The sequence below is a fragment of the Atheta coriaria genome, unplaced genomic scaffold (assembly GCF_025399875.1).
Source record: "Atheta coriaria isolate IRGN ID8LTWV9N9 unplaced genomic scaffold, Caltech_Dcor_3.1 hic_scaffold_1_pilon, whole genome shotgun sequence".
NCBI lineage: Eukaryota > Metazoa > Arthropoda > Insecta > Coleoptera > Staphylinidae > Dalotia > Dalotia coriaria.
This window is the reverse complement of record NW_027045443.1, coordinates 4020619-4131710: the sequence shown is the minus strand read 5'-3', so window position 1 is coordinate 4131710 and position 111092 is coordinate 4020619. Positions and strand designations below refer to the sequence as shown.

The following is a 111092-nucleotide window of genomic DNA, read 5'->3' as shown; positions in this document are numbered from 1 at the left end:
ATCTCTGTTGTTTACGCTTTCTATTCCAGCGCCCGAGCGCCGAAACCCCTTTTATCAGTATGAGATTTATTGTTTTATACACCCGCTAGTTGCAGGACCCAATAATACAACACATGTACTTTAAATTTTCAAATTTAAATCAATCGTAAACAAAAAATTCAAAAATTTAAATCCTGTGAATGGCAATTTGTCTCCGTTATGCGGATTTTTCGCTGATATTAAAACTGAAAGTGAACCTCACAAGGGTAAAATCTATTGACTCGCGATCGTGGGAGGACGAAAAGCCCAAAAAGCCCGACAAGCTACTTATGCCATATAGACGCGCATTAAGCCGGAAATGGAAGGGCTGTGAGCGCCCGCGCTAAGAAAACAACATCCCCGAGCAACATCCGCTAAAGACTACCGAAGCTGGTTTACCTATAAACTACCCTTAATTCCGACATCCCTCTAAATTACGATCCCCATTCGTTCGGCGCGCGCGTTTTTTTCACCCGCGCGCGCGCTTTGTCGGACACAAAGCTCGGTTCACTTTCACCTTGCGCTTTATACTTCACCTAATACCGGGCGTGTAATGTGAGGGGCGGCTAAACGCGCGACGGAGACTAAATAACTACCCCATTACGCCACCGAGTTGATAGAAGGCGCCGAAAAATTAGGGCGACTTTTTTTTGCTTCTCCTCTCTTGTCCTTCACGCGAACACCTTTGCATCACCGCCGCTTTATTTATTTTTAAGACGCCCGAACGTGCAATCCGGCCGGTTATATGTGCCACCCCCGGAGGACGCGCGGCTAATTTGCATATACATGTGTTTTCGGCTGCACATGATTTCTTCATTTCGGGCCGCCCCCCTTGCATGTCGGCTTCAATTTTATTTTATTGCTTGTAATTTCCTCGACAACAAGACTCAAAAATTCATTCCGGAGATTTACGCCGGATTGCCTCTGGGTGGTTTTAATGAATAGCAGAGAAAAAGATACAAATATCGATGACGACTTTCTTGATCGGAAATGTATAGAAACAGTGAACATTCTAATTCCAGCCAAAGTTGGAACGTTTCGTCGCTTGGCAACCACTTTATGGCCATCGGCGATTCGCTCGGAAATACACTCACATACACGCAAGTCGATGGAATCCTGCACGAGAACAATCGAATTGCAAAGTTTCACTGCACACGTCTTGCGTTTTTCTGCTTGTTTGCAGCGTTTTGCAATCAATTGAAGCATGGGGGGAAGCAGGACGCATCCATAAATAAATTCGAATTAAAACGTTTTCTTCCCGACGCTCTCATTTGCTTTATTGGAAAGTTTTTGTTGGAGAAGCAAGCGTATAAGGACGTGGTGGAGGCGGCAGCAGCGGTGGTTGTAGTTTGCATACGTCGGTGCTAAGCCACCGCAAGCGTCTAACCGCCCGGCCGCCAGAATGAGCATTCGGTCAACCGTAGAGTAGTGAATGTCGGTTGCGTTCCAAAAATCAAGCAAAGGATTGTGTTTTGCGCTCGCGTCACTTCCGGCTCTAGTTTAATAAGTTCGACGTGTGTGTGCGCGGGCGACGGCGCTGCGCCCGCCGCTCCGAGGGGTAGTTTTTAATTAAGGCGACAGAACGGGCGCGTTAAGAATTCCCAGCATTCCGACCAGCGCATAATTGTATTCCGCCTTGTTTGTTATCCTTGTTATTTATATGGCGCCGGCACCCCGATTAGGAAGCGACCGAAGCGAACAAAGGCGGAAAAAACTACGAACGGCGGAAAATCGGTTTCGGGGCGGCCGCGCCGCGCCGCGAATAAGATGTAGCCGGAATTAAATTAGAAGCGGCTCGCTCCGCAATTAACGTTTATTAAATTATAAATGCAAGAAGTAAAAAAGTTGCCGCGCATACAAAGCGAATACTCGAGAAACAAACAAAATTTTTTTTTTTTGTGGAAAAATTTTAAATTCAACCATAAGTGAGTAGAAAAAGTTTAATAACTTTTGCAAGTGGTAAGTTTGCTTATGGGTTTATATTTCTTAGGCATGCGTATTAGATATGGCATCCAAAGTCGAGAAAATGTGCTTCGCCTTGGCCCAGACCGAACGCAGAGAGAGAGTTTCGGAGAGCGTCGTCGTGTCGGTAACAGCTGGTTAGGCGACAGCTGTTTCCAGCAGGGATAACAGGAATAACACACAATATAAATACCCTATTTTTCACAATTCACGCAGCCGGTTTCATTTCCACTCTAACTGCAGTTAGGATCGCATGCGCCGCCGCCGCTCACAGTATCAAAAAACGCCAAGAAGTAAATCTCGAAAATCCACCCCAATTTAAATCTTACCCAGGCGCTGTTTTTTTTCTCTCCAATGCAAAACTTTTTTTTTTGCGGGTTGTCGGTCTACTGTGGCATGAAATCTGCCTAATTTCACGTTTAATCTCCATATTGGCAATCATTCGAATTGGATTTTTAAGCATCTAATATGCGCGCCAAAGCGTAAAGATCAAAGTCCTGTTTGCATCTTTTTTTCTCCGTCGTCGGAATCTTACCAGTTCGACTTGGAGTCGTCGTGAAAGCAGCGTAACCGGAGCAGGAGTCCGATCCAATCGATTTCGAATTAAGATTACGATTTTAAAGTGCGCGGACGAACATCAAACGGACATCGTTTTGCATCCCTCAACCTCGACCAATTCCAATATCGATGCCTACGGAGTATCTGCTTGCAAACCGGTGGGATTCTTGCGAATTTTATGAAACTAATTTAACGCCAGGGTCTTAGGAAGCGTCTATTTTTACCTGTTTTGCTGACACTGTGACATTGTTACTCATTATATTGAGTATTGTGCATTGGATACCGAAAGGACGAAACGTGATTACGCGGCGATTTGGCCAATGAGCGTGTATGTCCGTAGGCGGGCGGCAGCCGGCCTCACTGGACACAATTAGAAATATTTCATCAAATTCTTCTCTAGAATTTTGCGCTGTAGTTGGTAAAAACTTAGATTCTGAGTATTTGTAAATTTAATATAAAAACTTTTGCCTTTTTTTTTACTTTCACCTTTAAAACCTCATTATTCACGGTTTTAAGACACTGAAAGTGGTATTTTAAACACAGCCGTGACTAAAGTATATAATACACCTGTTTGTCTTCAAAATTTTTGCATAAATCAACAAAATTTTAATATTTTAAAAGTACCATAAAAATATCCGAGTTGAAAAGATGAACATTTTAATTGCCACTCAAATCCGCTCAATTTTCATCACATGATTACATCATTCGAGTCGATTCTGGTTTCGGTTCGATCGGTGGACGCGAGTTAGACGCACACACAAAGCACGCGCAAGTGCTCGCCGAACGCATGGGGGCATTGCAACATGATTAGATAATAAATACTGAATGGCGTTCGACCGTGCCGGGGAATGCCCGCCCGGCGGACACTTTATTCGCGTGTGCGATGATGTTACAATTCAATCTATTCATTTCTAGTCGTTCGACAAACATTCGAGCGCGCCCACGTGCACCGGCACTAAATGCTAAATGCAACAGCCATCCTAAACTGATTAGTGACTGATGGTGATGGCCCCAGCGCGCATCGCGCAACTCTAATAATTCAGGTTTACCTTCGTGTTACATGTCAGTTAACGCAATACTCGCCGGCCACAACTAACCAAATTTTTATTGCCGTGTTAGTTTCGCTTGTAATGCGAAAAAATGATTGGAAAAATCGTTCAAGTTAAAGGGTTGATGCATTGGAGAGTAATTACGCTCTTGTACGCCCCCGCTGATAATTACTCGGCATTCTTTAGTGCTGAATGCGGCGTTAACGAGTCTTAACGAATCATTGTCTGGTGAATTTCGTAAAAATCGATCTTTTTTGATGACAAAATGACAACGTATGTTTCTTATCTCGAAGACCGATGAAGTGTTAATCAATCTTGGCCTCAAAGTTGCTGGTTCACGTGTTTACATTACGCTCACCTTTCCGAGGGTCTTCCGGGCGCTTGATAGATGAGGCTCCGAGTGCAGGTTTTATGCAATTTTTCGCGTCCGAAGGGCCCGGGCAATTTTCTTGTTGATTTAGTAGATAAGGGTCATCAATAAGATGAAGTGCCGGTCATTTCGGCTTTACATGCGTTCGAGGACGGTCGCGCACTCACCCCAAGAACCTAATAAAGGGTCAGCTACTTGCTGCCGGGCCGACAAAGAAAGGCACACAAAGCGAAATGAAATTATTCATTCGGGGAGCTGCTGCTCCCTCTCTTCAGCTCTCACTCACTGATATTATCTCAGCGGATGAAAATTAGTTTTTAATATCAATTATGAAGTGGGCGTTCCGGTTCTCAGTTTCGTTCTAATTAAAAGCGCATTCCGCGTCAGATCCGGTATTTTCCAAGATTGTTGGCCAAGCGCTGGAACTGAAAGCTCAGCACCCCTGGACGAGTGAGCGAGATTAAAAATCGCGCTGGAAAAAGGGAGAGACGGAGCGATCCTTTGAGTAATTAATGCAAATATCCGAGCGGCTAACCTTCGGCCCGCCGATACTGACGAAAAGCGGCCGAGGGGGGTTTTGGGTGTGTACAACTTCGGGTTCAATCCGGGCGCCTTAAATTTCCCGACACACACCGAAAAAGGAATTCAAATATAAAGGATACTTCATGTGCTTTGCTTTGCATTCGGAAGCATACCAGTAGCAGAGCAGTCTTTGCATTCCCTCAAAGAAAACCATATGGCGATTGTTCGGTTTGTAGCCCAAACTCAAACAATCGAACGACCTCAGCTCCGGCATCTGATTAAATCAAATCGGGAGCGGATGTTTCGACAAACGCAGTTTTGTCATTGTTTGTCACCGTTGCGTTGGAAAAGAAAATTTACAACCTGACTTCACTGGGTTCTAATTAATTTTGAGAGCATGCTGATTGCGTTTTGGTTTGGTCGCAGGTCTCTCTGCCGAGGAGCGATATTAAATTTTATTATATTTTAGTCCCTGCGTGTGCCGCGGGCGTCGACTTTGTACTCGGGGCCGGAAAAAGTCGACCTCCTTGCCGCCGCCGCCGCTGTTTCTGCTTTATCTTTCGTAAAATGCGCCCCGTCACGTCGGCACACACGCGGCGCAAACAAAAGCGGAAACGCTTGCGCGGCTTCCTTCTGGCTGCGCTCGCGCGCGTCTCACATCGCAATTACTTCTTTTGTTTGCCGAAGCCGCAGAAAACAGAAATCACAAACAACGATAACAGTCAAAGCTGGTCGCGTGGAGTTGGGGGGCGGCGTGCTCACCGAGTGAAAAATTAAATTTGTTTCTTTCCATCTCCTACGCAATAAAAATCCTCGTGGAGAAAATATTGACTCTCTGTTTTTATTTTTTGGGCGCTTGTGTCGCCAAGGCGCAGTTTCATGAAGTTTTCCGAAATTTAAATATGATAGCACGTCGGAGGCGGCGATGAGTGTTAGCGCGCCCGCGTGGAGTGAGAAATACTCGACGTTCTCATAATTAATTCATCCTCAGGAAGGGATATGAAGTGGCTTGATGAGATTAATTAATTATCCTCATCCTTGAAGCGTATGCCGACGGCCTTAGCTCGGGCGCAGCGCGGCGTCCCCTTATAGTTTTGAATATCTCACCCGCTCGCCGGCACTTAAGTGCGCGGCCCATCACGGGCCCGCACATATCACAAGTGTTTACGGACATTGTTTTAATAATGCGGCATTTATTTTAACGGCGCCAAGCAAACACATGCCGGACCGATGCGATCCGGTTGATCCTTGATGATGCAATTCACACTTTGCACACTATTCGCCCACACACACACACATGACGGCTAATGCTTTATAGGAGGGTGACTAATGGGATTTGGAGGATACACATGCGAGGCGCAAATCCTTAGACTTCGGACGGACCGCCGACGGACGGGTTTCGGAGAAAAGCCCGGCCAGAAAACGAAAACGACTACGGAAAAGTTTCGCTTTAAAATTCAGCGATACGAGCGATGTAGATTTAACATTTCGGACTGCGGGGGGCGGCGGCAGCGTTCGGGGCTTTTTACCGGACAAGAGAAGTGAATTTGCAATTTTCAACACTTTAACACTTTGAGTTCTTCATCCGCGCGCGCGCTGTGCGAGGACGTGCGGACACGTGTTAAGGACGCGAAGGAAATCTCCGAATTTCCCAGCATATTCCCAGTCCATCCAATCGCCACAGGCCTTCAACGTTTTTTCTCCTCCTAAACTACTCTCATACATTGCGTTCGTGTATTTTTTCCAGGCGTGTGACGTTTTTTTCCTGGCGTGTTTTATGCCCGCCGCGCGTAATATGTCAAAACTTAAACGCTTACTTATCGAAGACTATAAATATGATATTCAAGTGGGCTATCTTTAATCCGATAAATTGCTTTCGCAACGAGATTACTCGAGCAATTTCGTTCCGGAACGCCGCCGCCATGCGAAGACGGCCAGACAAGCCATAACAGCAGATTATCTCCAATGTCCATCTATAACTTTTACGACCCGATCGCACGGTCAGTTTGATAATACTCCAGGGTAAAGTCGCCGCCGCCCCCCGGCCGCCACTCGTAGATATCGTCCTGCGATTGATAGCGAGCGGAATACTTTGCATCGCCTGTCCGCTTCATATCCAGCCACTTTATTACATCCCAAATACCAAAAATTACATTCGGTGCTTCAACATGCCAAGAATGAAATATTTTCCGGGAGGAAATAATATTCGTATATCGAAGATGAAAATTACTGACGTGCATTTACCTTGAAAGCGCCACGCGGCGCACAACGAAGATATGTGCGTAAAAGGAAGAGCAACTTGTCGGTAATTATTAATTAACAGCGCGAGCTTTCAGCTCCGGCTTTCTAAGCTTTTACCGCGCCAGACCTGAACCTGAACCGAACCAGCTCCCGAACGTATCCCCGCTTTCTTGTCGGCGGCGTGCTGCGGTGCGCAGCGATGAGAGAGCGGAGAATATGCATATATGAAAGGAAAGACCTTTTCGAACCCGGCTTTCACTACCGTCCTCTTCTCGGGAGAGCGCTTTCAAAGCGGCACTACTTTTCGCTGGGATCAACACAACCTGCACGTCGGAAGCACATTATGGCGCCGCATTAAAGAAGCGAAAAAGGGAGAATCGGGCTTCCGGTGCGCTGGAGTCTTAAATTTACTGCATCATTGCAACATATTTGTACGGTTTTTCGAAAATACAGCACCAATGAACAGCTAGCTAACTTAATAAGTAAACGATGCCACACCACGCACTCCAACCTCATCCCTTGCCGCTTGTTTTACTTTCCTTTCCACTGAGGACCAACATAGTAGCAATTTACTAATGGATATTACAAGCGTCCATTCTTTATATTCCTATGATGATTATCGGAGGAATTTGAGAATTCTCTTCTGGGCACTTTAGGCAATTGCCACAATTTTTTCCTCGCGCGCTTATGTTTCTAATTTTGCGCGCTCTGTTTCGGTTGCAATTTTTCTTAATCGCTCCCAACGTCAGTCGCGGAGACAATTAGTCACTTAGCGATTAATTTTTTCCCTTCCTGCAGCCATTTTTCGCCTAAATCTTGCGCAAATCTCTTAAATCTCTCGGAAGCTATTCCGCCTGCACTTCGTTCCTCGTCATTTATTTAATTGTCCTCGAATTCTTTTCGCGGACTTTTTCGCCGCTTATAAGGGGTTAGAGTGTTAGACGCTTCGGTAAAAAAGGATTTCGGTGGATGTTGGAAGGCGTCACGCTCGCGCGCACCAAGGCACCCCTTTTTCGCTCGGCGATGTCGAAGAAGCGAAGAGGTATTAGTAGCGAATAACAATTATTTTAAGTGTTTGCGTAATTCTTTCGCAGCCGTCAAGTGGGACGGCTTTTGTTTGTGCGCGTTCGGCCTTTTTTCGGCGCCCAACTCTAATTATCTGAATGTTTGCGTTTTCGTACGTGCTAAATGTAAGAAATTGCACGCCGGGAAGATAAGGGGTTGACAATACATTTTGTGTGTGTCGTTTTTTTGTTACGTTTTGGTTTTGTTTGCGTAAAGGGCGAATGCAATTTTCTAGCGTTTTGCACTCTTCGACTTGCCGGCTTTTTCTCGTCGGGTTTTCGGTTTGTTAATTAAATAAATCTTGGCCGGCACGCTGCGCGCTAATAAAGCGTCGGCGTCGGAATGGAAAATAAAATTTTGGAATTCGTTCCGTTCGGAAATTCGAAATTGCTTAAGTCTCAATTGCGCTATTATGCCTTTATTAAATCAATAAGGGTCGGGATGGTCGGGTATGTATATCGGAAAATGGGGGAGAGCTCGGTGGAGGTTATTAGATTACCTTGCCAACTGTGTCTGTTCCGACACGTTTTGCTGGTTCCACATGTGTGCCACACTCGCTGCGCCACCCACTCGCATTCACACGTACACAAACACATTGCGAGTCTGTGACCCTGCCGGATTGTCGCAATCAGGGTGGCGGAACGCATCTCGAAGGAGCCAGCCACGTGCGCGCTGTGTGAGTGTCGATTTCCAGTTGTCGGACTTTTTTCGCCGCTGCTGGCAAGCCTTTCTGACAATTTGTTCACGTCGATGATTTTGCGTCCGACCGACATGGGGCGAGGGTCTTGCCTCCTTCGGACATCGTCTTCGCTGTTCAAAACGAGGGTCCTCTCACACCGCGCGCTGTTCGCCGGGCCTGCTAATCAAGAAATTGAAGTTTCAATAAAAGCCATCATTAATTTTGAGTTTGGGGTTCTCGGTGCGTGGTGTGTGCTCGCCCGGCGTCGGTCAGCGGACCAATCATACTCTCAGTCTCTCCGCCGGCGCATTCCAAGAAGCTCCCAGACGACGGCGAACGTCTCACTCGCCGCCCGCTCTCGATCTAATTAGCGTTAGTGAGAATTACATGTCCCTCTTGATTTCCGTCAAAACCGACGCTCACGCGATGCGCCTAGACCAGACGTCGCTCGCAAATTATTTCGAGCTCGCGAAGACGCCGAGCGACGGGCGACGGAATGCGTTCCGATGCTTCGGTTCGTTAGTTTAAGGGTGATTCGACGCGTCCCTTCGGCCGGGTCGCGCACCTTCGACAAGATTCCTCTGGTTGATTGTACAATTTCGTCCCGATCTCCGGCCCCTGCCTGCCCCACAGCTTCCTCCCGCCGCGCGGCGTGTCTATGGTCGGTAATTCTAACAAATGAACCACCCGGCTACCGCCCGAGTAACCAAATTAGATTTCACATGTGTCTAATTTGACTTTTCATCAATTTTCCTCATTTCTTTCGATTTAAATTACATCGATTTAGTTTAATTACAACCACACACACCCACAACCAACCGCTTCTTTGTTATCAACATCAACAGCGCTCAAAATGCAAAAATTCCGAACAAAAATTATTCATGAATGAATTTCCATCTGCCCGCTTTTTATCGTTAATTTTTCACGACACGCTGAGCTCCCGCACGTCGCGGACGCTTTTGTGTTTGGTAAAAATATCGAGGGGACGCTTATGGTTGTCGCGTTTCGTCGCCCAAGACGTTAGGCATTACTTAGACGATCAAAACGGAACGACGTCGCGCTGGGTGCGCTCGCTCGCCTTGGTTTGATATCAAGCCGCACGGACCATTAACGAATTTAAAAATATATCTGCATTTAAATTTCACGAGCCTCGAGAAGCGAGACTGTCGTCTGGCGCGCTCGCCTCGATACATAAGTAAGCGACGGGCGTCGCGACGCGCCATGGTTCCGCAGCCAGCTGATAGTGAATATCATTGAAACGACACGACTACATGACTGCGAGGGGGCTGGGTAGGAAATTGAGGGACAGGCGGAACGAATGACTAAAACTCCGACGACAATAATAAAGAACTTGTACTTGGCGAAAAACAATCAACACATGACGAAGAAAATCCCGGAGCCAATTAAAAGCATTTGCAAGGGATGTATTCAATTACCCAGCTGAAATTAGATGCTGGGAATGATCAAACATCGCGCGCGACTTTCTTCGGCCTCTCACGTCCGCATCACCTGTAATCAGGGGCCACATTTATGAGCAGTCGGCGTTAAGATTTCGAACGAAATTCACGTTTCAGGGGACACGGCCATGGCAACGATTTGATCGGAGCATAACAATCAGAGGTACGAAACAAAATCAAGAAATCATTTCGAATATGGTAAACCAAAATATACACATTTCCAACTAACACAACACGTTAGAATCATCCTTTGATGTTTGCAAACGTGGAATAAAATAAAATTTTTGAAATTTCCAAACTTTTGCAAACATTTTAAATGTTTTACTCTTGTGAGTTTGCCATCTATTCAACGCCGAAGGGAGTTGTCCGGGTGATAAGGTATTTCATGTACAAGCGCGTCAAAAGGACTCACAATTAATGAGGTTCCTTTCATGCCTCCTGCTCGTCTTCACAACATATTTAATAGAATATCATAGAAAAGAAGCAATAAAACCAACGGTAGCTCCGTGGAACGTAAGCAGATACTCATTCCTGCTTTGGAATAAAACTAAAAAGAAAAAAAAACTGAGAAATAGAACACGCTGCGGATAATTAACGAAATTAAATACCGAAACCTTAAACAAAAGACAGAGATTAAAAACTGTTTGCCCAACGATCGAAATCTAAGACGTCGGAATCAAAAGAAAAAAAGTTTCTGGTAAGAGGGTGCAGTATTAAGGGCTTGCATTCACTGCAACCCTCCAGGAATATAGTGCGTGGGTTGTGGGCATCTCAAGTATACTTTACGATGACACTAACGGCTCACGGTCAGGTTCAAACGGCAGGTTAAATCGGTAAACGATCGATGTTCGACATCGCCGCGCATTAACGCGCGTTGGGCTTTACGGTTATTGTTATGGCGTTTTCGGCTTTTTCATGATTACTGACTGATTGCGGCCGGTTTTAATTCGGCGCGGCGCGCCGAAGGAACGCTTGCGGATGGTTTATGCGGTCTTAATTGTCGGTGTTGCTCGTTGGCGCTGTTATTGCTTCGGGATCGTTGATTTTTATTCGTTTTAATTACTTTTTATGCGCCCAGTGCCCGCAGCAAGTGTAAACTTGAAGAAAATTTACAATTTCTGGTATATTAGGGGTGCGGCTAGTAAATACAGTGTATAAAAAGTGCAGAGTTAATAGTTACAACATTATATTTATAATATATACAATTACAACAATATAATTTGATTCGCCTTTCGCCTGCCTCGTGATATTGAACGCTGGCCGCGTTCGAGAAAAGACGCGCACATCGAAATCTGTGTCTGCATTCATTCACTTAAATACGAGTTAATAATTACAAATAGAAATAATGAACAGCCATCGTACGTGTATCTTTAATCTAGAATTATAATTATAATCATAACATCTATTAGACATACATCTATAATTATAATTATAATTTAAGTACTTCGATTGGAATTAATCGTCGATGAAAAGTTGAAAATGGATTCGAATTGATTCTTCTTCTTTTTCTTCTTCCGGCAAAGTAACGCACATTTATTATTACATAATATACACTTATCGGTATCGTTAGGTAATTACGTTAGTAATAATAATGAAAAGTCATTAAGTAACGGGACGGTAAAGTTCATTATTTTTCAAAGATTTTTCTTTTCTCATTTTTTATTTTTACTCTCCGCACACTGTCGCGTTGCGTACGGAATCATAAATCACTGTCTCGCTGAATTTCACACTGACAATGCCTGCCGAACCGCCTGAGGCGTGATCGGGAAGCTTCAGTAAGGTCTCCACACGTCTACCTGGCGGCCATTGTTACCTCTGGAGTTCTTTTCAGACGACGTCACCTCGTCTTTGTGTTTAATTAACGTCAGCGGCGCCTTGCGACCCCGGTGTATCGTGAGATTGACACCCTCTTCTCTGGACCTCCGCGCGGGGACCAGCTCGACGCTCGACGGCTGGCTGTGCGATGCGGGTTTCTCATGCGTCGAGGGTTTCTCCTCCCGCTTGCTGGATGGATTCGTGCTGGCGTTGGCAGCCGGCGTGGTCTTTGCGTCGTCGGGTTTATTTTCGTTACTTGTTGAATCGTCCACGTCGAGTTCCATGTTGCCGGAGCTGTCGGGGTTCTGTGGTGAAGAGCTGCGCGCTAGTGGATGCCGTAGACTCATCCACGTGGATAGTTCCTGTGGGTAGAACTGGGAGTAGAGCCATTGCCCTGGCGGTGGTAGTAGAGGTGCGTTGAGGAATAGACTCGCCGCGAGTGCGTTGTTGAAAAGATGGTTTCCGTGGAGTGGTGGAGCAACACCTGGAAATGCTGGTGGGGGTTGTGGTGAGGGTGTGGGTGATGCCGTCACGGAGATGTCGTCTTCAGCAGGTGAGAGAGGTGCTGTTGTTAGGAGGCCCACTTGTGTGGGTGATGATTTTGGTGAGGTGGTGCTATGCGCCGTACTGCAGTTGATAGATATGGGGCCCAGGGAGGTCGAGCTAGGTTCTGTAAAATCGTCAGGATATGATTAGATGTGAGTATTCAGATTTGCTGAATGATTGACGAACCGTTGGCTATCCTCGGAGAAGTGTTGACGGGGCGATCTAATGCGGCGAACATGTGCGGTGGAAAATGCGGATGGTGATGTGCCACAAACGGACCACCGGGGTACGGGTGTCGAGCTCCCAACATCGCCCAATCGGGATGATGGCCCGGCAGTCCAGCGAGATGGTGGGCAATGCCTAAAAGTAAAGAAAAAGAGATCAAAAATCAATAGTGCTTATGTGTACGCGCCGCACACATCTTCCGGCGGCGGTATTACAGCATTACGGCTACTTTATTAAGAAGACTCCTTTAACGTGTGGGGCCTGTAACCCGTTCGATAGAGCAAGACAGCGCGCTGGGAGCTGGCGGAAGGAAGGAAGGAGATAAGTGCCGGCGAGCAAAAACACGTTCTCGTTGTCGACGTCGTTGCTGGCGGCGACGGTGGCGGCAGCGGCGGCATTGGCGGTGGTGGAAGCGGTGGCGGCGGCTACGAAGGCGCACGGCATACGTATATGATATTGCAGTAAGTCAGGCGATTATTCAGCGCGATGCCAGCGAGGAAAATCAGGTACGAACGAAAGGGTTCACTCTAAGACATCCCATTGGTCGGGAGGGGCTGCCTCAAACCTCATTGGCGCGCCGCAAGGACCTTTACTATCAAGATCTATACCCAGGCGGTCGGGAACATTGCAGGCAAATATCAAGGACCTCGAGACACACTTACGGGAAACAATGCGGGGATATGAAATGCCGCGCGACGACGACGAAATGTTTACCACCACCATACGCCAGGGCCATCGCCAGCGCGCGAGCGAAACGTTTCCGCAATTTCTACACAAACGCGCCGCGCATTTCGTTTTTCTCGCTTTTCACACACACCGACAGAGACCCACACAATGACCCGCACATTTCCAACGACGTCTTCCCAGCGCGCATTTTTTATGCATGTCGCTCGCGCGTTTTTCTTTTTCTTTGCGCGCATCATTCGTCTTAACGTTTGCTCGAGCATAGAAAGAAGCTGATTTTGCATCTGGCGAGCGACATTCTTTTCCTCTCCGGCTTCCACACATATTCGTGCGCATATCAAAGAGCTATTATATCTTTGTGAAGTAGGAGCCAAGTCGGGAGTGAATGGAGTGCGGAAGACCGAGCGATTCTGAGGTCTTAAGGGCATGAGTTATTGTTTAGAGGAAATATGGGATTATGGAGGTTATTATTGAGTCTTTAAGTCCCCTGAAGCTAAATACTGAATCGCAAACACCGTCTGTTTGTCGACGATAATATCGTAAGTCTTTTATTGCGCATTCAGAATTCTGCGAAAATCTTCAATTTAAAATAATAATCGAAGAAGAAGAAAAAAACGCAACCAACGCATTGCAATGAGATGAAAATCCCGCTTCCGCTACTTACACCGCCTCCTGTCTTGTCGAAACTTGTCTCTTTCCTGCAGGTCCTTGATTAATTATTGAGGCTATTGTATATTGATGATGAGCGTTTAAGGGGGATGAATCTTGTTGTCGCCGTTGTACTCATAATACGCGCTTCGACGAGGGGGAAAGCGTGGATGGCGACAAGGACAGCTGGCGCGTGGAAAAAAATGAACGACTGCGCGAGATATAAACTGAAAGTAAATAGGGCAATTTAGGGCGCTCGTTGTCGACTACGGTTGCCGGCGTTGTCGCGAAGGGTCGCCCTTAAGCTCCGGCTCGGATGTCGAAAATTTAGTGAGATTCTCGCGCAATTAAAGTAGCCCTTAAAGATAAGATCCCGTGCTGCGTCGTCATCGCCGCGGCGGCGGCGGCGACGTCTGGCGAGGGCGTAAAAAACATCCCTCGACGTCTCAGTTTTTTGATGCCTTGACGCCGCGTTACGAACAAGGAGTTATCACGACGCAAAAAAAAAAGGAGCAACACAAGCTGATGCCTGTTTGAGCAGAAGAAAAAAAACCAGCACGAGGGGGAAGGGCGGCGGCAAGAGAAAACTTCGTTACGAGGCGTTCAAGACGCGAGCGGAAAAACTTCGTTAAGCCACTTCATGTTAACAATACCGGGGATTTTAGATAGCAAGTGGCCGGGCGTCGTGGAGGTATTTCCGTAATTTGCAGGCAGAAAGAAGTGCCTAACAAGATGAAGATGCGGATGAAGGCCACGCGCGCTTACACACACCTCTAATTGGTATATTTCGTAAATATTTCTGCTATTTGCGTTCAGCGTAAATCAATACGGCGCGCGTGGGCGGCGCGGAGCAAACGCGAAGGTCTGTTGTGGCAACCGTTCTACGTGAGTGAAAATATTTAATTAAGGCGCGCAAAGTGTCTCAAAGTGTCTAAGAGCCTCGACGGCGGCGGCGGCGGCGATGTGTGTGCGCGCGCGATGTTTTGTGTGTAAGAAGAGATACCCTCAAAGTTGAAATAATGAGGGAGCGCGTTTTGCTCTCGGGGCCCCACGTCGGCGGTGTTAGGCGGCTCCGGCGGTGTAGTAATATGGGGGCGGTGTGGCATTTATCTTTGCAAGGGTTTAAGCTCTGAGGTGTTGGCCTGGTGATTATTCACCCCTTCCACCTGCCTTCGCCGTGCTAAATGCGCCTTCTACTAAACGGGGTTAAGACTAATGCCACCTCGGCATTAAAGGGTTTCAAGAACGCTGGCACGCCAACAGCGATAAAACACCACGGCTCACGGCTCACTATGGCGCGCCGCCACCCCCCGAACGAAAGCAGGCTCAAGCAGAAGAGCTTATTACTATCATAACATTTGTCGGAATCATTAAATATCTAATTTTATCGCCCGCGCAAGACACTAATTGTTTGCTTAGTTTATTTTTATTTTTCTTGATAATAATGCTGCTTTTGTAGAAATCAGCTATACTGGTTTGTTGCTTACATCCGGTGCAAAAGTGAAATCCCTCAGCACTTCGACTCTCACCTAGACGTGCGTTTATTTAGCGCGCGCGCGGACGAGAAAGAGAATGCATTAGGGAAATGCGGAAATGGCAAGGGATAAGTCTCGCTGATGGCGATGATGGTGCGAGGCAGTCGTCTTAAGACGTGAATATATCTGGGGCATTAGTTTAACTAAATCTAACTGAAGATGGGGTTACGCATTTACGACTGTAATGAATAATTTTACAGCTCGTTACAGCGCGCCTTTCAGCCCTAAGTTCGCTTAAGCCCTCTACGTGTCCGTATGCTAATGCTGTGTCGACGTCTCAGACGCAGGCGGCGCGGATGCCATCTTTCCCGGGGCGGCGCATTATTTTCGGACTTCGGCGCGTCCTTGATGTCCGCGCTTCTTACGTCGCCGCCAGCTGGCGTCTTTGCGGGCACCACCAACTACACTCCTCGGCTGCTCCGAGCGCACTCACGTATACCGATAACTTTGTTATAACTCAATTATACGCTTTGACACTTCTCGAGCGGCAGGCGCGAGCTTTTGCATTCGTAGGTCTTGTTCGCCGATGTCTAATGCACGACGTCGCGACGCGCGAGGCACTTAGTCTCCCATCGGCGACGGAATTTCTAATGTCTAATGATCGCCGAAGTCCTACAACTGAAAATAACTCGCTAAGTAAACTGATTTCTTCGCGTCCTCAGAGGCGTCGCGGCTGTTTATTATCTATTTATCATGTTGTCGTGTTCGACGCCTTTCAAATACTCAACGTCTAATTGCATTATTACATCAGAAAAGATAAAAAAACATTTTTTTTTAAATTTTTGTTATTGTGTAGAATAAGAGGTCAGACTCTTACAGGAGGGTATCCATGGCGTAAATTTAAGATTTAACAATAGGGAGGCCGAGATCCGGCGAACAAGGGTAACTCACCCCATTCGTATTAAATGTAGCAAGCTCTCTGACTGCGTGGTGCAGCACATGTAATCAGTGAACGCGTGTGTCGGACACCTAACTAATGACATCGCTCCTTTAGCAAATTGCCGAACATTTGCCGGCGTCCCTCGTGTTGTAAATTCAATTCAACGATAGACGCTGGTGAAATCGAAGATTGAAGATCGAAATCAATTAATATTCAATGAGTTTCGCTTTTTTTCCGGCGGCGCGCCACGGAAAAATCAAATAATTACGAGTTTATCACGGCACACGCAGCGCCACCTCCTATGGAATACTGGAAATTAAAAGCGCCGCATTTTCCGCACCTAGGGAAATATTATTCGACATGGAAAAACGCGCGCTTGCCGATTTCTCTTGGCCGCGCTAATTGGAGAGAAACGCGCGCGCGCGCGACAGCAGTATGTGTATATTCATATTGTGAGGAGTCGTAATTAGTTTAATTGGTAATTAGCGATTAATGCGATATGCGTTGGCGGCAACCGATGGTGGGCGCCCGCTTCCTCCGGGCCCTCAAACACGTTACCTCCGAGAGCGCGTTTGTTGTTACGCAGCCCGAACGCATCGCTAATTAATCTCGAGATATAGAAACCCAGCGCGCGGCGGGCGTAGGTAGTACAAAGTCACTTTCGGTCGGCGGGGGATTTTCGGCGAACGCGGATTCGGTATTCGGCGAGCCGCACGTGCGGAGACACTCCGGCTCGCAAACAATAATCGCATTGTTATACGCCGACGCAATCCGCAAGTTTTGGCAACAATTGCGCATCCTTGCACGGTAATAAGATGATCACCAGCAGCGAGACGGCGAGTGTTTATCAGTCGGACGGAGGTAATCGCACGCGCGGCGCGCATACCGCACGGAGGCGGCTAGTCAGATTGCTAAAATAGCTGCCGCCGCCACCATTCCCATCCGCCATAAGCGGCGCGACGGCAAGCCGCGACTGTTCTATTCCGACAATCCGTTTTTAGTCGCCATAGTAACGGACACTCGAATTGAAACGCGCTGGCAAAAGAGGCAATCGGAGGCGCAAGTGGCGGCAATCGCCGGTGGATGCGCCCCCGCGGCAAACGTGGCCGGGCGCGCTGTCGGAATATAATCCGCTTATGCTGGATTATGCACAATAATAGGGTCAAATATTGCGCAAATTGGAATCGTTCAACGATCGACTAATGCAGATCATTCATCTCCATCGTTCCCAGCCGTCCGCGCAGCGCGGATTGTATTGCAAAAATCTATTACGCTCTTCAAATGCTTTTTTTCCATATTTTTTTTCACAATAAAACATAAATTGCGTATATCATGATTATCATCATCAAGGTACTCACCGCTAAGTTTGAAGGGCAGGCCACCAGTAAGTGGGTCCGGACCAAAGGAGCGCGGCCCAAACGGAAAGTGGTGAAAGGTCTGCCGCGTCTTCGAGCGCGGTTCTCGTGGTCCGTCCACCGTCACCTTAATCGCCTTGTTGTAGGTGCAAACTTGCGGCGGCGACGTGGCCATTATAATCGTGAGCGTGAAACTTTTGCCTGCAAAGAAAACCAATTAATCATCCGGTAATTAGTGCACCAGAAACGTCCCGATATTATATTCAACACGAATGAAATTCGTGCGGATTCAAAGCGTGCAGAAAAAAAACGCACGAAATAAAAAAAAAACAGCACCGCATTGTTTTCAGCGAGCCGGCGCTTTTCTTTCACCCCTCGCGCACTTTATAGTCTTCGGTTAGCTGTTAGCTGTTTGTGCGTTTTTTCGTTGTTGGCGTTTTGGTAAACTAGCATTACGCGTTTTTTTCGCGTATAGCCGAGGAGGGCGTCGGCAAATAAAAAACGCATTAATATTTCCATTTGTAATCTCGACTCGCGCTCGTTTTCAATGTTTTTGAACTCGACGAGTGCATGCTTTGTAGAAACGTCTAGATCGGGGAGATAGAGACAAAAGCCGACCGCCACAACTATTATATCGCGTATACAGCGTTTATTTCCGACCCTATTCTTACTGAATGTTCACAATTTAAAAAAACAAAAAAGTTTTTATTTTCAAAAATAACAAAAACGTTTTTATTGGAATTTTTTTAAAAATTGTATTAATACAACACCCTGTATATGAAAAAACTAAATAAATGATTTTGATGACTAGAGAAACCAACGTATTTATGTTTCTCTGGTGGCAGCGCCAGGCATTCTCCGGCTGCGAGTAGCGAAGCCAAGAAAACCAAGAAGTTAATTTTACGGCTCGCCGCAATTCTTTACGACCCAGCACGATGTGATATTAATGCCTCATCGGTGTATCTCTCCAGATATTTTTTCGCGCTGGATTACACACGCGGTATTGGCGGGTTGTTTGGAAAAGCGTCGAATGTAAACAGCGAGGTGCAAACGTTGGAGAGCGCTGAGGTCGGTTTGGTTAGCAGCGAGGGGACGCCTGGACGAGTTGACCGGAAGGATAATTAAACAAGGTATCCCTACGGGTCACGATCAGGACCAAGAGGGCGCCGCGCACCGGTGTGTACTCGACGCTATTTAAGTAGAGTAGTCACACAGGCGCCGGCGAAGAGAACACAATGCGTGGGGGGAAGGCATTAATCTCGTGAATTATGTGCCTTTGGTCGTTATTAATCCTTGATTTATTGATATCCTATGAAAGTATATGAGGAGCCGGCGCGGTGCTTTACGACTGTATTTTTTTAATTTTCCACATTTCCGCGCCAATTACAAAACGCACGCGATTTGATACATAAAACGGCGCGCGTTGCCAATAAAAATTGAGAAATCGACAAAACGGGCGCGCCGAAAAAAACTAAAAACAATAATAATTTTGCATTGAAAAATTGTTGTTTGGCGTGGCGATGATTGATGTATTGTTGTCGATAAACATTGTCGAAATTCCAGCGTGCGTGTGCGTGGAAATTTCAAATTCGAATTCGATAGCGCGGACGCATAAAATATTTTTCTGTTTGCTCGAAGGATTATTTAAGCGCGCGCCTGCTGTGTGTTTGGGGCAGAGACACCTTTTTTTTTCCGGCAGCGGCGCACTCAGTCGAGGCGTATTTAGCCATTTGCGCGCGCTTTTTGTATTATTCATTATTTATTTGTTTGTTTAGTGCAGATTTATATACAAACTCGCGTGTCGTATGAGCGCGGGCGGCGCAGCAAAAAAAAAATCCAATCTCTGCGAGCGAAATTGAAATGTCAATCTGGGTCGAATTTCATACATGCATTATGCTTAGATTCAAAGTGCAATCAATGAATTTTCTCCGGCCACTTGAAAGCCAAAAAGGCGAGCAAAAAAGCAGCAAGCAAAGAAAAGAACAGGCGTGCTTGACGTTGGATGGAAAAGAAAATTTATGAACATGATATTTGGGCAAACAATCTTTCGCGCCTTTCGCGCGCATAACGTGTTTCTTTTGCGCTCGTTTTGCATGCGACCCGAAGTGGGTTGTGTTAAGGACCAAGCACATTATAAAAGCGTGCCGTATAATCCATCATTATTCTCGCCCCCAACGTGTACCCTTGTTCCGCTGTCGCCGCTGCTATCTTCAGCGTCCCCTTTTTTCTGCTTGCGTCTCCTTCGCAGCAAGTTTTTTCAGCGCGCGCGCGCGCCTTCATTATCATTTCGAAATCAACAAGCAATTTTTCATTTTTCGCTCGTGTTTTTTTACCACCCTCAACGCTAAGCGGGCATTGAAGAGGGTGTTAGGCAAAGCGTTTTTAAACGCTTTAAGCATCAATTAATTAATGAAGTTAATTAATCGACAACGTTAAGAATTTCACACAATAAAAAAAATCAAGTTGAGTACTGACCTCGTCCGCTGCGACCAACGAAGCGCAGATCGTTGAATTTGGCGATTTGGTTCTTCATCACCGCCGTGCAGTTCCTCAGCTCTGCGCAGTAATTCTCATCGTTTCCGGCGCGTACCGTGACCAGTGTACCGTCGCCAACATCGCCGAGTGCAACTACCTTGAACGCCACCGGCAGTGTCTTGTTGGACCGCCAATGAGGCGGCAATACGGTACACACCACATGTGGACTGCCCGTGCGTACTAACTCGCCGGGATGCTCGGACAACAGGCCGTCCAAGGTGCGCTCCGCTAACATTTCGGTTGTCAAACCGCTGAAATTGTTGCGATCGTAATGACCGCCCGTCGTCGAACTTACTTCACTAGCCAGATGCATAGTTCTTGAATCAGACGTGTTTTTGCTGCGATGCCGTTACAAAAGCGCGACAAGTGTGCCCGAAATTGTTTGAACACTTTGAGCGCGTGGAAAATCACATATTCCAATGCTCAGCGTTCCGCGAAAAAGTCGAAAAACACTTACGTACCACACGCACTTAAAAAATCGTTCGGGAGACTTGGGGTTGGTTTGAGCGCTGCTGAAGAATGTCGAGTCGTAACGCGAAACCAATGGACCACAAAAGTCTTTTGATCTGATGTCGCCGGCGCGGACGATTTTTCTTCTTTATTTTCGCGCGCACGATTCTGACGGAAATCAAAGCGACAATTTGACGAATGTTCCCTCGACTTCTTTTTACTTATTCTTCGCCGGGCGTCTGGGACATCATGCGGCGGCGGTTGCCGAATGCCAAACGCGAACACGATGCGACGTGCTGTTACGCAGCGCACACTTAAAGTCTTCCACTAAACAAACACCAAAGAATTTTCACTTTTTAACTTTTCCGGCGTGCGACGCACACGTTCCGAGTTTTCTTCGTGCTGCGCTGTGCTCCGCCGTCAACTGCAAGAAAAGAAATGTTCCTATTAATTATTTCGCACGCGTTGTAATATATATTTTCTTGTTTGGCGAGAAGAAAAAAAAAATTGCAAGGCGCAAAGTGTGCGCGTCGCGCGTATGCTATCGGGTTAGTGATGTTTCGCGTAATGTGGATGCGGTGCGAACGTTTGCACTACGTCGTTTCGCAGCGTGTGTATGAAAATTTTTTAATTCGCACATGTAGATCGCCGACACAGGCGCGCACGCCGCCGGAGATATGATGAAAAATCAGGCCGGCCGTGATTTTACCGGGTAATGTGGTGGTGGCAGACCACACATGGAAAAGTGCGCGCGTGAAACTCATCCCCGGCGTTGGTCTTTTTTTCGCACGGCGCGGCCGGGGGTCGTACGTTATACCCCACTCGCGTGCATGTGCCCTCCGCGCGCGCTCGCCGCCCCTCATCACCACCGACACATACGTGCGTCGCGCGGCCGACGCTCGCGTTTTTAACTTTTTCCCATATTCGGCCCGACCACCCCTGTGCCATCGCCGGTGTACGTGCAACACGCGCGCGGATGTGTGCGCGCTCTCCCTAATTACCAGCCACTCGGCCTCTCATCGGGCCCGCTCACCAATACGCGCGGATGCAAATTACATGCTCTCGTTGTTACATCGCGAGCCAACGCAAACCGGCCGCCACCGCCACTGCCGCGCCGCGCGTTTTACACGTTTTACACGCGATCCACGCAACAGTGATCGTTTTTCACAAAAATCGCAAAACAACTGCGCGCGCTCAAATCGGGAATCGAATGAAAAGTAACGAATTAAACAAATGGCACTCAATAATTACGCCGCCGAAATTAATTTAGATTTGACCTGCGCGCCGGTCGAAATATTGCCGTGCGCGTTTTCAACTTTCGTTTCGTCAATTTTTTTTTGTTTGCTGCTCTGGCAAGAAGCATACGGATCTATTTGACATTTGAACGGTGCGAACACGCGACCGAACGTGCGAATCGTTGTTAATAAAGGTCTCGGAGTGTCATTCGATACGTTACTCACATATCAAAAAGGGCACCGCTTTAAATTAATAAATAACTCCCTCAGAGTCGCTCGTCGCTGGCTCAGGCCGAAGGGGAAGCGCTCGACGGCTGTTGCGCCTCCGCGCTCCCGCATGAGCGTCACGTTCGCGAGAAGAAACGGATCGTAACACCACGCACATGAAGACAACAAGGGGATGCTGCGGATGATTCAGCGGCACAAATCAGCTGATCTGCATTTGAATTTCTCTTGCAACTCTCGCACACATCCTGCATGTTGTTTCACTTGAACTTTTCTTATTAATTTCATGCATGAAAAATAACTTTTTCACAACTTTGACGATTGTTTAGTCTGAATAAGTTTAAAGTGACTTTATTGAAATGTTGAATTTACTTACTTGATTTTTATAAATAAATAGATATCCGTGAGTGGATTGTTAATCAACAAGCATGATGATGTCGGTGGCGAATTAGCGGTCAAAAGTTGTCTGCGACGGCTCGGAGCGGAGGAAGTTTCGCGCGAAACCAAGAGCGAACGTCTGCGGCCGGCGGCGACGCGCGATCGTTAGCAGTTCTTTTCGCGGCGCGAGGTGATCTAACATTAAGAAGTATAAAAGTGCGTCCGCGGGGGTGTAATACTTTGGGGGATTTTTGCTGCGATGGGGGACGCGAAGGCGCGCGGGGCGCGCTATGGCAAAAAGGGGGTGAGTGTCGGAATAGGCGGGGCATGTTGAGGTAGACCGCCACCGCCGGCGTCGCCGCCAACCAGGAAAGACGCTGGATTTTTACCCCCTCAAACCATCGTCGTTTCTTCGAGGTTTACCAAAGAAGCGAACCTCACGCAGGCGCTATCTTCAAGACGTCTTTTCGGGTTTTCTGCCGCCGGCGCGTCGCGCGCCTCCCGCGCTCGCCGTCCCACTCGCACGCGTACCCAGCGCCGGCCCCGAAACGACGCCGCAACGTTGGCCAAGTTTCGCCCTCGTGCTTCCCGCAACCGCGCCGTCTGTGTGCGGGCGTCTCGCTTCTTCTTCCACCCGACACCGCCGCCGCCGCCGCCGCCACCGCCACCGCCGCTCGTGCAACCGCGTCTTCGCGTCGGGCCCGGTCGCGCGGTCGTGATTTCTTTTCGCGCGCTCTCGCTCCCACGCGTTTTGCTGGCGCGCACGGGACGACCGAAAGGAGACCAACCTGCACACGCAAACATTCATCGGGCTGTCCTCCACCACGCCGCCGGTGTGTGCGCCCACCACCGCCGCCGCCGTGCGGCACGCGGAATGACTCGCCTCAAACCGCCGCCTCGCCACGCGGCCTCGTTCGATGGCTAACTTATTACCGCCTCTCTCTTGCACTTGCCAAACACAATTTAATCAAACAATTCTTTAATCAACAAAAAATAATCAATACGTTCATGTCACGGACGTCTTGTTTAATGAAGGCGCCTACACATCGTGTCAAAACGTGTTGCGCGGCGAAATTCACGCGAAAAATTTATTTCGGCGTTTCTAATTTAGTTAATCTGTGTGCTCGTTGAGAAACACAACTGCTCCCTTTACGCCCGCCTCTGTTTTCCGTCTGTCGACTTTGAATTTCGCGTCGCGCCCGTCTTAACGTCACTCATTCGGGGTGCGCGTGAAGTGTGTGCAAGAAAACAATGAAAGGAGTTAAGTGCTGCCAGGCGTGCTCATGCGAGATGCCGCTCGAAGGGTAAAGCGCGTTTTCGGAAAATAATTTAAATACAAAGAGAGCGCGCGCGATTTTCGGCGTATTTCGGCGCAAATTGCGTGAAATCCGCTGTCGCCTCGCGCAAAATCGCATTCCTCACGACTCCAATTGATGACAAGTGCTGTCAAACAATATTTAACGCCCGCTTCGCAATTCGTTAACAAGTACCTACCCTCTCAGCGCACGTTTTATTCTCACTGCGAGCGAAACACATTCGGTTACTATTGACTTTTGAAAGAAAGCGCACAGATTTGACCGAATGAAGCATTCGGCGTGGGTGGACGACACTTGCTCACCATTCTTTGTCATAATATCACATTGAGGGTAAATGTCACCCGAAGGAGTTCCGTTCCGTCGCACTATTTCGTCTGGAAAGGTTATCCTCCTTGCTCGAAACAAAAGGGTTAAAACAATACAAAAGAGCTTTTAAGCGGGATTAGAGCCGGGCGTTTTCAAGAAGGATTAAGCTCCTCAGCATATACTCCGGAGCGCAAGGAGCCGAAGCGCAAATGATATTTCGTGATGGGGTTGCGACGCGCTCGAGCGCCCGAGCGCTGGAAAAAGGGTGCGCCCATAATAGCGCGGTAGTGCGCGACACCAGACGAATATTATGTGACAAATTGCACATTATTGAAAAGACAAGGAGGGCGTGCAGTAAGCGCCTGTTTTGACGCGTCTTGCTCCACTCGCATTAAGAAAAGAGGTGCAAAATAGGGTATTTAGTTTAATGACGATGGCGTTCGCGTTAAACTTTTCGCCGAAAACCCAACACGCGTATTTCAATCCTTGCAAAACTTATGAATTTCATTTAAATAAGAAAATTTCTTATAAAGAACTTTTTGACATTCTTACACAACTAAAATTTCTGGAATTTTTTCTACGAGTAAGTTTTGTTCATTATTCTGAGTCACGTTTCTCACCTGTTTTTCCATGTGAATTTTTGTGAATGCGCCGGTCATAAAACACCGATGCCACAAATCTCCTTGTTGAGTTTACATCGGTGGCTGCTGAAACAGGACCACGAGCATGCCACAGTTTCAATCTTTACTTGAACATATACTTTAGTCCTGAAGCATTCAATTCAATCGTGTCTTGTGCATCTTTTTTATTTTGTTGTATCTCGCAGGATCGGCTTAAAAAATTTCTAAAAAATTTTATACTTTTTCATAAATTTTATTTATATTCACAAAAAAAAATTTATTTTTTAAATTTTTGTGTTTTTGAAACAATTTTTCCAAAATGCACCACTTGTTTATTGAGTTTTCACCGTGCACGTTCGAAGTCAACGCACTACATCTTTTTATGATCCTATTTCCATGACCGTATGTGTTTCAGCGGCGGGGGCGCGCTTCATTGCAATGCAGGCATAAAGTATCAAGCGTGGCGAATGTGCAAAAAAGGGGGTAAAAGATTGGCCGGGCAAATTGGTCCCTGAAGACGCATCAACGTTAAATGTCAAATCGCATATTGCTCCGACAACAGATTGATGTTTTCTTCTTGTTTTCATCGCCGTTACCATAAAAATATTTTTCATTTTTCAAATCCAGCATGATAGTAAAACGGCGCGTCCCCAACGCTTGACTAAACAATGAACTTTCTGCGTTTTATCGCGGCTAGTTTTATGCGAATCTGCGCAAAGAGGAAACACAAAAAATATCTGTTTCGGAGGGTCATGAGAACACGAATACTCGCCTGGTAAATTGAATTCCCAATTTAAAATTTGCTAATTCCTCTAATCCGCAGCGCCTTGCCGGCGTTTGGCAGAAAGTAGCGAAGCGAAAAATGCGGAGCGCGTCTGAGATTCGGAAAAATTGTAGTCTCGTTAACGCGACAAGAGCCAGCGCCTCGAAGATGGTCGCCATGGTACGCCATCTACGTACAGGCGCTGGTTGATAATCAACGACGTGCCTCGTCGATCTTTCGAGTCCTTTCTTCGGCAAGACGAATTCATTAAGCCGACGTGCTTCTTAGCTTGCACAGTCTTCGAATGGCTGCGTCGTCGTCATTAGCTTGAGATTTAATGATGTTTCACGCCAGGATGGATCAGGATCCACGTCGTTCGGTGTCTCCGCGCGCGAACGCTCCACTGCGTCGCCCGTTCGACACTCCAGTTAAGTTAAAATTTAACGATTTCATGCGAATCTTGCACCCACCCTTCGTGCTCCATCTTCTCCATCTATTAGGAAATCGTCAGCACAAACATCTTGTGTGTCAATACGCTTAATTCGGAATGCATATGTATTTATGAACCTAGTTAGAAACCTTGGATGGCGATTTAGGAAATTTTTGGAAACCAACTTTAAGTCCAACTCCAAGCCGGATGGGTATCAATTTGTCGAAGTCGATAAGTCGAATTGATCCTAATTCAATCCGACGCATAAGGACCTTCGGGGTGTTTTAGGAGTCGGAACGGCCGGGCGAGACAATGGAAGTTGAGATCGGGTCGCATCTGGCCAAGGCTCCGGGCCGGTCGGCCATTCCCATGGGTGTTCTCCTTCCAGCTCGCAGGAAGAACGCCGGCGGTGTCCTGGCCGAGCGTCCGGTCGTTGGAGGCGGGGGTGTGCTCTCCGTATGCTCGCAATTGTGCCCGTCTCCGAAGTGCCGTGGCGCAAAATTTAACTGCCACCTCATGATTGCCCTTGTCCCTTCCGCTTTTTACAACTGCGACATGATTCGAATCAATGATTACAATGTCTCCTCAGACGACGCTCGTATCACATGTGGGTCCGAAACACGCGCGCCAACTAAAAAGATGATTGTAAATTGGGTTTTAACGAGTGGCGGATATCAATCCCCCGGCGTCGAAGCATCTTGTACGACAATCGCGCCGACGCTCGGCAGGCTGCTAAACGCCGAAAATAAAAAATAAATGAAATAAGAACGAAACAAGTTTAAGGGCCCGTGCGGCGCGCCGGAGCGGACGCCACCTTCGGGGGCATTAAGATTAAGAGCGTTCGTTCGCCACGGCGTTGCGAAAATCGTAAATTTATTCTTTATTTATATCGGCACGCCTGTGACGACAAAAAGTATATGGAGCTTTCTTAATCTAGTTTTATGAGCGCCATCGTAGCGCGTACGGCGCATTAAATTGAAAATTTATAGTTCGATCTTAATTGCCAATCGGCAAACGACGATTTCATTTCATTTTGCGATCTGACGTTTGCCAGCAGCATAAACGCGTGAATTTACGTGTGCAACCGTAAAAATAATAATGTTTCATGACACCGACATACCATGCACAAGACAACATTGTTGTTGCTGTGTACACACACGGCAAGAAAACGTCGATGCAAATCTAAAAATCAAAGGGTGCCAGTATTTGCTCAACGCCAGCGGCAGCGCTCGTGCCAACCGAATACCGGGGAGTCGTTTGCGTTTACGCTGTCTGCGAGCAGAGGCTTTCGAAAAAAAGGCGTAATAAAATATTAAACAAGCAAACACACTGCTAGAATGCCTTCGACTGTCCCAGACCGAACAATGTGCGCACGCAAGCACCACCAAGGTGAAGAAGTGTCGGTGTACACACAATATTTCGAAAAAAAATGCATTTTGTACAATTTTTCAAACGAAACACGTGAAAATGAAAAAATGTGTGGATTGCTGACATCAATGGGGTTGTTAATTAGTAACAACGGTAGAAAATTTGTATCTTTGATTCATTTTCCACTGACTGCTTGCAGAGTGGAAACGGTTAGACACACGTGCATGGGTAAAACGCAATCAGCGCCTTCGTTCGAAGCGTGAATTGCGAATAGTGAATAACATCGGCGATGGATTATTTAGGTGATTCCCGTGTGGGGCGCGCACACAATACGTCCCGCTGCGAAAAAAAGGGGCACGCAATCAAACGCAAGCAAATGTTGACCGAACTACTTGTCGTTAGAATATTGGAAGAATAACTTAAAGTTTCGCTTGCTTCACGCGCGCGCACGTTTTTCCATGGTTTCCGGTGCGTTTTCACCGAATTTCAAAATTGTATTTATTTCGTGCGAAAATTCAACTGAAACTCGCAACTCGCTTTCTTGCCACCTTGCCTGCAGTGTCGGGGAACATAATGTTGAACTGAAACTAACTTAGTTAATTGTTTCTAATTGGGGGTGACACTTGGAGGTGTCTCTGAAAGTGACTTCGTAGGCAAATTAAGTTTTCGAAAAGTTTACGCCGCCGTTTACCGCTCCGTCTGGCAGTTAAAGTTGCGCGCAAGAAAGTGTGGCGCGCGTATACAGGCCGCGGCCGGAATTCGGCGCGCCCGTATTGAATTTCGGGGGTGTGCTAGGTGCGTCTGGTTTCCTTGGGAGCAGTTTCCACCCGGACCCTGGTGATGGCAACTTTGACGCGGCACACGACGCCGACGGATCGTCATAATCGCACTCGATGGTACTTTATTAAAAACCTCTTTTCTGCTGCACGTTCGGCGGACTGCATCAACGCCAAACTATGATTACTTATTCAGTGCGATGCCACCCCAATTTGGCAGCCACTCTCCTGCTACATGCCAAGTGGGATGGGGTGGACGGGCGTGCGACACACAACGCTTGCAACTTTCTAATTGCTAATGGTCAGACGAGCGCGCCGAAAAACCCTCCAACCCTTTTCAATCGGCGAGAGTGTGACCGCGCGCGCATCTCAAAAAACCCTCTCAAGAAAAAGAAAAAATACGTCTTTGAATAATTGAATATTTAAAGGAAAGTTTTATGCGGGACCTAAAAAGCTTACGCTTGTTTGGAATTTATTCTGCTTAAAGGGATCCGCTCGACGGCGCGCTCCAGCCTCGCCTATATATGGGCTCTTGAATTAATGATCGTCCTTACATTGCTGATTAGAGATTCATCGCTGTGTACGTACCGAGCACGCCGGCGTGTATGCTAGTTATATGACTGCATTAACATTTTATTAGGCAGATTTAAGGATTTTCTATTATATGAATCGTGCGCGCTGAAGGCGAATAGCGACGGCAATCAACTTATCTCTCGGCAGACGTCGCGCCAAGGTGGTAATTAACATTCAACGACTAGATCTCCGCCGAAATACGAATGCAGATAAAACGTGAAAAGATCAGAGAAGGCACTACACGCGTGATTCGTTATTACTTATTAATCGCACTCATAAAGGTATTATTTCTTCAGCGTCTACTCAATGCAGATCCTTTCTAATAAAATTTACAATAACAATCATTCTTTGTTTATTATCAAATAAATTACTTACGCGTAAATGTCTATTGGCTTTTGTCCCCGATAGAAATTGATATCAATGTAATAGATCATGTTTTGAGGTAGTTTACACACCGGCGCAAATTGCGTTTGCCGATAAGTAGCAGGTGGCAACAGAGGACGACATAGCAGGCGGCGAAAAAAAAAAGAAACTCGGCACACGTTTCCATTTGGGGAAACTAAAGCGCCTGAATCATTGATGCTGAGGGAGTCTTTTATGTAGGCGGCGTGATAAGATATCTTACATGTCCGTTGCGATTAGAATGCAGGGCGCCTCGTGCGTCGCAGGTCGTCGGCGGCGCTCCCGTGGGATAGCCACTTTGCATGGGACTCGCCGCCTCCCACATACGTAACCCGCATATCCGATGACGAGTCGAGGCCAGCGCGCGAAAGCCAACGAGATGGCGAAGACGTGCGTACACGTGTCGTTTTGCTACCTCTTTCAGGTGGTGATGTGATGGTTTATGTTCTTTTTTGGCAAAACATTTTTTCTCGGTTATATTTTTACATTTCATGAAAAAATACACGTGGAAACTTGAATTTAGAGCTGAAAATTTCAAAATAAAAGAAATTTTGCACGTTTTTTGTTTTAATTTTTGCCAAAACTCAAAATTTTGCTGTAAAACTTTGAGAAATAGAAGTTTTTCGAAAATGTCCTTGTCGTAGCTGAAGTTGTCTAATATCCTAAGGGAATAAACAAAATATAGTAATACAACATATTGCGTTATGCGCCGTGTGCGGCGGTGCGCCGGCGAAAAAAATACGCGCACGGACGCGTCGGATGTCGGTAATAAGCGTCATAAAATATGTAAAAGTTTAATGAATATTTGCCGTTCGCGTTGCATATTCGCCGAATAATTGCGCGCAAAAATTTCAAACGTCGGCGCGCGGCTAAGAGCCGGGAGTGCACGCCGCTGCCGGAGATTACAAGTTTTCTTTTTAGATACTCATTAAGCATTCCGTTTCTGCAGTTCTGGGCTCCAGTACCTGCAAGGAAAGTGGCTGCGCCAAAGTGAAAAAAAGGCAAATAGATTCGCCAAGTGTAGAAAAAAGAGGAGCGCGCGCAAGGCGTGAGGGGCGCGTTTGTTTTGCTTTTTTTGCATTTTTCGTTTTGTTATTCATTTTTAATGAAGTTGCCCTTTTGGGCTGGAAATTACCACCAGGCTTGAAATGTGCCGACATTTTTATTCAGATGGATATTATCATTTCCATGCATTAGTGTTGGAAGGAGTTATTCTTCCATTGTTTAAATACGTTGTTTTATTTGAACAACAAACTGCATATTTTTTTGTATTCTCGCCGTGTACACTTGCTTAATATAATTCAATAGTGTGAATTTAGATGGAGCTAATGTGCACATATTGCCTTAAATCTAAAGCAGGGTTGCGCAGCACATTGCTTGTTTTTGTCAGTCGGTATCAGTCGGTGCGTGTTGACTTACATGGTGACGATTTTTACTTGCTGCATGAATAAATTGGCTGTTTTTATCAGTGAGTTTGCATTTAATTAAATGTTCTCAACCGTGTTCGTGTGTAGCCATGTGCTGCGAGAAAATTAAAGTTTAGCATTATTAAATACCTTGATCATTCATATAAAGAACGTCAACATATGATTCTAAACAACAAAGTAGTCATGCAGACCTCTACCAACTCAACAATAAAATGATGCTTACTTGTTATTTTGCTGAATACAGAATTTGAAACGATGAATCTGAAAAATTCTGAAGGATTCTACAAAATTAAACAAGGTAAGTCAAAATTAATAGTTTTCTTGCTAGAAAAATTTACTAACAAAACATTGAAACAAAAAGGTTTATAAATGAACATATTTTTATTAAAGATTCAGTTCGGTTCACATATTTATATCAAAATTTATAATTGTGCTATCCTCTTATTCCAAAAGTGCAATCATCACAAATCTAACGTTAACATTCACGCCCCGTCAGTAAAAGGTCGTGAGTTTGATATTCGATCAAGTATAAAACAACGAAACAGGAGATAAATTACAAGGCGCTTTCAATTTTATCACATATTTCAAGCTCAAACATAGCAATAATTCGATTACAGTATAATTTAACAGTTACAGAATACGGAATGTAACCCTTTTCAATATAAGACACCTGTTGAAATTCATTTATTGTTTGACTCGTTGCAAATATGCAGCCCAGAGTAAATCTTTGTACTCCTTTGCGGCGTTTTCCGGATTGCCAGCTTTGGTGATTCCTCTGCCAACCACAGCTACATCTGCACCGCCTTCCAGGATAACCGAAGATGGCGAATTGTACTGCTGGCCTAAATCATCACCGCTAACACCCAGCTGGACACCAGGTGTCAATTGCAAATACCCCGGTTCATCAACAAATAGTTTCTGCTGGCAGACATAACCAGCGATCAAATCCGAATAGTTCTTTCCCATTGTAATGGTTGCGTTGGTATACTTCTCATCGATAAGACTTCCCTTGGCGCTGCACTCAGCTAGCAAGAACACTCCGAGTTCATTGGAGCCTCGAGCCAACAGCAACGCGTCTAGGACACCATGTCCAGTCAATGAGTGTGCAGTGACCAGTGAGGCCCATGAAGCAATCTTATACACGCCTCTTGTATACTGATATTCGACTGTTTTTCCAATGTCAGCAAACTTGCGGTCTTCGAACAGCAAAAAGTTGTGCTTCTTGGCGATCTGCGACAGAGTGCTGGTAAAATTGTCGTTGAAATGCTCCACGATGTCGACGTGCAACTTCAGGGAGCAGATATGTGGGCCGACTGATTCGGCAAGGTTCAGAATATCAGTGGCGTCGGTCAAATCAGCAGCAAGGACAAGATTCGTCTTCTTTTCAATTATGATCTTGAAAAGGCGCTTGGCCACTTCGTTCTTAGCGTAGGGAAAACGATCCTCGAAAGTCATCTCCAGGCGTTTGCTGCGCTTTGTCACGACAGAATTGGTGGTGACTTGAGAGTTTTTCAAATAGTCCCCAACCTTCTTGCAGCTTTCTTCGGTGACGCATCCAGCGTCTTTCAGATATTTCATTAGAGAAGTCATAGTGAGAAGAGCATGCATCTTGATTCCATGTTGTGTTAGAAACTTCTCACCGCCTTGTTCGCGATTGAGAAGCACAATTGCATCAGTCACCTTCATTCCTTCTTTGATTAAATCTTTTGTGGTCTCTAAAATGTGAAAAAATAATAGTTTAACAATGATCTAATCCAGATCCCATGAGACTGATCAATCATGAAATTAAATTTCACAAAATACATGCATTGGTCAATATTCTTCTGATTTAAATAGAAATTTACCTAAAATACTGCTGCCAGAGGTGACAACATCTTCAATAATCAAACATTTATCTCCCTCTTGGAAGATGCCCTCTATGAGTTTCTTGGTGCCATAATCCTTGGCTTCCTTTCTTCTCATCACCATGGGTAGATTGGTTTTAAAAGACACAATTGTTGCAATAGGCAAAGCAGTGTACGGCACACCACAAATTACTTCTTGGCTCTCAATGGTGTGAAGAGTGTCAATGATCAGGTCAGAAAGGATACCCTAGTTTAAGAACACCAACATTAGTATACATATTACCGATTAACAAACTTGGACGTTTCATCAGACAATAAATAGACTGAAAACCTACCATAATTTTCGGATAGCTAACCAAGACGCGAAGGTCGCAGTATACAGGTGTCATGAGGCCGACTTTAGTCTTGTATTCGCCAAATTTGATTGCGTTTATCTTGAATAGTTCCACAGCAAACTCTTTCAACCTTAATTCGCGCTGTTCCATCGTGCTTAGTGGTATAAACTGGAAATTTGGAAACGAAATTAAAATAAACGTTCTAACCGCGTGTTGAACGTACGCCGCTGTTTGGATCAAATGCAGAGGTTGGATTTTTCAATGGCAGGCAACCACGATGACAGCAATGTACTTCATCTCTCCAGAAGTTGTGAGCAGTTGTTAACAACATTTAGTCGTTTAAACATAGATTTACAATTTACACTTTATGTAAATACTAATGTAATCAGCAGGTAAATATCAACGTTTTTACAATAGACCAAAATCGTGTATGCACTGATATTTTATTCATTTTCTGTATCAGTTACTAGCTTCTTGCTTCGTGAACATGCTTCATGGGACTAATTTTTGCCTGTTTTAGGTGCCCAGCCTCTTGAATCCAACCACACTGGATAACAGCTTGTTTCAGATTGTTAGTTTTGAAATTCTTTATTGTTTTCATATATAAATTTTGTGATTAACACACGCATAGACCCCAAAAATTGCATGTTTGTGTTATATGGGTCTAAGTTTTGCTGGTTTTAGGAGTTTAACACCTGAACCCCACAACATAAGAGAACATATTTTGATTTTATTGAATTCAATCGAATTTATTTATCATTTACATAAATAACTTTAGTGAATAGCTCATTAATTAGCAACGAAAATTGCATTTTTGTGTTTCGAAAGACTGATTTTTGCTTGTTTTTGGTGTTTTGCACCTGCGGCCGATATCGTAGAAGAATCATTCTTACATCAGACTGTAAGTATTGAATTTATTTAACATTTTCACTGCAATACTAGCACAGTGACTAGCTCATTCATTAGCAAGCGAAATTGCATTTTTGTGTTCGAAAGACTGATTTTTGCTTGTTTTGGTGTTTTACCTACGAGGCCATTAACTCGTAGAGATCATTCTTGCATCAGATTGTAAGTATTGAATTGATTTATCATTTTCATAAATAACTTTATTGGGTAGCTCATTAATTAACTAACTTGAAATTTTTAGTTTTGTGTTTCGAAAGAGACTGATTTTTGTTTGTTTTGAGTGTTTTGCACCTGAGGCCAATATCATTGAAAAGAACCATTTTGCATCTAGATTGCTTGGTATTGAATTTATTTATCATTTTTCATAAGTAACTTTAGTGATTGGCTAAATTAATTAGCAACCGAAAATTGCATTTTTGTGTTTCGAAAGACGATTTTGCTTGTTTTGGGTGTTTTTGCACCTGAGGCCGATATCGTAAGAAGAGCCATTTTGCATCAGATTGTAGTATTGAATTTATTGCTTTTATTTTCTAAATAACTTTAGTGATTAGCTCATTAATTAGCAACGAAAATTGCATTTTGTGTTTCGAAGACGATTTTTGCTTGTTTTGGGTGTTTTTGCACCTGAGGCCGATATCGTAGAAGAGCCATTTTTGCATCAGATTGTAAGTGATTTATTTAACATTTTTCAAAATAACTTTAGTGATTAGCTCATTTTAATTACTTAGCAGTACATTTTTTGTGTTTCAGACTTGATTTTGCTTGTTTTAGGTGTTTTTGCACCTGAGGCCGATATCGTAGAAGAACTTCGTTCTTGCATCAGATTGTAGTATTGAATTTATTTACATGTTTTCCTTAATAACTTTTATTGATTATCTCACAATTGACTCCCAAAAATTGCAGAATTTTATGTTCAGAAGCACTAATTTTTGCTTGTTTTAGGGATTTTGCACCTGACTCTAACATCATAAGGACCATTCTGGCATCCAGTTGATAGCGTGTGAATTTTCAATATCTTAAATAACTTGTGATTATTGCTACACAAGGTAGGCTGAAATTTATGCTTGTGTTTTCTTTGTAAAGGGCATATTTTAAAGTTTTCTAATTGCATAAGTATTTCTGCTTATTTCTACCCTGATCACGTATTTAACGATCCATCCCAAACCATTTATTTTTTGAAAAGGGTGCATGCTAGTGCTATATCATTCCGACTTCCCCAACAACCAAAATTTTGAGCTTCGGTCCGTCGCCTGCGAAGGCAACTACGGCCACTAGTTACCGCGAAAACTTTATCGGCCTCCTCAACTTTCTACGATCTAATATTCAATCTTTTCATTTTTGTCGACTTTGGAAGGCAAAATGACACAAGCCCCGGACTACGAAACGATTCGGCCTCGGGTTTTTGGTATTTCGGATCGCCAGAAGGTGAGGTATGTAAAGGCGGTAACTAGTAAACGAGTAAATGAATATTTCAAAATTTTTATTCAGCAAATTCGGTTTTCGGATCTCGACAACTTCGAGGGCTACTTGAAGAAAACCGAACTATAATTAATCAGTGTACAAGAAAATTCTCTGAGGTGGCATCATTGTTGAAAAATCATCAAAATGTCTACCAAAAATTTTGCAAAAAGAAAGATTTTGTTATAAAAGGCAAAAGATTTCTCTTTTATGATGAAAATTAAAAGTTGAAATTTTTGAATTACGAAGTATTATATATAATAATTTGGCGGGAACTGTCTATGTCCACTTTCTGCGTTCCCTAGCATACACTACAGACGATGAACAGCAACATTTCAGCAAATTTCTCGACAAATTTTGTCGAAATCCATTAGTAGTAGTAACAAATTCTTTTGTATGGGATCGCAGAAGTGCAAGGCTGGTGGTAGCAGGTCATTCAGGCATGCTGGCAATAGTTCAGTTACTCATGGATAGATGACACTGGTGATACCATTTTTAGGTAGCCATTGATACAAATTGACTTTTGAATTATTTCCCATATCTAACAGTGGCATTACCATTTAAGTTTAAGGAATTTATGGATTAATTAAAGGGTAACGGTGTTGCGAACTATGTCCCCATTTGGAACAAATAAAACAATAAAATTTATAGTTAAAAATATAAAATTGTTTTATTGAAACATGTAGAATCACAAACTCAATTTCTCAATATATACACCATTTTAACAAGAACATGCATGAAAACAGAATAATAATAGCCGGAATTATATAATGCTCTTTTATATCTTTAACAAAATGCGCAAATGATATCAATATCAACTTCAAAAATGTTGTAAATTCATTCAATCGTATTTTGGAATCATCATCTAACACCGGCAATCCAATATTCAATTTCTTTTGGACACTCTATAAATCAGAAGAATAACAGAATAGTAAAATATAAAATATTATGAAGTACCAAATAACAACATACGTTCTGGGTATTTTAGTCCAGTTACGACTGTCCATCTTCTGATATAACCTGCCATAATCCTCAATACGCACGGAACCTCTCCGGATTGGTCCTTATTATTAAAGTTGTCCATCTCAGGGATTGTAGTAGCCATTCTCAACAACTGGAAAAATGTTTATGTGAAATGAAATATACGCACTACATAAATTAAATTGAGTATTCTTAGGATCCATAAAGAATCCCATTTAAGACGTTACTTGCCCTCTTAAATGGCGAAGATAACGATGAAGTGACTCCCATTCAGGGCACCGTACGAAGATTGTAGCGGTAGAAGTTACACCCATTTGGGGCACCGTAGATGGGTAGCGTTAATACGTTTACGTTAATTAAGAGCTATCAGACTCCATAATTTTGGCGGTACTGTAAAAAACTCGAAATTTAAAACAACTTGCATAAGTATGCGAAGACAAAACACGAAAAGTATCACCACTTTTGATAGAAATAATGTACATTAAACGCGGCAATAGTAAATAACAGCAACGGGACATCCTCTAATTTTTCTCATTTGTTCAAAAATTAAACGCGATAGAAAAACAGATTAAAAATTCACTTAAATTAGGGAACGTTTTCTACAAAAAATAAGATAATTAAATTGAAATTTAAGAGATAAAATTTTAATTCACATGAAAAAATGGACAGGGGTGGGAACACACAACTCTCAATATAATTCGGGTTACGGAATTTTCACGCAATAAATTTCGACACCCAGGAAGATAAGGAAATTAAATTCGCAGCAGGGAAGTATTTTAACTTATTCTAGCATCGCGTTCACGTATTGCTTACTAAAACTACATTTCAATACAGGAGAAAATATATGAATTGAATAATACGTTAACTCGTAAAACTTACCAGTGTACGGCTTATCGGACTGCCGGGCACAACGAATGCTGTAACTAGAAGCGAAAAACATTAATTAAAACAAATATGGCTCATATATTTGAATTATGTAATTAACAAGCAGCTTACAAAATAAACAATCTGTGCTGTTAAAACATTACTTACACGAAGGCCTCATGGATCTTTCTGAATGGGCGATAGATATATATGCGATTAATTTAGCAACGACACCAAACTACAATGCCGAGTGAAGGAATGTTTTCAAATCACTATCACGTGACTTTGTAATATACACTTAACAAACGCGATCAAAACGGCATTTCTAGCAAACAAATTACTATAGTCGCAAAGTACAAATAAATAGTCGATTGATCTTCAGTATAATACAAATTTTTGAATATTAAAGTCCGAATAAACGATATAAGTCTCTCAAAACACGACTGTGATAACCGGCGACCGGCTTGCAGAAGCTACGCAATCCACCGATAGTGCATGCCGAAACTGCGTAAACAGATAAGATAAAATATAAAAGTAGTACTCAGTATTTCCACAGAGCAAAGGTCGAAAAACGCGGTAAAAGTTCGAAAAACGCGACTAAAAGTGCTAAAAGTGACATTTATCAATTTTGCCCATTTCAGGTAATCGCGAATATCTCTAAACTAAAAGGAATGAGTAGATCTGATCGCAGCGTCTTAATCTACACTGGACAAGCTATCGAATAGGATAGTTAAAACGGAAATCTGGGAGATGTAATTTTGATTCTTAAGAAAAAATTGCCAAAGGGGGTGCTGATAGTTTTTCGACTATTTTCAAAAATTCATATCACTAAAAGAAGATAGCTACTAACGAATTGTGACGTTATGAAAGATTGGAAGAAGATTCTCTATCAGAACAAAATATAAATAATTTTCCTACAGTAAAAGGTCGAAAAACGCGACTAAAAGTGCCTAAAAATTGACATTTATCAATTTTTTGCCCATTTCATTCAATCGCGAATATCTCTAAACTTAAAAGGAATAGTGGAATCTGATCGCAGCGTCTTACAGACCAGCATCTCTATCAGATAGGCTATTTAAAGTGGAAATCTGAGAGATGAAATTTTAAATCTTAAGAAAAAATTGCCAAGGGGTGCTTGTGCACCGACGATTTTCAAAATTCATATCTCTTAAACTAAAAGAGATAGCTACTAACTTAATTTTGATTATACGAAAGATTGGAGATTCTCTATCAGACAAAAATATAAAACCAGTATATTTCCTACAGTAAAAGGTCGAAAAACATGACTAAAAAAGGGTGCTAAAAGTGACATTTTACATTTTGCCCATTTTGTTTCAATCGCAGAATATCTCACGTAAACTACGAAGAATGAGTAAGATGCAATCGCAGCGTCTTAATCTACAGACCATCTCTATCAGATAGGCTATTTAAAAGTAGAAATCTGAGAGATGAAATGTTAAGTCTTAAGAAAAAATTGCCAGGGGTGCCAGTAGTTTTTCGACGGAATTTTCAAAAATTCATATCTCTTAAACTAAAAGAGAGATAGCTACTAACGGAAATTGTTGATTATGAAAGATTGGAAAGGAATTCTCTATCAGACAAAATATAAAACAAGTATATTTCCACCACAGTAAAAGGTCGAAAAACGCGACTAAAAAGTGCTAAAAGTGACATTTTGCAATTTTTGCCCATTTATTCAATCGCGAATATCTCGTAAACTAAAAGAGATAGTAAGATCTGATCGCAGCGTCTTAATCTACGAACCAATCTCTATCAGATAGGCTATTTAAAGTGGAAATCTGAGAGATGAAATTTTAAGTCTTAAGAAAAAAGGAAAAATTGCCAGGGGGTGCTTGATACTTTTTCGACGATTTTGAAATTTCATATCTCTTAAACTAAAAGAATGGCTACTAACGAATTGTTGATTACTTGAAAAGATTGGAAGATTCTCTATCGAACAAAAATATAAAATAGTACTTTCCTACAGTAAGGTCGAAAAAACGCGACTAAGTGCTAAAGTGACATTTTGCAATTTTGCCCATTTTATTCAATGCGAATAACATCTACGTAAACTAAAAGAGGTAGTAGATCTGATGCAGCACGTCTTAATCTACCGAACCAATCTCTATCGAATAGGCTATTTAAAGTAGAAATCTGAGAGATGAAATGTTAAGTCTTAAGAGAAAAATTTGCCAGGGGGGTGCTTGATAGTTTTCCCGACGATTTTTTAAAATTCATATCTCTTCCAGAAGCTAAAAGAGATAGCTACACTAACGAATTGTTGATTATGAAGAGGTACGGAAAGATTTATATCAGACAAAATATTAAATAATTATATTTCTACCTGATAGAGGTCGAAAAAACGCGACTAAAAGTGCTAAAAGTAGAAGCATTTTTGCAATTTTTGCCCATTTTTGACCTAATCTACTTGGAAATATCTGTAAACTAAAAGTGATAATTAAGATCTGATCGCAGCAATCTACCGGAAGCCAATCTCTATCAGATAGGCTATTTAAAAGTGCGTGGAAATCTGAGAGATGAAATTTTTAAGTCTTAAGAAAATTGCCAAGGTGCTTGACGTTTTCGACACGATTTTCAAATTCATATCTCTTAAACTACAAAAGATAGCTACTAACAAGAAGATTATTGATTATGAAGATTGGAAGATTCTCTATCAGACAAAATATAAATAATTATATTTTCCTACAGTAAAAGGTCGAAAAACACGCGACTAAAAGTGCTAAAAGAAGTGAAGCATTTTATCAATTTTTGCTACTATTTCTACATTTCAATCGCGAATATCTCCCTAAACTAAAGAATGAAATGCGAATCTGATCGCACGCTTGTCTTAATCTACGAGACTAAACTCTATCGAATAGGATAGTTAAACGGAAATCTGAGATGTAATTTTGATTCTTAGAAAAAATTACTTAGAGGTGCCATGACACTTTTTCGACACGATTTTGATGGCGTAATATCTCTTAAACTAAAAGCGCTAGCTACCAACTTAAATTGTTGATTATGAAAGATTGGAAAATTCTCTATCAGATAAAAGATAGCAAAATAATTTTATTTCTTTACGGTAAAGGTGAAACAACGCGACTAAGGGTGCTAAATTGACATTTTACCCACAATTTTTGCATTTCAATCGCGAATATCTCAACCAAGCAGAGATAATTAGAATCTGATCGCATCTTAATCTGAACCAATCTCTATCAGATAGGCTATTTAAAGTGGAAATCTGATAGATGAAATTTTAAATCTTAAGAAAAAAAAAAATGCCAGGGGGGTGCTTATTAGTTTTTTTTTCCGACTATTTTCAAATTACTACTATCTGCTTAGAAACTAAAGAAGAGGCCAGCTACCTAACAATTTACCGGTTATGAAAAGGGTGGAAGAGGTGTCTATCAGACAAATTGCAAAATAATTATATTTCTACATTAAGATTCCGAAAAACACATTCAAAGTGCTAAAAGTGACATTTTGCAATTTTTGCCATTTTATTCAATCGCGAATATATAGCCAAACTAAAAGAATAATTAAGATCTGATCGCAGCGTCTTAATCTACAGACCAATACTCTATCAGATAGGCTACATTTAAAGAATTAAATCTGAGAAGATAGAAATTTGAAGATCTTACAGAAAAGAGTACCAAGAGAGGTGCTTTGATACTTTTTTCGACAAGATTTTCGAAATTATATCTCTTTAAACTAAAAAGAATAGCTGCTACCAATTTATTTGATATGAAAGGTGAGAGAATTTCTCTATCTGGGTATATAAATGGTATAAACAAAGTAAAGGTCAAAACGACTAAAAGTACTTTAATAAGTGACATTTTACAATTTTTTACTGCATTTTATTTAATCGCAGATATCTGGCAACTTCAAGAATGAGTAAGATCCCAATCTACCGCTTGTCTTACGTACACAGTAATCTCTATCGAATGACTATTTAAAATTAAATCTGAGGGTGAAATTGAAGTCTTACAGAGAAAAAATTAGCAAGGGGAGGTGCATTTTGACGGTACGCCAAAATTCCTTAACTCTCTTGAAGCTAAAGGGTAACTGCGACGGTAAACACAGTTATGAAAGATTTAGAAGGAATTCTGCATCTGACAAAAATATGAGAAAATAATTCATATTTCCTACAGTAAAAAGGTCGAAAAACGCGACTAAAGAAGATGCTACAAGTGACATTTTGCAATTTTTTGACACATTTAAATCGCGATATCTCTGGCAAACTAAAAGAGATAATTACCTTGATAGCGAAAGCGTCTTAATCCACGAATGACATCTCATCAGGCCAAGCTGGCTGAAAGTGGAAATCTGAGAGATGAGAATTTTAAAGTCTTAAAGCGTTACCAGAGTTGCTTGATACTGGAAACGTTTTTCAAAATTCATATCTCTTACTTAAACTTCAAAAAAGAACTGCTTCTAACAATTTACATTTAATTACCAGAAGGAAAATTGGAAATTCCTATAAGACCAAACCACCAAACAGTATATATTTCCTACAGTAAAAGGTCGAAAAACGCGACTAAAAAGGTACTGAAAATTGACATTTTGCAATTTTGCCCATTTATTCAATCGTATCTCGCTCAAACTAAAAGAGATAATTCAAGATTCCCACGATCGCAGCATCTTAGTACAGGCAATCTCGATACGGCTATTTAAAGTAAATCTGAGAGAATGCGAAATTTTAGAATCTTAAATTACCAAGAGTGCGCTGATACTTTTTCGACGATTTTCAAAATATATCTAAACTAAAAAAAGACTAACTACTAACAGTACATTTGAATTACTGAAAAAAGAAGGTGGAAAATTCTCTATCAGGCAAAATATAAAATAATTATAACTTCCACTACAGTAAGGTCACGACCTTCAGTGCTAAAAAGTGAGCATTTTAATTTTGCCCATTTCATTCAATAACGTATATCTCGTAACTAACAGAATAAATAGGTACAACTCACCGAAATATTCTACGAGCTAATATCTACTGCTTGCCACGGTAGTTAAAGCGGAAATCTGAAAAATAAAATTTTTGCCGAAAAAATTGCCAAAGGGGTACTTGATACTTTTTTCGAGATTTTGAAAATTCATATCTCTTAAACTAAAAAGCCAGAGCAACCAACGAATCGCTGATTATAGAAGACTGGAAAAATTACACAGCGCAGATAAAAATTTAAAATATATATATTTCCTACAGTAAGGGTCGAAAAAGGCGACTAAAGAAAATTTGCTAAAGTGACATTTTTAATTTTTGCCCATTTTTTAAAACTTTAATCACTTTGAATATCTCGTAAACTAACAGAGATAAATAAATTTTTAACTCGCAGAAATTACTACGGACTAATATCATAACAGCACACAGTACGGATTAAAGCGGAAATGAAAAATAAAATTTTGCACCCAAGAAAAAATTGCCAAGGGGCTGCATGATACTTTTTCGATGATTTTCAAAAATTCGCCTCTCTTAAACTAAAAAGAGATAGCGCTACCAACAGAAATATTTGATTATGAAAGGTAGAAAAATTCTATCAGATAAAGATATAAAATAATTATATTTCTTACAGTAAAAGGTGAAAAAACACGCGACTAAAGAGATTTACTAAAAGTGACATTTATCAATTTTTTGCATTTAATTCAATCGCGAATATCTCTAAACTAAAGAGATAATTAAGATCTGATCGCAGCGTCTTAATCTACGGACTAAACTCTATCAGATAGGATAGTTAAAACGGAAATCTGAGAGATGAAATTTTGCTTCTTAAGTAAAAATTGCCAAGGGGTGGTGCTTGATACATTTTTTCGACGATTTTTGATAATTAATATCTCTTAAACTAAAAGCGCTAGCTACCAACAAATTGTTGATTATGAAAGATTGGAAAATTCTCTATCAGATAAAGATATAAAATAATTATATTTCTTACAGTAAAAGGTGAAAAAACGCGACTAAAAGTGCTAAAAAGTGACATTTATCAATTTTTGCCCATTTAATTCAATCGCGAATATCTCCTAAACTAAAAGAGATAAATAGGATCTAATCGCAGCATCTTAATCTACGGACTAATCTCTATCAGATAGGATAGTTAAAACGGAAATCTGAGAGATAAAATTTTAATTCTTAAGAAAAAATTGCCAATACTGATACTGTTTTTCCACAAATTTCGAGAGTGACTATCTTCTAAACGAAACCTAACAGTTAATTTTCAAATGCATCAGCCGTGTACGCAACTATCTGATGTATTTGCAACACGCGGTGGTACGCGATAAAACAAAACAACGGAAATAGAAACTAATGTACGACGCAGAAATTAAAACGAAGAATATAATTGAATTATAAACTTACCAATGCAAAACTCATGGGACTCCAAGCCACGGCTAATAGGTACTATAAATAAAAAAAAAGAAAACGTAAGTAAAACATAAATATTTCATACGACTTAGTAATATTATAATCACACAGGTGAGGTGTCGGGTACTTACACCAGCACAATTGGTCATTCTAATGATTATATCAAATCAACATGGGGGCAATACACTAAACCGACATTTATAGAAAATAAACGCGCGAACAGGAAATAACTTTACTTTCGTCACAAATCTAAATTAAATAGTCGCAAATTTGGACAGTGGAAGTCCGTACAAACAATACGAGTCGCGTAAAATGCGTATGGATTAACTAGATACCGGCACGAAACTGGCTGCCAACTGTGCAAGCAACGACGCGAGAGTTTATGATAAGAAAGCAAGAGGTGCGTAAAACCGGCGCGTCGACTGCCCGAGACCTTGTGCGCGAACTGCGTTTGGCACGTTATCTGCGATCAAAACTAAACTAAGATGCGCCAACCTGCGGCGTGAGGGGATCTCAGGCATTGCATTCTCGCAGCGTATGCGATAAGGAAGTGTAAGTTGTGTTCAAAACAAACACAATTCTCGTGTCGAATGCTCGCGCTTGCTGATAACTATGAAAATAAACAATACATGTCTATTTTACAAGTTTTGTTAATGCTAGTGCCATCTATAAATAGCACAAATATTAGTCCCGGAATATTAGTCTGGATTTAAAAAATGAATAAAAATTCAAAATTCGAATTATGTAATTCAGATTTCTTGTATTGCAAGATTTCCCGATTTTACACAAATTATTTTAGCAATATTTAATTCTATAGAACAAGAAGGATTAAAGATTAAAAGAAACGAATCGCGGCTTCTTAATCTACGGACAGTTCTCTATAAAATAAGCTAGTTAAATTGGAAATCTAAGAGAACAAAAAAAAATCATCCCTAACACTTTTACACTTTTACCGCCACCCTGCTACGGTACACCGAAAGAGATTCAACTATAAAATTGCGATTAATTACAATGTAACAAAATAAACAAAAAAAATCAACGTTCTTGTCATATTTAAGTCAATAAACTTGGATAGTGCATATCTTTTTTAAACTACTCGTAAAAGCGATAGCGACCAACAGATTCAAGAATATGAAAGATTGGAAAATTCTCTGAACCCACCCCGACAAAATTAAGATTTTCTTTGCAACGCGTTCCTTAGATACACGAAACAACGAGGAAAAATATGCCGGCCGACGGCATCGCTTATGCATAGGCGAAGGACATTGAAACCACGATTTACAAACAATTTATGAGTAATATTTAATTGTCTAATTGTTTAATTTATACCAGATTATAAAATGTCATGCAATTCTTTGAACCGAATTCAAGTAAAGAAAGGTGGCGAGCTGCGTGCAGGTAAGAACGGGCTGAAACGTCCGGCAAGGAGATTAGCGGATGTAAACAAACAAACTGATAAAAACACAATGTGAGGTACAAAATCGCGTGATCTTACCGGGCTCGCAATTCGCCAGTTTCGGCGATGTGCACTCACTACTACCATCAAACAGGTTGCAATAAACTAATTCAGAATTTTAATATGCAATTCCGCATTCTAGCGACATCTTGGCTGAAATTGAAGAATTATATTTAAGTAAACATGACGCCACATCGCGTGATCTCACACGGACCCGGACTTGTCCATTTACTGACTTTAATTTACTTTACTTTAATTTATCACGGCCTTGGCCGTCCTCGATTAATGTACTACTTTTCAAATCTATAAACCGTAGAAAAAGGGGTGCTTTAAAGGTGGAAGTAGATAAAATAAATGTAATATACGCGTATCAATTAATTAAATATTTGCTCGACTGATTTGAAGTCTTCAGACAGTTCGCGCGTGATTTTCGAGATCGGCAGGGCCCAATCACTTGAACAATTCTTGCACTATTTAAATATGCAGCTGCATTATAATGGTGCAAACTATTCCCAACATAATGCGAAACTTCCACCGCAAATTTACAAAAATATCAAAAGTAGCCAATTTTAGGGGCCGAAGGAGACCCGCCGCTTATAAAAACACTCACAACAACACACCGGCAGAGAAAGAACATGCGGAACTATTGTGGTAGCGATAATCATTGAGTTTTCTTACTGTGCAACATTAGTGTTGGTAAAATTCCACGCTGAACGAAGAGGTTGATGCAAATCCAAAATCCATGATCGATCACCGACGGCACAACCCGCACGATCAAATACATGCACTATACGAGTATTTACATTCCGCGAATATATTATACACGATAAATTATTAGCCAGACACACTAGACATCTTTCACTAAACATGTACGCCGAATATAGAGCGATTAACCGAATTAAATCCTAAGAAAGGAGAGCCGCGAAGAACGCGTGCGAACCATGCGTCGGATACCGTGAAACTAGTTTTATTTTTGCAGCGCAAGTAAACGATACTCGTATCGCCATCACACGGCAACGTATGCAGAACAAAACATATACAATACGATCGTACGCTACAATCCGCTGACAATAAGAGATAAGAACAAACCAGTTGAATTCAAGTGCGGCGTGAGAACACAAGACTAACGCAAACAAACTTGTAAACATGAGTATTGAGTATACACAACGTCAATAAAATACAAATTTCTTTTGATTTTTTCTTTTAATTTTAATGCTAATAAGATAAATTTAAGCATTAATATTAAATGTAATATATTGGTACAATAAAATGACTATAATCAATTCAAATACTTACAATCTGAAGCAACTACAGTTATCCTAGATCGTGTTCAGATGCTTCATTCCTAAAACAAACAAAAATTAGTTGTATAATACAACAAAAATACGAATTTGCAGAACTTACAATCCAAGGCTAGCCCGGTTTTCCTGGTTATCCTGGGAGTGTGCAGGCGCTAAATCCCTAAAACAAACAAAAATCAGTTCTATGATACACAAAAATCAGTTATTTATAAAAATTTAAAAAAAGTTTCAATACATACCATCAGAAACCAGAAAACAACAATATCCGCGCACCGAAATAATTAAAACCAAGATTTCAAGAGCGACAAAAAACGTGCGACGCGCAGCCCAAGTAACTCCGGAATGACGATATGAGAAACGAAGGCCGCTGCTCCAATTTTGGTACTGCTAGCGCCACCTAGTTTCCTCAATTTCATCTACACGCAACGATGAAGTGCTGTGGAAACTGTAATGTTTCTGAAACGCAAATCAAGTTTAAATAATAATCTTATTAAAAATGTTAAGAATCTTAATAAGGATCTAGACAAAGGATAGGAACAAATACTCAATTAGATATCCCGTATCAAAATTCACTAAAAAAGTATTAGTTAATACTGTTAACTGAAATTCTCTAAAATTAAAGTTTAAAAAGTTAAATAATGCAATCAAACATCAATAATTCAATAGACAGTCGGTGTATGTATAATATATTATGTTCTATATGCTTGTATTGTATACAATGTTAACATGTTCCTTCATTTTACAAATGAAATCGATAATTAATTGTATTATGTATATACAATAATGTTTCGCTTCAGTTTCACACGTCATAGTTTGCTATTTTTTGCTTAGTTTGATTCAATTTGATTTAATAACAATATAATAGTAATTTGGCACAATTACAATCAGTCCAAGGGTATTAAAACGAGCGGCTTGTTATCGAATTCGGGCATGGACGCACATTTCGCATCGCACGCAACATTTTCCGCCCAAAACGAGACTGCAACACAGCAAATTAACTATCTAATAGATTATTTAGCACGATGGAGTGTCCGTATATTCAAAAACAAATGCGATTTGCAGCCGTGAATGTGTGCGTCGCGTTTTCAACACTTTCCCAAAAAAATCAATTAAAACCACAAACAATTCCGAATGTGACAATAACATGAGCGGTGATGTTTTATATCGGAATTCGGAATATGAAACATGAACTGCAACTATTGTTAACAGCATATATTGTGTGAGACACATTTACAATAATTAAAAATAAACCATTTCGATTTACTCCGTGTTTCTCCTCCTCATTTTTAAGTTTTTTAATTTAAAAAATTGACCACAACAACGATTTGTCGTAAAAGTAGTGTTGTTTTTTTTTGTTTGTTTTGTTTAAATTTGTATAAACGAAGTTCATAGATATGTTGTTTGTTTTATTACGAATAGTTTACATTTAAATGTTTTGGGTTTACTTTTCATGTTTATCATTTCTTTACGTTTCTTTATATATATATAAGTTATTTTGATTCAGTTAGTGAGTTGTTTAATTTTAAATTTGTTTAATTATTAACACACTAATTAACAATGTTTACACGAAACAATCAATCGAGCTATGGAAAGAAGGAACAACCGATAATTGAGTACTGCTCAAGAGTGGTCGGTTCAATTCCATTCCAGCGACGAAAAGTCCATTCAAAACCAGAAAGTCGTCCACAGCGAGAACCGGACCGATAGAAATACCTACTTGCCCCTGTATTGTTCTGTATGAGTTTAAACAAAGTCAGGTTCTCATTGTAGTGCAAATGAGCCAAACGAATCGAATGATAAAATAATTAATGCGCCGTCGGCCGCATTAAAATCGGTGATTAAAATCGAACACAAAGACACACGATTGGGATGAAACTAATCCCGGCGAGCCGCCATTGTCTAGACGTTTAGAGTTCCAGCTTCAGCAGCAGCAGTATTTTTATATTATTACTCATCTAGTTTAGGAAACACTTTGATAAACTCGCTGCGCACTTCCCGCCGCTGCAACATTTCAATAAAGTTTTATTTGTACAGGAAACAACAATCAGATCGTCGCAGGAGTCGCACGGCGCGGTGGGGGCGGCCATCACGCGATTTAGTTTCAGACGGGCGTCGTCCGTCGCAGAGTGTCATTGGCATAGTCCTTGCGGCCATTGCGGGAGTTTATCGAGATGGTGCTCTGCGTGGCACGCAGCGGCAACGGCTGGTCCAGGTCAAACGTGACGAACTCATGCTCATGCTGCACCCCCGGCGAGTAGTCGTCGAACTGATGATGATCCGGTGGGAACTCGTCGATGACGTCGGCGGTCGTCGAGACCGTGTGCGTGGTGACATCGCGCGGAAACGACCGCATTGTATCAGCGCGCGCGTATGAAGCCCGCTCGTCGAACTGATAGCTAATCGTCGGTGGCGGTGGGAAGTCATAGAAAGCGGCGTCTTTGGCGGCAGCATCCGCGCGCGCCCTGTGTAGACTACACGGCGACTCGGGGATGGGTTCCTTGCTGAAGAAGTAACGCCGCTGGTGCGCCGGTGACGGGTAGTTGGTTGGTACATGGATGCTGTTCGTGTTGACGTAGGATTGCGGGTGTCGCTGACAAGGGTAGTACGCAGCGGCGTGTTCCAGCGGTAAGTAGTTGATGTTGGATGTGGTCGGACGCAGTTTACCACGGCGCAGGTCCTCGAGGTGTTTGGCACGGTACTCGTACTGTGCCTTGTTGATAAACAAAAATATGGCACTTATACCAGCCACCTGAGTGCCAATAAACCCGCAGACGTATAGCAGGAATGAATAACCATACGAGTAGGTGAATGCCGGTGGTTGCAATTGTGAACGAGGACGTAGTTTGTACCCGACTTCTGCTTTAAAAACAGAGATGTACATTATGAGCCCGAAGAGCATCACCAGCCCGCTGATGATGAACACCACGCCGGAGACGAAGGTGTACAGTCCTCGCTTCTTAATGCAGTAGCCCAGCAGACAACTGGCGTAGGCAAGCAGCAGGAGGAAGGAGGCGGCGGCGAAGAAGAATATCGACTTGGTCACCGCGTCTGTGGACAACGACGTCATTGATTTTAATTAAAATTCTGCCCAACTGAAACTATTTCCGCCGAATCGCTGCATGCAATTGCGTCCTGCGTGGAATTTTCTAATAGAGTCGAGCAGGAACTTACATGGAATTGCAAGCGTCGAGTCGTTCGGGTCGGGGCTGTACTCCTCTTTGGTGAAGTAGTCAATTTTTAAACATTCGTACGATGTCTCGCCAGCTGGAAAAAGACGAGTGCATTCTTTGGATTAAACGAAATGACAGCGTCATCAAATCACACAAATGCAGTCTTAACGCAAGATTAGCTTAGGTACAGAGATTTTAATCTTGTGAGAGCAAAACGCAGGCCAAATATGTATCAGGGCGACTGATTAAAATACATTAATTGAGGTAATGGGTTGATATCCATGTGAGACTGTGTTTCTGCCGGCTTCCGGAGCCGGAATCACATCGTCAATTGAGACCACACATTTGCGGTGGTTTCAAATGAATCCAACTGAATAAATAATGACCGGCCGTATGCAAATTTAATTTCTACAGGCCTCATTACAAATGTATTAAGCAAATGAATGTTTCCGAATGTTTATTAATTGCGGGGGCGGGCGCGAGTTGAAAAAGTGCGAGTATGATTTTTATTATTTTGAATAAAATACTAGGCACAATGGGCTTTTGTGTGGAGGAGCCGGGCGTTCATTAGAAAATGCGTTTTAATTACCGCTCCCAGCGGAGGCAAGTCGACCCCGGCCCCGGCAATGCGACTAACGACCTTTTGTTGTCGATCCATGTCGCCGGCACGTCACCGCATTCAACCCTACGGCGTACTCTGTGCGCCAGCCTCGATTGTGGATCGTAATGTAATGGAACAACTTTTCTGTTTAAGTTTTAGCGCCTTTTCGTGCGCGCCGCGGACTCCTTGTTTTCGTTCGGTCGCCGGTTCCTTTTAGTAATCCGAAGATACGTGAGTTACTTTATCTAATGCGTAATTACGTTACGGAAGCAAACAATTCCGAGCGCGCCGCTGCCCCGAAGAAACGCCCCGCCGGAATGAGGAAACGACGGGCCGGCGGTTAATTCATTTACAGCGTGCGGGGGTGCGCAAAAGAAGGTCGAGCGCGCGCGGGTCGACGCTAAATCGAAACATGTTGCGATAAAGAAAAACGTGTTGTCGAAACCGCACGGTCAACTTCAGCATTTTGGGAAATTAGAAACTCGAGATTTACCCGCGCGCACCCCCTAAAAATACCCGTTATTTCTATGCGGGTTTCATGGAAGGTGGAAAAGAAATGTCGAACGTCGATGCCGATTTTATTACGCCCTCGGGTCGCGTCTTTAACGTGCGCCGCGAGAATGGATCATGTCGTAACCTTCGCGAAGGTCGGGGCGGGGGTGTAAAAAGAAACATCGAAAGGGAGAGCGCATCGCGCGCCCCGGATCGCTGGTTGTCCTTACAAACAGGCAAGCAAATAGGTGTTATTAATGGCCAGCGATATATAGCGAGAGACCTCAATCAACTCCTTCAACGGCACGCAATTTATTTAAAGATCCCCGATGCAGAATGCGGAAGCCGGCTAGGGGCGGTGTGCGCGCGCGGGGGAGGGTTGCGGCAGCAGCGAACGGAGGAGCGAAAGCTTGTCGGAGAACATCACGCGTTAAGAACTACCATGGAAGGCGGCGTGGCGGCGGCGCACGGTCTAAAAAGCCCTCACCCCCCGCACGGCAATGGCAAGCGCCATTCACTTTTAATGGAAATTTCTTTTTTAAAAAATCGACTCGACACTCGAATATTTCTTCGACGCGTTCGCACATGCCACCGACTTGCTTATTTATACACCGCCCGCGTTTTTTTTTTCAAATTTATTTTGAGGACAAAAACGCATTTTTCATCCTTAACTTTACGCGATTTATATCACTTCCGGTGGCTTGCATGTTAGAGTATAAAACGCTTGTATTTTTTATTTCGCGCAATGAGAATCAAACATTAATTCAAACCATTTACTAATGAGTTTTTGCCGCGCGTAACTTTTTTTTGTAAAATTTGTAAAAATAAAATATTTATTAAGTGTATCCATCTTACAAATCAAAATGAGAAACGATGAATCCCGAAATGGAATAGGTGAAAATTCGCACGTGTGTGAAATGCGAAGGTGACGCAAGACAAAGGAAGGCGGCGTGCGCGCGCTAAGGAGGCGCGGATTTAATCAAAGGTAAATTTTGTCGCAAGCGCCTGTATGAATGCGCACCGTTGCGGAATACGCGCGACAAAGGCAAATTTGCAAATTGAGCGACGATGCGACAACATCAACGCCACACTACAATTGGACTCCTCGAGCTGTGGGAATCGAGGCGGCGCCCGCGCGTAATATTTGCAAACTACACAACGACGTGTAATATATTAATTCAGTGTAATTTAAGGTGCGACAGAGATTTAGACCGAGCACGTAACCGTTGACTAATGAGCTGAGTTAGTAATGACACTGAGTTATGTCCGAGCATGACAGTTGTACACAGTTTATCATGTGCGGTCGGGTGAAATGAGAAGCGGGAGATGCAAAGCGTGGTAGTCGTAGCGGCGACGGCGTCGGGACGTCGAAAGCTGGGGCGATGTTGAGCATTTGTTGCAATTTAGGTTTTATTTGCCCATTGCAATGACAAATACACTCGACGCAAAAAGCGTCGGAAGACGGCACCGCGCGCGCGTGCTGTCCGAGAGAGGGATTCGCGCCGGCGAACGTTATTAAGACTGAACGATATCGCCGGCCCGGGGGCGGCTAACAATCGGCCATGGGGCGAAGGCAAACACCGACAGCGCGACGAAAATGAGGAGAAAAAGTCGAGCGCACGATGACAGCGGGGAGGCGCGCGTCCTCCTCCTCTCCACGTGCAAGGTACGCGCTTTAATCAGTGAGCACAAGGCAAACAATTGTTCTTATATTAGCTTTCTCGTCGTGTGTTTCTTATTGCGCGCTCGGCACACAAATAAAACGAAGACTAATGCTCGATGACAGTATATTGTTTCAGCGCAACAAAGCGCAATCTAGGGCGCGCAATATACGACGCAGTTGCGACGCGCGCCAAGATAGAATAGCCATTTGTATAACAGACGACGAAAGAAAATAGCGCAGCGAAACAGTCATAAAATTACCTCGAGCATCAATTTTTGTGTTTCCGTTTTCCGCACGGCTTCCACGTCTCGCCGCAGACAGCTCTCCGGACGAGGTTTTTAGTGTTGTGTGGGTGATTGTCGGTGGTTTTAGTTAAATTTCCTTTCCATTTACTATTTGCGAAGGGCGCATTAAACTTTCACATAACAATTATTTACCTAATACCTGTTAATGCGCCCCGAAAGCCTTTCAGCGATGAAAAACAAGTGCAAACAATGCTGGCGCATATTTCCACCACATTGCGCTCCGCTAATTTGCTTCGAAAGTCATTACATAAGTGAATAAATGCGCAAAACGCGTCGAGTGCAAGCTGTAATTATTACCGTTTATATTTTCTGCATTTCTTAAGATTTTAAGCCCGCCAAATGCGAAATTCGTTATTAATTGTTAGATGATTGCCGCGCATGCCTCAAAGTTATAAATGTGGCTGCAACTTTTGTCGAATAAACTCGCACAAAAGCTCGCATCGGTCGCGGAAATATATTACCCGAGTATAACATTCGACATAACAGATTACAGCGGGCGGCCATTGGTGCGAGAGTTCTATTTGGAAATAAACAAGGCCTTATTTTGCCAACTTGCATAGCATTAACTTTCCCAACTTATAGTTCCAGGTCGTTCGTCCGTGCGGAGGAAAAAAGGGGAAAAGTTGCGCAAAGAATTCGTAGAAACCTCAATCCCCGGCCCTCTTTTTACGTTTTTCTCCGCTTTCTCTTTTAGGGATTTCAGCCACTTTTTTCTATTTTTTTTGCTTTATTTATTCCTTCATTTTATTACGCTTTTTGCTGAAAAAAAAGTTTTTATAACGCGCTCGTGAATCTTGTCCGGTAGTGCCAGTAATTTTTATGGAAATCAACAACAATATGTTAAGACGTTAGGTCCTTTATAAAGGACGAATATAAAAGCAGAAAATACATTTTTGCTCCGAAAAGCAAAGCGTGAATAAAACACGCGCAAGCCGAAGAAAAAAAACAGCAGCTCGGCACTTTGAGGTTGGCTGTACTCTAAAAAGATGAAAATTGATGTAGGTATCCAAAATGTTTGCCAAAACTTCTCGAAACAGTAAAGATTTATAATCATAATGATAAATATTCGAAAGTATAATTTATAAATCGTTGCTTAAAATGAGTGTAAAAGTTTAGCGATGAGGAGGCGTTGATTTAAAATCCAACACTGATAACCCGAGCGCATAAAAGCGCGAGCGCGAACCGCTTGTGTATCAAGAGCGAAGAGTGCAAAGTGACGATGGAGTAAAGCCATTAAGGCGGCAGCGCCCGCCACTTTTAGCAACTTCATCAGAAACAATCATATTTCCTGCGCAGCGCCTCCGCCAATGTAAAAGTGTCGGCGCTCGCTCGGCTTTCATTTCCTTTGAAAACTTAATATCATAAGTGCAAAACGCTCAAAACGAATTGATTTAATCTGATACAGAAAATGCATGTTTCACGATCTCTGCAGTTCTACATGCGTTGCGCTGAAATTGAACGCTCAGCGAAATTGATATAAGTTGAAATAAAACGCAGATGTGATTGAGATTGTGATTTTGAATTCCCGCATCCGTACTCGCGGATTTAACAAGTATTTGAAAGCTTTTCGAGCTGCGCATGCGTAAGTTTAAATTTGAACGAAGTCACATACAGCATAAATTGATAAGTGTAGATAAACCGTGAAAAGCAGCAGATTCGAACATTAAACATCTTTTGTGCACCGTAGATTGCAACTAGTGCCATCTATTGAAAGGCTAAATGAGAAGATGCAATCTTCGCGCGACTGCAAGAAATTTTCATTAAAAAGTATCGTTTGCTTATCGTGCTGTAATTGAAAGTCGAGATCGGCCGATTTAAGATGCGCCTCCCGCCGCCGCCCCCGGCCGCAGCACATCACGAACACGCGTTTTCTTGAAGCCTATACACCGATAGCGACTAACGATTCATTTCCGCGCGCCGGACGCGTCCGAACATCGCCCGGATTTACGTTCTTCCTGCCGCACCTTTGGCCCTCGCCCGAACGGGCAAGATAGCGCGGCGGCGGCGGCCGATACGCAATCAACAATCGCGCGCCGAGACATGATCGTGGAGAACACATAATCGAGAGGTCCGGAGGTCGCGCGCACATGTTGTAACCGACCGGACAACAAAACATTTATTTGTCCTCGCCCACCCGCACATGGGGCGGCTGGCGGTCCTCTATTGTCCGCCTCCCAAAAACGTCTAATTTAATAGATATAATTGCGAGCGGGGCGCGCTTAATAGACGTGCTTTTTGCGCAGGAAACGAGGCCGAATGCGAGTGCGAACGCCCGCCGGGCACGGTCCGTACGTGTAGAAATTCAGGATGTTTACATCCTGGATCCTTCGTCGTGTTATTCACGCCTCAAAAACGCCCGCCGCTTGCCCTAAGTGGATGTAATCATTAGTTTTCGACGCTGCCTTGCGGGGATTCAATTCGCGTGAAAACAACTGTTTGGTTTTGTAACTTTTGAGGATTTTAAGCCACTTTACAGCGGTGTTGGAACACTCTGTATAATCCGAGTGTATGAGAGGAGAGGAAATCTGCCGGCCCGGTGGATGGAGGAGGTCACGGAATGGACACGAACGAAGGGACGCACGGTCGGAGCTCCCGGCGGCCCTGCGCCCAGGAAACGACACCATCAGTCTTGCACGGTCCAAGGATATTATAAAACGTATAGCCCGAGGCGGCCGGCAGGACAAGAGATTCACGTTGAGCGAGTCGCGAAAGGACAACATCATCAGTTTTCCCGGGCGTTCCGACCAGTGCATTGCAAAACCATTACGACACGCACGAAAATTTAATATTTTTATTTCCGCATTTCTCGCACAGGCTTCCGGTATTTAAAAATAAAACATTTTTTGCGCGCGTTGTTCGTACGTCGCTGCGGGCGACACGCAAAATCCCGACGCGTGCAAATAACCCCCTCCCGCCTACAGAAAAATATAAGCGGATAGCGAAGAGTTGCAAGGAGGAAAAAAATTTTATTAGCGCAAAGATATTTGTTATATTTATTCCGGACCCGTACCGATAACAATGGCTCGCTTGTAAGCGGAGGCACCGCACGTCTAACTTTAATTGTATCACGCGCTATCGCATAGTGTACGAGAAGAGGTCGCGAGCGCACGAGCGGCGGCGACGGACGCGGAGGCGGCAGCGGCGTGGGTGCAAATGTCTTGAATATTAATTACCCGGCCATGGGGCGTTTCTTACGCCGCGCGCCCATTATTCCCGCTCGCATTCGCATCGCGCGCACGCCGCTTGTCCGCCGTCGCCGCCGCCACCGCCGTCGCCTATCAGCCATAATCTAAGTTGTTACTGTTGCGCCGTAACCATGTGTAAGTTACGCTACAAACTGCACACACATCTCATTTCATATGCAGATTGTTTACGAATGTTTGACTTTGCATACATTTAATGCCGCCGCCGCCGACGCGCCCGCGGATACAACAATAGAAACAGCATTTCATCACAGCTCGTATGCGATTGACGCCACAGCGCGACAATGATTTTCTTCCGCATGCAGTTTAATCCGCTGCAAAGAAGCGTTGAATGAACTAATTTCGCATCCAGCCCGCGATTTGCATAATCTGTATAATATCAGCTTGTCGGTAGGCCAAATGGGCAATTAATGAAGCATCACCAGCCGATTGTGATGCTGGCCACACGGCGCTGGTCGAAAATGTGAATCTCATCCGAATTAAGTGTTCGAAAACAGCGTTTTTCGTGTTTCCCGAGCGTATTTTCCCATTACGCTGGAGTGTCGTGCGCCGCCCCCGCCCGCCCGCCCGCCTCTCGCAACTCAAAACTTCCCCGTTTCGACTACTCTAAAGGCTCGGCCCGCTGTTTATGCATTACATTATCCATAAGCCATTATAAGCAGACGTGCATGGAATCCGCGCGCGCGCCAAGCCAGCTCGAAGCTCGCCGCCCCCGCCTGCTTCGCGTCGAAAGCATTCGAATAATTTGTACATATATCTACGGATATATCGAAGCGCGCCGAGATGCCATAACTATAGAAATTGACTGCATATTGAGAAGATCATTAACATCCGATTCGACTCTTAAAGCTTCTTAGAGCTGCCTCCGCCTGCCTCCTTATGTCTGCCTCCGTCGATTTTATTCCATTGGTATATATTTGCGTGTTTGATATGAAACTTTTGATGTTTTCTCGGATAAAAGTGAAGCAGAATTTTCATTAAAAGCGGAAGTTTGCAAAAGTGTTGCGATAGGTTGACACAGGTAAGAAAAAATCACATTAATCACAAGTACAAACGTTGCTAGGGCAATGGTAAACAAATTATATCAAACTGTAACTGCTACAAAACTTTATTGCGTCGTAAAAAGCAAAATTCAATAATTTCGATATTGCAGTGCTTTTAAATTTTCATTGCTGCACGCTCGTCATGTTCATATAATTAGATTTCGAGCACAATTAGTAATTAAAATAAGTTTAACACGTCCTCGCTTTGAGTACCTTCTAGTACTCCAGGAGATGCACTATACATACCTTCATAATACCTACGAGTCTCGGCGCGAAGTACTTAAATATAATTTCCAGCCAGCCGGAATTAAAAGACACTCGGAGGCGATGAGTTATTACGCGTAGGAGCGCAACTAATGAATAAAATTTGACTGCCTGGAGGAATCTTTCAGGCGTTCTCTCAATCATCGCCGCGCGACATCTAGCGCTCCTGACGTTTTCGTCTCGCGCCACGACAATTGGCTCTATATCGCGGCGCACATAACGTAATATAATATGAGAGTTGCGTCAAGAAGGCGACGTCTCGCGATTTGTGCGGAATAATAATTGGCTTTGGGTATTGCGCTTCGGGGATCGGCGGCGGCGGCGGCGGCGGCAGGGAATGGGATTTCCGGAGTTTAAAGTAGACAAACGCCGCACGCAGCCGAAAGCGATACGAAGACGACGCCGGAAAATTGGTAAAACAGGCGCGATGCGCGAAGGAATAAGTAACGAATGGCAATGCAAGGGGTTGCGGCGGCGGCAGGCAGCGTGCGTGCGAAGCCAGGCTCTTATTAAACGGGCTCGGGTGGCACACCGCCGCCGCCGCGACGGTAACGACGTTAAAACTTAAGCCGAAACTTTTTTAGCTTCCGTATTAAAACTATTCCGATTCGCATATTGCGCGCACTCGTGTTCGGCGCTCAGCCTAACGAGGCCGCGACTTAATCAGACCCACTCGGATTTCACGGGGATTTCGTGAGCATTCATTTCGGCTGGAGATTATTTCGTAATTAAATCGCGCTTTGTCATTATTCTTCGATGATCTTTGCGCGGCGCTGTGCGTTATTAAAAACATCGGCGTCGGTGTCGGAAAGTGTTTTGCAACGCTGAATCACAGTCGAACGTCTCTCGGCCATTTGAATAATTGAATAATTGATTTTTCAAAGTTAATGAGTTAATTTAGCGTTTTAGGTAAAATTGAAAATTGAATTCGTTTTGGCAGCCGACGCACTAATTGAATTAATTGTTTCCTCTGAGCGACTTCGGTTTTAGGGGGAGCCGGCACGCAAAACGCAATTAAAATAAATTTGAATACGATTAACGTTTTTGATTAACGTTGAATTTATCGCCCGTAAATTGTTTGTTTCGTTTAATCTTTGCGCTGCGTTTTTTTGCGCGCGATTTTCGCATTCTCTTTGAGACAGTCGGGGCACTTGTGTTGCTTACGTGAACCCCGGGGAAATTCGAAATTATCGCGACCTGCAGGCGGAAATCACTGGCAAAACACTCACCTGAAACAGAAAAACAAGCGCAATTGTAATGAAAATCACAAAATTGATGTCGAAATGCAAAATCTCGCCGGATTATTTATTATTTATTATCCGTATTGCATGACATGCCTCCTATTATCATTTCTGTATCATCAAGTCCGTAAAAATGTCGTGCATAATACATGTAAGTACGAATATGTTTCTATGCGCTGCGCTCGGTCGGATGCGCGCTTTTTGTCTCGATAAAAAATAAATCATTCAGCGATCGCGCAGCAGCCCCGCAATAATATTAAAATAAAGCGCGCGCCGTGGAAAAAATATGCCCGCCGCAGGATGGGCGAAGACGTTGGGTAGACGTTGAAGACATTGACGTCGGACATTCGGGTCTCGGGCGTCTCTGTCCCTCCTTGCGGCGCGTATGCTTTGTGCGCCCGGCTGCGCTTTTTTCTATGGACGCGTATTTGCATAAACGACAAAAGTACAGCTGCCTCGTTGTCGGGATTTTTCTAAAGGCGGGCCGGACGACATCGGAAGTGCTCCCCGAGCACAATGGAAACTTTTCGGATGTCGGCACGACGGCACACACGCGAGAAACCAGCGAAGTTACCGAACGCAAACAAAACGCCACACGCAGGTAGAAAAAATTAGCGAGCGCACCGAGACAGGAAGAAGCAATAATTACGCAACAACCCCGTCGATCGAATGTGTGTGTATGTGTGTATGAGTCGGCACTGAGTTATGACCTCTTCGAGATCGCCGTAAATCTCCGCATTGTTCATTATGCGCGTTTGTTGCGCGCGAAAGTCGGCCGATTCATGTGCAAATCGAGGCCGGCGATCATCGGGGATCGACGGAGCGGAAGCCGGCGCAGGGAGGCGACGATAAATCATAATCAATCAAGAAAACATTTACACCGTTTAGGAAGGGTCGACGTTCTTCATTACGTTTGAATGTCGCCGGCGGGCGGGTGTTTACACACGCGGCGGGCGCGCGCGCTGGGAAAACGTTTTCGTCGTCGTCATCATCGCCGTCGCCGATGAGCGAGCGTTCAAAGAACACGTTTTCCCATTTTCGTGCGTTTCCCACGCCCCGCTTTGTGCGCCCTGCATGTTTTCTATTTTTTTTTCTTCTTCCTCCTCTTGCAGCCGCTGCTTTTTTTTTCTCTGTGCGTTATTAATTTTCCTCAAATGTTTATTTTATTTTTTCCGCGCGCTGCTTCTTTTCATTTTTTAATTACACTTCTTTATATCACATTTACAACGTGTTCTTTTTGCCGGAGAGTGATGTTATGTCGAAATAACATAATAAAAAATTTGCGGCGTGCAAGAAGCGCGCCAGGGACGGATTATGTTAAGTCGAAGTCAGGCGGTGGATAAACGACGACGACAACAACAAAGCATTTACACTGGCGTATGCAATGCAATCTGCAGGTAAATTATTAATCAACTGATGCGCGCTTGATTAATCAACTAATGTTTGGCGGAGATTTGCGCTCCTCCGGCACTGCGGCTCGTGCAAGCGGAATAAGTCGCTTTTGTGTTGAACGAGTGCAGCACCAAACACACGGCCCGAAAAAAGACTCGCCTCATAATCACACGAAGCGAGCGGAGAGAGCAGACGTGGTGAGCCAGTGGTTGTTCTTCGGGAAACAGGATCCTTTGGGAGCTCATAGTTTGGGACAATAACGGGCGACCGCTTTGTGCGCGAAGGGGCCACCTGGCGACCCGGCCGTGGCCCCGCCGAAGAAAGACCCGCTTACGCAATGCCACCACTTGCCACTTGCGCGCAAGAAGTTCAATCTTACTTCTTGCAACCGCATGTGCCTCATAGTTTCTTGCCCCGGTTTTGGCGCAACCCACTCGGCTGTAATAACGTAACATCCACTTGAATTCACTGCGGATGAATCAGTGCCGAGAAAAAGAAGACACACACTAAATGAAACGCATAAATAATTAACTCAGTTTATTAAACTGCTGCGCTCGCACTAAGTTATTCTTTCCGACACAACATAATCAAGACGCCCGCCGGACGACGTCGGCCATTATTATATCACACGTCCTGCCAGGAGTCTTTATTGTTAGCGATGGGCTCCTTTTTTAATTAAAAACTTTACTTATGCCCTGCAAGTCAACACCGGCGATCTTCGGTGGCGCGCGCGGGCGGAAATTGCGCGTTTTCCAAGACGGCGCCGTCCCCAATGGGGGTTTTCACCCCGTCTGGAGACTATTTGTTGCTGTTGACGCGCTGCACTTAAATGCACGGCGTGCACTCGAACAGAGTGCATCGTGCGACGTATCGGAAAAGCTGCGCGGCTCGTAAGTCTAAGTGGGTGTATGGGGAAAAAGCCGAGCAACGGTTTTAATTAGACTAGTCAAGTACCGGCGCATTCGCGCAAGAAGACATTGCAGGCGGCCATATTCACCGTTAAGCATCCTGATCTCATATTGCGCGCAAAAGTTGCGAGATAAATTAAGTTGTGCCATTCGAGTTCGACAAACTAGAAGGACATGGAAGAAGACGCGTTGTTCGGTTTGCATTTACAACTCTTTAATGTTGCACATTAACGCGGAGTTACTTTTATTAGCGCCGGAAACGATACGTTGGAGAAAACCTAAGATTATTGTGTTGTCCTGAACAAGGCGTTTGTATTCATAGCCGAGCGAAAAATACGGGCATGTTAATTAAGTTTAAAAGCGCACTCGATAAATTAGCGCGTTAAACGTCACAGCATTATGACATGGTGAATTTTATGTCGTTGCGGAGACATCACCGGAATAAAACTTTCAAGCTACGCGCGATAAAAGGCGCTTTATTTCGGAGCGCTTATACTCGACTCTTCCACTTACAAGCGCACTCGATTCGTTGCGTTGTTTACCCGACGCAAACAGGAAGAAGACGCTCGAAAATGTTTTGTTTTAACGTGTTTTCCCGTCGAAGTCCGGCCGCGTGCCCGCGCGAAGAGTTAAATCATCTTGCGGTTCGCTGGCCAGCCATCAGCTGTGCACTCGATTTTGGGCGCCCAGGTAGATATCGGATGTGCGTCGAAATGGGTCTGATTATTTGTACTGTGCGCACATGTGGCGCAAGGCGCTGGCGATGGTTCACGCGATGCCGAAGTTGAAGTAAAACGAAGCAAAAGGTGTGGTAAATTTCTTTGTGCGCCGCGTGCCGGCTGCTTCGGGCAGCTGTTGGGCCAGGTGCACCCTGCACATGTCTTCTTATGTTCCTGACTGCGGCCCATTCGGAGGGCCCCCAGGTAGTTTCGAGAGCGCATCGAGAGCCGACCAAACAACACTAATAAGAAATATAAAAATAAAAATATTTTTTCGATTTCAGTGTATTTATCGAAAAGGGTTGATAAATATTAAGCGGAATTATTTGTTTTTCAGCGTGGATCATTAAAAACGTTGCGTTTCTTTGTATCGAGTTTGAGTGTTTTTGTTCAGTTGTAACGATGGTATTTATTTGAGGAGTCTTCCAGGTGAATATTCCTTTTGATAATGCGCTTTCGGAAAGCCGGGTACTCGGGCCGAATCCTCGACAGGATTAAGCATAAAGCGAGGCAGGCGCGCGCGAAAATGAGCGCTAACAGCAAACCAACTAACAAAAAAGAAACTTTTACTCTTGCAATCTCTCCAATTATGATTATGATTGTTTGCTAGGCGAGCTCGTTCGCCAGTAAACAGAGCCAATTAAATTCCTAATTTCACTTTGAAACTCAAATAATCCTCGAAAAACCATCCGCGCGCCCGAGGTTCATACGACAAATATACGTTATCAAAGTTTCCCCCCGGAAAGCGAGTGGAAAAAACGAGCGAGATGCCGCCGCTGGCGTGGTGGCGGGGCGCAGATAGGAACTGCGCCCGAAGAAGACCCGCCGAAAACGACGACGACGAGGAAAGGAAAAGTTTCCACCACGCGCCGAGTGGATTTCCGAAAGTTCGAACTGTAGCTTTTCGCCGCTACCATGAACCAGCCCGTCCGCCGCCGCCCCCGGAGAGCGAAAGGGTGCAGTGCGATGCAATGAACAGGCGGCGGCGGCGTTCATTATCGAGGACTTTGATGCTGTTCCGCTGGCGCACCACCTGGATTACAAGCGCTGCTGCGACGCACACGATCGGAAATAAAAGTGACGAACGCCGCGGCGCAATTATCGGCCGACAAAGGAAGGAAGCGCCACCGTGGATGCGAGCGAGAGACGCGCGGGCTGGATGCACCTGCGACCGCAGTTTCGAGTTGTCTGCTGATGGTGCCAGCGGATCGGACGCTACAGTCCACTCACTCACGAGCTCTTAATCTCGATTCAAACAAGTGGGCGCATATGCTCGCTCAGCGACAGCGTCATCGGATCTTTTATTCGTTTACGTTTTTTTTTTTTCTTTCTCTGCTGAAACAAGCAACGCAGCACAATTCACTCACAGTTAAAATATATATTTTTCAAGTAAGCGATCGACAGCTGTCGAGAGTGTGTCCTTCAGCGTGAAGTGCGTGTTAACAGCGCATGTTGTTTCGCCACGCAAAAAGTTACATAATCAACACGCGATGCACAAATTAAACGATTTCCGTTAGTTGATCATTTTTGGCCCCTGCTCAATTGGGGTGCCATTTTACAGCCTGGGCCGTTTTTCGGCGAATTTCAACCGTTATTGTGAAAAATTAATAAAACTTATAACCTCCTAAAATTTATCATTTATTACATTGATATATTCTGTGTATGTTTACGAGTGGAATATGATGCAATTGAAAGTCGAGGCGTTGGGCCAGTCGAGTTCGGAAGAAAGATTGTAAAAGTACGAACAGCTCATAAACTAGCCATGAAAGTTTCGGCGAGCGGTGCGGCAGCGCGTCGAAAAAGTCAAGACGACTTTTCAGTTTATTGGCAAATGTGAAGTATAGTTAGACAGTTGAGGGTAAACTTCGGCTCCCAAAGCAGTGTGTATACTGTATACACTTTATGCTGTGTTTGGATGCGTCGGGAATACTTCGCCAACTAAAAGCAAACACGCGTTTGCGGCGCAAGATTCGAATAAAAAGCCCGAAAAATATTTCAGTTATGAATTTCGACTTGTTGAACTCGCATGTAATTTTTCAACGACACAGTCGACTCAAAAATTGCTAGCAGTTGCGAGAAGTGCATGCACAGGTAAAGAAAGCAGGTAAGCGCACAGACCGAGTTTCCAGTGAAGTTTCCACAAAAATGATGCTTATGCTTATTATTCCATAACTGCTTATTGTTGCGACTTATGACTTGCGAGCTGGGGGCTTAGGATTTACACGTGATGCACGGTCGTGTCGTAAGCCATAAGCTGAAATATTATTTGTGCGTTGTTAGCGCTGTGAAAGGGGTGAATGCATAAAACCGAACGACCTAATATTTAATATCTTCAGCAATATCTTAATCTTTATCATCGCCGTTTCGCGCGCCGCGTGCACTGTGCGAACGAGGAAAGAATGAGCCGGGCTGCAACGTGTGTGAGGTGGCGGCGGCGGCGGCGGGTGAAATTCCGGCGGTTAAGTCATGTATAATAACGACTTTACTCTGCGATCTTATAAGAAGCAGCACGGAGGCGTGTATACTGGCTGCCGCCAACTCATCCGTAAACAAATTTCGATTGTTTGCGAAATTTGACAATATAAAATAATTTATGAGCGCGATAATGAGATTACTGATGAGGTTGAAAAATAAATGATACAATGATTTTCTCATGGAGTATTTACACATACTGTATAAATACAAGTGGTACATGTTGGAGCGCAAGTGGAGGCGATATGTAGATATGTAAAACGTGCGCGGAAAAGGGTTGCGATGGGGCGGCGAGCGGCGGCGTCACGCACACACCCGAATGGAATCTAATGTCTAATGTCGACGGCTTCGGTCGTGGGGTTTAAGATTTTGTTGTTAATCAGTTTTCGCCGGCTGGCGGATAATAATCCGAGGCGTGCGCACGCATACTGGATGTCTGAGGCGCCGCCGCCGCCGCTTGATAAGTTCGCGCGCGTGATTTATGGGTTTCGGTCGAAGCGTCGCCAAGATTACACGACATGGAAGATTACAAGCGTGGCCGTAAGCGCGGTCGCCGGGATGTCCCCTTTGTTTTTCCACCACGACCCGCTAATTATTATTGCCGAATCGAGGCGAATTCAATTCGACGCGAAAAATGCAAGGCGCTCCACTTTTCAGGGATCTAATAAAGCCAAAACATTTATGTACAATTTAATGTAAGATCTTATAACTCGCAATAAAACCTCCCTCGTAAATAATATTTGAGTGGTAATCATAATGATTTACTACTTCCAAAAACCTTCACAGCAATAAAAGCAGAACGAGCGAGCGCCGGGCTAAACGTCCAAAACGTCCAAACAAACGGCTCGAAATTAAATTCGACGATAAATCTCGCGTGGCGTTGCGCGGAATTCGGCAAACTTAAAAAACAATTGCGAGCCAGGCGAGGGCGACTCATCTAGTTTTCATCATTTCGCGGCGTTTTGCGAAAATTTCTACTTACTGCCACTTTACAGTGCGCAGTTTACTGAATTATGACTACCCTCGAGCACCCTGTGGTGCCACATTGATTTCTGTAGTTAACTTTCGAAATTACCGCTAACAGCCAACAAAAGAAGTCACCCTCGGAGGTGAAACATTCAAATTGGAACGGTGTGTACCTATTTATTACCCTGTTATTAGCCCGTAAATTTGGTTAGAATTTTTACAAAAGGGTCGTAGTTGAGCGTGTATTCAAAATAGTTGTGCGTACGAATTTTGGCATTTACGACAATTGTAAATTATCCGTATTTGTGCTAAACGTGCATTGCGTTTGCTTCGGGGATGCTTGGCATGAAGCCAATAAAGGTCAATAATAAAGTTAAATTCCCCCAGCAGGAGGAGCTTCAAATTGTTGGCATATTGGCAATAACAGCTAGTATATTAATATACGGGATCAGCACCGAGAGGACATCATGTTCCATGGTGCTTTGTTCGAAAATTTCGAGAATTCCAAACGCACACAGAAGTTGTATTTACTAACAAAGCGGTGCGTAAAAAAGGTAGAAATTGCCGGCATTAAAAACGTCTAAGACCGTTACACCAGGTGTGCTATGACTCGTTCCTTAAGCTCCTAACAAGAATTCGAAGATCATCCACGCTACATGAAAATAACATGGTTTGTTCGCGACATATTTTCAATTCCTCATTGACTTCAATGCGGCGGTAATTTCAAGGGGCACATATGCAAACGAGGGCGTCGATGACTTGATGACACCACGCGGTGTTTTTGTCCGGACTCTTCGGATTTGGATGGCGCTCGAGCTCGGACTCTCGAAAGGGCTCGAGCGGCGCGCGCTGTGCGCTCCATTTGGTTAATTACCGGGTGCGCGCGTTCAAACACTGATTTTTTTCCCAAGCAAGGTGCGAGCCTCCGCCGCTGCTACCATCTGCTCCATCATCACCCGTGCACGCACGCGGAGTTTTAAACGCGCGTGATTATGCGCGCTGGCCGGTGCATAATGATCGACATCCTTATCGCGCAATGAAATCGAAACTCGAAATCGTCTTCGGATGATCTGGGCGCGTGTGGCCGCGAGCCGAAATCGAAGGCGCCGGCGATGGCATCTGGCCTGTTGGGGTGGACTCACTCACACACATGCCACCGCAATAAAAAAGCCGAAAACGCGGCACGCGCCGATTTCATACAAGGCAAAAAGAAAATCTCCAAAAAATTTTATCTTATAAATTTGACCATGGTACCCACGTTGAATTTTTAGTGTGTCATGCAGTTGATGGAAGTTGAGAGTATACTTTATTTCCGAAAGAAATGTAAAGATTGTCTTGTCGTGAAGAAAGCACCTGTACGATGATGGTCGTCGATGGGTGCCGGAAACACGTGGCACGTAACGCGACGGCAGCTGGACACTCGGCGCTGGGCAATTTAATTGTTTTTTTGTGCTGCGGGAGCCAGAGCGACAGCTTCGAGGCGAGCGCGCACCCGTCGGTCCGATGGGGCGTCGGAGTGGTGGTGGATTTCGGGGATCTTGATTGAGTGCGCCCGATGGTGTGTGCGCGCCCGCGCTTCGAGGGTGATTATTTTGAAATTAGGACTGCACGCTGCGTGCGTTTCCATTCGAAAATATGTCGAACAACCGCCCAAGGAGACGGTGCTGCCTACACAATGCCAACAGGCGCGCGCGGCTAGACAATGCCCACCGATGAAAGAAAAAACACGACGATGAACTTTCGAGCGAAGACAATGAGGGCCGCACATACGCTCGCGCGCTCCACAATCCACCCCTTTGGGTTCTTTCTCCGGCGGGTATTGTTCCTCTTGACAAGCGCGTATGCTGTTAACTACAAGATGCACAAACAATTTGTTTACGTGCGCTTCCTGTCGTTGGAGGCAAGCGCCGAGTACCATCGCGGTGGATATTTGCTAGAATGTGTACTTTGAGCTACCTCAAGAGTGCTCTCTCACGAAGGTAACTAAAAAAGAAGGAAGTTTGAATACTCGAGCAGTGTTTGTCAGGCAGGTCAGCCTCCTGATCCGGTCCCGAAGACCCTCATTTTCGATTTCGTAAGGGATCTACGGCTCAACGCTACATTTTCTCAGTGTGTGTGTGCTTTGTGCGCGCGGGGCACTCTTTTTTTTTTCTTCTTAGGTCGTAGCTCTCGTCTGCTTGCATATTGCTTTTTACGTTTTTGTCAAATGCGTCGCGCTAATGCATCGACACGCTGGCTGCCGTTTGCCTGGCTGTTAGGTGCGCAAAAAGAACTCGAGAACACAGCGAATTGTGAGATCGTCCCCGTGGGGTGAGAAAGAGGATTGCCAAGGGTTGGGACATGCCGGTGCGCTGATGTAATGCAAGCGGATTCAATAACTACCCTAGTTACGAACGTCCGAGGTCGGCGCGAAAAGAAAGGCGCTACCTTTTCTCAGGTAGAATCTTCGAGGTTCCATTGTTGGGCAAAATTCCTCGATTCCCAAATAATGCCCCTCAGATACCACCGATTTCGTATTAACCCCGGCTTCGCTGCATTTTAGCAAGACGCAAATGTTGCAATTGAACAATTCTGCAATCGGCGATATTTTTCTTCCCTCGTCTTCGCAAATGAAAATAAAAGCTAAATAAACAACATACGCGGTATCCCTTTTCGTTATGAAAATATCCAACCACCAACCCTCGAGGTAGTAGTAGATGTGTGCATGAGATTTATACCTATTTTGCTATTTCATCTGGTTTACCACGAACGACATGCGGCGGACAATCGAGGACAAAAGTAGTCGGTCGTTGAATAAATTGAAACTCGACGAACTTTGTCTAAAGCAAACACATCCCTGGATTAAATTCATTACGACAACTCGAGGCAGGCTGCAACTTCACGCGGGACCCTCGGTGTGCTGGTAATCTCCCGCAAAATCGGCAATTTCGACGCAGGGTGGATCCCAACAATCGTCAGCCGGCGATGATGGAAGCGAATTCTGCGAATCTGCGAAACGTTGCAATTGTACTCGCATTTTGTGTACAAAACTCCCGAATCGAGGTGTCAGCGAGCACATGCCAAAAGAGATTTTCGTGTTTCAATTGAAAGGCATTCCGAAAGGTACGTCGGGTGGTAGGTATACGCGGATTCAATGAGATTTGTGCATTCATACATGTTTGCAAGCCGAAATGCTCGGCTATTCAATGAGCGCAAATTCATAATACCCTCAGCGTGTGAGTGGTGCAAATCTGGTCTTGCGTGCCTGCGCCCACTGAAAGGTAGCTACCCCGGAATCCACATCCATCCCATTGTTCGAAAAGCACCTGGATCCTTTTTGTTCGAAAGGTTCGGCGTAAAGCGCGATCGTCCCCACCATTTGGCCTGGCCGTACCAGCTCCGAGTATATATGGTACCACAGCGTGCTGGAAAGTCAGTCATTCCATCAGCGCTCTTGTGTGCATATCGGGGTTCAGCCGGCGTTCAGAGTTTGAGAAGCGTGTGTTTACAACGATAAATCGTGCAGCGGAAAAAATAGTTGGATAAACCGTGCGCGCTCGTACACAACTGTTGAATCATCGGGTAAGACTTGACAAAAATCTGCATTTGCATTTTGGAGATGTAATAATTCGCGTATTTTTCGAACCGGTTATTGAACGCTGAAAATTCGTGGATGTATTGTTTAGTCTGGGGCCTAACTAAGTCAAAACCACCGGCTAGCAGCCTGCCTAAAGTCGTAACTTTATCCACATCGTCGTTTCGGTTTTGGGTACATCTGTACGAACGTGTCGGGGAGGTAACTTGTAACTTAACAGCCGGGCATGGTCGAAAAACCGCAAATTTCGACGGCACACACGAAGGACCGACCGATGGGCAGCGGGCGCGTCTCATCGCCGTGTCGGTAACTGCTCGTTCGGGCGTTTAATTATCCGTAACGAACACAAGGATTACAAGGAACAATGCTACTCCGCACCATGCCGTCCGGCGACGAGCAAAGGTAAACGAGACGACGGTTTTTGGTCGTCGTCGAGGTGGGCTCTCTTTCTTGTCCAACAAATCCGCCACCGCAACACTCTTCGGGCATCAGACTTCATCAAAGCGAACCGAAACCAGAAGAAACCTCAGATGCAGAGCCACCAGTTGAAGACACACCACCACTGATTAACATTAAATAAGTCAATTTTACTCTGAACAATTCATGCCACCAGAAAATCACAATTTTTTTATTTTTGCTTTGAAAAGTTTTGCATGCGAGTGAGAATCATTTCTAAATCCGCGCATTCACGTCACACATTGGATTGGAATTGCGATTGCCATTGTCCGGCTGTTCTACGACCGACTACCGACAGTTTGAGCTTCAGATGGTTTCGATCCGATTCGTTTTGGTGAACGTCCATAGGTGTTCGCGGTTGCATTCGAGAGCAGCAGCAGCAGCCGCGTTGTTGCAGGCCGCCGGCTCTTCAGCGTCCGCGAGCGCGCGCGCGCCTTTAAAAACAAAACGCCGACCGATAGTGCAGTGACCAGCTGGTTCTGGCGGTGGGCTTCGTCGCCTCCTCTCTACGTTCATACACATTCGGTTCGCTCTTTCGCGCTCTCTGCCTTCGCGCGCTCGTCGTCGTGTTGACCCCGTAGTAACGGCAATTTCTGAATCACTCTTACTACAACCACACACACTCTTCACAATATACTACAGCCGGCCGGCCAGAGGTTTCAACTTCATTACGCGCGGCCGTACGAAGAAAACGCGTCTCTCGCGTCGCGTCGTCGTTTTCGATCGAAATATTACCCGGTTCGCGAAACAAAGCGCGCGCTTGTGGCTCGCATTTCCTCGTTCGTGCCGAAGTTCAATTTAGTTAAAAGTCCGCGCCGCGTCCACCAGTCCACGCGCTTGACTCATCAATTAATCACGTTCTCTTTGGAGCACAGCGACTGCTTAAAATGAGAAAATTGTGGGCTACCGTGTGCGCGCTCAAGCCACGCTCGCACAATGACACGTGTTGCGCTGCGCCGTAGAGTAATTGATAATTTAGACGCAGCCCAACCCCGTCGAAGAGGTGCGCTCACAATTAAAACAATTGAATGCACATACATTCATACTGCACCAGACACACTTCTACCACTGGAGGTCTTGTATAGTCCGTGATGCGTGACAATATTTGATTTTTTTCGAATAATATTGCACTAGTCCCGGCCTATATACGACTTCTTCATTCATCATTCATTCATCCGAATGTGCGCGAACAAAAGACTTACACGACAATTAAACGATTATGGTTATCGCTGGACGTGCGAGCCGGATGAATGAAAAACAAAAAACCGCGCGATAATCGTTCCGGGGCGAGCGTGAAGTGATCTAGATAAAGTTTTAAACGTAGTACTAAACGCTCTCTGGTATAATTAACATTCAGTGTCGGATTTAATTTTAAAGAGATCTCTGTTTGTCGGGTTTGCATTTTGCGGTCGGGTTACAACTCTTGTTTGTGTTCGAGTCGCAAGGAAAGTTAATCATTTATTCATCGCGCAGATTGGCGTACGAGGCATTATGTCACACCTCGCAATATATCCGGTTAACAGAATTTTTCTGAATACCGTTACCGGCCGGCGTGCGGCTGAAGAGATCGGAAGAACGGCGCGCGGCCGGTGGCACGAGATGAGCGAGCGCCGCTGGACCAGCCGGCAATTACAAGATTTACTGCCAAAAGAAGATTTTGAAGATGTGCGTGAGTGTTGAAACTGTTTCTCTGTGCTTCTGATGTTGTTGCACACTGTCGAATAGATTAGGGCGTGACGGGTGCAAATTTTGTGTTTTCAAGCAAATTGCACTTGTCCCGGCCTGCTTTATCGGCGGCTCTCATCAAGCGTCAAACATCACACGACTTATACGCGGCGGCGGTGGTGGCAAAAAATCAGTCGTCACGATTCACGCAAGTTTCGTTATTTTTTCAGCGCGCCGGGTTATGTGTCTGCTTGTCATGTCTGGCGTCAGTGTTTTGGTGTGTCGCGTTCGGTGGATATTTGTTTAGGATTAAACTCGATTGTCGACCTGCACGCGATCGCAAACAGAGAGAGCGCCGCGGCGTGTTTTATTCGTAATTCCATCGAACTCTGTGTTCGAAACTCGATCGGCGCGCGGGCCCGCACTTGCGGCATGCCGAATTTTCCACCGAAAAGTTGAGCAGCGGCGGATGCTAAACGATGCAAATGTAGTATTTATTTAGGATTTGTTTATTTGCCATGTCTGCTGCGCTCTCAACATTATTATATGTTGAAAAACTGCAAATAAGTTTAACATGCCTGGGCATAGTGTAGCCAATGTATTCCGACTCTACTATTCAACATTCCGCGCCATTGCGAATTAGTAGCCGACTTCGTTTTTCAATTTAAAACTTTGCGCGAAATCTCTGACATCGCGCTGCATCCGGCTCGTTCATTTATTTCGCGCAGCTGCATTTTAATTCGGTATTGTATCCGCCGCATCAAGAAGAAAATTAACCTGCCACCATTCAAAAAAAAAAAAAAATTGCGAGCGCCGGTTGAATTTCGAACATTTTTCGCGTACGCGCGCGAATTCGATTATGTTCGTAATGTGGGCATTCCTTGAATTTCTTGATTATTTCACGCATATAATTGAAATGCTTCCTCCCCTCGTTAGAGCAGCCGAACGCCTGGCCCGGCCTGGTCGAAAATTCTGCATCGCGAGTTGATTACACCGCGTGGAGAGCAGCACGAAACATTATTGAGCATAAAGTGCGTGAAAACATTCGCGTTCGCTCCCGGTCGTCGTCGTGGAACCAGTTTTTCCTCGTCGCTCACGCGGTGGCATTATGTAAGCGCGCTCCGCTGGCGTGCCCTGCGTCGTCTCCTCTCCACGCCTGTGACGATGATGTTTTGTTGAATTCATTTGCGTCGAGCTTCTTGCGGGATCGCCGCACCAACCGACGAAACACGGGTGGTACGCGTGTTTACAAACGCGATTCATTCAAACCGATCGAAACCAACGACTTCCTTTATTTCTAAATATAATTTATATACGCATACAAATTATATTCTAATACTTGGGTATTGAATTCCTATACTCTAATAGCGTATTGTTTATAAACTGTGTGGAATATAGTGCACGATTAGCGATTTTTTTTTGTTTATGTCACCCGGACGTCCCGAATGTTTAGGTTCAGAACGATTAGGTTCTCGTCGCGTTTGTTTTGTTAGTAAAAGTGGCATCACTCATTCGAGCTTGTCGACGAAATTACGCCAGCGACCGCCGACGAAGATGAATGGCGACGTCTCTGGCGGAGGCGCCGATCGGCGTAGCGGGCGTTCGAATTTTATAACCATTCGAAAAGTTGGCGACGTGTAGGTATCAATGTGCAAGTGCGTTGAACTTTAACACGTCGTCCATGGGCTCAGTTGTGCGACGAGCACAAACGGCATGCATGAATGCAATCGCGCCTTGAAAGAGCCTCCAGCGCGCACCTCTTTATCGGAACAATTAGGCATTTTTAGCATTTCGGCCGTAAACAACATTTCTCTTGGTATTTGTTTAAAAATATCTAGTTTTTTGTTTATATTTTGTGCGCTTATCGTAATTTTTATACTTCTAATTTCCATCTTTTATTTTTGGCATCGTCATCGGCGGGCCCGGCGTTGTTTTGGCGTCGGTCGTGTCCCTCGGCGCAGATTTGCATATCTGGCATTAATTCGCCCAGCTCCCGCTGGTCCAACCGTGCCTCAGCACTTAATCCATTTCTTATTAGCTCCCTTTTTTCCCGCTCGGCTCGTCGCTTTGTCTCCCGGCGACTTTAGGCTTTGCATGCTTTTTAAGCCTTTTGATTTTTTATATCTGCAGACGCAGATTTCGGCGCGATAAGCAGCGGGGGTTACAAACGACGGCGATGAAACCGTTTCGACACTTTCGTTTTTTTTCTTCTCTCGAAGCGTCGTGCTTCCTGGTTCCATTGGCTTTGTTTTTAGAAAATTTAGCGATGCGAAAATTTACATTCTGCTCAAACGGAATGAAATTGAATAAATATATTATTTGTCGTTGGAGAGTGTTTTTTGAAATATGCAAATTTAATATTAGATTATCGCGCATGCGTACATTGCGATCTGGGCGGAGCTCACAAAGTAAGAATCTGAATAAGTAAATAAATATTGCATACAAATAACGCGCCGAGAATTTGTGAGAATCGTGGACAGTATTAATTATGCGGATTTCGACGTACAATTAATTAAGCGTCCTCTTCAGTGTCAAGGGGTCACATCGTTCAAATATTTGTCGTGTCGGAGCGCACGTCAAATTACACGGAATTAAAAGTGCATGCGGCGCGCTGCCGCGCTGCTTCTTAACTAGATTCGTCAGATTTCCATCGGTCGACGACCAGCACAAAGCGCGAACTGTAAACTCAATCATACTGGCACAAACGACAAGTAATTAAACGTCCAGCGCCGAACAGCCGAACAACACAGCGATGCGTGAACTTCCGCCTCGTCTTCTTCGGGCCGCGCGATCCGGAGCGCGCACTCCAGAATCATCGCGCCACTCGTTACGGCTCACTCTTACTCTCCTGCTGCTCTCGCACGTGCAGATACACATTCCTAATATGTAGCTTCATTATCAGCTCGCTTTTTTGCGCGCGGCAAAAACGCACCGGGCAGATCGAAACTCTCGACTCATGAACGCCGGAGAGTCGCAGATACTACACAACGACGACGACGACGAGTGGTGGAGAGCTTTTGTTAGTAGTTGTTGGCTGCACTCCGCTTGTGCGTTGGCTTCGCTCAAAGTTGACTCCGAGTTCGCGCTCCTGCCATCCATCCGCGGCGCAGGTATGCGCTACCGATAAGTGGCAATTAGAAAATTGTTTCACTAAGTACTAAAGTACTAGCTAATGCATTTACGGGATGTTGCGTATCTTTTGTTGGCGCGCTCGACGCGCGCTTCCTTAATCATTAATTAAAGCTCGCGAATGATAAATCCCGCGCTCGCCCGCCGGCTTCTGTCATCCGCAAAGGAGCGCACGACATGATTGGATAACATGCGATTTGTTGACGTTTCGAGGAGGCGCCGTTTTCGTGGAAAACCGCACGCTGCTCGTTTACATTCTTTACTCCGCGCTTTGTGCGTTGCTGTTGATGCTTTTATAATAAAGAAAAGCGTCATCATTTAATGATCTGGCGACCCTATTATATTTTTCCTATTTGCGTTATAAACACACTTTAATATATTTCTTCAAGCCGCATTATTAAAACTTTTATGGCAAATTTGATAAATGACCATACAAATAAGGAAAAAACTGTGATGACGTCAAGTTTATACGCTCGGCTATTTGTATTGTAATAAATTTTCCACAGTTGACTTAACTTCTTCTTTTTCTTATAAAAAAATTGCTTTTCAAGAGCAGGTGAAGCAAATGTTATGACTAAGCTCAAATAAGGCACACTTACAATGTTGTTCGCTTGTATTATTGATAATAAACTAGTCTAAAGTCCAAATTGATACTTGATAGAGCTGTTATCATATTGGCAGATGTCGGAGAAATTTTTCTTTCTATAAAAATTGTCAGCTGCCTAAGTAATCGATAGATTGCGAAACATCGGAATGCAATACCGCAAATATTTTCCTAAATGAGATATTAATCGAAGGATGGAGTAATTTGACTAATCCTGATCTCAGTATGCGACAAATTATATTCGGTTGTTAATTATATAGTTGAAATTAATTTGCTCCAGCAGTTGCTTTACAATCTGACATTATGGTAATGTTTGAAAAATCAAATTAATTGAAAGATGTTTGTTGGAACGCGGCGGTTTTTTTCTCCTCCTGCTTCGTCTCTGCGTCTTGTTTTTATAGCGCGAAGGAATCGCTACTTGTTGTTCGGCGCGCTCGCGTCTTGGGCTCGGCTCAACATGGCTCCGACACTGGTAATATTGTTTTATTACCGAAGATAAGGTAATTGCGTGACCCGGTGCGCTGTGCTCGAGCTCCAGCCCAAATTGGGTAAGCGCAATTATTGTTGAATTAAATTGAAATCCGACGAAACGAGTCTAATTGAATGCGCGCAATGGGATGAAATATCAACATCGTTAATGCGCAAATGTCGAATAATGTTGATGAAATTGATTATTAATGACATTTAGAGTTCGGGAGGCGAGCGCTGTGTGCGCGAGCCGAACAAATACACTTCCTCCTCGACTCGGTGGCTTCGCCTTTGAGTGTGCGACTGCTTCCACTGCTTCTGCGACTGGACTTGCAGTCGATGAGCCGATAAGCGAATGCTAATATAATGACTCGATACAAAATCGCGGCGAATAAACTCGCCAGCGCGGAATCGCGGCGGAATCTCTCGACGATTGCCAATTGCAAATTGGTGATTGGATTGCGAATTGTGTAAAACGCGAAATTGACTTCCGGCCAATAGTAACAACGTTCTTTTCTCTATGCGCCGGAAGACATCTTCGTAATGGTCACATCTGCTATGTTTATGAAAATTGAAATTCAGTGTGATGTCTTTATAACTTCATTCGCTACAAATAAAAAACTCGTAATAATTGAAAGCAAAATTTTGTTTTTTGCTTCTCCTTGTTTTATTTTCCGGATTTTTGACAGCCGTTAACACACATCATAAAGACATACAAATAACCAAAACATTCCACGAGAAAAAAATCGAATTTTTGTGTAAAAATTTAGAAAAATGCAAAATTTACATTCAATATGAAACTCGTCGTTGAAAATTTACATAAAGTATTTGCCGTGCAGATGAAGCAATATTAGATTACATTTCCTGTATGATTGGCCAAATTAAATATTTTATTGGTCCATGGACGTTGAGTAAATAAATATATTAAGTCAGCTGCGCATTCGGCACATGCCACACACGAAACTGTACCGGAGTTGTGTATCCAGCGGAGACTGTTTTTATTGTTTCCATCAATGTTATCCGCGTGTCAATGTTAAGCCGCGCGTATTTGTGCAACTGAACAAATGTCAAAATAGTATAAAAGCTCTTTAATTAATTGAGGTAAGTATCTGCGTGAACGTGTCGCAGTAGAATGCAATTGAGCAGAAATTATAAACCGCTTTAGCAATAAGGAAGAACGCACGAAGCCAATAAGAACTGAATCGATTGGATATGGACTGATATTTAAGTTTCACTTGGGTAAACAGGGCCGAAGACATCGAGTTCATTTGCCTTTATATTATAACAAGGCAGAAAATATCAAATTTGATTTTTGGGACAAATTTTTGTTTGTTTCATGTTTAAATGAAGACAATTCACTCACCTCCGGAAAGCATTAAAAAAGCACATCGCCAACTTTTTGATTTCATGCGAATGCAGGTGTAATTGAAAAGTTAAATGAAAACGGCGCAACTGAAATTGAGTACTTACTGTCTGAATCAAGATACGGTCGGGCCGCGCGGGCGTCTCGGAAACTTTTCCGTCCCATCCACTTCCGGCCGCGCGGTATACATCTCCATTGAGCGTTTCATTCGTCGTCGCATGCATTTATAAAGATGTCTTTAATTTTTTCCTCCGCCGGCCGGCCGTGCTCATTTCACGAGCGCTGAGCGCATTTTTGTCCGCGCGCTTTACTTTTATTAATTGCTCTTTGGTTATAAAAAGGACTCAATTAAAGTTCGCGCGTTTAATTTGCTACTTTTTGAAATCGACGCCGCGCCACGGCAAGTCGATATTAGATTATGTCTTCGAGAGCGTCTTGGGATGAAGATGAAAGATTTAAGTCGAGCGCTCTGCGCTCAAATGAGTTTTTTTTTTCTCTGCTGCTTCTCTCTGCTTCAGCTGCTAAGAGTCTGCAGTCAGACGTTTAGAGGTTCGTCTTCGCTTTATTTATCTACGTCTCGGGCGCTGGACCAGCGAACGCGCGCACGCACACTCGGTCGATTTTAATTATTATTAACGGTAGATGGTTTTTAGTCGGCGAAACGGCCACCGGCGTGCGCGAGAACACCGAGAGAAAAAAAAACGTGGTGCCCGCGCGCGTCGTTTCGGCTGGCAGTTTTGCCACGTTCGTCTCAATCGATGTGATGCTGTGTGATGCACAAGTTTGCTCACCTCTTCGGTTATTACGACCCGGTCGTTTTCGCGCTCATTGTCACGGCGGACTAGGCGCATTTTCCATTACTTGCACTTTTTACGACGCTGCCACTTGTTAAACGAGACGCTCTTTCTATTTTAATGCGGCACCGTCGCACATGCTGACAACTTTTCGAATTTCCATAATTTACATGCTGCGAGCGGGTAATCTTTTGATCGAAGAAAAGCTCGGCGGGCTAATGCGATTAATAAAAATGCAGGCATCGCTCGTCGCTCTCAATAAAAGCGCGACCGTCGACGGCTGTAAAACTTGCAAACTAACCCGAAAGTTTGACGAAAGCGGGGGCGGCGCCGCCGCCGCGGGTGCTTTTTATACCTTACATCATTCTTGCACAGAGAGATTACATTTCTCAACACGCATATTAATATCAATCGTTGTCGACAAACACAGCTTCTTGATTAAACAGCTGATTAAATACTTCAACTACAATTGTATTGCGACAACGCGACAAACACTTCCCGCACCGAAGAAACCTTGTTTCGCTGCATTTTAATAATGCACATATTCATTATTCATACCTACGTCTCGCGCTCTCGTGCGCTTAAAATAATTTCAAGTAAAGCGCGCGCGCGTAATCGTAATTTTGATTTACCACGCGCGTATGCATGCGCACCTATAAACAAGAGTAAACTGTCGTATTTATTACATCTAAACATTCTCACATGCATGCGCGCACAAGGTTAGTTATTATAATCTATCTATTATTCAGCATGCTCCAGTAGTTACGAGCGATATTTATATCCCAAACGACACTCGATTTCCGCCTAATTTGATCTACGCGTGCACGACCCCCGTACGTTCCCATTTGGCCGAGGTGGAAGCGCGATAAACCACCGCGAGATATCCAGATATCTACGGTGCGGCGCGAAGATGATGGCAAAAAAAAAAATAAAAGTCACGATGTCGACGACGACATCGACTTGCGTCTCATTAGCGCACTTGTGCACCGCCGACGCAGCGATTTTTCCTGCGGACGGAAATCGGTGTACAATACCCGGCAACACGTAGGTGCGGACAGTAAATGAGCGTATAGGTGAGCAAATAGAAGATTATGAGCGGCCGTGCGCGACTATCTCGCACATGATACCGGCTAACGTCCATAAATCCAACTGGTGAAGGAATAAATTCGATTGTTTCGCAGTGGAAAAGGAAAAAAATTTAGATGCGAAAGTAAAACAAGTTCATTGATTGACTCGCGTCGTGAAATGATGCAATCGGGTAATGAGCTTGCTGATGAAGTGAAGATGAGGAAGAATGAAAGAAATTGACGGCGTGCAGGTTTGAATACCGGCATGAATGTAGCGGAAAAAAGTTGTTCGCACACTCGGTTCGCACGAACGCGACCGTAATTACAATTACAATTCGATGCAATGCCAAACGCGATTGACGATTGCGAATTATGTGAATGCATTGCTGGTGATAAAAGCAAGAACGCGTTCGTTACGCGCCGGAATTGAAGCTATTAGTTCGTACACCTCACTTAGAAAAAGATCTCCAGCACCAGAGGCGATCAAAATACATCCAGTGGTGTTTAAAATATCTCAAATAATTTGATAACTGATGGAAATATGTACGATGCGAATAAATTTTCGAAAATTTGTTGAAGTTGTTGGCAGCGTGGAGAAAATGTACTGGTATGTCGGTGGTAGGCAGCACGCCGAAGAAGCGGATTGGAAGATTGGAAGGTTGGTTCAATGCACTGTGTGCAGTGCAGACTTGGTGGACACTCGTGTCACTGGACCCCACTGCAGAGTGCAGATTACATACACATGCTCGCACACACCTTGCTCCGGAGTGCGTCTGCAACGCGCAGCGATTAATTCCGAATTTTGGCAGCGCCGGAAGTCCAGCAGGTGTGTACCTACTCCGCAAAAGTCTTCGCCGATGAAATCCGAATCACATGCAAATTTTGTTCTTCATGTGGTTGGTTTTTTTTTTACTCAGTGTGTTCCGTTTTGTTCCGAGCATGTTTACATTTCGATTGTCGTCTCGCTGAAGTTTAATATTAAACTGAATAATCGGCCGGTGCCTGTCCGCACACATCGTTGGCGCCGAACAAAGGACCTCTGGACGGGCGAAGCCAACGACGTCGTCGGGTAATTTGCATTTTTATAAGTTTTAATAAACGAAACAAGAGCGGATGTAATTTTTGGTAATTTCGTTCAGCATTTCTTGCCACATAAATATAATTAAAAGTCGCAAAACCGAATTTATGCGCCTGCGAAATAATTATTTATGAAATATCTTTATCGTGGTGCTTGCAGAAACCAAAGCTCAATCTATGATTAATGTTTAATGTGTGGCAATAACGCGTAATTCGCGACTAACGGTGCATAATTGTCGCCGCGTCTAATTCCGCGCTTATAAAAACGAAGCTCGCAAATCGCGCACCGCGAGCCAAACGCAAGAACAAGAAAATCAAGTCGGCGAGCCAGCTTGCCGTGCTGATATTATTGAACATTTGCTTTCGTTGTTGCTGGGTTTCGTCGCGGCGTTGTTTATTAGCCGATTAGCACACGCTAATGCAGCCGGCCCGTCGCCAGGTGAAAGGCCCTATTTTATCAGCGTGTACCTTCTCCCGGCCGAAGAATGCAAAAAACTTCGATGACATACGCTGGCTAGATTAAAGCCGTTTAATCGCGAATGGTGTCACCTCGTCGACGGGCGTTCGTCTCCGCCTGCCAGCGGATTCCCGCGCACAATTACCGTAAATAATCCGCAAACATAGATAATTCGCCATAATCGACGATAAACGTCGCATAAAGAAGCCTTCAATTTGTTTTCAATTATAACAAGCTTTATGCGCTTCAATTACGGCGCGCGCAAAAGTTGGACGTTATTTAAATGTTACCTTCAATTACGCCTCGTTTGCGTGTTAATAAATCTGCGCGCGCGCGCGCGTGGAAAATGGAAAATGATTCAAACTTCCGGACACTCACCTGGAACCAACAAATAAACGCACATTAGAGATTATTGTTGCTGTAAATCATTCGAATGAAACCTTTATTCATGCTCTCGCATTTTTTTTCTGTTTTGTTTTGTTTCAGCTCATTAATCCTGCTTTTATTTTTCAAACATTCTCCCCGTGAAAGAAAGAAAGAGGAGAGGAAAGTTTCGCATGCCGTAGATATTTGCACACACATTATTGCGCATCCGCAATCAAAACTTTTGTTTCGAAATACAATTTTGTCGTGCGCTCACTTTCAGCGGCTGCGTTGTTTTTCGTTTAAGATTCGAGCGCGCTGGGGATTCGCCGCTCCCGAATGACGTTTGTAACTTTGGTATTTTTCAGCGCGAGTGTTTTCTTTGTGCGCAGCGCAAACTTTTCCCGACACTAAACATCCCTTAGTTCTGCACATAATGAAAATTATTAGCCAGTTACACATTGTGTCAGTTTAACGCTATAATTGTTTACGCAAAAAAGTTAATTTCGATAAAATATAATATAATTTTTTACTGGAGTGTTGGAGAAGCGTTTGAAATGCGCCTTTCGGTTTCTTTTTACAAGTAGCATAAGCTCAGAAGCGCGTGCGAACTTTCAGCTATTAAAGTTGTTACCTAAAGTAAAAGTAAAGAGATTCTTTTTTATTTTCACGCCGTTGCGCACTCTTTGTGCTTGTTTAGCCCCGCATACCATCATCCCTTCAGCGTAAAATGCGAATGACTGTTGCCTGTAATGCCAATAATAAAAATAAAAATAATAATCGCAATAAACATTTTTTTTTATTGTTTCACACCGCTGCAAAACTCGTATTTTTGATGGCAGAGTTTATATCATCAAAATGTCCCTAAAACAAGGGATAATTAGAGCCGAAGAAAACGGGAATATTGCATGATTGCCGCCGCTCGACCAGTGACCGCACCGCCGAGTGCCATCGAGACGACGAGGTCGATAATTGCGGATGAAAAACACGTCCAATTTAAATCGCATCAAAAAACGCTCACGCCGCCGAAGCGTGTGCGTGGGCATGCGGCGTGTGCACACACGCGCTTCGAGTGGTGCTCTTCAATCAATCAATTCAGGTATTCGGCGGACGGGCGGCGGCGGCGATCTAATGGCATGTGTGCGATCGCAAATCGCGCCGCCGATTGCCGACAAATCAAATGCGCCCGCATACAAACAACGCGACATATCGAATTTAAATTTTATCAAGACAGCAAGAGAAGCACGGCTCGCGTTTAGTAAATTCCAGGAGCAAATGACAAATAACGTGTAATTAGACCACTCCCAGCACAATAATACAACTTAGTGCGAACAACAAGTTTGTAATCGTTTCGTTTAATGTCGCATTGTTGTGAATACTCGATGGTATGACTCGACACCGAGGCAAGATTAATAATTCCGCTGAGTTGTGTTTTATTTTTCAATGTTTACGCATTCGTTTTTGTTTATGTTGCGTCGTCGTTTAATACACAATCATCAAATTACACGTTAAATGTTATGAAAACCTAGAGTTTTGGTTGCAGTTTGAGCGTGGCGGGCCTCGAGACGCTCGCACGTTTCGCATATTGTTTATTTTCTCTCGACGTTTCTTTATAATTTCGTCCTTTCTTCAGCTAAAGACACGCAGCACGCAATTTGCGCGCCGACAGCACACACGGGCCGTGGAAATAACAAAGTAAAGTAACAAAAAGATGCGAGACGCGGCGAGAACGACAGTTGGCAGATTGGGCTCCGAAAAAGGTGTTGCAGTTCTCAGAGCGCGATGCTACGGGCTTAAGAACCCCCTGTTCGCCGGTGGAACACGAAAAAACTTTCGTGTCGGTTGTTGCGGCTGTTGCGTAAGAGCGCGCCCCGAAAACGCAGGTAAGTAAGTATCGTACATAATGAAAATGAACAAAACGTGCGTAAATTTCTTCGCACGCATTCCACCACTAGTGCACATGTCAAAAAAAAAAAAATAGACGCGCGAACAAAAGTGCTGCTCGATACTCATCGCTTTCTATTTTCAGGTAGACTGGGATCCGAGGTGCACGCGGTATTGTCTCGGCGTGATTTCGGAACGGAACTGGGTAGGTCCGATAATTGTTGAGGCTCGTCTCCAGCAAACCCTGACCCAGCCCGGCCCTAATCCACAACCGCTGGTTGAATGACGTCAGCGGCGTTCGCCGGTATGCAAATCTCGGGGTGTTTTATTTATAAATCTAATAGCGTGCCGTGTGCGTGGAAATTTGCGGCTTCCCCCGAATCGGAAAACCTGTTGTGCGCCGTCTTCTTTCCATGCATAGGGAATTTGAATTTACAATCAGCACAAAGGCGCCCGCCGTGTGTGTGTATCACACATCCGGATCGAAACGTATCAACCGCAGCCGCATGAATATTTTAATTTTAATACATTTTATAGCGTTTATAATACATATATGCAGCGTGAAGCGATTTTCGCACGGCGGCTAATGTATGCAAATTCAGCGCACGCGGGGATCTAATTATCTGCCATAAGCGCATCAAATCGGATTTGGCGTTTTCGTAGAAAACTTCCGCCTGAATACAACATTGAAATCTATTCTTATCTATTGTGTGCGTCTACTTCAATAGCAAGTGCGCAATAAATGGCCCCGGGTTTAATCCTCTAATTACTCAATTAGTAAACGAGCTTTAATCAACTGCTATTAAAATTGTATAGAAACGCGAATCCGCGCGTTGCGGCAATATAATAGCAAACTTAATGAATATTTTATGAAAATTTTATACCGAAATTAATACGCGCTTTTTAAATTCCGCACGCCGTCGAGTTTTTTGAAAGCCCACAAAGCCATGATGTTTAAAACATTTTGCGCTGAACGTCGGCCGCCCCTCGCTGCGGTATAAATATATGAATTATACACTCGCCGCCGCAGTACGTCTTCATCTTGCCGGTGCATGCGTATTTTAATAAATGCTTAATTTCCCTCAAGAGTAATTCGCGGCGTTTACGATGAGGTGGCGGCGCGGGGCATCGCTTAAGGTGTGCGAATTTCTTTGCATTATGAACGACGACATCCGGCCACAATGGATCGTTACAAATTTCGAGGCGCGTGGAGTTTTGAAGTCGCGCGAGGGAGCGAAAAAATGATTAATTGTAAACGCTTCCGCCGCTCACGCGAATCGAACACGCTGGCGAAAAATATGCGATATGAAATGTTTGACGATAAAATAGTCGTTATGCTGTGTGTACATTTGATTACGTCGCTGATGCGGGGGTGAGGATTCGCGCGCTGGGAGTCTTTAAATAGACGCGTGAAAGGCGTACGTACACAAAACATGCGCGCACCTTTCGCTGCTTTTCCTGCCGACGACGACGACTGAAAGGCGCCCGCCGTTGTGCCGTTTAATACGCGCGCCCGCCGACGACGTTGATAGCTTCTGCATATTTGCTCGAGCGACAACAAAGAGGGTGATAGTCAAACACTTGACTGACATAATGTAAACACCTGCAACACACATCGCGTCACATCCGCGACAGGCGCGACAGATATATGCGCAAATACGCGCGAACGAATTTCACCTCGACGAGGTGAGGGCGTCGACTGCGTACTGCCGCGTGTATCTTCTGTTATCGCTTCCGTTTTTCTCATTATGCTCGACCTGGCGCTAAATATTTATCGACATCGCTCGAATTTATTGACTTTTATGAAATATTTTCGTTGAAAAACTGTTAAATTACATGAATTTCAAAGTGGGTGAAAAATTATTGTGTGTGCAACACTTAAAAAATGATTAAATTTCTTTCTACGGTAAAATATTGAACTGACGGGTTAAAAATGACACGTAGCGAACGTTTCTTGTCGCATACGACAGCCCGAGGGTCATTTCCGGATGGACGTGTGTCATTTCGAGCGATTAGCCGCCGGACGGCGGCGGTAATTATTAGCCGATTAGATATTTAGTAATTTAACGCAGTCCGCAGTCGACGTCGATCACGCTGCGCCGCCGGCGGCGGCAGGCAGATAAGTAATGCGTGTGTGGCGCGCGCGCGCGTTCCATCGATAATCAATTGGCCCCTGCTGCCCTGTCGGTCGCCGCCGCCGGTGTTGTTTTTTGTTTGTTTAATTCCGAGCCGGCGTAGCGCATCGAATGTATCAAACGCAATATGTCACATCCGTCATTTAATTTCCGCGGCGCGCGCGCGGCATTTACATTGCCGGGCAGCGGCGGTGGTTTGCAAAAAAGCGAGTAAATAAAACTCGAACACAATTTCCATTCCGGCGCGCCGATGCACTCGCCCCGGCTTTGGAAACAAAAGCCGTGGTACAATCACCAAAGCGAAAAATATAATTAATAAACGATGCGGGGACGTTGAAGGAGCTCACTTGTCAGACGAAACGCACTTCTTGATGGCGCTGGGAAAAAAGTGCGTTGCGCGCACAAAGCACACACAACATACATGACGGCGTGTTGATACGAAATGAGAATGAAGTGTATGTCGGCGAGCGTGCTTTTTTTTATTTTTTGTGCTTCTCTCTGCAAGTGCGCTTGTTTCTGCCCTCGTTCCAGCGGCACGGAATAATCAAGGACGACAAAATTTAACGCAACATCTCGTCCGTATTATGTTCGGGTCGCCATTGCTTTGATGCCGTGCGTTTATACTCGAATATACATCGTTTAGTTTTTTTTTTATTATATATCCACACATATTCTACTTCAGCGACGCACGCAGGGCAGCGCATACAGGGCGAGTCGAAATTCAACTCACAACCGCAACAAACGTAAGTTAGCGCTCGATTTTCGTGCGGTTCTTGCAAGTTTATCGCCGAGAATGTGTTCGAGAAGGTTGGGCGAGGGTTCGCGGATGGGGTGCGCGTGATTTCGGGGATTTGCCGGCGTTGATGCGGGCCTGTATCAGCAAGTGCGCGCGTTATCTTGCATAGTGGCGAACCCGAGTCGTCGGGATAGCCGCCCGCGCCGCATTATTCCGACGACGGCGACGACGACGAGAGAGGATAAACCCGATGAATCCGGACAAAGGAACGACCGGTTGAATGAGGATCAAATTTCTTCGACCCGCAGCCGCTCGGACCGCCCTTGATGATTCGCGCGATTCCACCCGCCGCTCCCACTACAATACACTTATAACCATCGACATAAAATCGGCCTTTTTTCCAGCCGCGGCGCAATATCTTCCACGGGGCTTGATAAAGTCTACGCCGGCGAGAGCATTAAATATCGAACGCTGCGCGCCGAAAATTCCAAACCGACATCGGCCGAAAAGGCACGCATCCCTTAATTCTCGACTTAATTATGTAATCGCAACCGGGCGGCAGGTTCACACGTGCGCCCCGCGCCCGTGGGCAATAAACGTGCACGGTAACAACACAAACGTGGCCAATTCATCGCCATTCAAATGCGCCCATAAAAGATAAAGGCAAATAAAGAAGCGAATAAAAGATATGTGAGTACGTGCGCATAATGCCGGAATAATGCGCGGCGTGTTTAGTGTTCTGGGTGCCCATGGGGCCCCCGGTTCCCGGTGAATTATTAATTTTTTTATTGAGATTAGACGCGCGCGTTTTTTACGACATGCCCCGAAAATCCCGAACGGGTTTAACACGTGTTTACGGCCGCGACGCATGACGTCACTCTCAGGTGTCCTTTTCATTGCGCAGCGTGTGAAAAACACGCCGAACAAAGCGCGGCTAATAAAGAACCTGAAGGTGACCTGTGGAACGTCGCTGCCTCCCCTCGGTGTAAATCGTAAATTCGCTCGTAATTGCGGCGCGTCATGTTCGAAACATATTTGCGCGAATTTAATGAATTCTTGCATCTGTTGAATGCGCACTGGTGAAACTACACATCGACAATACCCGCCCGCCTCTGAATTATTAAGTGCGTTTCGTGCGCTGTGTGTGCATTGCTGGCAACAGCCGATTTTGTTTCCTCAAACTCGACAGCCGCTGAATCTGTTTACGCGCAATCTGCAAGTGCATTTAACGATTGCGTAAATAGAAATGATTTGATAGTGTTACACGCGGAAGTTTTGCGAGGTGGTGTTATTCGTTAAGTTGTAAACGAAGGAGGAGTAAAGCCTACAAGTTACTGTATGGGATAGCCGATAAACAAAGAACAGTGCTAAACGGAAATTGCAACTTTTCACCCACTTTAAACCGCGCTAATCCGGCTAACACCTTACTTAGTTAAAAACCACTTTTGTCACATTTGTCTTCTGTCTAATACTCGTGTTTGCGAGAAAAACTGAAGAGAAGAAATAGTCCTGTATTAAAGCCAGTTTTAATTTTTGTTTACATGTCAGATAATCTTATTTTTTTCAACGGATATTTGACAAAAAGTCTTCTGGAACATTGTGATAGAATCTGCAGTTGACGACAATGTAAAATACTAGTTTCCGCTTTCTTTCTTTGACATGCACTGAAAATACATTTCATGTACATCGAAGAAAACATTGCCCATTAACTTTAGAAAGCTTTTTACCTGGTTGTGATACACCGGAAATTGATTCTGATACTGTGCATATATAAATTTAATTTATTAACAAAAGTAATTCAGTTAATTAACTAATGCAAACATGTTTCTTTTTTTTGCCGGCGTTTTTTTCAATCGCAAAGTTTTTGTTTTGTTTGCATAAAAAAAAAAAAACTCTTTGCTTTCCATTTAATTAATGAGAATTCTTGGTAAAATGTTTGAAAAATAAAGCGCGAAACATCAGCCGCCGCAGTCATACAACACGTTCTATCATATTATTTGAGATTAAACGCCGCAAATATTTGCATGTTGCTTTGTCTGCCTGCGAGGCGGCTATAAAGCTCGTTCGAAGAAGTGAAGGCGCCGGGTGACCGAGATGATTTAAGCGCGCTGGAAGGGGTCGCACCTCCACCGCACGTTAATTCACCGTATTTGAAATATGTACGCACAGAAAATCCAACCGACGCGGCTAAACATTGTCGAGAGCTTTTCGCGCCGGCGGAAATTAATTAAGAAACAAGTCGCTGGGGGCGCGAATCAAATCGGAAGAATTTCACAAGCGAAAGTCCGCCGCATTCCCATCAATCTTCTAGTCGATTTTAGGGGCGTAGTGTCGCTTCGAACACTATTGCAGCGAATAAAGCGGAGAGCTTTACGCTCCTTTAACGGGGTATTATGATAGCGCGCGGTGGAGCTCTTTAAAATCATTGAATATCATCTGTTAATACCCCGGCCGGGCCATCGGGTGTTAGCGCCCGTCCTGCCGCCACAATGCGTATTATGCTGTGGCCGTCGAGCCCGGGATCCATATTTTCTTTGTATTTTCGTCTTACAATACTTTACTAAATCGATGTGGGATTTCGAAGATTCACCGAATTATGAAGAGAATACCCGGTATTCTATTGATAGTCGAAAAAATCTCAGAAAAATATTTTCGACGAACTTTTATCAAGAATAAAGTGCTAGAAGTGCTAGAAGTATTGCAGCTGTGTCAACAAATCAACAGATATTTTATAATCTTTACTATACCGGTGCGTATGTCACATATATGCACACACAGCAACCGTTAATGTAATTATTACCCGATGGAGCGGCGTGTGTGGTGTGGGCGTCAGCGCATCGACTCTCTTTGCTCTCGATCGCGCGATGTTTTCATCGCAACCACAAACAGCACTCTAATGCACACATTAGCGGGGGCGGCGCACCACAGCACGCGCGATTTTCAGCGAACGCGTCGATTTCGGCCGGCGTGAATTTTGTTTATGCGCGTTTGCTAATAAATTAACCAATCGTCCGCCCGCACAACTATCTAATAAACTGCGCGCGTGATCGCCATAACAAACACCTGCAGCGCCAATAATATATTTCAATTATTAACGCCGCTAATAATTAGATAAGACCGGCGATACGGATTGCCGCAAGAGGCTCGTAAACAGAGACGGTACGTGTTTGGGAGCGAGCGCGCGTGCTAAAATGCAAATAAAGTTAAATGCAAATCGACTCCGGTTTTATATCGCATTTAGGGGTAACTTATATCGCGAGTTAACTCTGGCGGCGCGCGAGTATGAGTTACGTGGTTTATTACTTTGCAGGTCGCGCCGAGAGCGAAAAACAAGGGCGGCGCGGAGACGCTGGCTGGATTTAGTCGTGCTCCGTACAGCGTAAAAATTTAATGTTCCCAGAGGACATTCAGGAGTTAAGTAGCGTGAAACCAAACCTTGGAGAACCCTTGCTATACGAATATTATATGAATGCGCGTCTTTCGGTCGCGAGGACAACTAATGTTGCTATTATTACGTCCTTGTTGGCAAAGTGATGCGGTGGAAAATAAAACATTCGCGACGCGGCTCTCGCTTAGCATTTTAGCGGTTTTAAATTCGCTGATAGTTAAATACAGATAGCCGATCGCAGATGAGATGGGAAAATGCGAAGATGAGATGACAACGCTGCCGCCGCCGCCGCGACGAAATGGAAAAGCGGCGATACCGAAACAGGCCGCAGCGAAATTGGATTTGTTTTTGATGTTTTCATGTTTCTATGTTTCCGCAGCGCGTTTGGCGACGAAAGCAGCGGCGGTGGCAAAGCCGTTAATGTTGTGGTCGGTTTCTTTGCGTGCCCGCGTCGTTTGTGCCATTCCTCCGCCTCTCACACACACACACACACACATTTCTACCCACATTCACCTCTGTGCGCGCTCGCCGTTCTTTTCGTTAAGTTTTCCCCAATTTCCCGATTTCCCGTTGCCGCGAATCGTTTTCCTATACTACGCGTTTTTCCTCTCGCTCTCGCCGCTTCCTGCGCTCGTTTGTGTGTCGGCGGCGCGTTGGAGCGCGCGCGCGCCCGCTTTGAAACTATAATGCCGACTTTGAAAAAAAAGCGAGACAAAAAATAAATGTGATAAATGGCCGATGATTGTTGCCGAAATTGTTTCGCCAGCGGAAAAAATCGACGCAAAAAAAAATTGCGGTATTTTTCTCGCGTCGTTCGGGCGTACCTATACTCAATGCGAAGACGTATCGGGGACGTATTATATTGGATTGTGAAGATGCCGCCCCATGTATCTAAACTCGATGCGAAAACAACTAGCGCGCGCCGGAATAAAACGGAACGAGTATCGAATGCGGGACAAGTGGAGCGACGCCGCCGTCGCGTCGTGCGGGAAAACGCTCTAAATAAAATTACTGCTATTGCGGTCAACCGAAAATTCGAATTTATCGACGATACGGACTGCCAAATTGATATTACACTAGATGACTGCTCGATGCGAGCATGCGATAGTCTTTTCCGCTGTCCCGCTTAACAAAATATCGCGCATCTGTGCCAACATAACCTCACCAAAAAAAAAAAACAGCGCCATTCCATTCGATTGTGTACTTTTCGATCGAGTGTTATCGGCAAATGCAAATTGAACTCACCTGAAACAAAGAAGAAAAGACGTTAGTTGGCGTGAAATATAAATATATATTCAAAACCGCGTTTGAAATATCAACCTTTATCCGGCGGTGAAGAGTAAAATTAAAACGGCGCATTGGTCTCGAGTTAATTCGGCTCTCGGTCTCATATTGCCGGTTTCACAGTTTCACGCCTTGCCGCGACGATGCGCGGCATGCGGATGGGTTACGTAAAGAAGGCAAAGGCGGCCGGCAAAGGGAAATGATATGGGAATGAGAAACTAGCACATTATCCATCAACGTGTGTGCGGCGAGCGCGTTAGCGCCGGTCGAACGCCTTCCGTGTTCCAGTGTTCCGTGCCAGTGGCGGAGGCGCCGGGCGCTCTTCGTTAGAGCGCGGCGCTGCCGCGGCACACACTCAGGACGATGATCCTTGTAATGTCCATACACGCGTATCACATTTATTTAACACACAAAAGCGGGCAAAATCACACAAGAACGCTCACACAAAGCATTAGCGCTAACAGGATGCTCGAGCGCCTGCCCGCCTCCGACCCGCCCCCGCCGCCGCTCGGACATCCACACACGGCAGGCAGCAGGAGGAAAAAAATACAAAAAATATGGCCGGCCTCGCGCAAAAAAACCAGCGCTATCGAGTTTAGCCACGGGCGCAACGCTCCTAATTCCACTCGGACATCTTAATTTTTCCTTTTTCCACCATTATCATCCCCTGGACGCGAGCGAACAAAACACGTCGCTGTAATGACGACGCGCGGCGTAATTTCAGACATAGTGCGTTTGGCTTTATGAGGATTTAAGGTGGAAAATTCAGAAGAAAATTAATTAACGCATTAATTAAATATAAAACACGCGTGCGTGGGGCGCAAGATGAAAATTTAATGCTCTGACGCGATTAAATTTCATTCTCGTTTAAATGGAAGACAACGCAAAAGACTAATTAACAAGCCGTGCAATTTGGGCCGCAACACGCCACTACTCGCGACGCCGCCGACGACGACGACGCCCCGACTCGGCCACCCTATATGTACACATTTATCTTTTTGTTTGATTGCGCCAGCGCGTCGCGCCGCTCTTCGTCTTCTTCTCCAATTATAATTAACAAGAGCTCGCGTTGTAGACACTTTGCTCGGCGCGCAAGAAGCATCGGATACCGGCAAACAACGGGCGCTGCCAACAGCGCGTAGACAATGTAATAGGTGCTTCGCGCCCTCTCGTGTGCAGCGCGCGTCTGCCGCAGGAATAGAAATAAATGTCTGAGACAACTAACTAACCATCTTGCGAATAAGCATGCTAGTCTCTAGTTGACTAGTTTATTAACACTCAGCGCCGGCATCCCGCGGCGATTCTCCGCGCTGGTTTTCTTTTCTTTGTTCGTCGGGAGACGCACAGTGCCCGGCGCCTCCACGGCTCGGAAATTCATTAAATTGTACATTATTGAAGTTTTAATAACACGCCGCCGCTGGAAAAGTCGTAAGTCTTTGCGCAAATATTGACGCGGCGTAAAAAATCGCCAACTATGATGGTTAATTATGCGCGACTGACGACAAACGCAGTTAACCGGTAATTAATAGTGCCCGACTCCGCGCGATCCATCGTTAATAATTCATAGCGCAGCGTTATTAATGCTTCGCAAAACTTCCCGGAATACGTTTATTAAAAGGCGCATTGTGCAAGCGCGCATCAGCACACAGAATAAAAAAAATATATATAGCCGCGGTGGTCGAAATAAACAAATTATAGATTTAAACGCGGCGGTGGCTCTCGCTCCCATTGCATACATTTTCTTACTCGTAATTAGTATACCAACAATAAGCCACTGTGCAACCGCAGCGCGTTTTTCATTTACTCGCATGCAACAGCCGCCCCCGGCCGCCGCAGGCAGCGGAAATGATTTTTTAATTAAAAGCGAATAAAAACTTTCCAATAAAGTTGCGCGCGCGCGTGCGCAAATTCTAATGTTTTAATTAAAACGGAATACGATTATTATATGTATCGAGACGTGAACAACGCGCCCCGGCTAGTTGATGCGTTTAATAATTTTTTATGTCGATTCGGCCTCGACGTTTCCAATCTTCGTCCACGGCATTAACCGTGAGCCGATATCTGATATCGAAAACTGTATGAAACGGACCCGTCTAACCCGTCGCCAGCCCCGGCTTAAAATGTAAAACTTGCAATAATCTAATATTGTCGGAGCGTTTATCAGCGGGGGCGTTAAACTTTTTACGCTCGCAAAACATTTTATGAAGCTCTTAAGACTGCGGGCTTAAAATCCAGCCCTGACCGAATAAAATCATATATTTTACGGGGTGGAACTCGAACGAAAACTCGCCGAGTACACGCGGCACGTCTGCAATGTACAAACGTACAAAATACAGAGTAATAATATACAATTTTCCAATAGCAATCAATGCGATGTAAAAGCGTATTGAGTTAAAGTGAAATTGTATCAGTGGCAATCAAGTTATATTTGCCCAGCTATTTATCCCCGGCCGTAAATCTTTTATTTCGTGCAATAATCGGCGCTGCTTAACAAATGTCATGGACTTGCGTTTCTTTCGGCGATCTTTAACCAACGGAATTTTGGGTGTTGGATGTTCGACGCAGTGGCGCGATGGGTCTCGGCCCCCGGAATGAGGGGAGGCAGTTATAAATTCGCAATAATAAGCGGTCGGGTCGCTTTACAGTACTGACGCGCCGGCCCCGAAGGGTTATCAAGCTGCTGTCCTGCAATTCCTTATCCATAAGCTGCGCCGTGCCCATTTCCGGGCGCGACCACCCCCGCGGCCTGCCTATTCCCTATTCCCATTCACATCGGCGCGCTTCCGCGTTTCCACGCATATATATCACGGCGACGACGGGCGCACCCCGAATCCCAAGGATAATTCACTTTTACCTTACACCAGACTCCACTAAAACCCAACATCGCGGCCATTCCTCCCTCAGGATGGGACCGCCGCAGGCCCCCTTCAAAAGACTCTTCACGAAGAGCAGAAAGTCCAAAGTCGAAACTTGGAATCAATCTCAGGTGCGGATAGCGGATACGCGTGGCGTTGGGTTCGCGCTTGCTTGCTTGCTTGTTATTGCTGGTGTTTTGGTTTGGTCGAGAGGGGGTTCTCAGATTATCGTCGGGGCGGAGGCGAAAATCATGAAAACTTCGGGGGATGTCGTGTAAATTGCGAAAATTGAATTGGGCCGCGAATAAAGAAAAAAAAAGTCGGCCGTGCGTATGTGTGTGCATGCAGGTTCCGGCCGTCGAGTTCGCGCCGGGTTTTATTACGTCAATAAGAAGAAAGTGCACATACGGCGAACGCGAGGACGGAAGTAAGTACACAGAACTTTTCATAGTTCATTTTTGGCTTTTATGTGCAGCCTGTCGGTGGAAGTAGCTGTACAGCACACTTACGCCCCGCCGGAGTAGTGCTGTTACTTTACCTCGTTCATCGCTTTACGTTTATGTTTCGTCGAATGTGTACGAGTGCCACTGCCACCGCTACCGCCGCCTCCACGTATGTAAAAAGTGAGCTGCAAGGAATTGCGCGCGCGTACCGGCGGTCGAGACGCGAGAAAATAAAATGGAAATTCAATCTATAACCTTTCGTCTCGTGTCTCATCTCTGATGTCTTTACCTTGTACCTATGGTAATCACAATAGGATACAATATAGTCTATTGTGACGCATGCGCAGTTGTTTTATGGGCGGAGCACAATTAGCTTAAATTTTGTGGAATATTGAATGATTCATCAAAATATCTCGTTTCATCCTCTTGACATACTTATTCTCTCACACTGCAGCGCAGTGGAGTTTAATCCTGTTGCATATTACATCCTGCGGGCCGTGCACTTTTGGCAACGACGGAGTTTATGCGCACTCGGACCACATCGCCCCCATCGACGGCCGCAGCGCGAACGTAACATAAACGAAATTATTCCTCGTGAAATGCATTTCGGGGGCGGCGGATGCACCCGGCGCGCTTATCCTTCAGGTTGCCCGACCACTTAATCGTCCTTGTTAGTACATCGTCCGGCCGGCGGCCCGGCGACGCTGCACTATTATCGCAGTTTATACCGATGTATTTCGACGTTTGCTCGATTTGCTTTAAACATTGGCTCCGGAATTTTAGCGCTTAGAAGCAAAACAGTCGTATATTGCGCGACACGCGCGTTATCGCGCTACATTACAATGCCTGAAGACATTTATGTGCACACTGTAATTGTGCGTGATACGAAGATAAACGCCTGGTGGCTGTGTGCTGTGCACATTTTTGCAACGTCGAAATTAAATTGAACTTTGCCATTTCATCGATGATGATGTCGAAAAATCCACGCAGGAGGCGAATTTAATTTACCGTCGTATTTAATTTCAACAATTTCGTGTCTGTTTTAAACAACATACACCGCACACAATAAAACACAATTCGTCGAGAGTGGAAATTACAAAAACTCGACGTTTTTATGATTCAATTTTATGACTTTCTGTTTGGCGGGCGTTTTTGTTGTGCTTCTATAACAATTATTGCGATGCGATTTATGCTGGAATAAAATGGAAAGTCAGATTTTGTAATTTACTAGTCGGGTTCATTTGTTTAATTACACTTGCAATTGATATTTCTCGTCGGCGGCCAGCAACAGTTTTCCGTTTTTATCATTCGGCTTCGGTTCTCAATCAAACGCAGCTCCTCCTCCGACCGAAGCACGAGAAATGCAATTAATTAAAACTGTATATTATGTAAATGTAATGTCGCTGTACATGCAGTTTTAATTGCAATTAAACAAAAATGAAATTAATTCGCAGAGCTTGTAAATGCGCACTGGCGGCGAATTCGGCAAAAGGTTCCCTATTTTTATTTTAAATTATAATTATCGCTGGACCACCACCGCCGGAACCGCTCGCTCGTTCGACTTAACCGTAACGAAATTTAAATAAATGAAAATGGAAAAATGCAAAAATGCCGCACAAAAATGCGACAGAGAGAAAAACACACCACGGGCGGCCAAAAATGGTCGGGCGGCGGCGGCGGGGAAAAAAAGATTGTGGACGGCGCGGAAACACGCGCGGGACACGTAGTCGCCTACTTTTTGTCCTTCGCAGACGCAGACGATAGGAACAGGACGAAGCGCCGCGCAGCGTCGCGAAGCGAGACGGACGCGAACGAGATCGGCATGGAGATAGGGCCCCGGCGGAAGAGAAACGCATAGTGAAATTAATGTGCGTTTTATCCGAAAGCAGAAAACCCTAAAACCCTTTTGTACTCATTAAAAAGCGACGATCATTATCGTTCTCTCTCATTAATGGGTGGGCGTTTTTGGCGGAAAGCCCGCGCCCGGCTTTAATATCGCTTTAATATTTTAAATGTTGCCATGAGGGCGCACGCCGCCACCGCCACCTCCGCCGGCGTTAACGTCATAACAAAAATTTAATTTGATAACATATAGTTGAGGCAATTACGCTAATCCCGAAAGGTTGAAAGGCAAGCTAGGTGTAAATTCCGCGGCAGCGCGCGTGGAATTACTATGCAATTTGTTTACCCGCCGCCACCGCCGCCGCCGCCTACGCAAACCTTTCGAATGCCGCGTTTGCCGCAACATTACATCGGCACCCTCTGTCGAATAATTGAAGAATTCTCCATTTATTATTCAATTATAAAATTATTATAAATATGAATCGAAATTTAAATTGTAATGAGCGCATCCTTGGATGCCGCCGCAATATCCACGCAATTAAAATTAATTAATTATACCAATACGCCGATTGCATTGCACCGCCGGATTCAAATGAATATTAATTATAAACGTTTGCCGCGGAAAAAAGCCTCAATCACTGAAATCATCGTAATTATCACGTCGCGTTATAGGCATAGTTTAATTATATAGTTTATTTGCACTCATAGCAAACTAATAAACCTAATTTAAAATCATGTTGCATCACAAATTGCAAAAAACAATTATTCAACAAGTGCACAGATTCATTAAAAGTTAATGTTCATCAAGTTTGGAATCGCATGCATCCGGCGCCGAAAGTGTGAATTAACGTGAAGCGTCCGATTAGTTTTAATTATTCATTAAACGCGTATAATTCGGCGTATTGTATCGAGTTAATGATCACGCCTATGATTTTCGGCATTTCGGCCCGGAATGGATTTGCCGGGGATTTCGGGCGGTTCGCAAAAAGCCGTCAAGCGAACGTTGTAAAATAAGAAGTAAGAGTGCGTGCTCAAGAATATAGCCCCGGTAACACTAGACCAGAATAGAGAGTTGGGAGTAGCTCGGGGAAAGTCCTTCGGTTGCGGTGGGACCTCTCCGCCCGCACAGCGATAATATCCACGCAAAGCCGATAGATGAGGTGCCGATTTTTACGTAGAGTCCCACTGCGATTTCGCACCTTTCGGAATACCAAGTGTGCGCACAAATTCACCTCCCGGACGAAAATTTCGGTTATTCTTGGATGCTATGGGGCAACGTGTCTAACAAGGTAGAATATTGTTGTTCTATAAGCTGGTGTTGTTTGTCATTCACGTCGCATTCAATTTCGCGCCGGTGAAATGAAAGAAAGTTGCCGAAAAAAGATGCGTCCGACTCATATATTTTCATATATTCCTCGGGATGATGCGGAGCGAAAACACGTCGACGATGCGGAGAAGAATTGCTCCTCGCGCGCGGAATATATGAAAATATGAAAATTTCGCCCGGTTTCGAATGAAATAAATGTCCGGCCGGTAACACCCACACGTCGCGGCACCTTTCGTCGAAATAAGAACTTCATCAGTTTGACGACGACGATATACAAGTTGTGCGCGCATGTTCGGCGCCGAGATGCACTTTGGCGAAGCTGACGCGGCAATAAACAAGAGGTCAGAACTTGCAGGGTGGGCGCGTCCTGCTTTCAAAATGAATTTTAGCGAAAATGAAGAGCGAGTGAGTGAGTTGAGCCCCGGCGCCGCGAAGGAGTTGTTGCCCTCGCCAGTATACCCCACGCGGCTGTAAGACCAAGGAAAGCGCCGTGCGGCACACGTGAAAAATGTGTTTTTTACGTTCGCCACTGGATTTCCATGCCAGCGAACGCGCGCTACTTTACTGCCGGCCTTTGTTGCGCGCACTCGCCACTATCTATCTTCGCACATACTCGCGCGCAGCAACCCGAATTTATCACGCGCGGCTTTCCGCGGCAACGGCGCGCAATAAAACACGAGCGATACATGTTGATTTCGATGTTGCGTTGTGTTTTAATGTTTGCGCCCCCGCGGCCACAATGATAGACAGCGGGCGTATAATTCGGCTCGATTTTTACACGCTCGTCGCACATTCCGGTCGCGTTCGCTGCTTCCTTGAATAATATTCGAAACTGCCGCGGCACGTCCATATGCATGCACACACGCGCGCCAAGGGAGATGCGCCGTCGAAAAAAAACCGGGGCAATTGCAAAAAGATCCCCAGGAGGATTCGAACAAAGGAGGCCAATCGTAAAAATATTCACACGCTAACAATGAACGCCGTGCGCGCACAGGAGGCGAAAAAAAAACGCTTTCCACGCGCAAAAAAAATATAACCACGCTCGCCGAAAAAGTTGTGTGGGTGGCGCCTGCAAGGAGTTAACAAGTTAATATTTTCAATTCCATGGCTTTTATCATCGAAATTTGCGCCGTTTGCGAGTTCCCAGCGGTAAATAGAAAATGTATTTAAAAATTGTTTACGAAATTCGTGAATGCGATGCGAATCGGATGGCGGCCTACATTGGGAAACAATACGCTGCGCCGAAGAATGAATGCGGAATAAAAACATAAAAGAATGATAGGAATATGTAGAGCAACTGGCGCGCAGCCAACCGACCGGACAACGAGCTGCAATCAAAGTTGATCCAGTGGCAAACAAACTAGAACATCGATATTACTCCACAGTCGACAATGTATGCTTGAATTTAATTAAACCACTTTAATTGTAGCGATTCTTTGATTTTGGAAATTTTGATGGAAAAGATGATTTATGAGCCGTGGGGTTAACGATGTGACAATAATGTCATCTTAGGATGTTTATTTTTATGCGTCATTTACCAGCATACATGGTTGACCTCGCAAAACATTTTACGACCCGTTGTATTCTAATTTGTGCATGACAAGTTTCTGATGTGAAAAAATCAAGTTAGGCGAATTATTTTTGTGGCGTGAAAATGATGAAAAGTATAATCTTTGCAGGCGTCGTGGTCTCCCGGGCAAAATTAAACAATAAATCAAAAATCAATCACCGCATTTCGCGCACAGCTGCCGCCAATTGGCGCAAATAACTTACAAACATCCCTTCGGCGCAAAAAGCGCGCCCGGAGACGTCAAATATCAACCCTGCCATGTTTACTACCTCAATATTATCACCGCAAAACGACTGCGATATTTATACTTTCTGTTCTTTTCTTTTTTCTTCATTTTGCTTTGAAATGATGTACAATTTTGGTTAAAATCAAACGTTGTGGTATCTCCTATTCTCCGATATCAGCGATCTTGTGGGAATGAGTTCGAACTAACATAAATTGGCGGTTTGAATGTACGAGGCCAACCTGCGCAAGGATAATACGACCTAGGTGGCGATTGTCCGTGCGTTGCCGGCGCCTCATTTGAATTCAATTCCCCGGACGACGACAATGGTTTACAAGCGATTAATTGCAGCGTGCCCCATAGCGGATCGCCTTTTTCGGGGCGCGCTGGGCTACACCGACATGTGCATTCATCCGGTGGTGGTCAATGCGTCGATCGGCGAAATTGAAATTATTTAATATCCGAGCATCGACGCAGATGAAAATGCAAATCCTGAGATGAGTGCATGCATCGCATGAAAATTGCGCCTTGTTAATGAATGTTAATTAGCTTTCATCGCACGTCATCATTGACGTCAACACAGTCACCGCAAAGAAAACACGCGGCATTAATAAATTTCAATTGATCGACTGAATGGGCGGCTTTGTGCGAAATTTAAATAGCGTCTAAGAGGCCTGCTTGCATCAATATTTATGTTGTTTGCAAATTTAATTCCGGCCTCAATCGAAGAAATCGAAATATCGAGCGCGCCGAATGGAAAATGCGCGTTTGAAGAGATGCTATTTGAAGATTAACTTGCCGGAAGAAGATCGCGTTTTATTTTTATTTTTATTATTTGGAGTCGACGTCGTCGTCGTCTCGAGCGCCAACCGGAGCGAACGGGAGCGCGCCGTGCGACTGGATGGATGGCTTCTATTTCATTCGATTTCAGTTATGCTACGTTATGGATTGGAAAACATCGAAATGTATAAAGCGTTCTTTTCCTTACCGCGCGCGCGAAGTCAACTCGGTGGCTCGGAGTGTATTATCCAAGAGGGCAAAAATGTAAAACGCGAACTAAGCGATGTATCGACATTCGGCTCCTCCACCATAACAGCGAAAGACACGCATTGCAATGTTTTCCACCCTTTTTGTCATTTGCCCAACACCGCAGCGTGTATTTACCTAGCGCTTTTGAACGTTTTTGACATTCCTTCCGTGGAAGGATTTCTCATCCGTTTGTGACATCCGCGTTATTCACCCCCGAATGGATATTCATGTCGCATCAGCATTTACAAGTAATTACGAGCGGAAAATATTCAATTCGACTGATCAAATTCGCGTCGGCGACGTGACCGAATGAGAGATGTAACATGCATGCATGAAAAATTGCCTCGTGTCTTGTTGCGTTGAACGTCATGCTCGCGCTCCGGCAGGTTTCTTTGAGATATTTTGTTTTCCGCAGAAGGAAGACCTCCCCCGTCGACGTTGGATGTTCGACATGGCTTTTATGTTCGCTGTATTCGCCGATATCTGCGCTTCTTTATGCTTTCGTGTTTGCGCGCACAATGCGCGCCCGACGCGAGCGCTAGGTGCGTGCAGATAAAGTAACCGTTTCCTATATTATGTCGAGGACAGCGTGCGATACAGGACACGTCTACGTCAGGCATTGAGGGCGTATGACAGCGGCCATTGTAGAGCGGCGGCGAAATCGCAGAAAACGGGCAATCGACGGGAATACGTCTTTTGAAATTTCCTGTCACGCGCAACGCAGGTAGCACCACGCAGTTAGCGCTTTGAACATCACCATTTTCAAGATTTAAAGCGCCATTTTCACACGACCCTGCGCGCTCGACACACACCGAGCAAAAGTTTGTTTTTTTTTGCTAGTGCGTGCTGCTTTTTACCACTGCCGGATAAAGAAAATGAAATCCGTCACAGTGTTTAATCCGCGGCCCCGACGTGAATATTTATGCGTTACGGCCGCTGTGATATTTAAAAATGCTTTTATTATTTATGCGCCCCCGAGGCCCGCCGGTGTCCTTGCTTGCCCGTTTGACTTTTTCGACCATACACACCCACGCATACTTCATTTTATTTCCATTCGGGGCGTCTACTCATCAGCGCGTATAATGAATTCCACAAATTCAACTTTTGCGCAGTCAGTGATTTCGTGGTTTTTGCATTTAAACGCGCGCCTATTCAAATTTGCTCTTCTGCGTGTGTGGATCGCATTAAAATTGTTGATGCCGCAAAATAACAACAATAGCCTGATTGTTTTCTTGTTTTTTTTCATATCGCGACATACAATCCACGTGTTTAAGTCCGGATGAAATGACGCGTGTTTGTGAAAGTTAATAAAAAGTTGTAATATGTGGATTTGAGGAGTCGCGCGAATATAAATTGGGCGGCTACCTTATGTGCTGCACAGGTTGCGACGTAATAAAACCAGCCGGAATTGCACTGCGCGTTGCAAGTGGCGGCTGCGAAGAGTGCGCGCGCTAAAATAATATATGCCGTAATATAATTTAATAAACAACTGTTGCAGCCGCCGCGGACGAGTCGAATTGCTTCGCCGCACGACGTACGCCCGCCGCCGCCGCCGCCGCCGCCGCCCGATTGTACATTGTAATGTCCAATATGTAAAACGGCGCGGCGCGTGTTTCCAGTCGAAATTATACGATATAAAATAAATAAAAGGAGCGCCGAATTGCGCGCCGGCCGGTAGGACACCGGGAGACGCAGATTAATTAAATGTTATTTTATATTGTTTTAATTAGACTTTTAGCGAATTACATTACGGGGACAGGCGCGCAATTAGCACTGCACGCCGAACAACTAAAGATTACAACCGGGACCCCGAAATTCGTCCCGGCGACCGCAAATTACTTTACAAACCGAAAAAAATCAAGGAAGAAAAACCGGCATGCAAATGAAGGACGCACGATGCCAAATTGCGTGCCACATGTCCTTGAACCCACCGGGAATTGGAATTTAACAGTGACGCCTGGTGTCCGACCCCCGACCTCCCAGCCGCCGCCGCCGCATTAAGTGCTGTCTAAGACCCCGTGCGAGACTCCGCCGCGCTGCATGCCGGCAGGGCGAAATTGAATCTTCTCCCTCGCCGATAATTCGATTAAAAAGGCGACTTATTGCTTATCGATCGATCGCTCGCATAATAATTAGATTTCGGTGTCATATTAGTGCCGAAGCACCGCGGCACTTCCTGCACCTCACATCTCCCACGGATAATTTTACACAAAACATTATGTTGTGTCAATTATGCACTCCGACAATGGAATTATTTTCAAATATCCGGCGCGCGAAAAAATGCAAATTCAATCGCGTATCAAAAGAATATTAATATCGGGGAACCCTTAACTCAAATACCAATTTTACTTGATCTTTTAATAAATCTACATTTATTAGTTAATGTGCTTGTAGTGATATGTCAGAGTGCATACCATTGATAAGTGAAAAATTGGTCATTTCCGAATGTATTATCGTGTTTCAATTTGTGTACATATACTCGCCGGCGAGTCATTACGAAGTGATCACTGCAAACGAGAGGAAAGTTTTGGGAAGTTTGTTGAAAGTTTGCGCGCGCGTGGAAATTTCGAAGGAGAATGACACGATTTCGCGCGGGCCACGCGGTAGTTTACTTGTGAAATATTGGAAAAGCGTTCGTCGCGAGCGCGCCGGTGAATATTCCGCAGCATTGGCGCGGTGGCATCACGCCGCCCCCACCAGCGCATCGAGCGAGGGCTTTAAAAGCTCCGCAACTTACATAAACGTGATCGCAATTATGAAAAGGCTCTTCTTGCTCTTGATATTCCTATATTCTGTTCCCCCGAGATCTTATACACTTGACATACTGAGTGTTTCAGAAAGAAAATTATCCTGATCATTATAAAAATATATACCTACTATAAGTAAATAATTATTTAATAAAGTGTTTAATATTTTTTAATGTTTTTTTATGAAAATATTTTTGAGTTTATTTTAAGACTTTGTAGATTTAAAGACTTTTGCTTTCGATGAAGGTTGCGGAAACAGAGTCGGCGTTAACGCGCGCTCCGGGCCGTACATGTTTTAATACGCGTGCCGCCGCCGCCGCTGCATCCGGCGTGGATATGTGTAAGGCTGCCTTTGGCTGCCGCATTAAGATGATATTTCCCGCCGTTAGGCGCCCGCAATTCGAAGGTCTCGTCTATGTTGTCTCCTAATTCGATCCCGCGCTACTTACGTGCGCCAGCGCCACAATGTATGCCATGGCGGTGGCGGCGGCGGCGGCAGCCAGCGTGCGATGTGAGCATTATTCGTTAATGTAATAATTCGAACGATAACTTATACGCGCCCCCGTGTGACGGCGCTCGTAAAAGCGCGATCGACGTCGGCGGCGGCGGTTGGCGCGACCGCCTGTCGTTAAGATAAGCTTTATTAGTGTTTAATTACGGCATGCATAAAAGGTCTCCACCGCAGTTGATCGAATCTTGCACGCACCTTTCATTCTGATCCGATTTTGATTTACTACCAAACTATGGATACAAAATTTCCGTGAATATTTAAGTATTCTTTGCAATAAATGGCGAAGTTCTTCGCGTACTTACAAGTGCAAAATGTAATTACGAACTCCATAACGCCGCCTCTAATAGAGTTAAGGAGTTCGCAATTGAAGTTGCATTTGCAGTTGGGAAGTTTTCTTTATGCACGTTGTTCGAGCGTGTTTTGCGTACGTGCAAAAATCGAATGCAAAACTATTCGGCGGTTTGCGCGCGAGCGCGAATTTTCGACACACTCGCGGGGGCGCTAATACGAGCGTGTATAGCGTATTGCATTTCTACGTGTGGCGAATATCTCAGGCCGGCGCGCCGCCAAGACTTTTACCAACTTTCCAATACGTTACGACAGCCGAATGCTAATAACGCCTAGCAGAAGAGAAGAAAAAAAAAAGAAGCGTCGGCGGATGCGATGAGCAAGCCGAGGCGTTCACTAACGATCTGCCCAACGAGGCAACGGATGAAGGACAAAACGACGCTCGCGAGAGAAAGAAGTGGCTAGGCTTGAAAGTTGGCAACGCGCACAAACGAGGAGAGAGGACTAGGATCATCTTCACGCTCGAGGACGGAAAACAATGTGCTGGGGAGCAATTGCCGCGGCAGTATCGGGCAAGCCTTGGAATGCAAGCGGTAAATACATCAAAGAGCGGCTCGGACCGAAGGTGGAAGAAGGCGGAGGAGGGACGAAGGACGAACGCCTCGGAGTCAAAGAAATTCGTGTAAAGACGGCGGCGCACGCATTCAAACGCGCGTTTGCTCGGTGTCGGTCGTGTAATTAAAGGTGAATGTCGGGCGTTAAATACTCGATTTTAATTCAACGCCATTTGATTAAAGTTTCCCGGTTTGCCCTCAATTCTACAAACCGTCACCGAGCCAAAGCTTAAAGCTTGCACTTTGCGAAGTACAGGTAGCTAGCTAACAAGGCATATTTGCCACATACAGAGTGTTTCAGAAAGCATCAAACTTGAAAATTATTTTTTTAATAAAAAAAATTCATAAAATTAAATTTTTACTTTTTTAACACCCGGTTTTGTGTTCCATGCGTTACTTTGAATAATAACTATCAAGTGTTATTAAGTATTAAAATAGCAACGCAGCGAAAAAGACGTAAACCCGCCTGGAAAACAGGTGATGCAAGGAAGTAATAAGCAACGACTCGCGGAAGCAATAATTTACGCGCGCAAAAGGAAATTTCGCCGCGCGCTGAAGTAGTTAAAGTTGAGCGAAAGAGAAATTTAAAGTTTGGGAAAAATATCGCTGAAGCTGTCGTCACTTTGTACTCCGTCTATCATTCGCACATTGTAGTCATGTAGTGAATTACACGAGGCAGCCATGCGACGACAGCAAGCAAATCAGCAGGGAAATCCATTGACGGCGTTGCATGCGTTTTGTACTTGCGCCGCGCGCTTGTTTGTTCTTTCGCGCGACAATTCGGGGCCGGGTCCTCGGAGCTTTGCTGCCACCTTTGCCACCTTCGGCGCGCCTCGCAATTTCGTCTTTGCCTGCGTGGCATTTCCCAGCCGGCTAATATAATTCGTGATTTGCTTCTTTAGCGTCGCGCATTCTTTTGAAGTCGCGCGACGGCGTGTATCCCGCCACTGCCGCCGCCGCCGCCGCCGCCTCACCTAATCGCGATGCTCGCGCCGCGCGACGTAATTAATTTAAAGTTGACAAACTGTCGCCGCGCATTCAACAGTTTAGCGTGGCTGAGCAGCGCGCGCGCGGAATTAATGCGCGCAAAAAACAGCATTTCGATGCGGATGCCGTTGCCGCCCCCCATCCTCCAACCAAGCGTTTGGAATTAGTGTGCACTTTTAGTGCGCACGCGAGACTACAAGAACGAATGCTCGCGCAGCTAATTGACTTTCTCAGATTATAAACGTTTACGCCGTTTGCTGCGAGTGTGGCGGCGGCGGCGGCTAAACTAGTTACGTCTTAATCCGCCGCCTCCTTTTAATTCTTTTAATACTAGTTGCGCCGTAAAAGCGCTCGGGAATAGATTTCGGCCGCGCCGCCGAATATAAAACCTAAACAAAGATATAAAACGTAATCAGCGAGGGCGCGCCCCACGGTCCTTGCTGCTGCTGCTGCCGCCACCGCCGCAGACCGATACATATTACTTTCGAGGTTGTTTAATAACGTGCCCGCGCACTTGGGGGAAATGGAAAATCTAATTACATTTTTGCCGTGTTTTCCTATATTACTCCTTTTTCGTCCGCCCGACAGACCGACCGCCCCCGTCGCTCAGCGACATCCGCATTTCCCTACAACGTAATTTGTGCGGCATTTCAACATTTTCCTCTTATATTCGTTGCTGTCACCGAATGTATTTTATGAAATATGTTTGTTTTTTCCGTTGAAATTTTAGGTGACACCTTGTACAAACACGTCGGGAAGCACTTCTTCAGCATCGACTCGCACTCAACATGCACATTATAGGCGCGAAGGGTGCGGAACAAACTTTTTTCATTTCGACATGGAAATCCATCCGCTTTATGAATGCGCTCAGCCTTGTTCAGACGTAACGACGGCTTATTACAATGAAGACGCTGCCGCCTCCATCGCCGCCGACTTCTTTTATTAGAACATATAGAAAGACGAGTGAAAGCCATCGTTTAGAATGACTTTCATCGCGGCAGTCGGCGAAAGTTAATGAAGCGGCAGACGAACGAAAATATGAGATTTTTGGCGGCGCTTTATTTCGGACGTAAATATTTCATATCGGCACGAAATTCGCACGCGCCGCGGGAAAGTCGTTGCCGGGCATTGTTGGCGGCGCGCATTGATCGCACATTAAGAATGGAATGGAATAAATTTAAATTTGGCATTTTGCGTACATCCCGGCGTGTGCATATGCACGATCCTCGCTAGACGGCGGCAGTGGCGGCCCGGCTCGCTCGTGCATTTTAACCATCGGCCATAATACGAATGACGATAATTTATAATTCGGTCGGCCGTATCCTGCAGCGAACATCATTTCCGTCCAATTCCATATATCATCGGTTTTCGGCGTGCCCGTTTTTCCATGCGCGCTGGCATTGCCGCCACCGTGCAAATGCGAAATATTCCGGCCATGACAAGTGTACCGCGCACTCTTTTAATGCACGCGTCGAATAAATCCACCCACGCCGCTATTTACGGCGTCGCGTTTGCAATCAGGACCAGCGCATAATTTCGTGCCGCAAAAGTAAAATGTAAAATTAGCAGTGATAAATCGAATGAATCGAACGCTGACTCAAAATTTCATTACACTTCAACTTGAGCACACATCAAACTCGCGCACGGGCGTAAAAAGCTGCTTCATTCATTATTCATTACGACTTGAAGTTGCTATTAGTTTTCGGCGGCGCGGGCGAAACTTTCGCCCCGGCGACTTGATTTAGATACCGATGCTGATATTGCTGATGCGCTGCGAGTGGGCGGATATTTTGTATATATTTGTATTCGTATTTGCGCGAGGCGGCCAAGCGGCGGTGTGAAAGTCCCGAAATAAATCTTCCCCTTAACTGAGACGAATGGGACGTTTTTGGTAAGTAAGTAAGTATGGAGCGGAGTATTAGACGATGTAGTCGTTTCGCACGGCGCGAGGCGCGTAAACACACACACACACACACACACACGCGGCCGGCCTGGGGGCGGTGAGGGCGCAATTTCTCCAGAGGCGTCCCGTCAGCCGCGGCGGCGTCTTGTATGCGGCGTCGAGGTTTTTCGCAACGCAACAACTTTGACGTCCGACGTCAATGTCGCTTAGCGAAAGTTTCGCGCGTTGAAGACGGCCGGATGAACGATGAACCGCCGCCGTGAAAGTATGCTGAAGTAACGAGTTTTCAGGCACGCGCGCGAATAATTGAGTAATTCAATTAGCTTGCGCCAATTACGAACCGCGCGCCATTTACCACCAAGCAACAGATATTTATTTATACATAAATATATGGCATAGAAAAAAAAAACAATACCCAATTGATTTCGCTTTGTAGTGCGTGCGAAACGATGACACACTTTTTCTTCGGTGTGATGTCGTCGAAGGATGAAAAATGCGCGCGCTCCTAGCATGATTTTCTGAAAACGCGTTTTTTGTCTAGCTGCCGCACGTTGTCGCATCGTATTGGCGTCATTTGCGAATTCGAGTCGAGACGGGTCGCGAAGCGGCGAAAGTCGGCGGCAATTTATCATAATAAAAATATATGACATTGCTTTATGTAGTCTTTTAGTCTCTAAGTCACCAGCAGGGTGCCATCGTGGCATCGTCGCAGAAAAAGAAGTTATAATACAGCGTTTATTTTCCTCAAGTCGAAAAAAACTCACTTTACTTTCGCCAACGTACACAAGACAAAAAAAAACCAACATAAAAAACTGAATATACGCTTAAAATTTTAAATTCTATGAGCAAGTGCAACAAAAAACATATTTCGTATTTTGTGTGCGTGTAGGCGTGAAGCTACTTATGCAAAATTTAATTGAAACTTTGTAAACGCCGCGCAAAAAAGTGCAAAAGTATCAAAAACGTAAAAACATAAACAAACTGGCGCTCAATTGGATAAAACATTAGGAACTGTGCGCGCGGCACGTGCTGCGAAAGAATACCGAACGAAAACAGCGCGTCGCGATATTATGTGTAAACAGGTGAACGAAATACATGAATATTCCATTAGCCCGCACATCGCAATACGCGCGCGCGCCCACAACCGCGTCCAACTTTGCACCCCCGACATTAAGCTGATCTGATTTGTGCCTTCCAGCGAAACGAAGCAACAAAAAAAAGCTTAAAAAACAACAAATATCAAATTTGACCCGCGCGCGCATGCGCGCCGAAATGCAAAGTAGTAAGATGCAAACAAAAATGTAATGCCTGACCTAAATATTCACTGGTGGCGTGCTGTTGCCGGTGGCGGTGGCGCGGAGTTTCGCGTCTTCCACTCGCTTATTTTACTTTGTTGCTTACATCAGTTTGCACCGAAAGCTGCGGTTACATAATTTCAGTCAATTACATCTGTTGCCACTGTGTTGTTGGCCATGTTTCGCCTCTGCTCTTCCATCTGCTGAGAATAACCCGAAGCATTTCGCTAAGATTTACTCTGGTCGGCTTTGTTTGCGCACGTCCGCGCAAACAGCACGCTTTTAATTTAATTTTTTCACATTTTGATACAGGCTAATAGCGCGCGCGCGCGCAAATAGAATTAATGAAAATGTTGAATGCAAGTGTGATTAAACAGTGTAAATATGAAGTTATCATTTCAATAATCTAATAATAATTGAATTTGTCGAGGCGAGCGTGTAAACGGCATAATGAAAACGTGCAAAGCGGCGTGTGCAGAAAGGATAAAAACGAGCGTCGCGCAAATAAAAATAGTTTTTGCTTCAATAAATTACCGCGCGCGCGCGCGCGCGACTCGTAAACGTTAATGCTGATGCGAACGCGAATGCAAATGTTTAGACGCGTCGCGCCGCCGTCGGAGCATCCAGCTACGGGGCGGCGGCGATGCCGGTGACGATGTGTATGTTGGAGTGTGTGAACGTGTGAGCGTGCGGCGGGAAAAATGCTATCGGCTTTTAACTCCGCGTCGCCGGCGGGCACGCGAGCCTGATAATAAAACTCTCCTTTTAATATTTTATCTCTTAATTGTTTCATATATACAACAAACCGTAAAATTTTCACTATACTACGTGTCTGGCTGGCTTTTTATTCCTCGGCTTTCGCCGACAGTTTTTCCGGCGACCCTGCCACAGGCGGTGGTGGAATAGTCGCCGTCCGCCGGAGATGGATGCTGCGCGAAGGACGCGTTTTCGCGCCGCCGCCGGTGGACGCCGCATTAATTCATACTCGCACTCGCGCTCGTATTTCACTAATACTTTCGAACGGCCGCGGGCGGCGAAACAAACAACTCGCCTGCGTCCCGAGACATAAAATATTCACGTAATTTAATATTATTTTTAAACGGTGGCGGCGGATTTTTTCCCGAACGGAATAAAACATTCAGCGATGAATCCAGTCAAGCAAATAGTTGGATGATCAAATTTCAGCTGATGAATAGAGTTTTCTATGGCTGCGGATATCAAAGCTTCATAAACAAAATTTATAATTACGGATGACACTGGTCGTGATCAAAGCGCGGATCAGTTAAGCGATTGTTTCGGTCGTCGTCGTTTTATTTCCGGCGCCGATTGCCGAAGCAGTTCTGATCACATCAGCAGAGCAGCGTATCGAGCATTAAGTGGTTGTTAAGTGGCAAGTTGCGAGTTTCGGAGCGGTGCGCTAATTGCGACGCAGGGCCGCATTCAAGACTCGCGGCTCGCGATCAAAGTGCCCTTTGGCTGCGCACGGCCAACTTCGTGCCGATACAACAAGAAAGCGGCGCGAAAATGGAAACACCTCCCGGCGGCCGTTAAAACCGAACGGGTCATAAGGACTTAAAGTGGCCTTTGATTTCAGCAGCGGCGGCGGGCATTTGATTCAATTATTCGCGCCGAGTCAAAGTGGCGCATCGTCGTTGTTATGCCGGCCGAAATCGAATAATAAGTAAGCTTCGAAAGTGTGAACACGGAGCAGCGCTTAATTAATCGCTAAGTGTTGCAAAACTGCAGCCGGCGTACGCAAATTTTAATGAAGCGAATATTTTCCGCACGGCGCGTCCCAATAGAGACAACCAACATTCATTATCCATTTAAAGGGTTAATAATCTACACGGACGCATTTAAACACCTAACGCGTCCTCGAGGAGTGCATAAATTCGAAGGTAAGCAGGCGGCCGTCTTCGCGCTCCGCCGGCACAGTACCAGCGCGTCGGTTTGTTTTGGGGCATAATGTAAATTTATTCAGCTGGCAGTTAGGAAGTTTCTGATTAAATTTGTGGGCGAGCCGCATCGGGGGAATTCGCCGCGCACGATTTATGCGCGGAAAATGTGTAACGTGCGAACGAGTTCGATGATTTATCGTGGCGCGCGCGCCCCCGCTAAACGATGCCCGCGTCGTGATATTTAACTTTGGCGGAGGCGCCTGCTTTTTTTCTCCTGTGCGTTCACACACCCGCGCATATATTTATTAATTAACTTTTCATGCACTCAACTTTTTAACGCCGGCGCTGGCGCCAGGCTCGCCGGTATTTGTATTCGGTGTTGACCTGCGCGTCCGCCTTTTAAAAATCCCCCGGATTCGACGCTAATTAATAAACTTTCTTTCCGCGCCGCTTCGTGCCTCCTCGCAAGTTTTTTGCATAGCGGCGCTTCGACGCAACTTTAATTAAAAATACTTTTTGCACGCGCGCGGGCGCGGGTTTTTTGTGGTGTGCGGCGCATCCTCGACGCAGCACTGGTTAACAATTCGCAATTTGCATCTCTGCGCTTATAAATAATTACAGCGATGCGGCCGGCAGTTGTTTATTGTTGTCCGGCGTTATCATATTCAACAAGTTCCAACTGTAAGTGTACAACGTGATAGTTATCCTTTTATCTGTCATCCTGAAGACCGGAGTGCTCCACCGAGGGTGACAACAACGCCAAAAAATCAAAATACACTTGGATTTACGACCAAGTCGTCCCGGATTAGTCCTCGGGCGGTGTTTTTGCGCGTACACCCATGCGAAGAGGAAATTATTGTTGTAGTTGAGGGAGCGACTTGGAAAAGAGACCCTCGCCACTCATAACTCAGCGAGGTCGTGTAAACGACTTGAGCTAACTTGTAATTAGTTCGAGCATTCACATCTCATGCCGTGCGACGGAGGCGGCGCGCATCCACATCCTCGCACGCGCCGCGCCGCGCGGATCCTGTCCGGTCTTAATTACACAATATGTGAACGTCCGCATTGTCGGGGTGCGCGAGTGAATAAATCCGCACGCCGGAACGAAATAAATGCCCGAGGAGTACGAGGAATCCTTCATCCCTCATTCGCCGCCCAACAGCACAGCCTGTGCATATCCCTCATCCGTCCTAATGAGTAATTCGCTTAGCCGGCCGAAAATGAATTGGCGCACAAACAGCGGCCCGGCGACAACGCGCCTAACCTTTTATCACGACGGCGATCGGTAATTAAGTCTGGTCGCGAAAATGGTTAAAGTATCGCTGCTGCATTTTCCGGCGGCGGCGCTCGCAGAGGTGCTGTTGGCGTATTGTGCGAACACCTCCGGAGCACAATACATCACGAGTATTGTGCGCGCCGGCGAGACGCCGAAAGACTCGCCGCTTTGAAAGTAGATGGGATAGGGGGTGGTGGAGGCGGCGGCGGCGGCACGCCGTTACGCGGCGCTATGACTGCCGCGCCGCGGCGCGCCTCGTCGACGGTGTACGACAACAATGCGCAATATTCAAGAGGTTGGCTTATGGCACACGATGTGCTCGTTGCGATTTTCCGATGAAAAACTTTCCCCCTCGATACAACTTGTTTCGAAACATTTTTAAACGCGCTCGAGGGAGGTATTTTTCGGGCTATCTTTGAGCGCATTCATCACCGATCATAACAAGCATCTGGGGGCATTTAGAGCCATCGATATTTAACACCAAACATAATCCAAAAAGTATTCGGTATTATTTACAAACACCCGGTAGAATATCGTATGTTCGTTTAGCAGTTCTCGACTTCCCAGTGCGCTATAACGTTGTCGTTCCGGATGCATTCAACTATACGATAACTTCATACATAACTTCGCATAACAATGCAATAAGAATCTATGTGCGCTGCGAATCTTTGGAAACAAGAGACGCCCTCAAAGGTGTGCGATACACACCGAAATGAATTTGTCAGACGCAAATATTAAGTATTTATGGCTTTCCTAGCTTTGAATTGAGGTTATGTGATGGAAAAACTTACGGTTTGTAAAGCAGAACATCCACAAGCCGGAGACGGTCATCTTGGAGAGGTAATCCTTGTCGCCGGTGCCGTTGTACGATGGATTGTTCATCTTCTCGTCGGTGTGCAGCCACTGGTTAGTCAGCATCGCGACAAACACAAGCACTAGCGAAACGGTGGCCGCCAGCGGCGTGACCACCCACAGGCAGGACAGCGCGCTCTCCAGCGGGCCGAGGAGGTGCTGGTGGTCACCGCCGGCGTCTTCGCCGCCGGACGCGTGATGATGATGCGATTGACGGGACGCGAGCGCGCGTTGCATCTTTGCGCGGCTGATCCCGAACCGCGAACGAGATAGAAAGTGTCCGGTTTGTGCCCGTGCACTTTTGACTACAGAGGCACCTTCAGCTAGAACTAGTGTCTAAGAGTCTAGAAACGCATTTGGCAGTGGTTGGTGATTTTGGTTCCGTTGTTGTTGTGTCAGTCTGAGTTCAGTTGCCCTGTGGCTGCTGGCTTTGTGCGTCCATCGCGAACAGGCTCTGCAAGGCTGGAAAGAAGAGAAAAGAGATTAGTCGGGACGTGTTTAAAGAACAAGCTGTATGCGCCGCAAGGCTGCGGAGGGAAAGTTTTGATTTATGACGTTCTAATTTATAGAAGTTTATGATCAATAAATAGCATTGTTCTGAGCACTTAAAATTGACGTTTTCGGTGTGCCGGGCCG

General features: G+C 44.8%; 3 protein-coding genes and 2 long non-coding RNA genes across 6 annotated transcripts; 1 reads left to right on the top strand and 4 right to left on the bottom strand.

Moving 5' to 3' along the window:
• Positions 1–11162: 11162 nt before the first annotated feature.
• Positions 11163–22564, bottom strand: RunxB (Runt related B). The gene is made up of 5 exons (XM_065299711.1): positions 22431–22564; positions 20085–21018; positions 17613–17810; positions 12469–12642; positions 11163–12406 (listed from the first exon to the last, which is right to left on the bottom strand). Exons 2-5 carry the CDS (start codon positions 20455–20457, stop codon positions 11694–11696), a joined length of 1458 nt encoding a protein of 485 aa, XP_065155783.1. The 5' UTR covers positions 20458–21018; positions 22431–22564; the 3' UTR covers positions 11163–11693.
• A 7823-nt stretch (positions 22565–30387) lies between these two features.
• On the top strand, positions 30388–33495 carry LOC135791578 (uncharacterized). Its single transcript, XR_010548056.1, has 4 exons — positions 30388–30454; positions 30658–32984; positions 33113–33163; positions 33471–33495. It is a non-coding gene; the product is annotated as an uncharacterized lncRNA (long non-coding RNA).
• Positions 30776–32742, bottom strand: r-l (rudimentary-like). Its single transcript, XM_065302008.1, has 3 exons — positions 32593–32742; positions 32258–32504; positions 30776–32128 (listed from the first exon to the last, which is right to left on the bottom strand). The coding sequence occupies exons 1-3, from the start codon at positions 32740–32742 to the stop codon at positions 31098–31100; spliced, it is 1428 nt and encodes a 475-aa protein (XP_065158080.1). The 3' UTR covers positions 30776–31097.
• Positions 33496–36816: 3321 nt separating the features above from the next.
• LOC135791233 (uncharacterized) lies at positions 36817–46247 on the bottom strand. 2 transcript variants are annotated; one of them, XR_010547977.1, is made up of 5 exons: positions 46153–46247; positions 46017–46073; positions 45909–45957; positions 43151–43192; positions 36817–36860 (listed from the first exon to the last, which is right to left on the bottom strand). It is a non-coding gene; the product is annotated as an uncharacterized lncRNA (long non-coding RNA). The 2 variants fall into 2 exon arrangements; XR_010547978.1 differs by lacking the exons at positions 45909–45957; positions 46017–46073; positions 46153–46247 and adding an exon at positions 45291–45580.
• Positions 46248–46709: 462 nt separating this feature from the next.
• Positions 46710–110891, bottom strand: LOC135789414 (voltage-dependent calcium channel gamma-5 subunit). Its single transcript, XM_065299230.1, has 3 exons — positions 110396–110891; positions 49085–49177; positions 46710–48961 (listed from the first exon to the last, which is right to left on the bottom strand). Exons 1-3 carry the CDS (start codon positions 110691–110693, stop codon positions 48015–48017), a joined length of 1338 nt encoding a protein of 445 aa, XP_065155302.1. The 5' UTR covers positions 110694–110891; the 3' UTR covers positions 46710–48014.
• Positions 110892–111092: the final 201 nt, after the last annotated feature.

What these genes read in the sequence shown, in the direction of transcription:
- RunxB (XM_065299711.1), bottom strand. Translation starts at nt 20,457, where the DNA reads ATGCATCTGGCTAGTGAAGTAAGTTCGACGACGGGCGGTCATTACGAT. An exon ending in CCTGCCCTTCAAACTTAGCG is followed by an intron (nt 12,643 to 17,612) that starts GTGAGTACCTTG and finishes CTTTACTTTTAG; the next exon opens with GCATTGCCCACCATCTCGCT. An exon ending in TTCTCCGAGGATAGCCAACG is followed by an intron (nt 12,407 to 12,468) that starts GTTCGTCAATCA and finishes ACGATTTTACAG; the next exon opens with AACCTAGCTCGACCTCCCTG.
- r-l (XM_065302008.1), bottom strand. Translation starts at nt 32,742, where the DNA reads ATGGAACAGCGCGAATTAAGGTTGAAAGAGTTTGCTGTGGAACTATTC. An exon ending in TTAGCTATCCGAAAATTATG is followed by an intron (nt 32,505 to 32,592) that starts GTAGGTTTTCAG and finishes TTCTTAAACTAG; the next exon opens with GGTATCCTTTCTGACCTGAT. An exon ending in CTCTGGCAGCAGTATTTTAG is followed by an intron (nt 32,129 to 32,257) that starts GTAAATTTCTAT and finishes TTCACATTTTAG; the next exon opens with AGACCACAAAAGATTTAATC.
- LOC135789414 (XM_065299230.1), bottom strand. Translation starts at nt 110,693, where the DNA reads ATGCAACGCGCGCTCGCGTCCCGTCAATCGCATCATCATCACGCGTCC. An exon ending in GATGTTCTGCTTTACAAACC is followed by an intron (nt 49,178 to 110,395) that starts GTAAGTTTTTCC and finishes GTCTTTTTCCAG; the next exon opens with CTGGCGAGACATCGTACGAA. An exon ending in CTCGACGCTTGCAATTCCAT is followed by an intron (nt 48,962 to 49,084) that starts GTAAGTTCCTGC and finishes CGTTGTCCACAG; the next exon opens with ACGCGGTGACCAAGTCGATA.